This window comes from Zootoca vivipara, chromosome 12 (genome assembly GCF_965207765.1).
Source record: "Zootoca vivipara chromosome 12, rZooViv2.hap1.1, whole genome shotgun sequence".
NCBI classification, from domain to species: Eukaryota; Metazoa; Chordata; class Lepidosauria; order Squamata; family Lacertidae; genus Zootoca; species Zootoca vivipara.
Window position 1 is genome coordinate 3,856,421 of NC_142595.1, and position 143,533 is coordinate 3,999,953.

Genomic DNA, 143,533 nt, shown 5'->3' on the forward strand with positions numbered 1-143,533 from the left:
CAATAGGAGTAAGCGGGGAAGAATTGGATTGGCTCTTTCATATGCTGTGTTGCTCTCTTTGTCTGGGTTACAAATCCTTGTGCAGAGGCACACATACATCAATTTTAAAAGAACATATGCAAACAGCTGAATGTTAACATCAGCCCAAGAAGCCTCTGTAAGGAACACAGGACATGGCAGAGGCAGCAACAACCCAGTGATGAACTCTGTTGGCAGGAGGCAAACCATATTTATGCCCAAGCACCCAGGTTTTTCATTGTGAAGAAAGACCTTTTTGTTCCAGACGGCTTTTGGGAACGGACTGCTTTTAATGAGGAGCTGCTGTTTTGGTTGCCATTGTCAGCAAGCTTTTAATAGATCTATAGATAGATAGATAGATAGATAGATAGATAGATAGATAGATAGATAGAGTGGCGTCGCAACGGGGGGCGGTGCGCTCCTGGTGCCACGTCTCCGGGGGTGACAAGACGGCGCCCCACCGCGGCGGCGCGAGCAGCCATCACACCGCCGCAGCTGCATATAGAGCAGTGATGGGCAACCTTTTGAGCTTGGTGTGTCAAAATTCGCCAAAAAAACCGAGCATAACTCGGGTGTTGTGTCACTTTAAGAAAAAAACCCCATAATTTTGTGATATTTATAGTTTACATAACGAAAATGTATAATTGTAATATATAACTGTATTTAATAAACCAAAAACTAATTATTTAACCTAACCAAACCAAAAAACCCTTATTTATCACAAAGTGCCCAGAGTTGTTGAGCTTTTTTGGTGGAGCTGCTGACCAAAGTTTTGGAGGTTTTTTTTGGGTTGCTTTGCTTTTGGGGGGGATGCCCCAAAGCTGCTGCGCTTTTGGGGGGGAAGAGAACAGAAATAAATGACGAATAATACCTTCGCAGGAACTAAGACGCAGCACCGACATAGTCTGCCAAAGCGCCAAAAAAACCAGCACAGAACGGGTTAAAAAATGAACGCTGTTACACCCAATCATCGTCTGCCAAAGTGCCAGAAAAAAACAGTACAGAAAGGGTTAAAAAACCAATCTCTGGCTACCAGCAACAACAACAAAAATGGATCCGGGTTTTAACAGCGGAGACAAGCCGTAGCGTGAGGAGCAGGAGAACAAATGGGGGGGGGACAAAAACAACAGCGCAAATGGGCCGATGGGGCGCGTGCCAGCAGTGAGGGCTCTGCATGTCACGTCTGACACGCGTGTCATAGGTTCGCCATCACTGCTACAGAGAATCCTCCGTTCGAGGCTGCAGCCGCGAGCAAGGGATCCTGGCACCGTGCCGCCGGCACAAACCACTACAGAGCGCGCTTGTGCGGCGTCGCTACGTAAGGCACATGCATCGTACGTAGCGACACTGCACATGTGCGCTATGTAGCAATGCCCCGCCCCTGGGTGCATGTTTGCCGCTCCAGGTGCCCAAGCGGCTTCCTCCATCCACCACTGGATAGTTTGAATCCTATCAATGTTTAATTGCTTTTTAATGACAAACACACACACACCCGTTTTTTTTGTGTTCTTATTTTGTCTGTAATCTGTTTTGATTCCCTGTCAGAGATAAAGGCGGGTATAAATAAATAAATATATAACACTAATGAGTTAAAATGCCAGGATTACACGCGGTTTGACTTCTATCAAAGCATTCATTGTTTTTTTAGCGATTGTTTTATTTTCTATTTACAGGTAGGTAGCCGTGTTGGTCTGACGTACTCGAAACAAAACAAAAAAATTCCTTCCAGCAGCACCTTAAAGACCAACGAAGTTTTTTTATTTTGCTATGAGCTTTCGTGTGCATGCACACTTCTTCAGATACACTGAAATAGAAGTTTATTTTCTATGTTCCCAGCTGTTCTTATTTCTATATGTAACCCGCCTTGAGACCCTGTCAGCGAAAAAGGCGGCTTAGGAGGAATCCTCTCAGCCGCCCGCCCGACCTTCCTCCGAGGGAGTCCGTTCTGCCGCCTCACTCGGTCGGGGGGCTCCGTCTGGGGAGCGAAGAAGCGCAGCGCGGGGCAGAAGGGAAGCCGCGGGTCCTCGCGGAGGGAAGCGGCCGCCGCCGGCGGGGCTCCCTCGCCCGCCCCTCCCCCTCCCCCCCACCAGACGAGCGAGCGGGGCGAGGGCGGCGCCCACCAGCCAATGGGGAGCCGCGCTGGGCGGGCAGGCAGGCAGGAGGGCGGCGGCGGCGGGGACCGGGCGATGGCGGCGCTGACTGTCCCTGGGCAGCCGCGGCGGCAGGGCGATGGCGGGGCCCGCCGCGTGACCCTCGTCGCGGCCCTCGCGCTGCTGCTGTTGCTGCTGCCGCTGCCGCCGGGCGTGGCGGGTGAGTAACGGTCTTGCCGGGGCGGAGGGAGGGAGGGAGGGCGGCGGGCGGGTGAGGCGCCGCGGAGGCCGGTCCCGCTCGCGGCTTCCTTGGCCGCCCCACCCCCGCCGGGCAGCGGACGACGGAGCGCGGCGGGCGGGCGGGCGGGCAGGCGGGTGGGGTCCGGCCCTCGAGGGGGAGGCCCTCGCGCGGAGGGGGAGAAAGGGACCTAGCGGCCTCTGTCAGAAGGACCAAGCGGCCGACGTGTGTGTTATTTATTTAAAAATAAGAATTAGAAATCTCAGCGCTGCTGCATTATGGAGGGAAAGGAAGAGCAGGCAGATCTGCTCTTCACAGTCACGTAGGACACGTGTCAGAATAATGCGACGTGAGGAGAACATCTGCAGGGTCAGGCCACTGGCCCCTCTGCTCCAGCATCCTGTTCCCACAGTGGCCAGCTAGATGCCTCAAGAAAGCCTGCAAGCAGGACCTGAGCCATCGGGGCTAGCAGCCCCTGACAGCCTCCTCCTCCTCCAGGATTTTGTCTAATCTTACATGAGAAGCATCCATGCGGCTGGCCGTCCCTATCTCCTGTGGGAATGAGTTCCATAGTTTGATTGTGCCCTGCGTGATGAAGTAGAAGTTTCTTTTACTGTATCTGTTCTCCCAACATTCAGCTTCCTTGGATGCCTGTGAGTTCTCCTGTCGTGAGAGAGGAGAGAAAACTTTCCTCTGTCCACTTTCTCCGTGCCATGCATAATTTTATAAACTTCTGTCATGTCTCCTCTTGCTCGCCTTTTCTCTGAACATATGTGACCATTTAAGCAGGGCAGGGCACAGCTGAGCCTCGACTTTGAACAAAGGGTCTTTTTGTGCTCCTTAAGGGTGCAGTTAGGGAACAAATCCCCCATTGGGACATTGGCAGGAGAATGAAGAAAGGGTCGGGTGGGCTTCTCCCACTCTTGCGTTGATTGTGCGTACATCCTTTTGCATTTAACACATGTAGTGTGATGCAAAGCCATTGAACTTTCTGGTGTCTTGCAGTTCAGTTTTATATTGCAGCCTTCCTTTGAAGTTCCTTTGTTCCAGTTAGGGAACCTTAGAGTCAGATACAGAATGTTCTTGGAGGTTGGAATACTATCTTATGATGTAGCACACATATTCTCCTGGCTCATTTTGAATCAGTTTCCCTTTACTTCAGTGCCCTTAGAAAGCAGTTGAGAAATCCAGAATTTCAATGTACAGTCATACCTTGGTTCTTGAACATAATGCATTCTGGGAGTCTGTTCGACTCCCGAAACTGTTTGAAAACCAAGCACGGCTTCCGATTGGCTGCAGGAGCGTCCTGCAGCCAATTGGAAGCCGCAGAAGCCGTGCCGGATGTTCAGCTTCTGAAAATCGTTCGAAAACTGGAACACTTCCAGATTTTGATTGTTCGGGAGCCAAGGAGTTTGAGATCCAAGGTACGACTGTAGCTTATTGGGCAGTAGGTGTTCCACCCCAATGAAGAACTCAGATTTTATTTCATATTTGTGTTTGTGTGTTTGTAGATTTATTTTTTTCATGGGGGGGGGAGGGAATTACTCTACTAATGCAAATTAATTGCACCATTATGGTACCCATATTCCTGGGGGAGATGTTGTGCCTGTGATACAAGGCTTATGTAATCCCTCCCAAGTAACTCGAACTGAAAGAGACACTTGTGTGTCACAACCCTGCAGTGTAGTCCAGTGCTGAGCTCCTGGCATTTTGCTTTCCTCCCCAGGAAAATGCAGTTGAGAAGCATGCCTCTGAAATTGTAGCAGTCATGCTGGGGTGGGTGGTAAAACAGGTGATTAATTGCTTTTCCATCCATGGGGAAAATTAGGAAGACTGGCGGATCAATTGCTTAACTTCATTTCTCGTAATGGGAAGCTTTTTTTTTTTTGAAAGATTTTCAACAAACTTTATTATTTAAAAAAGTTACATATGCATAACAGAAGCAAAAATAGACATATATAATTTTCCAATTATATACAGATAATACACAAAGAAATATATAATCAAACTCAAATCTTCTTATTCGCAATGTGAATAGCATGTGATCCATATATTTCTTCCTATTTCATCTTAGATACTTCCCGTCCTTCTTATTATACAATATCAAATTCTTTCCATACCACAGGTTGATGTTATTAATTTTCTCCTTTCTTTTTCTAATTATTTTTCTGTTCTCCTCATCTTTATCATTTCTCAAACGTCATTCTATTTCTGCTAATAAAGAATTATTTGGGTAATACATTTTTAAATACTTTTTGTAATGGGAAGCTTTTCAAGAGAGTCATGAGGCTAATAAGAGGTATGGGTTGTAGGACGATTTTGAAAATAATTAAAAATTGACCCAAATGGCTCTCTGAAACCCAAAGCTCCCTGGCAATAGATGACAGGGTTCCAGGAGTGGGAGGCAGGTATTGGTTGCTGCCACAAATTCCTGGCAGCCTCAATGTTGTTGTTTTTTTATATCTTATACTTCTTTACAGCATATTCATACAATAATGGACATGTAGGCAGTGTAGTTTGCTCATATGGTTAGTTCACAGTCTGTCAAACCAGTCCATAGCAAGTCCCAGTAGCCAAATTTCAACATAAATTGGCTGCTCTCTGGTGAAGATCTGCTACTATTCTATACAATTCCATTGTTTGGGGAGAGTCAGTGATTCTGAGAAAAGTAGCCTCTGTTGCATTGGATCACCTAATGCAGGCGTCCCCAAACTGCGGCCCTCCAGATGTTTTGGCCTACAACTCCCATGATCCCTAGCTAACAGGACCAGTGATCAGGGATGATGGGAATTGTAGTCCAAAACATCTGGAGGGCCAAAGTTTGGGGATGCCTAACCTAATGATTTTATTAGCCTCTCTGACATTAAGCATTTTAGAGGGCAAATTCTGATGTGGATTTAAATTTGATTCCTTTGGCAAGACCATGGTCAACTTGAAGGACAAGTGGTTGCTGTAAGTTTGCTTTTCTATCTCAATTACCTTTGGATTATTGACAATACCCAGCTAGTTCTTCTTTACTGTTGACTTAGTGCAACATTCAGGACTTTTGTGGGGTCTTGATTGTCAGTCCAAACATTCAGGTGAATTGAAAATGCTGATGGTTAACTTGGCGGTTAGTTCCAGAAAGCAGCCCTCTGATTCAAATCAGATTATTTGAAGGTCCATAAGGATGACAGCAGGTGATAGATAATTTACCACTGGCAAATACACATTGTGCAAAATTTGGGACAGTTCTAAAGCTCCAAGTCTCAACACCAATGCAAACAATAGTGTCTCAGGCTGGAGGTTCTGTCTTTCATCTTGTACAGGACACCTGTACAGAGAATGCAGCATACCAATTCAAGAACATAGTATACCATGTTTGTTTGTTTGTTTGTTTGCTTGTTTGTTTGTGTGTGGGGGGCATAATCTATAAGCAACGTTCCAAGCTCACAGCCTTAAATGCACACAGCCTGCCACATAATTTAGTCTGTCTGTCCCAGAAATATTGTCATTTTCCTGTCTTCCTCTTCAAAGACACTGCCATTTGACATTTGTGGAGTTGGATTCACTACTGTATGGTTCAATGTTATATACTTTTAGGTGGGAGTTGAGAGATTCAAGTTCATACGGTTCCAAGTACTGATAGGCCCACCAGTTAAGTGTTTTTGAGTCCATAGCCTTGGAAGCTACTTCATTGCCTGATTGAGCTGAGCATTCCCTTGGTGTGTGATCTCCCACATTTGGTAATCATCCTGAATGATAACTTAATATAATACCAATAATAAATTGTTTTCAATTGTGCTATAAGATAAACAAAAAACATCAAATGCCTGCAGCAAATTAAATACCTGTTTTTAAAGGTTTAGAATTTTTACTTAATACTATTATTAAATTTATTGCCTGCTCTTCACTAGCAGGTCTTCAGTAATAAAAACAGTTCAAACAACAGACACAGGAATAGAGTGGGTCCTGAAAACACATGTATGGCAGGGTCTTCAACGTTCACAGCTATCTAGTAAAGATGCCAGACACACCTTTGTAGGGAGGGAATTCCACATATTTGGGACTGCCATGGAGAATGTTGGCTCCTTCTGCACTAATGTGGGCAGAGGAATCATCAAGAGTGCCCCCCCCGATTTGTAACACCTGAGAGGGTCTATAGGGAAGGAAGTTGTCTCAGATATCTGGTGCCTATGTCTTTTAGGAGTGTCAGTACTAGTGTGAGCACCTTGAATTGGACCTGGAAACTGGCAGCCAATGCAGCTGTTTTAGAATGAGTTATATGAGTTCTAAAGGGAACCCCAACTGGTACTCTGGCCACTGCATTTTGAACCAGTTGAAGTTGCTGAGTAGTTTACAAGGGCAGCCCCATGTTGCTGCTGATTGACACTAAAAAGTCTTTGCAGAAGCCATGCTGGTTCTTCAACAAACATGTTCTTCTGTATGCTTGGGAATTTTATCTTCAATAATGCTTTGCACCAGATTTCCCAGAACATATGTCAACCTAGCCAGATCTTTTTAAAAAATGAGGTTTAGCTCACTTGCCAATCATCAGGTACAGTAGGCAGTTTTAGGAGCAAACTACATATTTGAATGGCAAAAAATAGTTACACTTCATCAAAGTCCTTTGAGAGCACCAGTATTTTACTGATGTTGACAGATTTATTTTTCCTTATAGGTGCATCGTGTTGTTACCTTGCAAAGAGTAACTTAATGTGCCGCGATGTTTGTGAACAGGTATGTTGGTTCTGAACCTGTACCACATTTGACACTGCATATCCATGGGGGCTTTGTCAAGGGTAGGGAACCTTGGGCCCAGGGCAGAAAGCAGCTCTCTGAGCCTGTCTTTCTAGCCCAAAGTACACACTCCAGGCCACAAGCCTGCACCCCTCACCCTGAGTGCTGACTGGAACATGTCATTGAATTCTGACAATGCCCTTTTCTTGCCTGGGCAGAGAATAAAAGGGTGTATGAGTGTTTGCAGATAGTAGACTACCGTAGCAAGGTAAAATTTACATTAATTGCTCTGCCTGCATTTGCCTCTGGCCCTGCCCTCCTCTGACATGTGGCCCCCAGAAGGTTCCCAGAGGGAAACCTTGGGCTGAAAAGATTCCCCATCCCTGGTCTATAGCCATGTGAGAGAAGTATATTAAAATTATGTATGCCACTTTCATCCTGACCTTGAAGCAGTTCCTTTAGTGTTGTAAGAATGTGCTGTCGTGAATACATTTTTACTTGTAAGGTTGTTATAGGCTTCGTAACATATCAATATATATGGAGTCACATTTGTTGCCAGCTTACCTATGACTTCTGTCAAAGCATTCATTGTTATAGGGCCAAGTGGTTTATGATTGAGAACATTCTATTTTCAATTTAGATAATGCACACGCTGCCTGATCTTTGGAAGTCAGCCACATCTCATCGTAATATGTTTAGGTTTGATGAGCTGAAACTTGGAAGCCCTAAGGAGATAAATCTGTAAGGACAGTATTCAACTAAATAAATAGATCCACTACTGCAAGGATTTTTGACTGCACAAGGGAACTCCCTTTCCTCTCCCTGTGTGTCTGTTCTGGAGTTCCCCCAACCCACCAGAACAGATTTGGGGAAGGAGGGCTGGGAGAGGGGAACTGAAGTTGCAAAAGTAAAAATTCTTGTGATATTAGATCTGTTTAGTTGGATGCCACCCTAAGAGTGCTTTTATATACAAATCAATAATAAGTAGTGCAAATATCATAAGATAAACATTATTTTGGTGCTAGTTTAACTGCCACGCCTTTCTTGAAGAACCTTGGAAGTTGTAGTTTGACGATGGTGCTTAACTCTCCCATGTCCCAGAGCTTTGGTTTTGGTTTTTAATAAAAAACAGAGACTTAAAGTGGTTTAAGAAATAAAAAGAGGGTTGCAATCTGGTAGGTTCAGACATTGGATTCCCATAGTGCATGACTATTTCATCATAATAGAAACTAAGGACAACTCCAAAAAGGAGTATTCTGTTGCTCAAAATCAAATTCCACTTAGCTTCATGGGTTTCCTCAGTAAAGATAATTAAATTTTGTGGTACAAAAGTGATTTTTTCTAATTATGCTTTCTTTTAAAAATGCTTTTGACAGATTTTGACATCAAAGAGTGATTCTCATTTGAAACACCTATTGCAACGTGCACCTGAATATTGTCCAGAATCAATGGTTTGTATAATTGTGTTTGGTAAAACATAAGACCATTTTTGGCCTGAGGGTTCAATTTCCTCATGGGAAGCCTTATGGGAGTCACATGCCAGTAGGAAATGGGACTGGATCCAAAAGGTGGCAGACCAGTAGAAAAGCTGGATAGAGCCACGCCCCCCCCTTTCCTTTCTTTCCCCTTCCCCTTCCCCTTCTCTTTCTTTCTCCTCTCTTTTCTCCTCCCTGTCCCTCCACAGTTGTCTCCCCTCATAGCACTAAGGTTTTTAAAAAGCTCCCCTTGGCCTCAGTGGAAGCTTTCTAAAATGCTAATTGCTTGTTCCAGCTAAGAGAACAGTCTGGGGAGATGTATATAAGCAAACTTGTGCTTTCTACTTTCCCTTTGTGTTATAGCCTGCTGTGAGCTCTAATGACAGAATTGCCTTACCCTGAAAATGCTAAGCTGCTGGTTCTTCAGCTCTGCTTTCCCAGGAAGAGAGAAATCATATCACAATGCAGTCCAAAGCAGAATACGCAAGTCACTTGTGTTTCCACCCTCTGGTTTTAAGGGAGAATCAGAGGAAATTGTTACACCACTTCTTAAAAAGATGGCTGCTGATTTAACAAAGCATCCAGTGCTCTAGTTCAACATTTGAAACTTCAGTAAAGGGTAAAGGTAAAGGGACCCCTGACCATTAGGTCTAGTCGCGAACGACTCTTGGTTGCAGCGCTCATCTCGCTTTACTGGCCGAGGGAGCCAACATTTGTCCGCAGACAGGTTTTCCAGGTCATGTGGCCAGCATGACAAAGCCACTTCTGGCAAACCAGAGCAGCACACGGAAATGCTGTTTACCTTCCCGCTGTAGTGGTACATATTTATCTACTTGCACTTTTACGTGCTTTCGAACTGCTAGGTTGGCAGTAAATGGTGTTATCAGTAAATGGTATTATCTCCCAACTCATCAAATTTGAAAATGAATTTCAGAGGTTGAGGACAGAAACAATACTGGTGCAGGTATATCTGCCTTGCAGAGCACTAATAATGCCTTACAGGGGAAAGTGGCAAATTTGAATGTGAGCTTTCTCTGCTGTTACCTGAGGACTTTAGGGATGCCTTAGCAAGCATAACAAGGCCACCCAGGGCTTTTGCTCTCTAAGTCTGCCCTTTTACTCTGTGGCAGGAAACCTGTGCCACTTTAGCTCTGGTTGTTTAGCAGGCCCACCTTGACCTGGAATTCCTGGGCCCAAAATCTCAAAAAACACATGCCTCCAGGATGATACATTACACACATTAAAGTGCAATGTGTGATCAGGGGCATTAGTAGGCTTGGTAACAAAAAGTGTGGTTTGGTTCTGCTCTTCCCCATCTTGTACTTTAGACGGTTAAACCCCTCCACTTTCTATAGATGAAAGACAGAAACTAATTCTGTTGCACTGCTGCTGTGTCCCGCTGCCTCAGTCAGGCGCTCAGCCACTTGCCCTTTTGCAGGTGTACTGCTCAGGAAATAGTAACAAATGAAACAAGTCTGCCAAAGTCCTGGTCCCAAGCACTATGATATCCAAAACTGAATACTCTAAATGAGGTCACTCTAGATGATAATTGGTTATTTGTGCTAGATCATCTTGTTGCATTTAAAAGTGCTCATCTGCTACAGACAAATATTTATTTTGCTCTTATTTATTTATTAAATGCCTGCCACCCCACATGGTCAACTTATTAAGTATACTCATTTTTATAAAATACAATTATTCTTTTTCAGGGAGAAGTTTGGGACTGTATAAATTCCTCTTTGCCAGGTAAGAGACAATACTATATTTAGGCTGCAATCCTATACACACTTACCTGGGAGTAAATACCATTGAACTCATTCAGGGCTTACTTCTGGGTAGATATGCATAGATACTTGTGGGTAGATATGCTCTGTTAATTTATTATAATGTACTAAGAGTATATGATCCAGGCCCCAACCCAATAGGCATGAAATGCACATGCAGGGCGGGATCAGTATAGGACTCAGGAAAAAAATTGATCAAGTTGTATGATCCTAACTTATTTAGATGTAATTATGTTCTTGTAACTGTAAAATTATTTAAAATAGAATATGTTTTAAAAAAGATTTATCTGGACAGCCATGCATGAGTAAAACAATCTAACACACCCTCCAAGAAGTATTGGCATACATGGATTGTTGCAACAATAAATGAAGTCAGGTTTATGCTTTTTCAAATATATATGTTCTCACAAATACAGAGCTTCAGGTTGAATAAGATGTTTCTTAATTGATTATTCAACACCTTAGCACACAGCCCTCCTAGCAGGAAACGTGAACAAACTTCTGCAGTTGAGCAGCACTCCCTTCTGCGTTGTCTGCTAAGCATAGGATACAACACTCCAATACACCCTGCAGTGATACTGTAATGTGTTCAGTAATTTTATTTTTCTTTAAAGGTGTTTTGAAGAAATCTGATGGCTGGGTTGGCTTAGGTTGCTGCGAGTTAGCCATTGTTGTAGAATGTCGCCAAGCATGTAAACAGGTAAGAATTTATTTTTTGATGCAGCATGAGTAAAGTAAGACATATGTTTTTTGGGGTGAAAGTATGATTGGTTGTAAGAGAAAGGTCCTTCTCAGTGACCACACCCAGAATTTGCAATATATTTCTGCAGGATGTTGATTGCTGTCTTCTGAAGTCTTTGGCTTGCTGGGCAGATAATGTTTTCTGTGGCGAACTTTGTTTTTATTTGCTGAAGCTATCTCAATTTTAAATTATTATTTTATTAGGAGATTGTGTTATTTTAATTGCTGATGGAATATGAAGTCTCAGATAACTAAAATATATGTTCCCCCCTTTCTTTCTGCTATAATACTTGTATTATTCTCCTATGTTTGCTGTCTGCTAGGGAGCAGTGGAGTAGAGCTGCTTTTTATGTATCCCCCTCCCAATAAAATCCTGTGTGTATACCCCGCATAATTTTTTTAAAAAAACCCTCTATGAAGCACAGGTGGGGTCCTTTGGCCCCTGGGAATGAAAAGGCCTACAAGGCAAGGAGCAGGTCTTCCAGGTCTCACAGCCAACGGATTGAACGGATGGTCTTTCTTGACTCCTAAGTTAACACTCTGATAGTACGCCACATAAAAGCTAATAATTAGCAGCAAAATCAACAAGCAACTCAGACACAACTGCAGCTAATGCTTCCCAAATGCTTGAGTAAACATCTTTATATTAAGTGGGCCCCATGGCGAGACCGACCAATGAGAGTGCCAACTGAGACTCCAAGGGAAGGGGCTTCTATAGTTGAAATGCTATAGTGGAAGAGGCTTTCTCTTGCATCTCCATATAATATTCATTTCATGTGGGTGAGATACGGAGGAGAGTCTTCCTTCCACAAGATTTTTAATTCCAGGGGAGGTGCTCCCTCAGATATTGAGGTTCCAAGCCATGTATGGTTTTAAACATCCTCACCGACACACTGAATTGGGCTGGAAATGTATTGTTAGCCAATTCAGCTCCTTTACATGGTTCCTATACAACCAGGGCCAGCCCACCCATGAGCTAAGGCAGGCATCCCCAAACTGCGGCCCTCCAGATGTTTAGGCCTACAACTCCCATGATCCCTAGCTAACAGGACCAGTGGTCAGGGATGATGGGAATCGTAGTCCAAAAACATCTGGAGGGCCGAAGTTTCCGGATGCCTGAGCTAACTGCTGCATTTGCGCAAGCCCTGCACACAGGGAATTGAGGAAATCTCAGCAGGCATCAACAACTATGGCCAAGAATAGGCATAACTGGCAAACCAACTAAAGCTTGCAACAAACAGTCTGAGCCATGGAGGCTACTTGAATCTAGCTGTTCCCAGACAGCATACCTGCTCCTTCAGGGGGAGGGCAACCCTTCCCAACTAGAGCCAGTTGCTTACCTAGTTCCTGTACCTGGAAAGCATCAACCCACAGAGCCTCCCATCTTACCAGGATTCTGTTTCAATTTATTAGCCCGTATTACAGATTCTAGTCAGTGGTGCTGCGTCTACATAGCCTCACATGACCCAGATGACAGGAAGAAATCCTGAAATACTTTGTTTGTTGTTCTTTATGTTAAATTTCCCTGTCATTTAGACTTTAGAGGTCCATTTGACCCCAGTAGCAGATTGATACTTTAAAAAGGGCTGCTTTTGATTACAGTATGTTCACATGCCAGAATTGAGAACATCTAAGTGATTCAAAACCGCTTCTATAGAAGAAGTTAGATATATTGGTGTGGCATCTCAAAATTATCACAATATAAATAATTTTGCTCTTGAATAATATGAGCTATGTGCTAGTAATGAAACTAATGTCTTTCAGGCATCTTCAAAAAATGATATTACGAAAGTTTGCAGGAAAGAATATGAGGTAAGTGCATTACAGACAGTGGGTTACCCCTCCCTGTCAACATGCTTAAGCTTTCCTGATGTTGGCACACTTTGAAGGCTTATAACAGTTTTCAACTCGTAAACCTTTCTGGAGGTGAAACAGACCAAGCTAAACTCTTTCCTGCACTGCAGATAAGATACTGGTTCATGGCAAACTGGGCTTTGCAAACTGAAAGCCAGCAAAGTAAACATTCACTCCCTCCTGATCCTCCCTTCCCTGGAATTTCCCATTCCCAATTCAGGATGTGTTTTCAAAAGGTCATTAGTAACAATGAATAGATGTCAATTGCAAATACAAAATTGAACGGATGTCATTGAAAGGATGTCATATGGAGGAGGGAGAAAGATTGTTTTCTGCTGCTCCAGAGAAGCAGACACGGAGCAATGGATTCAAACTACAAGAAAGAAGATTCCACCTAAACATTAGGAAGAACTTCCTGACAGTAAGAGCTGTTCGGCAGTGGAATTTGCTACCAAGGAGTGTGGTGGAGTCTCCTTCTTTGGAGGTCTTTAAGCAGAGGCTTGACAGGCATATGTCAAGAATGCTTTGATGGTGTTTCCTGCTTGGCAGGGGGTTGGACTGGATGGCCCTTGTGGTCTCTTCCAACTCTATGATTCTATGATTCTATGAACAAGATTGGCAGTTTCAAAATGTTTAATTTGACATAGAGTTGGGAGGGACCCCGGGGGTCATCTAGTTCAACCCCCTGCCATGCAGAAATCTCAGATTAAAGGATCCATGAAAGATGGCCGTCCAGCCTCTGCTTAAAAGCCTCGAAGGAGGGAGAGTCCACAACCTCCTGAGGGAGATTGTTCCACTGTCAAACAACTCTTACTAAATTCAAGTGAAGTAAACATGCTAATATACAGCTCCCACAGACGGGATGCAAAAGAGAGATCACTTCCCCTGATATCAGAAAAATTCTGATGCAATTCAAATTATTCTAATTTTCCAATTTTTCTGGAAAATTGCGTGTAGACCCACAAACCATGGTTAAAGCAAACTGTTAACTTTGTAGATCAGAGTTTGTATTCACAAGTTTGGTACAGTCCATGATTAAAATGGGTCTTTTTGTGAAAACAATGGTTTCTGTTGGTGCACCCCCACAGAAATGAGGGCAAGAATTGCTCTGGAGAGAGAAGCTTATAACAAAAGTCCTGATAGACCACAGCAAAGGTCTGCCCAATCCAGTACTCTTCTTCGAAGAGTGTCTGGGGGATAGGGAGGGGGTACTGCATTTGGAGAGCTGGCTTCATGTCTGTAAATTATGGTTTGCTGGGATCCAGAATTACATCAGCTGTAGGCTAATTAGTCAAATGCTTGGGATGTGGTTAGTTCAAATCTTACACTATAAGCAATGCACAGAAAACATGTTTGTGAACTAGGGATCCTTTCTATGTCTGTGTTCTGAAATGTCCCATTTTCTATTTGAATACAGTACAAGCTAACTTAGCTGGAGTCATTGTATTCTCTTAAGTGCATAGCTGCCAAGTTATCCCTTTTTAAAAGGGATTTTCCCTTATGCTGAATAGGCTTCCTCGCGAGAAAAGGGAAAACTTGGCAGCTATGCTTAAGTGTGAACATGCTTAATTGGCAAAAGCAATCATTAAATGAAGAAGTTATATATTAAAAAATAGTAGCCTTCTTAGCAGACAATATTTATAGGTAATCAACCATAATTAATTTTCTGTTCATGTGCAACTGAAAATGTTTTGAATAATCTTTTAAATCAGTTATCTGCCAAATATGTGACTGCATTCAATAATGTATAAAAAGGAATGGTATTTTCAGGAAACTTTCTCCGGCACACCTTCTCTTCAGAATATAAATCTCTTCACATGCTGTTTTATCTTACCTCCTTCTACCTGAAAGAAGAGCATTCACTTCAGGACTGTGTTTTTAGATTCACTCAGATCAGAGTAGGCAATCAATAGGACATTGGGGAAAATAAGGGAAGACCTTGCAACTGAAAGTAGGTCTCTCCAACCCAAAGCCAGAGGGGCTGTTGTCCTTAGGTTCAAAAATAAAGGAGACTGAGTCCCATCATCAATTTGGTAAATTAAAAATATCCATATTGATTCTTCTTTATGTCTTTATTCTTTAGATTAAGAAATAAATACAGTGGCCTGCTCATTCCCCAGCAAGTGAATTAGATTAAATACTACAGTACTTTTTTTTTGTCTTACTGCAAATATGCCTTAGAAAGCTTTTTTTTCCTTTTCCTAATCTCTTTAGCTGCTGAGATTTTCATAGCTTGTGTTCTTCTAAACTGTTATCCCCCTTCTGTATTATACTTCACTGCCCGTATCTGTAACCTTTCCTCTGTTATGCTAGTTTCCTTCTCTTTTCTGGATTTCTGCATTGCTGTAGGAGGTTGACCAATGTTTGTTGGAGAACAGAAAGGACAGGTAAGAGAGTTTTTAAAAATGGGAATGAAAAAGTGATCACTGATCATGACAGAGTAGTTTCTCTTCCTAATTCTTCTTTTCTCTTTCTTGTTGGAATCATTTTGTAATATTTATTCTATATAAATAAGTGGAATTATTTCAAGAATGATTACAAGTGAATGCATTTTTCAAACAAGAGAAATATGTTCTTGTCCTTCCTCATATATGGGTGAACCATACTTCACTGGATGAGGTCATGAATCTCCCAGAAGATATTTTCAGCATCTCTCCAGATAGTAGGATTGGATCCAGACCATCTGTCCCCATGGAACACTCTGCTATTTCAGTTATTTCCCTTCCTCCTGCATCCCAAAAAACTGTCCCATGGGATTAGGAGAGATGGTGCTGTGGCTGAAAAGAGGATCAGTTTAAACTGTTCCCCCCTTTCTTCCAGCACAAGCCTCCTAAGGCTCTCGGTCCCTTCTGCTAACGAAAGGAGTGCTCCATTTTGTAGGAGGGCAAGGCTGGGTCCAACTCATTAGTTTTCAGGGGACAGGAGTGAAATATATCCTCTGGAGTCAGGTTACTAAAGTAGCCCACAATATTTTTTTTTGATCTGCATCAATGAATTAGTCACCAGATACTTGTAAGAGATAATACTTTTCTTAGAAGTTGTTTTGGAATGCATAAATTTCAGTTCTAAAAAATGTGTCAATAAAGATATTTACTGAACTTGGTTGAATAAAATAATAGGTGGTGATAGTATTTTTTTAATGTGGATTATATCCTTCCACACTTACAGATTCAGACATGTAATTACCATTTTTGCATGTGTGCTGATTATATGTCTTCCTGTCTCTTGACAGGTTTACTTCTGGTGATTTACACTAACAAGTGAATACTTAACATGCCATTTAGGGATCAGCCTGAAGGCTACTAATTTGGCAAGCACCTCCCCAAACTTACACGTGCATGTCCAAACACAGCCTTGGGCTGCAGTCCTAACCCTACTTATTGGAAATAAGCCTCTTTAAATTCGGTGAAGCTTACTTCTAAGTAGGCATGGTTGCGCTTATTTGTTTTGCTGTTATTTCATGTACCAGACACAGCTCTTGAGCCATGTCTCAGAGATATTTATTGGAAATAAATTCACAAAAGGAAACAAATTATATGAAGTTTAAATGGCTGACAAAGCTGGGTTTGCGGCGAGGCAGAACATTTGGTAGACAGGTTGAAGATTCTGATGTTTCAAGCTGGCCTCCCAGGCAATCTATCTCAGATCAGCTTGCAACAGGTTGTCCTGACTGAGGAACCAAGCCATTGATAGTACTTACGGAAGGCCTGTTGAGATCCTATACAGTCTTTAGATCAGAGGTCAGCAGCCTAAGACCCATGGGCTGGAAGCGCAGTAATATCTTGAGTGTTAAAAGATTCTGCATTCTAGAGTGATGAAATGTCGTATTGGACTAGGGCCTAGGAGAGCAGAGTTTGAATTCCCACTCAGGCATGAAGCTCATTGAGTGAGCTTGGGCAAGTCACCATCTCTTAGCCTAACCTTCCTCACAGGGTTGTTGTGAGGATTAAATGGGGCAGAGCAGAACCATGTACAGCCCTTGGAAGACAAAGGTGGTATATAAATGCTAATGCTAATAATAATAATAATAGAAGGGTGTATTTCAGATCATTGTATAACCATTAAAAAGAATACCGGTAATTGGTAAAACTAATGTGATGTTTTGGTGGTCAGTTGTCTCTTGGGGACAGTAGTTTGTCCTCAGCAAGACTATTCTGATGGCAGCTTCAGACCTTTACTATAGACACCCTAGGATTATTCTGCTCATATGCAAGAGGTTGTGGAGCTTTGTTTCACGGCAAAACCACTAAACTTCGCGATATGTGACAGATAAACTTTTTAAAAGAATGTTAAAAGATCTTCTTTTAAGATCTTTTTTCACTGACAAAAGGAAATTGTTTGAACAGAAAGGAAAATGAAATAAAACTGCTTAGAAAAACAGTATTGAAATTGAGACTATTTATTCATAACCTGCAGAATGCCAGGCTATAATTTTTATTTACATACTTATTCATGACATTTATGTCTCACTCTTTTAGTCTAAAAGGTTCCCAGAGCAACTTAGTGAAAACCAGCAGTAAGATGGTCACAGCTTTCCAGCTTACAGTTGAAAATACGTGGCACACCGGGAGGAAAAAGCAAGCTCAGATGCTAGTTCTTAAAAGTTATAGTTTTATATAATATATAATATTATATGCAAATTCTGTCTGTCTTAGACAGCAGCCCCTCCCCAGGGGAACAACCCTCACCGGTCACTTATGAGAGCAGAGTGGGTGCCAGTGTCTGGACCACGAGGGCAGGGCTGCACCTGCCACACAGTTCTTCCCTCTTGTCTCGATCGCATCTGGAACCATCAGAGGAGGATGTTGTGCAGGTGCCCCTTGGGGCTGGTAGGGTGGAGGCAAGGAGGCCAACAGTAGGGGGAGCCCAAGGCACCTGCTGACTGGTTGTAATTAAGAAAAGCAGATGGTGACTGACTGAGGGCAGATTGAGGTTGGTGAGGCAGGCATATTAGATGATGATGATGATGATGGTGTATACCGGGCCTTTTTACCTGACAGGGACTCAAGGTGGTTTACAGATAAAAATAACAGATGCCCTGGTCCTGTTCTGGTCTTAAAAGCTGCAAAAACATTATGGAAGTAGGAGACTGGGAGCCCTGTGCCACCAAACACCCCCCCCTATCAAGACCAGAAAACAAACAATTGCCCTCTACCACAGCTTGAAATGTAATATACTCTAATGGACCAGCCTCCACTGATATTGAGGAAATTTCAGTTTCCAAAGCTTGGTCATTGCAAAGCAATAGACCACAATGTTTTTGGCAACCTTTCTGGCTAGTATTCTGCACACTTAAGCCATATTTGCCTGGTGGAAGGGAACCCACTGCTGAATGGAGGCACCCAGAAGCTACCACCTGGTACGCAAAAACCACCAGCAGCAGTTTCTCTGTTACTTTTCCCCTTTTGGATTCATAAACCTGAACAGCGAAATGATGGGGAATTGCTGCAAATATGTCTTTGTAATCAACAGATTGTCAGATGCATGAATAAAACCCCTAAGTTTAGAGGATACCATTTTGAAATGCCGTCTGAGATGCAATCTGTGGGGTGCACTTCAAGGACCCTCTTCAAGCCACAGGTTATTGGTACAGATGATACAACAAATCACAAAAGCTTCTAATCCTCCCAGTTGCGCAGGCATAGGCAAACTTGGCCTTCCAAATGTTTTGGGACTACAACTCCCATCATCCCTAGCTAATCCAATCACTTTATTTCAGCTTTAAGCTCATAGACAGAACAAGAACAAGGGCATGCACAATTTAGTTTACAGTTTATAACAATAAATTAAGTTAAAAGATATACAGAATTAGATAACATTATAATAAAAGAATTTCAAATTAGATATAACAAACCATTACATCTCTTGTATGACAGCACAGAAGTTATAAATTTTGCTATTTGTAAAGTTACACCGGACTTGTGTCTTGCAATAAAAAAGCAAGATGCGAATCTGCCGGGTACCCAGGGAAATTTTTGAATTAATAGGAACAATAATTTCTTCCAGACAGCACAATATAAAGGACATGTAAACACTATGTGCTGTAGGGTTTCAATTGAACAATTATCGCAGGAACATAAAACAGAGATTTGGCCCTTAGAAAATCTATGAAAGAGGACGTTTGAGGGAAAGACATTAAAACGTGCTTTAATAAAAGCTAACAGGACCAGTGGTCAGGGATGATGGGAGTTGTAGTCCCAAAACATCTGGAGGGCTGAGTTTGCCTGCGCCTGCTCCTGAGGCTCCCTGCAGCTTCTTCCTACTTCTGCTTGGTGTACTATTCATCGTGGTGTATGAATGAAGCCTTTCTGACAGAATCTTTGTGACATTCTTCTAGAAAATGGTTTGCTCTTCCTTTGATCTGTCCCACTATAGATAGCTACTGTCATTCCTGGAAGTTCTCAAGGGTCTTCAATATTTAGTTAGCCATAGGATGTGCAAATTAAGGCAAATAGGAGATTTTCATGTATATTAATTGTACTGAACTTTTAACTCTTCATATAATTATATTCTTATAATTATATTCTTTATATTCTTTTGCTCATCAACAAAAGGTAGTGCATGTGCCATTTTTTTTTTACCAGTAGCTATTTGAAAGTGATAATTTTTGTTTTTGCTTTTAGAATGCACTTTTTAGCTGCATCAACAGAAATGAAAGTAAGTATACCTTTTAAAAAACAATCCTTCCTAAATATTAGTTTATCATTTTCTCCCCTGTTTCATTGCCTGCTTTTTGAGATGTATGTTCATTTTTAATATAAGGTGATAGCATAACATATGTTGCATTTCACAACTGTTTGAGCTGGTTGACAGTTTGCCAAGGGAAAATGTAGTGGGTTTCTTGTAAAGAAAATCTTAGCTTGGGGCTTGGAACTTTTCCCACCAACTGCACGTTTGCAGCCAGTTGTATTCATATTCTGTTAATTCAGGAATCCTGTCTGGATTAGTGCATATAACATACCAAGTCCTGACCAGTGCAACAATATTAACTGCATCCTCCTGTCAGGGTTTGGATCTTCTCAGCAGTGATTCAGTGGGATAGCAAGTATTGTCAGTCATACCTGCTGTCTCAGGATTGTGACTGAAACGAATCAGTTGGTTCACTGGTGTACAAAGCTTAATGGCATTTTAAAAAGTAAGGAAAATAAAGTGCTTATAGAGAATAAAGGAAATTGCATAATATGACATTTGTGGTGTGTGGTGGGGGTGTGAAAGGATTAAACAATTCTGGGATTTGGTATATAATGAATTAAAAAAAATCTTGAAATACACGTTCCCGAAAAGCCAGAGGCTTTTTTGTTGGGACTGGTGGACAAAGAAATTCCAAAAACTGATTTAAGATTTTTCCTGTACGCCACTGTGGCTGCCAGGATTCTTATCGCCCAGAAATGGAAAACAAATGAAATTCCATCTATTACTGAGTGGCAATCGAAGGTTTTTTAGAATTTATGGAATTAGCCAAATTAACACACAGAGTACGAGACTTGGATGATGTGAAGTTCCGATCTGAATGGAGTAAATTTATAGAATATGCTAAGGGTAATTACACGGGTATGAGAGCGTTAGGGGTAGTAGCATAACCTCTACAATGATACAAACTTGATGTAAATAGAAAATACAAAATAGGATTGACAGAATTTACCACTTGTTGGAAGGAAGGAAGTCAAATAGTTTGGAATATATGTAAAGTTGAATTAATGTCATTATGTTTAAGGAAAAGGAATAAAAAATTATTTTCAAAAATAAAATATGACATTTGTGAAAATAAAACAAGTTACATATGATTGTTCAAGCAACTTCAAGTAATATAATATAAATTGCATTTAAAGTAATGGTATGAACTAATTGCATGCACTAGTAATAGCCCTGACAAAGCAATCAGTCAGTCGTTACACAGTCTCCCCCTGACTTCCTCCAGCTCATCTAGTTGTAGAATCCATGGCATATTAGAGGTTGTTGTAAAATTCATAGTTACCAGTCCAAGACAGTAGACCAGGCCTTGTGGCTTTCATGTAGGTGAAAGTATGAGCAGAGTAAGTAGCAGGGAGTGGGAAAGAAGAACAAAAAACCCAGTGCCTGCCCCTGAACTAAAAGAAGTAACTAATCAAAAAAAGGGAAAATGAAAGAAAGGTTTGCTTTACACATTTTATAACAATTAGGAAGTGGACGAGGGGATGGAGTATTCCATCATTTGCATTAATATACTTCTATGGGTGGGCACACTAAAGCAGGCGTCCCCAAACTGCGGCCCTCCAGATGTTTTGGCCTACAACTCCCATGATCCCTAGCTAACAGGACCAGTGGTTGGGGAAGGTGGGAATTGTAGTCCAAAACATCTGGAGGGCCAAAGTCTGGGGATGCCTGCACTAAAGCATACATCGTAATCTATCTGGGTGGGAGCAGTTAGAGTAACCAGAGCCCTTGCTTTATTATTGGTTAACACACTGCAGCACTGGGCTGCCAAAACATTTAATAGTTTTGTTTTTGTTTTGGCTTCATGGCTGTTGTTCTCTACTTTCTAATTCTATCACCCTCCAGAATGTCAAGTTCTCACAGAGTTGCAAAAAAAAATCTAGCACAACACTGCAAGCAGCTTGCACGAAAATAACACTGCAAATTGCTCTGTACCTGGCTTCACAAGCCTTGGCAATCGGCTGCTTCCCCCATGTGCCAGGGTGTTGTGCATGTGTGTGTCTTTGTGACAATAGGTGATTGGCAGGTGGGTGGCCCCACTCACCTGTCAAATTTGGCCCATCCAGAACACTGACTGGATTCTGCCCCTTCGCCACTATAGAGCATAAACATATTTCTGTGTTTTCATCACTAATAATAAAGAGTTTTTTGTGATGCATTGTTTTGCTTATGTTTCCCTCTAGTGGGATCAGTTTGTTGCAGTTATGCTGGTCATCACACAAACTGCCGGGAATATTGCCAGGCAATCTTTCGAACAGACTCCTCTCCAGGTCCTTCTCAATTCAAAGCTGTTGAAAGTTACTGTGCCTCCGTTAGCCCACAATTAATTCATTGTGTGAACAACTACACACAGTCCTATCCAATGAGAAATTCAACAGATAGTAAGTACGGTAGGAGAAAAATACAAGTTTGGCATGCAAAATTTTAGCACCTTAATGTGTGGAAGTACGCAATGGTATCTATAGTGTAAGCATGGTTTTCTGTTCATGTTTGGGACTGCAGATTTCTTTCTCATCTATATATTTCTCTGTATTTGCTTTCAAAAGTAGAAGAATTGAAGACTTTCTCCTGTAGTAGAGGTGGTAACCCACAGGACCTGCCAAACTGAGGGAATTGTCTCAGGCTTCCACACCTTCATCTCCTGATCTGTGGTTGCTCTTTAGCATAGCTGCCAAGTTATCCCTTTTTTAAAGGGATTTTCCCTTGTGCTGAATAGGCTTCCCAGAAGTCCTTTACTAATGGGCACGTCCACCACATATGATAAAATGTTCCTATTGCCTCTTTACATTTCCAGCATTTATTATCCTGGTTATGGTACATCTTAGCAAGTTTTACTGGGGTCAAGTACCATCTATACATCATTTTCATCATATTTTCTCTTAAAACCGTGCATGCAGTGAATTTCATGTTCTTTTTCCATAACCTTTCCCAGTCTTCCATCATAATATTATGTCCCACATCTTTTGCCCAATCTATCATTACCTTTTTTGTCTGCTCATCTTTCGTGCTGCCACTGTCATTTCAACCTTCTGTGAGCAGAGCTGTTGCTGAGGAGATGCCCAAGCTCCTCACGGCTCCTCCTCTATGGGTTGCCTGAACTACTTGCCAAATCCCTTGCAGGAGAAAGTCTAAGGGGAGGGAGGCTTGGTGTGGTCTGAGTGGAGAGGGAGGCATCCGTCTCATGTCTTTCAAGCCTTTCCCCTCCCTCTATGTAAGAGCATTCTGCTCAAAGGCACCTGCTTTGGCGGCTCTCCCACTCTATGCAGCCTTCAGATCTGTACCAGCAGTAGTGGCATTAGATGGAACAGGGAAGCTCTAATGGGTTACTGTTGGGAGGGGGAGGCTGGTGGGAGGTTGGGGGAAGGGTTGGCAAGTGGAGCAAGCAGGGTGCAGTCACTAATCTGAAAAAAAACAATCTTTAAAGACTACATATAATGCAGCATTTTTATATATAAAGCAACTTTTAATTGCATTATATTAAATTCTATATTTCTATTAAAATGTGGCAATGTTTTGACACTGATGTAAACACAACTATGTGACAGGTAGCAGTATTTATTTCTTCTTTGCTATTTAGGTTTATACTGCTGTGATAGAGCAGAAGATTATGCCTGCCAAACAGCTTGTAAAAGGATCCTGATGTCAATGAAAACAGAGCTTGAAATTGTGGATGGACTTATTGAAAGCTGTAAAACAATGCCTCTACCACAGGATCCTCTCTGGCAATGTTTCCTTGAGAGCTCAAGATCTGTTCACCCTGGAGTCACTCTGCACCCTCCACTTTCAACAGGTCTGGATGGTGCTAAATTACACTGCTGTTCTAAAGCAAATACTTCCATATGTAGGTGAGTACATTTTGCATTTTCTTTCCAACTTTTATAGGCTCTCCTTTGAGTGCTTGATGTCTCAAAATGGGATCCAGCTCCTCCTATGGCTTGGGGAGGCTGGGAACCTTGTGATTTCAAAGGATGTTGTGAGCTCCTTGTGTTGGAGCCTAGAAAATGATCTGACCATTCTGTCTTGCAAAGCCCTGTGGATGGTTCCCCATAAGACCCAACAATCAGCTGATTGTCCATGCTTGCAGAGCGCTTATATGCAACAGGACTTACAAATTACCAGTGCTTGCAAAGCCCTATGTCAAACATTTTGCAGAACTCAGCAATCACCTGATTGGTGGCAGCAGAGCTGCAGGCTGTGCCTTTTGCCCACATGGTTTGATTTCAAACGCTGCAGGCAAACTGCGGCACACACATCCCGGCAGCGCCTCCAGCCAAACTTGGCCCTTAGGGAATGGAGGAAATAACGATCTGGCCCTCTGGCCAGACCCAATTTTTTACCCCTAATTACATAGCTGCCAAGTTCCCCATTGAAAAATAAGGGATCCCAGCGGCGCGGCACCAGAAGTCGTTTCTGCGCGTGTCTGAACATGCGCAGAAGCGACTTCCGGTGCCGGCTCTGCCCATGACTAGTCAACCACTCCGAAAGGGATTTAGGATGTGTGTGTGTCTATGTCTGTACACAAAAGCCTTCATAGAAAGTACACCCTCTTCTCATCAAGCCTAAGGTTGAACTGCTTAAGTGGAATTTGTCTGGCACTCAAGGTGCTGGCCTGTTATTAATTGTGCTATGCTATATTTGTTCATTTTGCTGGGCAACCAATGTGTAACTGATGCATATTATTTCTTGGTTTAATCAGGACCCTCAAATCTATTGATCACCCTGCAATCTGATCCTAACCATGTTTACTCAGAAGTAAATCCCACTGCATTTGCGTGGGCTTTCCCCCAAATAAATGTGTATCAGATGGCAGCTTTAATATTCCCTCCACACAACTTAATCTAGCATTGACTCCAAAGGTCTGGACCATTTCATCCCACCTGCATACAGTCTTTTTTCAGTGTCCCCACTTTTACATGAGTAGAATGTGTGCTTTTATTTAAAATGCATCTCTGGGTTATTTGTGGGGCATAGAAATTTGTTCATTCCCCCCCCCCCAAAAAAAAATATAGTCCGCCCCCCTGCTGAAAAAGGTTGCTGACCCCTCTCTCACCACAAGGAAAAGGAAGATTCTACTCTGCTTTTTCTCCCAAGGCCAAACTGAAACAGATTAAATTCTACCCCCCAAGGAGGTCAAATGGGAATTTTGCCACAGGTTTTAATAGAGCCAGGACTCCCCCCCACCAGCCAACAAAATAGCTCAAGACTTCAGGTTCCCAGTTTTCTATTTTAAAGTCTCTGGGCTGTACACAAAGTACGTTCCTAACAACGCTGCTTTTAGGGAAATAATCATGATTTAAATGCTTATTGATCTTTGGAAAGTAGCAGTTTATGCATATCAATAAGCTTATCACTCTTCCCTATAGCACCTGTAACCATGATTCCCCCCCATTAAAAAAATGCAATAAGACTTTGAGAGAGTTAAAACACCTGCTTAATTATTATTGCTATTATTCAGCAACAGAATTTTGCCAATGCAGAGGCTTAAAAGGGGCAGCTGTCTAAATGGCAGGCAAAAGCAACCACACATAACTCACCCTAAGAACATGATGGCACATACAAAAGGGTGGATGTGCAAATCACCCCAACACACACCCTCCAGATTCCTCCTTTTCTGCACACAATATACAGCACTGCACAGGGAGGAAAAAGAGATGCAAGATAAGCACTGCGATCTACTTTCAGAATTGAAATCTGGCAGTGATTTTAAAAATCTCCTCCCTGTTTTTGGGGGTTTGGGTCAAAGCTGTTTAGCTTTTTTAGAGAGAGGGAGTCCCCCATTTTAAGCCCTGTTTTATTGGGGTTCAGGGAGGAAAGTTTGTTCCGTTTTGTGGGTGTTCTGAGAAAATTTAAGGGGGAAGGGATTAGTCGCTCACCAAAAGATCGCTGTGAAAGCAACCTGCCTCACAGCAAAAACTCCGTCTTCCCGTCTTCCGTTCCAGAGATCAGGAGAAAATGCAGGGAGGGGAGAGGGGGCGGGGCCAGGTGCTCTTGCTTCTTAGGCAAAAGCAAAGGAAAAGGAGATCACGATCGACTGGAACGTCCTAGGCATCGAGTCGATCCTGATCGACCTGTCGATCAGAAACGCAGAATGTAGATGCAGAAACGCATGCGGAGGCAGGGCAAAGGAGGAGGCTGCTTTTTGGGGGTGAGGGGAGAGAGGGAGGTCATGGTTTGTTCGCTTGCTCGCTCGGCTGGGGAAGATGGTGCCTTTGCAAGCGGCTGCTTCTGGGGAAGAGGGAGGGGAGGGGAAGCTTCAGGGAGAGGAGCTGCTTCCTTTAAAATCCGGGAGATTTAAGGGATATTTTACGATCCAGGCTGCCAGCGGGAAATGGATTTAAATACGGGGGTTTCCCGCTAAAAACGGGAGACTTGGCAGCTATGTAATTACTGGATCAACTACATCCAGTAACCTTGAGAGAATTGCATATGTTTTCCATGATATAGGAACACCATATTTTGAGCAATACATCTTGTGAGTTGAATCATAAGCATTATTGTGAGGGGGAAAGAGTACAGAGAGCCCCCCCCCATCCTGAGGAGCAGTTCCTCCACCAGCAGCGGCGCCAGTGGGGAGGGGGAAGAGTCCAGTGAGGAAGGAGGAGAGAGGAGACGGGGCTCTGGCAGGATAGCAGAGCCTCTGCTGCATGAGGGAGAGGAAGAGAGGGGGGGGGGAAGAGGGGGAGAAGGAAAACATGGAAAGGAGACCCTTTTTCCCTCTGGTTCCGGAATTACGCAGGAGGAAGCGAGGGAGGAGATTTGGGGTGCCCAGACTCTTATGTTGGAAGAAGACGCGGAGCGCGCCATTCCAGGGTTCTGGGTCCGACTGAGAGCATGTGTCCTGTATAGCTCTAGCACTGTAAAAACCTGCACTTAATAAAAGCATGAAAAGGCAAAGGTCTGGAGAGTCGTTACTCTAGAGTAGTCTCAACGCATCCCCTGTGACAATTATAATCCAAGGTTTTGTTGTCATTTTATTCCCTTGTGTTTCTTTATCCACAGAGATTTATGCACTAAACTTTATAGCAGCAGCTGGGGCAATACACAGAGCTGGCAAGAATTTGATCGCTTTTGTGAGTATAACCCAGTCGAAGTTTCCATGTTGACCTGTTTAGCAGATGTACGTGAACCTTGTCAGCTGGGCTGTAGAAATCTATCTTACTGCACTAATTTTAATAACAGGTAGGAAAGGTACACTTGAGTATTTTCTTCAGAATATATTGTTTTTGGATGAAATGTATAATTAGGAAGAGCTGGTATAGTTTACTGGGTAATGTGGCATTTGGAGAACTCCCCCCCCCCTTTCATTTTGAACATGGTCGGTTTAAAAGGGATGTTGAAAGATGTTATTGGGTGCTGGAAGAAGAGAGCTGGACCTTCTTCCAACCACTGAGCCTGCTAACTCTCTGCTTTTACTGTGATTGAAAATTTAGATAACCATGATTATATATTATGCCAATAGATTACAAATGTATCATTTTTGATTATGCGTTTACTTTTAGATTTATAGGGGCTGGTTTACATGTACAGTTGTACTTCGGCTCCCAAACACCTTGGGAGTCAAACATTTTGGCTCCAGAGCGATCGAAAACCAGAAGTGAGTGTTCTGGTTTTCGAATGTTCTTTCAGAAGCCGAACGTCCAGCAGGGCTTCCGCAGCTTCTGATTGGCTGCAGGAGCTTCCTGCTGCCAATTGGAAGCCGCGCTTTGGAAGTTGGAATGTTTTGGAAGTCGAACGGGCTTCTGGAACAGATTCTGCTTGACTTCCAAGGTACGACTGTATTGGTTACTAGCCTAGGGTTTTTCCGTTTCATTTTGTCGAATGAAACAGTCTTTTAAAAAGGCTGATTCTGAGCATTTCTCTTTCTCATCACATGAAAATATTGCTTCTCAGGCATGTAAAGGAACATACTTTCAGGGAGATTTAGCAATGGTGAATAGGTCACCTACTGTTGCAAGGCAAGTAACAACAGCATTTTTGAACTCGAGAACTTCAGCATTGCCCTGGGATAAGTGAGTTTAAATTGTAGCATTTCTAGCAAAACATTCATATTATAAGGACTTTAAGGAAATGATGTTCTCCAGACAACTTTACTGAAAAGAGTTCACTCATAATGGAATATGAAATATCAATACTGTATACTATTCAACTGCTTATATTATTCTCATTGATATATGTCTCAGCTGTATCACTGTGGTTATAAGTTCTTGTTATAATACTATACAGTATTTTGATTTAAAGATAGAATGATTTCTGTGCCAAGGTGTGTTTTATTATGTGTATTTTAATAATAATACATATTATGGGTTTAACATGCTTAATAATGTATTGTGCCCCTTAATTTGACACATATTAAGAATTGATTCTTAACTTATTTGCCCTCAGAATGCTGGGCTTTGACTTCCATAATATTAATAATCTATTATTTATCACTTGTGTTTATGTACTGCACGTTCCTGGCAAGGCACCCAAGGTGGTTTTTCAATTTTGAAATACTAAAATAAATAAATGGCATAAACTATAGAGAAGTACAGAATCCTTTCAAGCTGACTGATGACCATTTCTTCAGGAGCTGATGTCACAAGCTTCCTGGCTTGGGCTTCCTCACTTTCACCTTCCCTCAGGGCACACAAGCAGAGGTGGCCCATCCTGTTTCACCACCCGAGCCAAAGTGGGAAGATCCTGCGTTGTGTGTGTACCATCTGACCCCCTTTGCCACCCCCCGCTGAAGCCTCATTTACCAGTGCTGTGTGGCTGCGGCTACTGGATCGCAGCAAGATCTCATGCAAGCCCTGTGAGATCTTGTGACAGCCCCAGCAGAAGCCTCCACACAATCTCACGGGGCTCTCACAAGATCTTGCCGGAATCTGGTGCAGCCGCTTTTCACTTCTCCAGTGGCGGTTGAGGGGGGCAGTTCCCTGCACACAAGTCTGATGTATCCTCCGGGAAGGGACTTAGCACCAACAACTCTCTGACCATTGATTTGTTAGGAGACGGTGGTATTCACTCCCTGGCCTGAATAAACGTTCATATTTAGTTCAAAAGCATTTTCTCTATGACTACATACTGTATCTTTCCTTAAAGGCCAACGGAACTCTTCAGGAGCTGCAATGCCCAATCAGACCAAGGAGCCATGAATGACATGAAACTTTGGGAGAAAGGAACAATTAAGATGCCATTTATCAATATCCCTGTTCTTGATATTAAGAAATGCCAGCCGGAAATGTGGAAGGCGATTGCTTGTTCACTGCAGATAAAGCCGTGTCATAGTAAATCTAGAGGGAGCATAATCTGCAAGTAAGTGGGTGGCAAGGTGCTTCTGAACACCAGTTGCTGGAAACTGCAGGAGAGGAGATTCCTGCATCCAGATGGCTGCAGTGAGAGCAGGATTAGATGGGCACTAGTTGATTGATTGATTGATTTTTAAGTATTCAGAATTTACAGTAGAGCAGCCGGGGCATAAATCTGTTTTAACAAGAATAAAAACTGAAGCAGAACAACCTAATTTTGAGACTATGGAAATATAATCTTAAACTAAGGCCAATATATTGGGGGTATTTAGAAGAACAGTTTAAAAGGGTTCTTAGAATTAGACCAGGATGTGTATTAGGGGTAGAGAGAATTTATTGGATTAACTTGGCTATGCAGTCTGAGCAGTGTACATGTGTGTAATGTGTAAATACTTTCTTGTTTCTGAAGGTCAGATTGCGTGGAAATTCTCAAGAAATGTGGAGATTTAAGCAAATTTCCTGAGGGACACATGGCCGAAAGCGTCTGTGAACTTCTGTCTCCAACCGATGACTTGGAGACTTGCATACCTTTAGATACATATGTTCGTAAGTACAGGCATCCCCTCACTTATCAACGCAGTGGTGGGAAGTTAGTAGATGAATAGATTCAAACCAGGAAATGGTAGGAGAGAGCCAGTGTGGTGTAGTGGTTAAGAGCGCTAGACTCGTAATCTGGGGAACCGGGTTCGCGTCTCCGCTCCTCCACATGCAGCTGCTGGGTGACCTTGGGCTAGTCATGCTTCTCTGAAGTCTCTCAGCCCCACTCACCTCAAAGGGTGTCTGTTGTGGGGGAGGAGGGGAAAGGAGATTGTTAGCTGCTTTGAGACTCCTTTGGGTAGTGATAAAGTGGGATATCAAATCCAAACTCTTCTTCTTCTTCTCTTCATGAAGATACCCTCCCTGGTGCCTGGAGCAGATTTCAGTGAGGGCAGACGAAGCCCTAAAGAGACCAGAGGCACAGCAGGGCTTTGTTTAGGCTGCTTGGCCTCCCCGCCTAGCAGCTGATTCACATGGTAGCAGAGCAGCAGCAGCAGCTGTGTTCCCAAGTGCTCCAGCCTCCCAGCAGCCCCAGGGCTTCAACTCTACTTGAAGAGACAGTTGTGTGGAGAGAGAGCGGGACGGAGAGCAGGAGAGCAGGAAAAAAACAGGCTTTTTAGAGGGTGCTCCCCACTTAATGCAATTTTCACTTATGTGCGCGGGGGCCCAGAACATAACCCCCAAGTGGAGGGACGCCTGTACTGAAGAACTAACATTCAGAAACGTGTCTACAGAATTATTAAAAAGCAGAATCATAGAACTAGAGTTAGAAGGGATTGTAAGGTTGGCAGTGTCTAGTCCAACCCCCTACATGTTTGCCCCCTCCTCCCGACAACACAGGAAGATGAGGGGGAGTACTTGAGCTTTTTTTTAAAAAAAAACACAAAACATTTTATTGATAAAGAAAAAGAAAATACTCTGAGCATGTGCAGCCTCACTTTTTGATCTCCCTTAACTGGCTTAACTCGTGAAGCACCGTGCAGCCTGATGCACAAAGAAGTCTAGGAAGGAGCTGTCAGGCACTTTACATGCCACTCAGCAATCTTTTCTTCTTCTTTATTGAAAGTTAGAAAAAGACATAATTATATGTGCACCCAGCGTGGTGAGACATAAATGAAAGGGCGACAGCACCCATGTAGAAGGCAAAGTAAAGAAGGAAAGGGAAGTAAACCAGAACTCTATACTTTACAAAGTCGTTACTGTAATTCACCAGATTTTAACCTATTACAGTGTTTGTAAGAAGGGATTCCAAATGTCATTGAATTTGTCCACGGCAAGTCTGCGTTTATATGCAAGTTGTTTGTATGTTGTGCGTTTGGATAGGTCTTCAATCCAATCATAGAAAGGAGCCACATTTTTATTTTTCCAATTCATCAGTATCAGTCTTTTTGCCCTGGTAAGGGAGCGGAGAGTCCACACATATTGTCCTTTTGAAGGCTCCATGTGCTGGTATATGTGCTGGAGTGGAGCCTTGAGGCTTTGCTCTGGTTTGCAGAAGCTTATATGCACACAGTGGTTTAGCATTACAGTGGTGCCTTGGTTTACGAACTTAATCCATTCCGGAAGCCTGTTCTTGAACCAAAGCGCTCTTAAACCAAGGCATGCTTTCCCATAGCAGCAGGGGACTCAATTTTCACTCAACAGGAAGCGGAACATTTTCTGCTTCCAAGGCAAAGTTCACAAACCAAAACACCTACTTCCAGGTTTGCAGCATTCTTAATGAAAGTTTTTCATAAACTGAGCGGTTCTTAAACCAAGGTACCACTGTATATGTGAACTAGGCTACCATGTCACCACTTTGTTTTCTGCTCTGTAGATGACCTCTATTTAACTCCCTTGTCTTTTCAGGCCCAAGCACTTTAGGGAACATTGTGGATGATGTCACACACCCCTGTAACCCAAACCCTTGTGCTGCCAATCAGTTATGTGAAGTAAATAGAAAAGGATGTCAGGCTGGGGAACCGTGTCTTCCTTATTTTTGTATACAGGGTAAGTAATACAATTGTTGCACTCCCAGCTATATTTGCAGGTTTGTTTTTAGAAAGAACTCTGTTAACTGTATGTAGGATTCTGATAATCCAAGAACAACATTAGAATTTTCAGAATTGATATTAAGGCTCTCCTGGTTTGCCCATTGCCTAGTTAACTGAGAATGGTGGGCACAAGAGAGGCCTTTTCCTATGTGTCCTTTGGCATCCGCCACCGATAGTTTCTTTTTCAGGTGGCTTTTAGATAGGCCAGCGTTTCTCAACCGCTGTTCCGCGGCACACTAGTGTGCCGCGAGACGCTGGCTGGTGTGCCGCGACGTGCGGCGACGAGAAGGGCGATTTGCATTGTCACGTGCCTGGCGGCCGCCAATAAACATCACTAACCCGCCAGAAAGCAATATTTCTCCTCCTCTTTCCCAAAGCTCAGTGCAAACGAGCCTGGCAGCCGCCAATACGCAACGCTAACCCGCCGGAAAGCAATATTTGGCAAGTGTTTCTTACAGTCATAATTATAATATAGGGCGGCACAGAGTTAAATTTTTTAACCTTTTTAATGGTGGTGTGCCTCGTGATTTTTTTCACGGAACAAGTGTGCCGTGGCCCAAAAAAGGTTGAGAAACACTGAGATAGGCAGTGTTATTCATGTGTGGAAATCTTTTATGGCTGTTTTTATTAATGAATATTTTATATAATTTGTTGTTTGAATTGTTCTTTGGGAGTTATGAGAGGGAGCTGTTTTATTTGATTACAGTTAACATACTCTTACTTTAATAAGTCAACTGCCTTGGATGATTTTGTCAGGTATTCTACTCAATATTGATACAGAGCAGAACTCCAGCGCATAGTTAGCAGAGTAAAAACTTAAATACGTTGCAGGATTCCAAAAAACAGACCAAAGGCAATTGTATTTCACCCAGCAGAGCTTTACTGCTACTGAAGGCAAATGAGCATAATGGTCACAAATCCAATACATTCACAATTGGCACTGTCCATAAGAAATGCCGTTGCAGCAGACCTAACTCTTCAGTTTAAGCAAATAACTTACAATAAGACACTTAACACTATATATAGAACAACACACGAGAAGGAAAGAGAGACAGAGAAGAGTGAAACCCAGGCTCCTTCTGGCCTTACTGTTATAATCAGCATGACCTTGACAGAAAAGATAACAGGACCAGTTCAAGCCAGCTGCACCCGGCTTCTCTGAAGAAATAACCCAAACATCATGAACCTGCTTCTTGTTTAAATTAAAAAATTGTCCAGTAGCACCATAGAGACCAACTAAGTTTGTTCTGGGTATAAGCTTTCGTTTGCATGCACAGTTTCTTTCACACAGAGAAGCTTCCAGAAAGAACCCTCTTGAATTAATTAGAATAGGAAAGATCTCTACACATCAGATCAATACTTGCTGTACTAAGAAATGCAAACTGACAGATTTTTTGTTTAGAAAGGTAACATATAAAAATAAAATAAAATAAACCTCCCGTGAGGCCTTTCCCAAGTAAATGTGTTTAAGACTGAGGTGTTAGACTGCAAGGCTAACCTTTTGAACTATAAAGTAAATCCCAATGAATTCAGAGAGATTTATTGTCTGCATAAACATGGTGGGCTTGAGGTGAGACATCTTTAATCTCTAATTAATTTCTAATACATTGTAAGAGCAGGATAGAATTTATTGAATTAATAAATAAATAAACATTGGTGGTTCTTGCTCTTGAAGACACATTTCTGCAAAAGAAACGATTCTGCCTTCCAATTTCTTATGTACCTTCAAATGTAAAGTAATATGCTATACCTTTTCCCAGAATAATTTTGTTCATGTGTAGTCTTTCTTGCTATGTAAAAGCCTTTAAATATTCCTGGAACATAATGGTCTGTTGTTCAGTAACACTTTGCCATCTTTGCACAGGCTGCAAGTTGGGCGAAGCTTCCGATTTCATTGTCCGCCAAGGTACCCTCATCCAGGTTCCGTCCTCGGCAGGAGATGTTGGTTGCTATAAGATCTGCACGTGTGGCCAGAGTGGGCTGCTGGAAAACTGTATGGAACTGCACTGTGTTGACCTCCAGAAATCATGCATTGTTGGAGGGGAAAGAAAAGGTATGTCCTGTTGAAGATTATTAAGCTCTGGAAATTTCCTGTTCTCAGGAAGCAAAGTTTATGTTGGGATCTTCAGTGTCTTAGACTTGGTGGTTGTTAAAAGTTTTGTTCCTAGCTAGCTTCCCTAGGTAGGTGAAGTTATATACGTGGGGGAGAGCAAGGGGGGTCCAGAGTAACTGGGGGCACCTTGGGGCCTTTTCCCCACCATGCTTTTTCTGAGGATGTGCAGGGTGACAGAGCAGGGGCAATAGTTCTCTTGCCTGCCACCTTTTGTCTTTGTCCGGCTATTCCTCTTTCCTCCCCACCCTCTTCCCCTGGGACCATCCAGGTGGAGAGTTTTGCTCCCAGTATGGGTGCAGACTGTTGTTTCTGCTTTTCCCTGAAGCGGCTCTTTATTAATGCATTTGTTTTATTTTAAGGCCACGGGAAATCTTTCAAAATAGATTGCAATGTCTGTTCTTGTTTTGCTGGGAATCTGATATGCTCCACTCGCCAGTGTTTAAATGAATACAACTCAGATGATGAGCATGACATTACAGGTAGGATTTGTGTGTGTGGTGTGTTTTATTTCCTGGCTGTACTTTGCCCAGATATTCCCTGTAGCAGCTCTTTGAGGCTGCTATTGAAGACAATTCAGTGGCTTGTCCAGTATTCAGAATCCAGCAGTTAAATGCAAAGCAAATCCCATAACTTTGATAATAAACAAATGTTCATGTCTTCCTTTAACAGATTTTAAAAAGAAGAGCCATGCCCCCCCCCCAGCTGTGCGATTAAATTCTTTTATTTCAGTGGGCTTAAGTGTGGTTAAACTCTGTGTTGGATCATGGCCGTTCAAATCAGACCTGCTATTCTGCACTTATGCTATAGATATTAGGAGCACAGACCTCAGAATTCCAGCCTCTTTGGGAATCTGCAAGTTCCTAACAAGAGCTTTAACTCTTTCAGGTCTGCCATGTAACTGTGCTGATCAGTTTGTCCCAGTGTGTGGACAGAACGGTCGTACCTATCCAAGCGTATGTATAGCACGTTGTGTTGGGCTTCAGGACAATCAGTTTGAATTTGGATCCTGCATCTCCAAGGATCCTTGCAACCCTAATCCCTGCCTTAAAAATCAGAGGTAAATATTTAAGAAAGTCTGTAGCACTCTAGGAGATTAGCTTGCTAATAAAAATTCAGTTGTGCCATAACATATTTTGTCTTACATACAGACAAGGATGAATTCGAACTAGTCTCTATATCAGTCAGTAGGTGTTCTGCTTAACTTGTACATGGATCATTTTCAAGAGGAGATTTCGATTTTTTCCACTTGTTTTTTCTTGCAGTTTCCTTCCTATTATGTTATTTTTTGTAAGTAGTTGGTTGCCATAGATTTGCTATTGGGAGAGTGGTGAGAGGTCCCACCTCAGAGGATGTGATCTTTCACCCTGCACCCTGGAAGTGAAGCATAAAACTACATATGCAGTGCCCTTCTGTCTGCAAGAACAGCATAAATTCTTAGGTTTATAGAAGGCTGGCATTCTTTTTGCGTTTGTAATGCAACTGGGTACTTAAATATTTCTGGCATATTACTTTTCTGACACTCTTTTGGAGCCAGCGTTAACCCCTGCTTTTTTCAAAATTATCTCAATCTGCTTTTTTATTTCTTGGAAAAATAACAAATAACATGAAATTATTATTTAATCCAGATGTATACCAAAGCCACAGGTTTGCTTAACGAGTTTTGAGAAGTTTGGATGTAACCAATATGAATGTGTGCCCAGACAATTCAGTTGTGGTGACCAATTGCGAGATCCTGTTTGTGATACAGACAATATAGAATATAGCAGTCCATGTGTTCTACACCAAAAAGGGAAAAGTGTATCATACAAAGGTCCATGTCAGGTATGGAATAGTCTTTCACATTACTTAAATATGGTTTTTATTGTCTGTACTGTTAAGGTGGGCCCAACCAAACATGTTCCTCTCTGGGTCAGTTTTCATGCTTTGTGCTTCCTCTGTGTATATTTAACCAGGTGAGAGAATTTGAATGCACGGTGTATTTTATTAAAAAGGCATTTATTTGCACTGTGCCACCTCAGCTGAAACTGCTAGTCACTGTGGATAATGGCACAGTCCTTCTGGGGCTTTAAGGTCAAATTACTGATTTGGAACTTCTGTTACTCCTCAAACTCCATCTTGATTTTTATAGTACTACTATAACTATAATAGTAGAAACCAAAGTATTGGGAGTATTAATACCACCTAATATATGTTAGTTGATTATACAATTTCAGACTGGGTCAGGTGTTTGAACCCACCTCCATAAAAATGCTTCTCAGATGTGCAGAAGTGCATGTCAAAGATAAAACTAACTTCCAGCCTTCTTGCAAGTTTTATACATGTAAGGAGTATTCTATTTAGGGGAGTGTTCATTCATTTGATTCTCCACCTGCACTCAAATAGTATAGCTGAGCATCATCTTAGGCATTTTGTCTGCTTTCTCTCTGTGGCTTTAAAAATTATTACTGTTGAGCCAATGTGTAGCCATGTCAAACAGCCCATTGGGGCTCCCTGTCAAAAACATAAGTAGGTATCCCTTTTGCATGGTATGGGATGCACCACATATATAGTATCTGCTATTTTTATGATGTCCTGGGGATTGTAAGAGATCATACTAGCTAGGAGGAAGATAGTTTGCAGTCTACAGTTGAAAGCAATTCAGCACAGTATTATAGGAAGGTTCTTCAGCTTTCCTTTGTTTCTGGCATCATTCAAGATGCTTTTTTCCACAATTCTTTTAAATTTGAACTACTGTGACCTGCAGGCATTCACAAAGCCCAAAGAAGGGTTAATGACAGCGTGAAACAATGATTTTACTACAGTGGTACCTCATGTTGCAAAGGGGATCCGTTCCAGTGGCCCGTTCACAACATGAAAAGGCTGCAACATAAAGCGCCGCATCTGTGCACGCGCATGACGCAATGCAGCGCTTCTGCGCATGCCCAAAGTGCGATTTAGCGCTTCTGCGCATGCACGCAGGTTACAGATGCGCCAAACCCGGAAGTAACCCGTTCCGGGACTTCCGGGTTTGGTGCGTCCATAACCTGAAAAGGCGCAACATGAAGCAGATGTATCATGAGGTATGACCTGAAGTCCATAGCTGTTCACTTTCCCAGTAGGCTTAGAGTTCTCACACAACTGCTTTTTTCCACCCTGAAGTGGCTTATTCAAGTCACTTCCCCCAGTATCAACAGTTTCAGGCCCCACAATTGGTAGGGAACCATGCGAAATGCCCAGCTGTTTCTCTAATTATTAACTTTTAGGAATAACTTTAAAACATTCCTGTTCCCCCAGGCATTTGCTGGCTGAAAGATACTGTTTCTGGCAACTTTGACACTGTTAACTGTGAGGGCATGTGTCTGTTTTAGGCATTATCAAATGTTCATGTTTTTAGAGGTTTCCAATACATGTTCATTTTATTTTTAATAGTATTTTTATTTATCATTTTGGTGTTTGCTAGCTTAGGTTATTTTGGGAGAAAGGTGGAACAGAACTTTAATTTATTTTTATCCAGTTTCCGAACAGACCTAAGTGTTGGAAGGTTATTGTATAGTTTGCTGAGTAGTTTCAGAGATGACATTATGCATTTAATTTGCTAAGAATTATAGATCTATACTGTTTCCATTTTCCACTTTGTTCCATTTCCCAGTCATTTTGCAAATCAGTTGATCTGGTGTGTGGCCATAATGGTGAAACCTACAACAGCGTGTGCGCTGCGTATTCTGATCGTGTGGCGATAGATTACAAGGGACCTTGTCAAGCTGTAGGAGTCCTTTCTGACTACAGTTATCAAGGAGAATGTGCGTCTGTTACTTGTCCTCGTCTTGCAGCAACTGGATACAAGTCAGTTACCCCACCAGGTCAGAAAACAGATATTGATATTCTGAAAGGCAGCCACAGAAAAGTAGTGAAGTGGGACCTATTAGAAGGAGCGTAGTTTTGGGTGCCTTGCTTACCTGTATTAGATTTCCTGATAGACAATCTAGTGGGAAGAGCTCTTGGGTGAACCCACAATCATACATTTTCTGTTTTCACCTTGGGGAGGTATGGCCCTCCAGTGCAGTCTTTCTCCCCTCTACTGTGGAAGAAAAGCAATCCGACAAATCCGGAGATAGTTCTCACACTGACTCCTACTGCTGTGTAAATTTGAGGATTCAAGTGCAGTTCAGCACAAGTCATGTACAGAAAGGTGCCCATCCTGCAAACCAACACCATACAAATTTGCCCTGTGTAAACCTGATGTGCACTCAAGCCCTGGCTTGTGCTTGAGTTACAAATGTTTAGAGCAGCAGTCGTCATAGAATCCGTGAACTGTTCATTTTCCTTCTTCTTTCAACATATTTCTAACTTAAAGAATCAGCTGCCATAAGACGGGTTTATGGGTATTATCTTATATGGTATAAGCTTAGAGAATTAGACCTGCTAAGGAACTATGAGAGCATCCCTGCCTCCAATTCTTTTATTAGCCATAAAATCAAAGAATTGTAGAGTTGGTTCCCCCATGGCCATCTAGTCCAACCCCCTGCAATGCAGGAATCACAGCTAAACAACCTGAGACAGATGGTCATCCAACATCTGTTTTAAAAACTCCAATGAAGGAGAGTCCATCACCTTCCGAGGGGGTCTATTCCACTATCAAACAGTGCTTACTGTTAGAATTGTCTTTCTTTTTCTTTTTGAAAAATGAATATTTTTACTTCTTCTTCTTCTTCTTCTTCTTCTTTTTCTTATTATTATTATTATGTTACTTTTTTAACAGTAACATCATAAATACAACTGAGAAAACAAAGCAAAACTTGGTCAGAATGTTCTTTCTCAGGTTTATTTGGCATCTCCTTTCTTGTAATTTGAATCCCTTAGCTTGTTCTTACCCTCTGGCTCTGTCTTCCATGTGACAGCCTTTCAGATATTTGAACACACTATCCTGCATTCTCTCAGTCTTCTCTCCTCCACCGTTCCCCATAAGGCTTGCTTTCCAGTCACTTTATCCCCCTGGTCACTCTCCTCTGCCTGCACACATTCCAGCTTGATGACATGTATGCAGCTATGTCCATGAAAGGACCGTTGCCTTCATGTTTTGCATCTGGCTGATCCCTGTGCGAAGCAGGATGTTGGATAGATGGGCCTTCAGTAACACCCAACAGGATCCTTACAGTCCTCTGGCATTTTTAGAGAACACAAGATGAACCCATAAGCTGTACATTCCTTTTACAAGTCACTCAACTCTGTCTCTCTCTCTGGGGGTCTGCTTGTTGTGCAGGAGCTTGCTGTTCTCTGTATGCTGCAATACTCAGGGTCTTGTATGATAAAGAAAAGCTGGATACCTTCGCCAGGGTAAGTGCTTCAAGTTTTCATATGACAATTTTATAGTATCATGTAGGGATTCTTTTCAGCCAGAAACTCTCAGGTGAGCGCCATTGCCATTCTAAGAGATTGAAGGAAACCTTCGTAGTGAGTTCTGGCACTCTTTTTCTAGAAAAATAGCACTGGCTGTAGTCCAGCACCCACTTCTGTCTGAAAAGGCATTCAGTGGAATTTACAGCCGCAATTAAAATGGGGTGAGTTCAAACAAGGCTTTACTAGTGGATGCTATGATCTTAAAGGTAAAGGGGCCCCTGACCATCAGGTCCAGTCGTGTCCGACTCTGGGGTTGCGGCGCTCATCTCGCTCTATAGGCCAAGGGAGCCGGCGTTTGTCTGCATGACAAAGCTGCTTCTGGCAAACCAGAGCAGCGCACAGAAACGCCGTTTTCCTTCCCGCTGGAGCGGTCCCTATTTATCTACTTGCACTTTGATGTGCTTTCGAACTGCTAGGTGGGCAGGAGCTGGGACCGAGCAACGGGAGCTCACCCCGTCACGGATTCGAACCGCCGACCTTCTAATCATCAAGCCCAAGACTCTGTGGTTTAACCCACAGCGCCACCTGGGTCCCTGCTATGATCTTAGTCATAAATAAATAAAGGAAAGCTCTTGCATGTGCACTGTGCAGCCTATATCTGCAATGGGCATGGATATTGAAGGCTACCTGCCAACTAATTGGCATAAACAAAACACCAGTTTTGTTTATATATTATTGAGTGTGGAGTTGTCAGAAAGGTGTACTTTCTGTAATGGATGAAAAGTTAATAGGGTTAAGAAAAATAAGATGCATTTCATTTCCATTCCATCCATAGAGATTTGCCAAGTACAAATGTCTTTTCAGATGGAAAAGGCATCTTATTTCCTAACGATACCAGCTTATGATCTCTCTAACAGATTAACACAATTTTGTAAAATGTCATAAATGGTTCAGAAACGTCATTCTTCTTCCAGATAACTAACAAAAGGCCAATCACTGTCCTTGAAATACTTCAAAAGATCCGCCTCCATGTGTCTGTGCCACAGTGTGATGTTTTTGGATACTTCAGCATAGAATCTGAAATCGTGATCCTCATCACACCTGTGGATCAAAACCCGAAGCCTCTTCAGGTATAATTCACCATGGGGGGGGCAGAGGGTTGCATGGGGCTTTATTTATCTTGTTAGGCATAAATGTTAATAATGAAACGCTACAAATAAATAAGAACAAAGCAGCTTAGAGTCTGTTCCTGGTGGCAATGCAGCTCCAACCCATTGCTCCAATGGGTTAATTAGACTCCTGTGGAGATCCTGCACAAGAGCAACTCGGTCTCACATGTGCTTCTTGAAGTTGAAACTTGGCAGATGACATGGAGCTAACTGCTAATCAAAAGACGGATGAAGTTCCTGGGAGACCACCACCAGGAAGTGATGCTGACTGCCCATCACTGACTGGAACAGAATCTGGGTCCTCGAGAGAGTTCTAGTATGAAGTGATATCCATTCCACCAGAATCTGGGCTAGGATCAAGAAATCCACTTTTTCCAATGTCTGTATTGAGGCAAACTAAGCCCCCGGGGCCAGATGCAGCCCAATCACCTTCTCAAACTGGCCCACAGTTGATCCGGGAATTAGCGTGTTTTTACATGAGTAGAATGTGTCCTTTTATTTAAAATGCATCTCTGGGTTATTTGTGGGGCAAAGAAATTCGTTCATTTTGTTTTTTCAAAATATAGTCTGGCCCCCCACAAGGTCTGAGGGACAGTAGACCGGCCCCCTGCTGAAAAAGTTTGCTGACCCCTGGTATTGAGGATCACAGAATCATAGGATTGTAAAGTTGGAAGGGACCCCAAGGGTCATCTAGTCCAACCCCATGAAATGCAGGAATCTCAACTAAAGCATCCATGACAGGTGGCAATCCAACCTCTGCTTAGAAACCTCCAAGGAAGGAGAGTCAACTACCTCCCAAGGGAGTCCATTCCACTGTCAAACAGCTCGTACTGTCAGAAGGAATCTTTTTTCTTGTAACTTGAAGCCACTGGCTTGAGTCCTCCTCTCCAAAGCAGGAGAAAGCAAGCCTGTTCCCTATTCCATGTCACAACCCTTGAGATACTTGAAGATCTTTGGAGATCATATCTCCCCTCAGTCTCCTCTTTTCAGGCTAAACATACCCAACTCCTTCAGCCGTTCCTCATAAGGCTTGGTGCGGGTACAGAATCCCAGTTCTTTTTAGGAAGTAAGAAATGAATAAAACTCAGAGTGCCTCTGGTCTAAGAAACAAACAAACTGGTTTTATGGTTTCTGTAGCTGGCAAATTGTGAACCACTAGCTGATGCTTATCAGGATTGCAGCAGGTGTGTTCTGAGGATGTCTTGCAAACTCCAAAGTATATACTCGAGAAACTGACTTCTACGTGATACTCTGCAGCCATTGTTGGACTCCGGCTCCCACCAGCCCCAGCCAGCATGACCACCGGTCAGAGATGATGGGAGTTGTAGCCCAACAACGCCTGGAGGGCACCATGTTCTCTACGCCTGGTCCAGAGCATTTAAGGATGCCATCTGAAATTGGGGGAGAGGGGATAGTGTAAGGGAAAAAAAGCTACTGTGTATTTTTCGTAGTAGAAAGATCCTTTGGAAGCTCACTCTTGTTTTTCCCTAGATTGAAGCCTGCAATAAAGAAGCGGAAAAGATAGAATCGCTGATCAACTCTGACAGTCCTGCTCTAGCATCCCATGTGCCACTTTCAGCACTTATCGCAGCCCAGGCGGAAGTCTCACGCAAGATGTCTTCTTCTTGTAGTCTGGTTATGCAAGCACAGTGTACTTTCTTCTGGAGCCTTGTGCTCACTTTCACAGCCACAATATGTAACACGTAGTGGCAAGTGAGGTTTGTAATTTGATTTGCGAAAGACATTCAGAACTTAACGGTGTATTGATAATGTAACATTAATAATGTTTCCGAGAGGAAACTATGTGACCAAAGTTATTAACTCCACACAGCACCAGCAATAATGTACAATTTACGTGGGAGACCGATCCCCCTGCCCTGAGTTGAAGGCTTTGCCTGTAATGTGAACATTCGTTTCTTTTGATCCTCTTGTCATTTTTGGGCAAACAGTTTTGGAGAATTTTGCAGTGCTTCAGAAATCAGGGAAATGTGTTGAGTGAACATGGTAGCAAGACAAAAGAAATGACTGTCTGGACAGTTAAAGTGCTAGCATACCGCTTTCAACTATATGGAGGAAAAAACTTCAACTGTCTCAAGCTTTAAGCTGTAATCCAGCACTCAAGCTAGTAGGGGTTGAAGAAGCTTAACTATGCATGGTTATTTGGAAGTAAGTCACACTAAGTTGCATGGTGCTTACAATGTGGTACATGTCGGGGTTTGTATTTAGGAGCCTTGCCTTACCCTTGCATTTTTTAAAACAGGGATAGGGATCCTATGACCCTCCAGAATTTGTTGAACTACATTTCCTGTCATCCCTGGCCATTGACCATGCTGGCTGGGGTTGATGGAAGTTGGAATCAACAACATGTATAAGAAGATGTTGAGCAGAGCTATCATTGCAGTGGAAACAGAAGTTTTTCACTTCCTGTGACTTCCTGTTCCTTTTCAGTGGAGGAGGCCAGCTAGTGACTGGGGAGGCTCGATCTTGGGGGATTGCAGCCTTCCTACGCTAGCTGGCCTCCTATCTTTGGAGGGGTGGGAAACAAGACAAAATAGGTCTCATCATGCAGCATATACAGGGCTATGCATTCCTCCCTATATCAAAAGTTGGGTGAAAGTGTGCACTTTTATCTATGCAGGGGTGGCTTGAAAGCACATGTCTCTGCCAATGTTCCTCCACAGCCACATAGATAAACTACACACAAAGCAGCATCCTAAGCTTTCTTATGGGCCTGCTAGATTGGTCTTTTGCTGTGTCCAGTCCTCAAGGACAGAACACCTGTTGTGAAGGCAAAATAACTGTTGGATCAAGGAAGCTATTTTGATTTCTATGTAAGAGGAAATCATTGTGCAAGTCCCCCCCCCCAAACCAAAACTTTGCAATAATTTTTTACAATATTTGTCTATTAATAAGAGGGGTGGCTAACGACCAGCCCTGGGGGGGACCGAGTACAGTCTCCAAGTAAATTTATCTGTGCTCCCCAACACCCTACCAATTATGCTGGCGGCAAAAACCAGGAAGCGGGGGGGGGGGGTTAGGGATAATGCAGACATGGAGCTGAGGTGGGCAGAGGTTTAAACTTCCCCACCTGGCCCTGATGTGGAAGGAGATCACCCCCTCCCCAGTCATCAGATCAATCAGTTGATGAGTGAGGAGCAGGGAATAGCCCCCCCCCCTCAGCTGGTCTACACAGATCAGCCAAGGAGAAGGGAGGCTCTCTGTGTATGCATGTTTGTGTGCACATGTGTGAGTGTCGAGTGGCCACGCCCACTATTGGCATGCAGCCCCAGGTGGGTTGGCCAGAAGTGAATGTGACCCTCAAGCCAAAAAAGATTAGCAACCCCTGACTTGGAGGTATATCATTCAGAATATTTTAAAACATAAATTTCTACGTGAAACAAATTGCTGCTACTTAACTTACCAAAAAATGAACCGAATGACTCAACTGTCTGTGTAAATACATTCTATATTTTATTATGAAGAATATAGCCATGAGCCTAATTCTGCAAAGAGTAGCATGTTTGTGTAAAATTCTACATGAAAAGAAGGATTTTGCAGAGTGCCCCTCCCGCAATGTCAATCATGTTTTAAGCTAGCATCTTTCTTACATAAAAAATGTATGCAATATACAGGTGCAAATGCAGTTTACTCTTGACCTTTTTTTATAGAAGCAAAGTTATGAAGAATTCAAGCTATTTATATGTCATTCTAAATATTACAGTATTTGCATACTATCTAAAATTACACTTTAGTGTGTTCATATTTTATACGAAGCGTATGTTTTAATTCTTGGGGCTCAATCCAGTGGGAAGATCTCCGGCAGAAGCCTATTTGAAGTAAATCTGAGCTCTTGCACAGCTCCTATTCACTACAGGAGGACATTCCCAGGAGACACTGCTGGGTTTAGCCCTATTCTTGTGCACCTGAACTTTATCTACATGAAGTATTTTGTATCAGTATTATGATAGCCAACTTTTGAAGTGTATACAGGTTGCATCGTCTTTGCCAAATTGTTGGAACTTTAAAAGGAGGAACTGAAAATTAATTTCAACGTTTCCGTGTTGTCAAATGTTGTGGCAAGTGTTTTGTATTCTTACAAAAAGGAAAAAAAGTCTTTGCAATGCAATATGAAAACCTTTATTTTAATAAAAATATTTTTATTTTCTGATGTGTCCTTTAAAAATATGGCAACTTCATAAAAAGGTATAAAATGGCATACTTGAATATTGGAGCTTTCATTTCTATACAACAATAGGTAGATGTTGGATAACCAGCATCTTCTCTTATGCTGCTGGAGGAGACCCAAAGGGGGGGAAAGGACCATCACGTATTATTCTGCATGAAAGCAACAGCACCCCAGTCCACTATGTGAGATTGGCTGTTTCACCGAATAGGGACTAGTGCTAAAGTGAGCATAGTACTAAAGAAAAAAATATCTATTATGCACATGCGCCCTTCAACGGTGTGCTCTGAACTGCATTCCTACTGCTATGGGTTGGCTGGCTTTACCTTTTACATGGAAGGGGGAAACAGTATTGTAGAAAATCTGGTAAGTAAAGGAGGTGTGGAATGGCAAGGCATCAGAAAAAGAGCTACTACCTTAGACATGCTGCGTAAGAGAAATTTCAGCAGATGCTGTTTCTCATGCTTACATGTTGCCCCTTCAAAATCCTTTTGCTTTCCCACAAAATCCCAGTTATTAACAGTTAAAGAGCCCTCTCCTTTCCTGCATTAACTCACACTGCCCAGTATGCAGAAAGCAAGTGGATATAATTAAGGAAGAAGAAGAAAAAATCACTTCATTCCACAGGCCAGGGTGGAACTGAAGGGAAAAGCTAAAAAACCTCTGTGTCAACTGATGCCCGAGAGCTCAAACATTCTCTGAAAGGATTTTAGGTGCTGTTCTGCTCCTTTAGCATCTTCCTATCACCCATAATACATAGCACTTCAACCCCCTTGCCCAAATGCTGATTCTGAAATTTGGCTCTCGGGAGCAGCCTCAGAGCATGAGCTGAAGTGAAAAGTGGGAATGTTTCCATGCATGAGTTTAAGGGCTTAGGGTGCATGTGTAAATGTGTTTGGAATTCAGTAAGTTACGAGATTTCAAGACAATTTATGGAATATTTTGACAAAATATTTAAAAACACCTGTTAACAGTAGCTCTCCCCCCCCCTTCCAGGACATTAAGGGATTGTGGGTTCCATTGTACATTTTGCCCTTCTTTTAGCAGAACAATGGGTCAAAGGCAAACAAGGTTTCAAGTTTGTATAGGGTGAAACAGGGGTTGCTCTGTTATTTGCCAAGCAAGTCAATGGTCCCACTATGCTAGTGGCTGCTAATACTGGTATTATTTGGTTTAGACTGTATGCATTACAAGCAGCAAAGTAGATAGCAATATTAGACAATTTATTCAAGGGGTTCTTTTCTCTAACAGGCTCTTAGACTTTTCAGTAATATGATATGTGCCCAAGTCACGTTGCTCCAGATCAACCATTTTGAACAGATTCTTCTAACTACTAACAATACAGAGTGCAAATCTCACATAGAATAAAGTAAAGTAAGCTTCTTCAACAATTTCCATTATCTGCTAAACTGGACAGTTTGCCAGTTTGAGGGGGAAAACAAGTGTACTTCAATGCACTGCCCTCTCGAAGCTACATTTTCCTGCTGAACCGCTCTCCAGAAATAGTGTTGTTAATGGTTCTGAGAGAGATTAAAAATTGCTTCCAATTTGCAAGCACTAAGTAAGCTCATTTTTCAGCTTTCTTGCGAACATTGTTTAGGAAGTTATTCCTCTGTTTCCTAATTGTAGGTTTGTGCAAAGCTGCGAAGAACCTTACAGCAGCTAGGGCAGATTTTGCTTCATTATGTCAATTAATCTCTGCTGATTGTGTGGCAGGCGCTTTGGAACAAAATTATTTTCATTGTCCAGCGTGGGTAGTGACTTGTCTTCAAAGCTACTTTCTAAATCGCTTAGTCCTGTTTGGGCAGGAGATGGACTTGTACCAGCAGGGGTGGGTGGTTCTGTCACTTCATCGTTGCTTAGCAATCCCACCGATTCATCTTCTAGAAAATCAACTTTGTTTCTGTGCGTTTTGATGGGGCTTAATTTGCTCCTTTGCTCTTGTACTTCCGCATCACTTGCAATATTCGCAAAGGCCTGCAGCCTCCTCTTAAGTCCAGATTCTGCTTCTCTGATGTATTGAGCAGCTATTGTTTTTTTGCAGCACTTAGTTATGATGCTGTGTGAGAGGTGTGGAAAAAATTAGTCAGGGCTGGTATTACAGGTGAACATACTTCCTATCCACTGCTAAGTAATTCATTTGGGGCTAGGCTGTACTGGAATAAAAGGGACTTAAGTATAAAGGGGTTTGGGGTCAAGCTGTATGATGGGGAGGGAGATTTGTGGCCTTCCAAATGTTACTGGACCACATCTACAAACACTGACCATTCTGGCTGGGGCTAATGGGAGTCCAGTAACATCCAGTAAGACCACAGATTTCCCACCTCTCCTGTAAGATACGAGGTTTAATGAATTGCATAAAGTGTAATAATGTAAAAACAAATAGACACATCAACAGCACAGAAAGTTAAGTGCAGCATCCAAATTCCACTCCTATAGCACAGCCTTTCCATGAATGATGATGAATTCTGAATCGGCATGATACTGACATTATTCCCCCTGAAACAGATGGGGGGTCATGCCAGACACCAGCACATACAACTCTACCAAGGAAAAGGAAATTCAGGGCAGCTGATTTTCTTCATTTACTTTTTGATACCTCATTGGCATAGTTCACCACCCTTTTTCAACGCCAGCCTTGGCCATCGTAGTGAACTAGGGTCGTATGCGCACCATACATTTCAGGCCCATGGCTTCTCCCCCAAAGAATTCTGGAAAGTAGTTTACTCCTCACAGAGCTATAACTCCCAGCTTTCTTCGGGGAGGCCATGTGCTTTAAATGTGACCCTGCACATCAGCTGAAAGTTCTACACAAAAGTGTAGGAAAAGCCCTATGGCTCATTTCCTTGTTACAAAGCAACACGGAGGTGGTGATTTGGAGGACAGAAACCGGAGTGGGGTTGCCTGACTGGAATATGGCAACCCTAGGCAAGGGTCACGGCTGGGGCTGACGGGAGTGGTAATTAAAAGCAGCAGGAGGGTACCAGCTTGGAGAGGTCTGCCCCATTCCATCTTCCCAATCCTCTTTGCTTAAACAGAATACGGCAGGGGAAGAACTAACGCCCATTATCAGTGCTGCTGTTCAGTTCAAGCTTTGGCTGCTACAAAGTTAAAATGTTGGGGAGAACTGATAACAGATCTCTTAAGCACAGGCAGGGGTCCTCAGACCCAGGGGCCAAATGTGGCCCTCCAGGTCTCTATCTAGCCCAGGCACCCCCAAACTTCGGCCCTCCGGATGTTTTGGACTACAATTCCCACCATCCCTGACCACTGGTCCTGTTAGCCAGGGATCATGGGAGTTGTAGGCCAAAACATCTGGAGGGCCGCAGTTTGGGGATGCCTGATCTAGCCTTTGCAACTCTCCCTAGGCCACACGACCATGCTTCACAATCTCCTCGAGTGCTTTTCCCTGGCTCAAATACATCCTTGAACTCTGGCCAGGCCTCCTGCTTGTTTGGACTGAGGGTGGGGAAGGCTGTGTGAGTATCTGCAGAAAGCAGCCTGCTGTGGCAAGGCAACGTTTCCATTCATTGGTCTGTTCCCTTTTGCCTCTGGTCCCGCCTGCTGCTGGCAGGCAACCTCCAGAAGACTGCTCAGAAGGGAATGTGGCCCCATGGCTGAAAAGGAACAACTAACCCAGAATGCGGCAGCTAGACTGGTGACTGGGAGCGGCCACCGAGACCACATAACACCAGTCCTGAAATACCTACATTGGCTCCCAGTACGTTTCCGAGCACAATTCAAAGTGTTGGTGTTGACCTTTAAAGCCCTAAACGGCCTCGGTCCAGTATACCTGAAGGAGCGTCTCCTCCCCCATCGTTCTGCCCGGACACTGAGGTCCAGCGCCGAGGGCCTTCTGGCGGTTCCCTCGCTACGAGAAGCCAAGTTACAGGGAACCAGGCAGAGGGCCTTCTCGGTAGTGGCACCCACCCTGTGGAATGCCCTCCCACCAGAGGTCAAAGAGAACAACAATTACCAGACCTTTAGAAGGCATCTCAAGGCAGCCCTGTTTAGGGAAGCTTTTAATGTTTGATGGATTTCTGTATTTTAGTGTTTTGTTGGAAGCCGCCCAGAGTGGCTGGGGGAACCCGGCCAGATGGGCGGGGTATAAATAATAAATTTATTATTATTATTTGTGAGGGACAAGGGATACAGGGAAGTCCCTCCCATCTTAAGTTCCAGCCCATCCCCAAGCGCTGGGGAGAGCAGGGAGAGCTCTGCCTCCAGCGGAGAGTCAGGAAGTGGTGTCCGAGGCTCAGGCAAGGTTGCGGAGCCCATGCCCCAGGTGGGACAGGAAGGTGTGAGCACGGGGGGGGGGAAGGCCAATTCCCCCAACTCCGGAATTGAGACGCAAACGTAGGGGGAAGAGGTTGGGTCTCCCAAAGCTTCTTTGCTGGAAGAAAACGCGCCAATCTCCATTCGGAGGTTCTGACACCTCACCGTAAGCATGTATATAGATAGTTCTGACCACTGTAAATAATCAGCACTCAATAAAAGTCTAAAAAGACTATGCTGCGAGGAGTCGTTACTCTAGAGTAGCCACATCAGCACCTCTGACATTATTATTATTATTATTATTATTATTATTATTATTATTATTATTATCCCCACTTCTAGCATAAGATGTCGTTTTGGCGCTAAGCAAGGATTCAAACTTGCACTTCTCACCTTCAAAGTCAATGCAGCAACTGCTTTGTGGCTTGTGCTGCAGTTTTGTACAACTGTGTGGAATGTAAGGGGCTTTTAAAGGGAAAGCAGAAGTTAATTCAAATCTTTTGTAAGAAATTCAAAGCATAACACTGCTAGCTGCCTTCATACACATGTGTAGCATCACATATATGACACCTATAGAACTTGCTGTGGAAGCCATATTTTCCTAAAGTGTCCAGCAGCAACAGGCTTCGGCTCCTGCAATGCAGGAGGGCACAGGGGTTAGAGCTGATAAACAGATGCAAAGTGCTATGTAAGTTCAATGTAAAAGGGTAGGGTCCTTACGCCCAAATTGTCACAAGAATAAGACTGGTTCCTGCAGAAGATATTAAAAGAAGCATCCACATTGGTAGAATTTCTGAAAAACATGAACAAGAACAGAGATCTATTTAGCATGGTGACTATATTTACACCAGGCATCCCCAAACTGCGGCCCTCCAGATGTTTTGGCCTACAACTCCCATGATCCTTCGCTAGCAGGACCAGTGGTCAGGGATGATGGGAATTGTAGTCCAAAACATCTGGAGGGCCCAAGTTTGGGGATGCCTGATTTACACAAACACCACACACTCAAGCGCTTGAAAAGGGCTTGCCAGCCCACCTCTGCCCCCTGCTAGTGGGCCTCAAAAAGGATGCTCTTCCAACCTTCATTCCAATCCTCAGAGCACGAGGATGGGCCAGGGAGGTAGCACCACACCCATTGTCCTCTTTCTTCATGCCTCTCTTTGGAATACAGCAGCAGGTCCCCCGGCAGCAGCATCACCCTTCCTCCTCCCTGTTGAGTTGTGCTGCTCTCTCTTACTATAGGGGACACTGGATGACCATCAGCCTTGGCAGGGCCTTGCCTCTGTACAATTGAAGTGGATTTGCATTGCAAATTCTCTCGGCGCATAATGCCACAGTTGGTAGCACTTCCAGCTGTGAAGGCAGGCGGGAAATTGTGTGTGGTGAGGAGCTAGAGCAGACTTCCCCATCCAGGTGTTAGGGACCACAACTCCCCATCATCTCCAGCAAGGTTCAGAGATGTTGGGAGCATCTGAAGAGCACCATGCTGGAACAGGCTAAGCTAGAGGGAGAGTTGAGCAGGGATTCCTGTCGTTCAGCGCCATCCAGCTAGCTCAGCGTTTCTCAACCACTGTTTCGCGGCACACTAGTGTGCCGCGAGACGCTGGCTGGTGTGCCGCGACGTGCGGTGGCGAGAAGGGCGATTTGCATTGTCACGTGCCTGGCGGCCGCCAATATTCGGCGCTGACCCGCCGGAAAGCAATATTTCTCCTCCTCTTTCCCAAAGCTCAGTGCAAACGAGCCTGACGGCCGCCAATACACAATGCTGACCCGCCGGAAAGCAATATTTGGCAAGTGTTTCTTACAGTCATAATTATAATATAGTGCGGCACAGAGTTAAATTTTTTAACTTTTTTAATGGTGGTGTGCCTCATGATTTTTTTCACGGAACAAGTGTGCCGTGGCCCAAAAAAGGTTGAGAAACACTGAGCTAGCTATCTACCCTGCTTTCCCCCCTGAATGGAATCTATAGTTCTTTCTTCCTCCATATGACTAGCAGAAGCATCGTGAATTCGGCAGCAGGTATGGAATTTTGCAAATCTGCTTAGTAATAACCAATACATATCCTGTAAATTCCTGCCAACCTAGCAATTCGAAAGCATGTCAAAGTGCAAGTAGATAAATAGGAACCGCTACAGCGGGAAGGTAAACGGCGTTTCCATGTGCTGCTCGGGTTTGCCAGAAGCGGCTTTGTCATGCTGGCCACATGACCTGGAAGCTATACGCCGGCTCCCTCGACCAATCATGCGAGATGAGCGCACAACCCCAGAGTCTGTCACAACTGGACCTAATGGTCAGGGGTCCCTTTACCTTTACCTTTATCCTGTAAATATGCTACAGCATGGTCAACAACCATTCTGAATGACTTAGAATTTCAAAAACAGGAAGCAAAATCACACAATAAAACCACTGAGCCAGCCACGTACAAGAACCTAACCCACCAATCCTCTAACCATGCTTCCCCCCCCCCAAAAAAAATTGAGAGTTTTGTGCTGCCCCCTAAAAACAAGAAGACTTGGACTTTTGCTAGATATGAACATTTCCCCCACACAGCCAGAAGCACAGTCACTGACGCCAAGGAAGAAAGCCTGCTTTGGTGACATCAATGATCGTGTGTTTGGCTGTTTCTAGACAGAAATCAGAAGAAACATCCAATGAAAATCAGTGAAGCATTCTTCTAGCAACTAGATGATGCCATAATGATTATGAAGACTCCAGAACTAGCCAGTGCACACCACTTTAAATTTCAGTATGTTTGATAAACTAGCAACCTATGCCAAGAGAAGTGCAAAGTCGAAGTCTGTGTATGTAGTTCAACATGCACATTATGACACAGATAAATGCTTTTTGGTCAATGTGACAACTAAAGTTAAATGAAGTCTTTGGGCAAGAAACTCTTCTTTCGTTTTTGCAATGGCCAATAGGGTTGATGAACACACTGTCATGAAAGCCTTTCAAAAAGTTTTCAGAAAAAGTTGGGAAAGGGTATTCATACCCTAGAAGAGGATGTCTGTCTCAAAACTTTTGACGTCAGATCAAGAGGAGCAGATGACTGCAAAGGTTGCAAGGTTTTTAGCTGGGGTAATCAGAATAAGATCCACTTTTTGACTGCTGATTCAGGACCCTAAACTGTGTTTTATATAATCGACTTTTTATTTTGTTCTGTGTATATTGCAATGTTCTTTTGTTGCTATTGGCCGATGGCTGACGCAAATAAAGTTTCATTCATTCATTCATTACATGAAAAATGTATTTCACACCTAGACAACAACTTGATTTCAACCTGGCAGAGTATACCCTGAGCCCAGTGAAAGTGGAGAACTAAAGTTAGCCAAAATCATAGAGTACTGCAGAACCGCCTTCTAAATATAGGTGGTGTATCAGCATTACAAGCTGACTGAAGCAAGAACTACTTTAGCCTCATGTGAAAACACCCCACCAGATACGGAAAACCAAAAGACCAATTCCTACAATGTCTGTGAAGATAAGCTACTTACTATGGCAACTTCTTCCTGTCTTTGCACCCTCTCCATCACTGCTTTGCGTTTTGGGACAATTTTCACATGCTGCTTGACCATACTTTTCATTGTAGGATCCAGCAGGACACAGAGTGCAGGTGGTAGCATATTCTGCACTGAATCTACCTGGCGGACAGGTGACTGTCCAAAAATAAAAGACACGGGGGCAACACACACAAAATGACTACAGCTCTCATTCGCTTAATTTTATGAGCAGTTATTAGCCTGCTTTTGACTTCCATTCATAGCAGGCTGAATGTCCAGCTTTGGACATTATGCTGATGTGACTAGACATGCTTCCTGGTGCTTCATGTCATAGTAATTTCATAAATGGGTCCTTTGCATCTCCCTCTACATAGGGAAATGTACAACCTCATTGGGGAATTTAGCTATGCTTATCTGCCCACAGAGAAAATCCTGCAAAGACTGAGTAGGTGAGTTACATAAACAAAAGCAGCACTCATTTGTTATAAGTAAGCATGGGTAGGCAAACTAAGGCCCAGGGACCGGATCCAGCCCAATCGCCTTCTAAATCTGGCCTGCAGACGGTCTGGGAATCAGGTCGTTTTTACATTAGTAGAATGTGTCCTTTTTATTTAAAATGCATCTCTGGCTTATTTGTGGGGCATAGGAATTTGTTCATTTTTTCTTCTTCAAAATATAGTCCAGCCCCCCACAAGGTCTAAAGGACAGTGGACCGGCCCCCTCCTGAAAAAGTTTGCTGACCCCTGATTTAGAGTATAGGTCCCAATTTTGCCCATGAAGCAGTTTTCCCCAAACCATGCCAGGTGTCAGGCAGGTAGAGCTATGGCTGGATCCGCTCTGAGACTGAGTTCCCCACAGGGAACTCGGTCACACAGCCAATCCCTGCAGAAAGCAGCCTTGAAGTCTCTGCCCATCAGCTCACAGGCAGTGACGGCCAGCCTGCTGCTCAGAGGCCCTGCATAATGCCTTGAAGTCCTGGTGGCCATATCCTGATGTCACTGTTAGGTTAGTGATTGACAGGCAGGCACTAATGTTCATTCTTTCCCCCTTATTGCAATAATGTGTTTTTGTCATAATGATTTCCGTACCATGATAAATTTGTTCCCAATTTTAAAAATTAAAAGAAGAAATATAGCTGAAGGAAAAAATCAGCAAGAAACTACATTTCATGTAGTTTACCATTGTTGGTGGCAATGTGAAAAAATTCAGGAATTTTGGAACGGTGTTTATGAAAAATTGAAAAAAATGTTGAATATGACATTTGGAAAAAAAACACCCTGAATTATTCTTATTGAGTATGGTCCCTGAAAGTATCCCTGAAGGAAAAAGAAATATATTATTGTATGCCAGTGCAGCAGCTAGATTACTTGTAGCTAAAAAAAGGGAGGGAGAAAAAATACCGACAATATATGAATGGCAGGAAAAATTGGTGGAGTTTATGAACCTGGCCAAAATGACCGCAGCAATTAGAAACATTCCCAAACATAAATATATAAACAAGTGGAAACAGGTAGAGGATTATTTAATAAGAGAAAATGTCAATATCGAATTGGTGATATGCTTACATTGAAAGATAAACAGGGAACAATAGTAGCTATAAAGAAATGAAACTAAGATAAGGATTGATAATCAAATTGAAGCAAGAATAGATGAGTTTAAATAAAAGGGAAGCGATGTATAAACAGTGAGGAGTCAGTTTTAATTTGTAATTTTTAATCTTTGATTTTCAAGTCTCAATCTTATATGATATCTCATTTGTTATTAATTAGTTTAATTACAGGATCAATATATTGTTTGTGATGATATAACAGAATGTTATTGTTTGTATTGGTTCATGTTGTATTATGTTGTATTATTTTGTTATATTAGGTATTAATTTGCTATATTATGTATTTTGGTTTGATTTTGTTGAATATCATTTCAAGTTTTTTCTTTCGTGTTTTTTGCTCTTAGTTCTTCTTTTCTGCTTTTGTCTCTATCTTTTTTTTTCTTTCTGTTTTCCTGTTAACTATTTTCGTTGGCTAATTTTTTGTATTTGTTTGTGAAATTGAAATAAATATATATATAAACAAACTACATTTCATGAAAATTAGTCCACAGTATTTTTTTTAACACAGAGACTCTTGAAACTCACCACAACACCCTGGGCATTCTGTATCATTGCTGAGGGCATTTATGATCTTCCCAAATCCTGGCTTGCAGTGGTCTACTTTAACTCCATTCAGTGTACCATGAAGGTAACTTGAATAATCACTGTGAGAGGAGTTCGCGTTTTCGGCTTCAAAGAACTCACTAATCTTGGTATATGCCTAGGAGTGTGACAGTTAAGAAGACCTGCACATTAACATAGACCAAACTGTGACCTAGCTAGAATCACGGTGGGTTGTGGATAAAACACAATGCAAGCCAGAAGTGCCATCTTGTGCCCAAGACTGAGGGGGCCCGGCGTGCGATGCCACACCCGTGCGCCATGAGCGTGACGACACATTGTCAGGCAGAGCGCACGTAAGCCTGTTCTGCCCTCCATTCCACCCTCTTCCGGGTCCAAAAGGACCTGCACATTGGCAGGCATGCGTCAATTGGATGTATGCAAAATGGTTGCCACCTGTACTGCCAGCCTATGATCAACAGATGAAAGACCCACAAAAACACAATTCATTTACATCTCACAAAACATGGTTTGGGGTTAGCACTGCAGGACTCTTGTGCCTTTAACAGCTATGTGGCAGACAGATACTGAACAGTATGGAACGACAGTTATGGGGAAAGCTTCACCTGTTGATAGTCTGTCTGTTGGACATCTTATTATTTGTATGTGACCCCTGATTTATTTTTGTATGCTCCACCACCACCTGCAAAAGAGGGTGCAAGTTTGCATGTGAGACAACATTATGCAAATATTATGCAAATTTGTGCCTTCTTTGGCGACTGCAGCAGAGCGCTCAATCTACATACAGCATACCAGGTCCCCAAAATATTGTTGGCACCCCTGATTTTGCACACTTATAAATTATTATTTTTTGCCACAAGTTCTCCAAAATATCACGGCCATTATTGCACTGTGAACCTTTGGTATAATTTTACTTCACCTCCTTCATGTTGCTGGTGGAATTTCCACATTGAGAACTTCTACAGAGGTCTGCTATGGTCAGTGCTAAAGGGAAAACTGCAAATTAAGAGAAAGTAAGCAGCAATTTTTCTACTTTAATAAAACTTTTGTGTGATGCAAGTGTTCTTCCAATAGTATCCCCATTTGATAAAGCCCATGTCTAACAACACGGTGACTTCACCACATGTAAGAATCTGTCTGCAATGCCAATATTTTATATAGTAGCAACCTTCTTGCACGCTAAAATGTTAAAACTTTCATCGCATAATATGACCCCAGTGCTTTAGGTTCATTGTATATAGATCTTGCACCTATCTATTCCAAAATTTTACAATTCATCCTATACCACTTTGTCTCAGGGCAGCATATAACTCATTTAAAACAATGCATGGCATAACATAATGCTCCTTAAACATAAACAACCAGCAGCAATCTTAAAACAACACAACAAGCAAATTGCAGCCCTGTATCAGACTGTATTCCCTCACACAAACCTGCTTGGATTTTGAGGTCTCTGAGGGAAGGCCCATCTCTTGGTCCCACCACCCTCACAGACACTTGGTGGGACGCAGGACAGGGCCTTTTTGGTGGTGGTTGCTCCTGACAACTCTGAAACCCCCTCCCTAGAGAAGCTAGACTGGCTCCCTCCTTGTTGCTATTCCAACAGGCTTTTGGGAGCTGGCTGCTTTTAACCAAAGGACTGGTGCTGTGCTGCTTTTAAAGTAATGATTTGTGTGGTTTCAATAGATTTCAATGTGTTATGTAATTTAATTGTTTTTAATGATTCCCACCACCACCACCGTTTTAGCTGTTCTTATATTTATCTGTAAGCTGCCCTGAGTCCTTATCAGGGGAAAAAGGAGGAGTGTATACTTTCATTTATATTCCACCTTTCCTCCAAGGAGCTCGTTGGCGCTTGAGGTCCTCATCATCCCCATTTTATCCTCACAACAAACCTTGTTAGGTAGGTTAGGCTGAGAGACTGTGACCCAAGGTCACCCATGTGATTTTTGTGGCTGAAGTGGGGATTTGAACCCCACCAAAGTCCTAGTCCAACACTCTAACCACAACACCATTTATAGAAGAGGAAGAGGAAGAGGAAGAGGAAGAGGAAGAGGAAGAGGAAGAGGAAGAGGAAGAGGAAGAAGAAGAAGAAGAAGAAGAAGAAGAAGAAGAAGAAGAAGAAGAAGAAGAAGAAGAGAGGAGGAGGAGGAGGAGGAGGAGGAGGAGGAGGAGGAGGAGGAGGAGGAGGAGGAGGAGGAGGAGGAGGAGGAGGAGGCAGCATACAGGTGGGCACCTGAATGGATGACCTCCTGGTGTCCAAACCAATTGGGTTGGTGGCCAGCTGTCTCACAAAGACAGAATGTTCCATAGCTGGCCCGGCCCTGCATTGTCACATAATGTATGGCTCTTAGGGCTTTCCTTTTATTCTAGTTCTATTATTTCTGTTTCTATTATCATTATTAAATACTGCATTTCATCTGAGGATCGCAGGGTAGTTTACCATATAAAAACACACAAAAAACAACAACACCTCCACTCCAGTTTAAAAGGCCATATATTGTTTAATCAGCCAAAGGCCTGTGAGAAGAGGAATATTTTCACCTGGCGGCTAAAGACACTGTATATAATAGTGGCGCCAAGCAAGCCTCCTTGGGTTGAGAATTCCACATGTGGGGAGCCACCACAGAAAAGGCCCGTTCTCAAGTTGCCACCCTCCAGGCCTCTTGCCTACAGTATTTTCTTGCATACAATGGCAAAAATAAAATAATGCAGAAGTAGTAAGATTTCACCTTACCTACAAACTGAAAAGTAAGCTTGTGTGTTATCTTCTCCAGTGTGTCTGTAGAAGCATGACACTGTGTACTCCACTGCTTGATCTCACACCCCAGGTTGTAGACTAAGCCCTCCAAGTTCTTTAAGAAATGCTTTTCAAAGGAAGCAACCGCATTGGTTTCACAGGTTTGAACTGTGAATTCAGAAGACAGACGGAGACTCTTCTCTGGCATATGATACACTAGGAAAAGGAAAATACTCTCTCTTAACATGGTACAGGAATTACCCAACACTAATACTAATGCATTCCTAAGCATAATATTTTATTTGTTTCTTTTTAGACATACCTACAGCCTGCCCTTACCAAATAGACACAAAATATTTCAATTAAAACAAGTGCATTGTACATAAAAATCATTAAAAAAACAAAAAACTAAGCAAAATGAAAACAATAGCACTGAACAGGAGAGAAGACAAAGATATAAAGAGGTTGTGTCCTGAAAAATCATTGCGAAGTATAGTATGACTGTGCAAGACTAATCCCAGACATGGGTGTACGGTATATGTTACCCATGTCTAGTTTCTGACAATTTGGTTGCAATATTTATTTTCTAGGATATGAATGACCCTCATGACCTAATGCCTATGGACATTTTTTTTTCTATAATGGCATGAAAAAGAGCCCTGTGCCCCTACCTCCATTCAGATCCAATCCTAGAAACCTCTGTCCAATCCAAAATGAACATCGGTTCCTTTCTGCAAACTTTGCCTAAAATTGCCATTGATTGCACGAGCAATTGGTTGGAGCACTTATGGGTAAAAGAAGCAAGTCATCTTCTGGCAATTGGAGACGCTTCATGCATCTGACAAAGTGTGACCTCGAGTCCACAAAAAACTTTAGCCATAAAACACAGCTATTAGTCCTTATGGTGCCACAAGGTTGCCCCAGACAGAAACATTGTGCTTATAGTGTAAATTCAGTTTCTTCCATAGATTCAGATTATCTCACAGGGGATTATGCCTTTCCATTGCTTTAGAGGCACAATTATGCAATAACTGTCATGTATTCTACTCATATTGATCCAGCGCAGAACTCCAGCACATAGTTAGCAGAGCAAAAACCCAAACACGTTGCAGGATTCCCCAAAAAATAAGACCAGCAGCAAAGCTTTCCTGCTTTCCTGATACTGAAGGCAAATGACCATAATGGTCACAAATCCAAAATATTCAGGATTGGCACTGTCCATAAGAAATCCAGCTGCAGCAGACTCAAATTTACAATAACTTATAGGGACCCAGGTGGTGCTGTGGGTTAAACCACTGAGCCTAGGGCTTGCTGATCAGAAGGTCGGCGGTTCGAATCCCTGTGACGGGGTGAGCTCCCGTTGCTTGGTCCCAGCTCCTGCCAACCTAGCAGTTATCTACTTGCAAAATGCAAGTAGATAAATAGGAACCGCTACAGCGGGAAGGTAAACGGCATTTCCATGTGCTGCTCTGGTTTGCCAGAAGCGGCTTTGTCATGCTGGCCACATGACCTGGAAGCTATACGCTGGCTCCCTCGGCCAATAATGCGAGATGAGCGCGCAACCCCAGAGTCGGTCACGACTGGACCTAATGGTCAGGGGTCCCTTTACCTTTATAAGAAGACTAAATTTTAACACTAAGCATACTTTGTACAAAACACCACACCAGAAGGAAAAGAGATAGAGAGAGTGAAATACTGGCTCCTTCTGGTCTTATGATTATAGTCAGCATGACCTCAACAGAAGAGATAACAGGACCAGTTTAAGTCAGCTGTACTCAGCTTCTCTGAAGGAATAACCCAAACATCAGGCCAATCAGGTTGCGGATTCACTTCCACCTGGAGTTGGATTGGGTGGCTCCTGCGGACCAATCAGACTGCTGATTCTGGATCCTATTGTTCTATGATTCAGCTCAGTACATAACAGTATTGGAGCCTCAGCTTCAGGATCTGTCCTTCCAGTGAGCACTCAGGGCTGATTTCCTTCAGAATGGATAGGTTTGATCTTCTTGCAGTCCATGGGACTATCAAGCACTGTTATCTGCTAGAAGAGGCATTAAAACTGTGGTTCTGCGTAGCGTGTAATATAGTACTTGTTGTTGTTGCTGTTTAATCATTTTAATTTTAGAGCTGATTTCCTTAAGAAATTTTTCTTAAGAAGTTACTAAATGTGAAGGCTGCTATGCTTTTCAGAACAGTTAGTACTGTATATTAAACAATTCTTCTCCCTCTACTCAGTTTCAATTTCAAACTTCTGTTCTACTCTTAGGAAATGACACCTCAGTATAAGTTTTCCCCCAACCTTACCAAACTCCCTACCCCTGCTATAGCATCCCTGATGGGTGACTGGTCACCATAGCTTTCTCTTTTCTCGCGAGGAAGCCTATTCAGCATAAGGGAATTTCCCTTAAAAAAAGGGAGAACTTGGCGGCTATGCTGGTCACCTGCAGCTTACAAACCTCTAACGAAGAAAAGTCCATTACTATTCAAGGAAGTCTGCTTGGCCACTGAACAGCCACAAATCCTGGGGCTTTAGGGTGAAGGACGGGTTATAAATTACATTATTTTGAAGAAGAAGAAGAAGAAGAAGAAGAAGAAGAAGAAGAAGAAGAAGAAGAAGAAGAAGAAGAAGAAGAAGAAGAAGAAGAAGAAGAAGTTGCCCATCTCCAGTTCCCAATATGTCACTAGTTCTCAATTATTTCTAAAACTATATGTAGATAGAGGCTCCAAGATGGAGCTCATCTGCCCTTGGAGATGTTGTATCTTGTTTTCTAAGCAAGGCAGTGCAAATGTACTACTCATTTGCAATTGTTTTGGTATGTGGTTTTCCACCATCACTGCACTCAACTAATACGACACAATGCAGTCAGAGTAAAACAATGCATTTCCACCAGGTGGCACCCTAGCTTAATTTTATTGTCCATCTTCATTGTTTGCCCACCGCTTGCCCTGCCCCAGGTACCAACCTGAATTGCAATTTGCATGTGCTTTCACCGAGGAAACTTCCAGAATGCCTGGGCAGAGTCCAAATATTTCCTGACTATTTCTCAATCTGATTGTGCTAGCTGACACTTAACAAAAAAATTAGTATAGCCCAATACATTTTTGTGGTTTTCAATATACTATTTTCAAATTTCAATAGTATTTAAGGGTTCTATCTTAATAATTTTTTATTTAAGATTTTTGTGACAGAAAGAGAAGTATAAACTGGGGGGGGGGTACTTACAACCACAATAATTCAAAATAATTAAAATTACAAACACAATCATTTTACTTTTATATCACATTCTCAATAATTTTCCAAATACCACCTTCTACTTCCCTCCCCCCCCGACTTCCCCCCACCCATGTGAGATCTTATTGGCATTTGTATTATTGTTTCTTGTTGTGTTAGCAGTTATTTATACTTAAGTCATATCCTTTCTAATATCATCTTATATCCTTGCGAGTCTTTCCTTTTACATTTATATTAAACTTAATTTCCATATCCATATTTTTTCATATATATCTCTACACACTCCCACTCTTTCTTAATTTTTTGCTTGGGGCAGCCCCTAATTGATGCCGTTAATTTTGCCATCTCCATAAATTCACAGATCTTAATTCTCCATTCTGATAATTCTGGTATTTTTCCTGTTTTCCCATTTTTTGCCACTAGTAGTCTAGCCACTGCTGTCACATAGGGGAATATATTCTTTTTATCTTTGCGGATACCGTTGGTTATTAAGCCTAACAGATATGCTTCTGGCTTTTTGAAAATTGTGCTCTTAGATATTCTTTTCAACTCTTCATGTATTTTGGTCCAAAATTGTTAATCACCTTACACCCCCCACCACATATGGTGCATTATTCCCACCTCTGCTTTACATCTCCAACAAAGGTTTAAATATTTTTTATAGATCTTTGCCAATTTTACTGGGGTGAGGTACCAACGATAACACATTTTCATTATACAGTATTTTTTCTTATCAAATAACAAGCTGTGAAATTTATGTTAACACTCCATAATTTTCCCCACCTATCTAAATGTATTGTCTTGCCCAGATCTTGTGACCAATTTAAGGGTTCTAGACTTCCATGCTCTCCTGAGTATTCTACAAATTAATACCATGGGATGCAAAACAACAAAATTAAAATTAAAATGACCAAAACTTTACTTACCATAAACCATGAAATGGATTTCGGCAGTCATTTGTTCAGCATTGTATATATAATTCACTTTGCAAGTGTAACCTCCAGAGTCACTGCCTTTAATATTATAAATCTCCAAGCTACCATCATCCGTTAAAAGAAACCTCTGAGATTCTACAAATAACAACACATCACCAAAAATATCAGCAATGGAGCTCCGGGATCTGAAGGCTTCTGGAGCCAGGCAGAAAACAAAACAAAGAGCAAAAAGAGACCCCCCCCCGGGGGTGGAGGGAGGAGGCTGCGGTGGGGGCGGGCCGCCCTGGGTATCATGGGCGTAGGCAGGGGGGCAGTTGCCCCTCCTAGAAGCAGGGGCGCTGGCCAGCCTGCCCCCCGCCGCGGCCCGGTGCCGCTCCTTTTTTTTTACGCGCCCCACAGCCAGCCGGGGAGAAGGGAGACGTTCCTTCTAGCAGGCTGGATGTAAGGCGGGCAGCGGGAAAGCCCCAGAGCGTTTGGCCAACTTTCCCTCTGCCCGCCCCACCACAGCCAGCCAGGGAGAAGGGAGACGTCCCCTCGCTCCTGCCCCCTCGCCCCTGCCGATCGCGGAGGGGGTTGGAGCAGCCCGATTTCAGGCTGATCCTGACGCCCCCTCCCTCTGCTTCATGGCCCCTCCCCTCCCATGCCTTGGCCTCGCCCCTGAAAGACCATGGCTTGCCTTGCCCCCCCCTAGTTTTGATCCTGGATACGCCCCTGCTGGGTGTCACCACTGAGGAGGGTGACAAAATGCTGGGGGGGGGCACTCACCGTGGGGCCTGCAACACACCCGAGCCACGCATCTCTCCTGGGAGTGATGCAGTGGCTTGGGCGCCCACAGGCTCCGTGCTGCTCCAAATGGTCTGCCTGCTGCCTCCCCCCCCCCCAGGTGTAGGGCGGCTGAGCAGGAGGAGGCAGGCAGACTCCTCAAAGGCCCCACGGAGCGTCCTGCCCCAGCTTGCCCCACCCCTGGGCTCAGGGCACGCACGCCACCCCAGGTGCCTAATCAGCTTGCTCTGCCACTGCTCCGGCCCCAACTGAGCACTAGCTAAGTGGACATGTAAATCAACAACAATCTTTTTTTTAGAATGTAGGCAGCCATCCTATAAACCGGGCATCCCCAAACTTCAGCCCTCCAGATGTTTTGGACTACAACTCCCATCTTCCCCGACCACTGGTCCTGTTAGTTAGGGATCATGGGAGTTGTAGGCCAAAACATCTGGAGGGCCGCAGTTTGGGGATGCCTGCTATAAACAATCCCATGAACAGACGCATGTCCTATTAAAACCAGCTAAGGCAGCAACGTTCTACCCACCTATCTGGGAGCAAGTCACATGACAAACACCTTCTCTTATATGGCAAGGCCATATAAAAATAAATGCAAGCTTCATCCTGCTACTACTCACTCTCATCATGGATGTTTTGCTCTTGGAAGAGACAAAAGACAAAGAATGGACAATGCCATAACTGTATTTCTTGGCGGAACTGATTGGGGCCTCCTGAACTCTACCCTCAACTGCTGTTTCTGGAAGGACTCCTGAATATTAACCGGGGGCGGACAGGGCCATGAGGCAAGCCGAGGCAGATGCCTGAGGTGGCGTAATCCAAGGGGGGGCGGCCCCTCCATGGGTGCACCCTCTGCCACCAGAGAAGTGAGGAGAAGCCACGCAACGCCACCCAATGAGGCTACGGCGGGGGTGGCAAGGGGCGGCATGTGCACAGGGTGGCGTCTCCTCTTTTGCCTCAGCTGGCGAAACAGGACAGGCTGCCCCAAGGTGAAACGGAAGAGCAACGGGTCCCAAAGGAAACCCCTCAAGGAACACGCAGTGGCTGCTCAAGGGATGCATGTCTGTGCACAGACTTTCAGCTGTGGTGCCAATCCAGGAACACAGCTCACCAACGGTTCCTCAGTGAAGTGCTTATCAGAGCGGCAGAGAAATACATATATCAGAGTTAAATATATATATTTTAAAAATATGCAGCATAATCTTAAGCACCTTTACTCAGAAATGAGCCTCAGAATTGATCTGGGCTTACTCTTTAGAAACTGTGCTAAGGACTGTTGTCTTTACATCTGTATAATTAAACTATACTGTAGTTACCTCTGGTAATTTGTCCTCGGGGACCAGACCATACGTATTTGGGATCAATGATTCCCTGCATTAACAGCTTTTCAGTCAAACAATTTAGAATTAAACTGTTTGAATAAATAAGAATGTACGCTAGAACTGAAGTAGAAAAATCCAGTCACAATGAGTTAAAGTAATGCACAAAACTTAATATTAAAAATACATTGTATTCCACACAGCCTTGATGAGTAATACCTACTTGGCCTACGTCAATAAAAGTGTTTGACTCTTCCCTAAGAAGTCAATGAGAACACTGAATTTAAAAAATATTGAAAGACTGGCGAACAGACACATTACATGTTACACGCAAATATATGTATGGCAGCAGCCCACTTTGGGAGAGGGCAGCTGTAAACAGAGAAACAGAAATAGGGGCACAACACTTTCCCTATCTTCCATTTTGCAATTGTGGATGCCCTCCACCAATTTTTCTGGCCATAAATTTATAGGCCTGAGTCTGAAGCGCAACTGAGGAAAATATTCTCAGAATGGAAAATATGTGGAGCAAGAAACAGGGAGTTGGGAAAGCGCTAAGCCCCCCTCTCCCACTTCTGCAATCTCAACCACCCCCTCCTGAATCATTTTCTAGGTTCTAAAAGGTCTGGTTTGCTACTTTTTTGCATCAATATGGTCTTTTTGCTGACCTTCTCAAGTTGTAGCCCTTGAGCCTTTCACAAATAGGCTTTTTAAACTGTTGTGTTAAAACCACAACAGTCATATGATGCGACAGCAACTGGGCCTGCAGTTTGAAAACCAGCAAGTAAAAGTCACAATTAGCATGGATACACCAGAGCCATCTAGATGACCTACTTATTCAGCATTCATCCTGCCTTGCTTACAAAGTGGCTGGGCTATGTCCAGTCTTCACTAAGCATTTGTTCCAATTTACTGCATTGGGTAGAACAAGCATTGGTCTTGCATTCATCCTGATTTGTTTGCGAGATGTTCACACTGTTAATCCCTCACCTTCCCATGCACTTCCCCCATCTCTTGCCAAATTTTTAGAAGTGGATTTGTTGTGCAGGTGCAACAGACGGATTTGGTGCACTTTAATTGTGCAAATCTGAAGTTCTACTATGTCATTGAATTCCTCCTGCAAAATGCTGGCAGTGCAGTCCTACGCAGAAATTAAGTGCAGCTAAAACCAGCCATTTCAGTTACCTTAGATCCTGATGTGCTTATTGTTAGACTGCAGATGATTTATTAAACCACTTAACATGTAAACCACTTAACATCCACACATCTAGAAGGAGTGAACTTTACTAAAACAAGCTTCTGCATGCAACTCCTAACTCTCTATCTCCTTCCTGCTCTATCTGTATACAGTCATACCTTGGTTTAGGTACGCCTCGGTTTGAGTACTTTCAGTTTAAGTACTCCGTGGACCGTCTGGAACGGATTAATCCACGTTCCATTACTTTCAATGGGAAAGTTCGCTTCAGGTTAAGTACGCTTTCGGTTAAGTACAGACTTCAGGAACAAATTGTGTACTTAAACCGAGTTACCACTGGACAGTACTGTTTGTACTGAGTCACTTCCTGGTAACTGTGTCACTCAATTTCACACCCTGACTGCTGTCCTAATCCCTTTACTTGGTTCCACATACATTGACACAAATGTATCACCCAAAAAGTTCCTAACTTGGGGTTTTTAAACAGTGATCTTTATAGTTGCAGCTCTTGGAGTTGGAAGTTAACTACAGTAGAGACATACAATAGAACAAAATTGCAGTACTGTAGAGACAAAGTGTTTTATCCACTGTCTGAAATCAACAGGTGTGAGAAGCGATTTCAGTTACCAGTTCTTCCTTCTTCTCCAGTTATCCGGTTATCTGAAGCTGGAAGGTCTTCTGGGATGGATGAAATGTTATCATACTCAGCCTCTGAATCTGCTGGTGTCTCTCTGGTCTCCCTCTTCAAGTGCATCATCCTTTTTCTTAACAGACACATTTTATTCACAAAACATGGATTTCCAGCTAGAGCAACATCAACAAAAAAATAATAATAATAAAGTTTGAAAAACAAAAACAAAAAACCCCATCAAAACAAAACCTAGAGAATATTCAACAATTTATATTAAATTAATTAGCGATTTGCATCTATTTAATTTTATGCTTATCTGGCTACATGGAGTTTTGCAAGTGTGCCGTTTGCAGCAACTATAAATGCCTTTTCCCCAATGGACCAGCATAAGTATAACATCATTGCCATTCTCTTGAAGGCTGTTGAATTACTTTTGCTCCCCAGCCAAGCGCTTCCTTATTTAATGCAGTTTTCACAATCCTTCCTGCACCAGCCATAACCATGGTTAGCTCTTAACCAGTATTTGGATCCAGATGCAAACCATGGTTTCAAATCCTAGTTACAGTGAGGCAGCCTGCTCAGGCAGCAGGATCTACAGGGGAAGCAGATCCTGATGTGGAACTTTATCCAGGGCTGGTCTACGCATGAAGTGAGGTGAGGCTCCCCAGTGGATGGCAAGAGGTTCTTCAACCCTCTCGCCCTTTCCCCGGTCTTCTGTTACTTACAGGCAGCCCCTGAGAAAAGGAGGGGGAGCAATAACAGCAGAAACATGAAAGCAAGCTTCAGCAGGTGAAGCCACCACGGCCTTCGTTCCCTCCTTTTCACACATGGGGGGCGACCCTCCACCCAAACAAGCAGCTCAGGCCAGGTGAAGCAAGCAAGGCACTGAGATGAGAGACTCCGGCATGCAGTATATGCTGTTCACAGTCCTCGGAGTCACCTGTGTGGGCCTGAACATTCCAGGCCGGGCACAGCGGCAGTTGGGAAATGGCAGTTGGACCGCTGTGGGAGCGAGACCCCCGTGGGCTTAAGGAGACCAGTTCATGCCCCCAAACTGCATTACAAACAGGGATTGGTTAGGGTAACAGGATGAAGCTTCCAAGGAACCTATCAGGTGCAAAGGATAGAAGACCCATGGAAGGGGCTTGTTTTCACCACGTCTACTGGTGTGGGTCTGCCTCGAGAGCAGGGATCTTGGGGAATCTCTCGCCCCCAGGCCTGACACAAGTTCCAATTTGACCCACAAGGCATGACTTAGTTGAGCCTTTTCTAGCAAATTCAACTCTATGGACTTAGCCCCTTCATTCATTAAGCTAGCATTAATATGCATTTTAATGAGGGTGAAAGAGGAGAGCGCAAAATATGGTCTGAAGCTCAACATCAGAAAAACCAAGATCATGGCCACTGGTCCCATCACCTCCTGGCAAATAGAAGGGGAAGAAATGGAGGCAGCGAGAGATTTTACTTTCTTGGGCTCCTTGATCACTGCAGATGGTGACAGCAGTCACGAAATTAAAAGACGCCTGCTTCTTGGGAGAAAAGCAATGACAAACCTAGACAGCATCTTAAAAAGCAGAGACATCACCTTGCCGACAAAGGTCCGTATAGTTAAAGCTATGGTTTTCCCAGTAGTGATGTATGGAAGTGAGAGCTGGACCGTAAAGAAGGCTGATCACCGAAGAATTGATGCTTTTGAATTATGGTGCTGGAGGAGACTCTTGAGAGTCCCATGGACTGCAAGAAGATCAAACCTATCCATTCTTAAGGAAATCAGCCCTGAGTGCTCACTGGAAGGACAGATCGTGAAGCTAAGGCTCCAATACTTTGGCCACCTCATGAGAAGAGAAGAATCCTTGGAAAAGACCCTGATGTTGGGAAAGATTGAGGGCACTAGGAGAAGGGGACGACAGAGGACAAGATGGTTGGACAGTGTTCTCGAAGCTACGAACATGAGTTTGACCAAATTGCGGGAGGCAGTGCAAGACAGGAGTGCCTGGCGTGCTATGGTCCATGGGGTCACGAAGAGTCGGACACGACTAAACAACAACAACAATATGCATTATTAAGTTTGTCTGCGAAAACTCTCAGAGTTTTGAGGTTGGTTTTTGGCATTTTCATTTCTTTCCTCTTCAGGTAATACTTCATCATGGGATTCAAGTTATGGCACTTCCTCACCTGAAAGTAAGGCTTAGGAGTGTGCTCCCAATTCTTTCCTTTGAAGTCGATTGACCAGATCTCATGTGATTGGTGCCAGCGGATTAAAGGTGGAGAGCCACCTCCACGTGTCAAAATGATTGGGGTAGCTCAGCCTCTGTCTTGGCAGTTGACATTTTTAAAGTATAGCCTAGCCTCCAAAACTAGGAAAAACATTTTATTTTAATAGTGGATTTCCCCCCCAGAAAAGTAAGGGGGCTGTGGGTGGGCAGGCATTTTTATGCCAGTCATGCCATTTGTCCACTGCAAAAACCGTGCATTCAGGAGGAGTGACTCTACAATTAATAACCACCTAGAAGCAAGTCCGCTCCATCTTCTGTACTTGAGGGCTGCTATCATGTCTTTCCTTCATCTTCTCCTGGTGGTACATGCCCAGTTCTTCTAGCTGTCCCTCACAACTTGTTTCCAGGCATACTCCAGGTACACCAGGTGTGTCAGAATCCAGGCTGGTACATGGGTATGCCAGGGTTAACCAAGACTGAATGTGGGTGGCTGGCTGCTTATTCTATTACTTTCACTTTTAAAATGTGTTGCCCTTTTCTACAATAAAACGATGCTTATTCCCAAGTAAATGCATTTAGCATCAGGGCAATGGTTTTATTTAGTGTCAGTTTCATTCCCGTAGTCACGATGCTTGTGTTATAAGCAAAAAATATGCCCTTATTCCCTTATGGGGTACACAAGGGCCCTTATTGGGTTCTCCATCGGTCGGAGAATATAACAGAGGCCAACCAGAGAATTTTGAGAAGCAAAGCCTTTATTTTGCTGTTGCAACAGGGTCCTTCCCCTCACACAGGAGAACAAGGAAGGAGCCAATTTAAGTGAATTTAAAATGCAAAACCGCACATGCTCAGAATATTTTCTTTAAATCTGCGTTGTCACACTGCCTTTTGTCTGCTTTTGCTCTAGCATATCAGGAATCTGGAAACTGCTGTAAAGCATGGATGGGGAGAAGATAAACAACTACGGTATTGTGTGCTTTGCAACTGAAGCACCACACACTTCTACCCAAAGTTGGGGTGGGGGGGCATAAAAGGATTAAGTATAAAGTTACATAGCTGCCCCACAACCTGTGCATCTTGCTACAATCTTCAACAGCTGCTTTTCAAAGTATGCAGCATGTTTTCAATTACTTTTCACACTCCCCGCCCACCCAAAATTAGTGTAGCCTAACTTTCCTGTTACTTGACAAAACTGGTATGCAAAATCATATACAGTAGTGTTTTCCTGCGTTGCTGAGTGTTCTAGAAGATAAATAATCCCTCCCTGACCACAAAGAAGCCTCTACTTGAGAAAGGAACAAATGGCCTTATTCCTTATAAGGCATCACCCGGCAGCTTCAGCCCTGTGAATGCGCAATTGCGCTCTGATTGTTCGCAGCCTCTTGCTTCATGCAGCAGCTCAGAGCAGCGTCAAGGAAGCTGCAGGCGGCTGGCAGAAAAAAACGAAAGCAGCCTGAGGCTTTGGAGAAGCAGATTCTGCAGCTAAGCATCCAGGACGGGACTATGGGCAAGTCAGGTGGGTGAACGAGTCCGGACGAAGCTCGTAGCTTTCCTTGCTTTTAAACGACCCCCTTCCTCCCCCCCCAAAAAAAAATTCCAAAACCTTACTCCATTGCTTCGATGTGCATAGATCTTAATGGCTTCATCCAGTAGCCCGGAAGGGTTTTCTTTGTACATACAGAAGAAACCCGGAACTCGCTGCATAGGATGCGCGGCTTTTATGCTTTGGATTTGCCGTTACATGAATGAACTTGGGTATAATATGCTAGACTAAACCGTTAGGCAGCTGTTGCTTGCAGCAATAGCCATGGGAGGAGAATCGTTAGCTTTCAAGCAGTGCTTTGCGTTTCCTCGGAGGATGTGATTAAGAGAAGGCAGGAAGTGAGCCCTGAGCAGCACAAACCTATTTGGCAAGAATTCAAAATAGCTCGCAACATATGTTGGACCTTAGCCTGCTGCACAGCTGTACCGCCTAAGGTGAGAGGGAGCAACTTTCCTTCCTCCCGTTGTTACGCTGCTTATGCAATAGGATTTTGGCATCCCAACAAGCTGTAGGCTTCTGTGTTATAGGGTTCACATTTGGAACTGATACAGTACACTCAAGTTTCCGCAAGCAAGGAGGCTCTGGAATTAGACTGCTGTTCTAGAAGCTTCTTTGGAGCAAGGAACAGCAGTCTAATTTCTGGAGCAGCATCATTTGGCATCCAGAAGCAAGGGTGTCTGTGCAAAGCGGAGGGAGGAGATTGTGAGGCAGGTCCCATGGGGGCTGCCCCTTCTCATTCCTGACAAAGTTTCTGTAGCATAAAAAAGCTGTAAAACAAGCAGGAATGTTAATGTAACAGCTGCCGCTTTTCTTTGGCTAACAGATGCTGTAATGGCAAAAGCTGTATCTTTTACATGTCTACTAGCCTTGCAGCTTTTAAAGGCAAAACTCTGCAACTGTTATGTCTGGCAGTACCAAAGAACTAGGCCCGTTTAGGAGGCAGCTGTGTTCACAACACAGCAGCCTTAGAGCTCTGCATGTGGTGGGAAAGTCCAGAATGGAGAAAGATGTACAGTGTGTGTCTCTCTCTGTGTGTGTGTGTACACCAGGAGTATGAAACCTGTGGCTCTCCAGATGTTGGACTGTGGCCCTCCAGATGTCAGTCCCAGCCAGCAAGGGCAAGTTGTTGTTGTTGTTTAGTCGTTTAGTCGTGTCCGACTCTTCGTGACCCCATGGACCATAGCACGCCAGGCACTCCTGTCTTCCACTGCCTCCCGCAATTTGGTCAGACTCATGTATCTAGCTAACTCATCTATCTAGCTATCTAGCAACATCTATCTATCTAGGACTGGAGCCTAGGACAGTGGCTGAAGGAACACAGCTTGACTTTCTCAGCCGGTGCAAGGAGGGGTCCTTAGCCGTTCTCCGCAAAGTTTGGGGTCAATCAGACTGAATCCCCAGTTACAGGTAGGTAGCCATGCTGGTCTGATGTAGTCTAAACAAAATAGAAAAATTCCTTCCAGTAGCACCTTAGAGACCAACTAAGTTTGTCATTGGTATGAGCTTTCGTGTGCATGCACACTTCTTCCGATACACAGTGTGCATGCACACGAAAGCTCATGCCAATGACAAACTTGGTTGGTCTATAGGTGCTACTGGAAGGAATTTTTTTATTTTGTTTAGCCGAATCCCTGAATGCCATCATTCAGGCGACCAAATCACCAAGCTCCTCTGAGTCCTCTTGACAATACCTCTTTCTCCCATTGTTTTTACTTGTAGGTGGAAGACATGGAGAAAGGGTGTGTGTGTTTTCATTCTCTCTTGGTCTGCCATAAACAGCAACAGGAGTGGTAATCATTAGCTGTATGTTGTAACTTCTGGTTGTGCACAAGGCCTGGGTGTGGGTGTATTTGAGGCTAGAAGTGTGTCTTAAGACTTCACGCAGCCTGCTTTTAACTGCAGCATCCAGCCAACAAATTTCTGTGTTGCTAATGCTATGAGTTTCTCCAAGCCTGATAATTTCAGGGTGCACACAATGTACCTAAAAATCAAGTGTCAATGTTCTTTGTGAAGTTGATGTGCAGAGTGTTGAATAAATGGGTGGCTTTGATGTCACAATCTTTTTGTCACTCTTCCATGGAACAGTTTTGCAATGAGAAAAAGCAGAAAAATGCATTTGTGGTTTTTTTAAGGTGCAATCAAAACATTTAATCAGGAAAGGGTACTCTCTGTTATAGAATGCTTTTCCCCTGGATGATGCTCATCAGGTGCACAGAGAGTTGTTTTTCTGAGCAAGGCACAAGCCCCTCAATAGTTTAAATTTGGAAATTATGGGTAGTATTTGAAACAAATGTTTGTTATGGACCTACATTAGGTCCATTAATTTCAATAGGTCTACTCTGAGTAAAACACAGCTGACTGACACCTCTAGTCTGTGTTATGGTGTGATGCTTCTGTTATAATTTTCTGTTATTTTTCTGTTGATTTAGAAGAGGTTTAATAAAACTTTCAGTATTTTGACAGTATTTTGAACTAAAAATTGATTTAAGTATTAAATATTTGAAATGGGCAAACATGAAATTGGTGCTTAAGCATTGGAGGGAAGGATCCAGAAGCCTGCCTGAAATATGATGTAGAAAACAAACCAAACCTCTGTGTTGCAAACACTGAAGTGAAAACCAAGAATAGAGCAACAGGTGGCCAATTACAAATGAACAAAAAATATATACAACGTAAAGGTAAAGGGCCCCTGACCATCAGGTCCAGTCGTGTCCGACTCTGAGGTTGTGGCGCTCATCTTGCTCTATAGGCCGAGGGAGCCGGTGTTTGTCCGCAGACAGCTTCCGGGTCATGTGGCCAGCATGACAAAGCTGCTTCTGGCGAACCAGAGCAGCGCACGGAAACGCTGTTTATCTTCCCACTGTAGCGGTCCCTATTTATCTACTTGCACTTTGATGTGCTTTCGAACTGCTAGGTGGGCAGGAGCTGGGACTGAGCAACGGGAGCTCACCCCATTGCAGGGATTCGAACCGCCGACCATCTGATCAGCAAGCCCTAGACTCTGTGGTTTAACCCAGTGGTCCTCAACCTTGGGCCTCCAGATGTTTTGAGACTACAATTCCCATCATCCCTGACCACTGGTCCTGCTAGCTAGGGATCATGGGAGTTGTAGGCCAAAAACATCTGGAGGCCCAAGGTTGAGGACCACTGGTTTAACCCACAGCGCCACCTGGGTCCCATATATACAACATATGCAATGTCAAACAAGACATTATAAAATATACAAGAAAATATAATACAGGGGTCCCCAAAGTTACCCGGCTTTGGGCCAGATGCCCGCCGCACCGATTGCGTGGTGGGCTGGAGGGTGGGGGAGCGCGCACGGCTGTGTGTGCCCATGCGCATGTGCAAACGCTATTTCTGGCACACTCCCGACCTGGAAAGCGCCGGAAATAGCTTGTGCACATGTGCAGAAGCCTCCTCCGACCCGGAAGTACACCGGAAATGACGCTTGCGTGTGCGCACAAGCTATTTCCGTCGCTTTTCCGGGTCGGAAGTCGGCAGCTGCGCCACACTGCGCCAGTAAGAGTGGGAGGTGGCGGCGGGTGTCCCCAGGGGGGCGCATAAAAGAGCATATAATATACACATGAAAACAATTCCAATAGGTCTCTGGAGGTCCCTGTTGATATGAATGGAACCAAATGGCAGAAAGTCATTCAGTAAGAAACAAGCTGCAAAGCTTTGTATAGCAAAGTTACAAAGTAGTCAGCAAACTTGTCATATTCCAAAGTAACTGAAGTATTCAGTGAACTAGTCGGACAGTGTTTCCGGAATGTTGCACTGTTTCGTGAGAACGTCTTCAGCGCAGAAACAAAAAATTGACGTATTTCATAAACGCATCCATCATAAGGGTAGATATATGCTTACAGAACAGTGTTCATAGACTCGTAATCATAGCAAGACACAGGATCAAATAGACCTTTGATGACTGAGGGTTACTTTGTTAGACAAACAGCACATTTCTCCACACAAGTAAGTCCTGTTTTGTTCAATAAAGTTTATTATCAGGAAGAGATTTTATTATTTATTGTCTTTAAAATTGAAATGACCTTTTTAAATACTATTTTATTGGATTTTATATAACTTTGGAAAGCTAAAAACAAAAAGGCATAACAACAGCAAAGGAACATCCCATCTCCCCCAGGAAAGAATTTTAGACTTCTTACAATATGTGAAATTGTCTTAGTTTCTGTTAAGTACCCTTTGAGGGTTCAGATAGTCATTACATGCAGAAATATCTAAGAAAACCCAAACATTTCTCTCATTCCTCTACAACAGAGCAGGAAACGTCTCTGGGAGCCAGATATTGCTGGACTCTCGTCAACTCCAGCTCCCTTTCTGTTGCCCACACTGGCTTGGCCTGATGGCTGGTGGAGTCCAAAACATCTGGAAAATCCATGTTGTTCTCCACTCCTACTACAAAAGCATCTTGGAAAGGGGTGGTTTGCAGTGGGAGGTCAGGAGGAGAGGGAGTTGCTTCTACCTTTCTTAACCCACCACTTGATTTGTATAATTAGAAAACAATCTGCATATGCAATTTAGGCCACCCAGATTTCAGGGACTAGAATGTAGAATATCTAAGTTTGCATCTGTCAGGTTAAAGGTAAAGGGACCCCTGACCATTAGCTCCAGTCGTGACCGACTCTGGGGTTGCGCGCTCATCTCGCATTATTGGCCGAGGGAGCCGGCGTATAGCTTCCAGGTCATGTGGCCAGCATGACAAAGCCGCTTCTGGCAAACCAGAGCAGCACACGGAAACGCCGTTTACCTTCCCGCTGTAGCGGTTCCTATTTATCTACTTGCATTTTGACGTGCTTTTGAACTGCTAGGTTGGCAGGAGCTGGGACCGAGCAACGGGAGCTCACCCCGTCACAGGGATTCGAACCGCCGACCTTCTGATCAGCAAGCCCTAGGCTCAGTGGTTTAACCACAGCGCCACCTGGGACAGTGGATAATCTGTCAGGTTATCATTTAGCAATAGACCGTGCATACAATAGAAGAAAACCATAAGAAACACAAGTATCAATGTCCTAAGACCACAGAGCTACAACAGCCCTTGAGCAACAAGAGTAAAACCTGAAAGATTTTCCCGTTTAGAATGGTAAACAGGCTGCTACAATATTGAAAACATGCTTATAAATATGCTGGCAAATTTAAAAAAATTCATTCCGCCGATAAGGAATGACTGTTTGCAAGGGGAACATTTAATAGCTTCTCAAAGTAGGATGTGGGGATTTCCCCCTGTATATGTGAATCTGTTCAACAGCAATGAAACTTAAATCCTCAGGTGTATTCTTACCTTCCAGGAAGTGAAATGTTAATGGAGCCACAAATGGTTTTGTTGCAATCTTTCTCCTGTGCTCACTAATCTGTAATCTCAGGACTCCACTCATTCGTGAACAAGGACACAATATTACTTTCGTATACAGCAGGCACGCCAAACAGGTAGATCGTGATCTACCGGTAGATCACGGGACGTCTGTGGTAGATTGCTGGTAGATCACTGGCTCTCCCCTAAAAAAGCTCAACATTTTCACCCTGCCCCCCCCAAATGTGGCTCTCCCCCCTAAAAAAAGCTCAACAGCAACCCAAAAGCGGGCCTCCCTCCTTCTTAAAAAAAAGCTTAACAACTCTGACCTGAACCCCTCTGTGAGTAGATCGCAGTCTCTTGGGAGTTGGCCACCCCTGGTATACTGTACAGTGGTCCCTCGGTTTATGAACACAATTGGTTCCGGAAGTCTGTTCATAAACTGAGGCGTTCATAAACTGAGGCGAACTTTCCCATTGAAAGTACCCGGTAGCAGTTCGAAAGCACATCAAAGTGCAAGTAGATAAATAGGTACCGCTCCCGTGGGAAGGTAAACGCCATTTCCGTGCGCTGCTCTGGTTTCGCCAGAAGCGGCTTAGTCATGCTGGCCACAAAAGCCGGCTCCCTCAGCCTATAAAGCGAGATGAGCGCTCAACCCCAGAGTCGTCCGGGACTGGACCTAACGGTCAGGGGTAAAGGTAAAGGGCCCCCTGACCGTTAGGTCCAGTTGCGGACGACTCTGGGGTTGCGACGCTCATCTCACTTTACTGGCCTTTAACTTTACCTATATGCAATATTAAGTCTGCTCTGGAGTAGTTCTAGTCCATGCTAGTGACTGAAGCAACATTTAGCTTCTAGTAAAATATTAGCTCGTGGAGCCCAACACCCTCCCGACTCTCAGGGTTGGGAGATCCCTATCTCCGTGACTTCTGAAGGTCTTCCCACCACTCTATAAATCCTTTTTACGGATTTGTTAGCTTTGCAGATATATAAACAAGTGGCTTTCAGGAACCTTGGTCATTAGCATTTTTTTGAAGACTTGAGTGGAAAAAACCCCAAGATAATGACTCATTGCAGGCTGTGTAATAGATTTCTGTATATATGAATCACAGTTAAAAGGAAGGGAAGCTGTACTGTTTTCCAGAAGTTGAAAGTTCTCCTGCCTGCTAAGATCCACTGAGTGGGCTTGAAAACGGATAGATTAAATTGCAACCAAACCAGGAGATGATATGAAACACAGAAGTTGGCGAACTAGGGCCACATTTATGAATTAACCAAACCCAGCTGTACCAGTGGTCTTCTAGCCACTGACCCGCAGTGCTATCTCATAACCATCAAACTAGCATTGCTAAAGTCCAGGGGCCCACCTGAAATATGCAGGATCTAAACCAAAGTAGGCAGTCAATGCAACTGCATGAAACAGGCAGATTTCAAAGCCTGAATCACACAACAAATGCCTTGGGCTTTTCAACCCCAGCATTTTATCAGCAGATAATGGATTTTAAGACTCAGGATGTGCCAGCCATTCTACCTGAAATCCCCAGTATTGCACACACAAGAAACCCACATTGGCTTCCAAATGTTTAGCGTGGAAAAGAGGAGACTGAGAGGAGATATGATAGCCATCTTCAAATATCTGAAGGTCTGTCACATGGAAGATGGAACAAACTTGTTTTCCCCTGCTCTGGAGGGTAGGACCCAAACCAATGTCTTCAAGTTACAAGAAAGGAGATTCTGACTAAACATCAGGAAGAACTTTCTGACAGTAAGAGCTGTTTGACAGTAGAATGGTCTCCCTTGGGTGGCTGTGGACTCTCGTTCCTTGGAGGTTTTTAAGCAGAGGTGGGAGGGACATCTGCCTTGGATTTTAGTTGAGATTCCTGCACTTCATGGGGTTGGACTTGGGTTGGGTCCCTTCCAACTATGATTCTATGATTCTAAATCCCAAACTCTCACCTAGAATAAACCTTCCTGATCAACCTCTGTGTCTAAGCAATATTTCAGAAGGTGATGCACTGGAACTGGGTATTCCTGTTAGTATCTCTTGCCTGTTCCATAATTTCTGGAACTCCCTCCCTTTTGTGAGAGAACTTGCCCAAGCAGTGCTAAAAGACACATAGTAAATAGAGTAGACTTCTTTCCAGAATTAATTGGGGTAAATGTGTGGGCATTTATGTATTAACTTTATATCTCTTCCTTCTTCCCAAAGGATTTCAAGACAGTATGCATCTTGTATTTATACAGCATTGCAAAGTGCTCAAAACACTTTATAAACATTAACGGGATACTTTGGGCTTGCAATTATTTGAAAGTTGTTCAGGAATATGTTATCTCCATTTAAATGTGTGTTAGGATCACATGCTTAGGAGTTATGTCTATACTGTACTGACAGATCTTGCATTAGATCAGGGAATATAACTCTAATTCACTTAATCGTTTTTCTAAAGCAGCTTCTGCTTCCAAGTTTCTTGGAAAGTCCAGCTGCTCCCTTCTTTTCCATGAGCCCATCGTGCTGAGATTACCAAACTGACAAAGCAGACTCTGTATCTGGATGCCTTTCAGACTCCAGGGGACAGAAACGGGAAGCGAATTAGTCATTTATTGTTCATGTTTCTCAGGGCTAGCACAGTTGCATCTTTAAGAAAGGATAACATTCCTTGACTGCTGACTGGATGATTTCGGCTTTATTTCAGTTGTTGTTACCGTATACTAGGAGGCTCCATGTCTTTGTGGGGGAAGGGGGGAGAGCAATATTAGAATTGCATATTTTTATAACTCTGTAAACGTAGAATTTTATGTTCCTGTACATCTTCATTGAGTTAATAAAATGTAGTTGTTTGGCAGATCTGCATATTAATTATCGGCTATGGAAAGTTTAATGTGAGGCACATAATGTAAATCACATTATGCAAAAAAATATGTCCTAAATCTTAATACTAAATGTGGTATCTAAATCTGGCATTCTATATTGCAGGGCATTTTAAGACTACCAAATTAATAGTTAGTTCAACAATGATTGGGAGAGTCATAGCTCACTAGTAATTTACATGGGGAAGGTCTCAGGTGTGGCTTTGGAGACCTTGGAGGACCTGCTCCGATTTGGATCTGACAATAATGGGACAAATGGCCTCATTTGCACCTTTGCATATTTGGTACTCGGAAGTGTAGGGTGTTGTACAGTGAACACATTGGTAATGGGATGGAAATTATGCTATCCGTCCTCTTCTGCTAAATATAGGGAGTGCCTGTGCTTATTTGACCCAAGCTTGTGTACTGTTCTTTCTTTTTAAACATAAATATGGGTCATTTCTACACAAGGATTCTTTAGCACTGTTATCTGCTAGAAGAGGCATTACAAGTGTGGTTCTGCGTAGCGTGTAATATAGTACTTGTTGTTGCTGTTTAATCGTTTAGTCGTGTCCGACTCTTCATGACCCCATGGACCAGAGCACGCCAGGCACTCCTGTCTTGCACTGCCTCCCGCAGTTTGGTCAAACTCATGTTCGTAGCTTCGAGAACACTGTCCAACCATCTCGTCTTCTGTCGTCCCCTTCTCCTAGTGCCCTCAATCTTTCCCAACATCAGGGTCTTTTCCAGGGAGTCTTCTCTTCTCGTGAGGTGGCCAAAGTATTGGAGCCTCAGCTTCACGATCTGTCCTTCCAGGGAGCACTCAGGGCTGATTTCCTTCAGAATGGATAGGTTTGATCTTCTTGCAGTCCACGGGACTCTCAAGAGTCTCCTCCAGCACCATAATTCAAAAGCATCCATTCTTCGGTGATCAGCCTTCTTTATGGTCCAGCTCTCACTTCCATACATCACTACTGGGAAAAACATAGCTTTAACTATACGGACCTTTGTTGGCAAGGTGATGTCTGTTTTTTAAGATGCTGTCTAGGTTTGTCATTGCTTTTCTCCCAGGAAGCAGACGTCTTTTAATTTTGTACTATATTCCCTATAATAACCCCTCAGTTCTTGTCCACACAGCAGAAACAAAAGTGTTTTGTGCATTACTGACCTAGGATCTTGCTCTAAGACTGCAATCCTGGGTATGTTTAAATCAGAATCAAGCTTCTGATTTACCCCCTAGAATGCACACTTAGGAATGCAGCCTCCACTCACATGGTGTGAAGTGATTCATGCTTCTTCTGGACACTGGCGTTATTTAAGTTGGTACTTCATTTACTGATTTGCTTTTTACAATCATAGCCAGGGGTGCCAACTTGAATAAAATATTGTGGGGGCCCAGGTAAGCCCCACCCTGCATAATCAATTACATAACACAGTGCACACACACTATTTGAATGGCAATGCCCATCAACTTTGTGGGGGCCCAGTCCCCTCAAGTATTTTATTGTGGGGGCCAAAGCCCCCATGGCCCCTAAGAGTTGGCTCCTGTGATCCTAGCAATTGCAACATTTGCTTCTACATTTTTAAAATGATAATTTTATTAGTACACATGCACTTTAGTACAAAACAAATTGAAAATTAAAAGGGGGGCAATGATTGCTGTGGAAACAAATGGGGGAAGGGGCCACATGCTGTAGGGACAGGCTGGCAGAGCACCGCAACTATCTTACTGAAGACTCCTATTACTAGGTGCATTAATAGTGCTTTGCAAGTTTACACCCACCAGGCTGGTGCTGCAGTTGCACTGAAAGTAGGAAAAATCATCACAAACTTTCTTGAAAAAGATGAGAGTACAAAGTGGAACAGATTGGAATACAAATAGTTTGGCGGAGACGTCACTTGGCATCTTCCCAACACGAATGAGTGATGCACATTCCAGAGAAAGTCATTGCACTACTAAATGGAATAGTTGCAAACTTCCCTGCTTCCTGGAGATTAAGCTGAGGTTTCATGCAAAACTATTCAGAAGATCCAATGCATCAACAAAGGAAGAAAAAGTGTCCAGCACTGAGGCAGGGAGGACTGGAAATGCTGTCTTTTACTCTGCACAGAAGGGTAAGGTGAAAAGCAATATTCCCACCCAGCCCCACTGCAGCCCTGGGACAAGGAGGTGATGCTTTTATGTATTAATTAGCTGGCCCTGCACGCGTTGCTGGGCGTTAGTCTGTCAAATGGAGGGTAATAGGCCCCCTTCAGATCCCCCTGAGCCGCAGAGTCCCCCTGTTTTACAGGTTCTTGTGGTGGAGGTGGGGTTTGTGGGTGTGGTGCGTTGTTGTGGCTAATCCCTGTGACTGCCCCCACGTGTCCCGATCCATGATCTATTCTGTTTGTCCTCCCCCCCCCCGTGACTGGTGTATCTCATGACGTTTTGAAGGATGGTATTTATTTTTGTCTTGTGGTTATTTGGGGGGGGGTTTGGGGGGTAGTGGTGCTAAATTTTAAAGTGAAAACCCCTTGCCGTGCCCCCAAGTGCGTTGCTGTGGGTTATCCTCCTCCCCCCGGGCCTAGTGGGGGCCTGGCAGGGGCCTACATAAAACAAAGGCCGTGCTGCGACCTGCGATCCGGGCACTTGCCCTCTCTCCCCCCCCCCGGGCCTAGTGGGGGCTTAGCAGCCTGGCAGGGCCTAGGGGTCTGATAATGGACGCCTTGGTGGTTTCAGTTGCTTGGTTGATGATGTCATTATTTGGTTTGTGGGTATGGCGTAGATTTCGCAGGAAGGGAGGGGGTGTAGGAGGAGGAGCTGAGGGAATAACGCCACTTGAGGGCGCTCTTTGACTTGGTGGAAAACCAGGTTTATACCTGCCCAGGTGTGAGATTTGAGGGATTTTCTTTCCCAACAACGCTCAGGGACTGGCCTGGATCATTGTGTCAAAATTTCAGGACAATTGGTCAAGCGGTTACGGAGAAAAGTGGAACACGCACTTTCACGATTTTTACATTTATATATATACCGTATAGATTATTTGCTATTGTGGGCTGTTTTGTGCTCAGCTTGCTTGCTGGAAATGTGGCATACAAAAGTAAAAGATGAGCATGAAAAAAGATAGATGTGCACCCTTAATTCTTACTGTATATTGTTAATTTTAGATATGAAAAAATTAAAATTTTATGCTTACAAATTGGCTTTTTTGCGTTGGTTGTTGAAGATGAGCTAAGGAGGTTATGGTTATAAGACAGAAACTCTGATAACAGGTCAAAAGCTTTGAATGCCACAGATTACATGTATATTATAGTTCCTTTCTTCTTGTCTTTCTCTGCAATGCCATATATCATAATGCCTCTCCTCTCGCCAGTGCTTGTGCAACTAAGTGATCTCAGGTGCAGCTGTTTTAAAACAAGCCATCTGATGAGTTGGTTAAACTCAATTTTTTTCTTATTTTGTAGACTTTCAAGTGTACGAGCAAGGTAATATTTTAGCCCTTGCTTTGGGCCTGAAGCAGAGACTGGAATTGTTTTGAATTTCTAATGCTTTATACCGTTTTAGCTTCCAAGCAATTTGCGGAAGAGGTCTTAAAAGCCCACAATGACTACAGGAAGAAGCATGGTGTTCCCTCACTAAAACTCTGCAAGAAGTTAAACAGGGAAGCACAGCAGTGAGTACAACTACTTCTTTGTTAATTGAAGAGTTTATCGGTACTTTTTATTTGATTCTTGGTTTGTTGATACTCAAATCCTCATGCATTTATTTCTCTGAACACAAAAAAGGACTTTTTTCCCCCACTGCCAGGATCAGCATAATTGTCTTCTCCAGTGGTGCCATATTTAGGAAGAAGAAGCCGGCACACCGCAAAATCTCTAGTCATTTCTATAAGCATTGGTTGAAAGGAAGAAAAAACCCTAAATGTTGTTAATGTCAATGGCTGGCACTACGAAAGAATACTAGAGCTAAGGAACATCAGCAGAATTACATGGTGCATGTAGTATAGCTCTAATGGTCTTAGGTATTGCCAGCGATGCATTTCCTCGACCACTTCACACAGTTGGTAGGGCTCATAGGACGAGATGCTTCTCTGTTCAAAAAGACCACCCAGAATAGACACAATAGCTCCTAGCATGTCTGAGAAAAGGGGCCTTGCCTCGCTTTATCCCCCATGTGCTAGTTTTCCGGGCTGTATTAAATTTATATAATCTCTCAAGCATTCTGATGCTCACCCTGTCTCTAAAAACTAAACAGTTGGTATCATGTTCCTGCTGAGGAAAAGATATTAACTGGCTGGTTTGAAGAGGATCACATAATGGTGCTGGCTTGGCTACTGCCAGAACTCCTTCATGGGGACCTGTGGGCACTTGGAGGCACACTATGAGGCAGGGAGCATTGCGTTCCATTGCGCTATCAACATTCCAAGCGTATTCTAGGGCTTGGTCATCCTTGGAAGCCTTTAGGTCTCACGGCAGGGCTGCCTCACACTCTCCTCCTTCTTGGGAGGAGAAGGTTCTGAAATACCTCATATCCCTTAAGGAACGGGGATTAGCTGCAAAAACCACAGCTTTGCATGTAGCTGTGCTCACATTCTTCAGCAAACTCCTGCAACTTCCAGACCTCTGTGACTACTTCCATGTATGGAAACTGCTGGAAGGCTGGTGCAGAAGTTCTTAATCCGAGGTACCACTGTAATCTTCATTTAGAACAGGGGTCACCAACCTATGGCCCGGGGGCCGGATAATGCCCGAAGGACTCGTTTATCCGGCCTGCGGCGACCGCTGCCCACTGCCCACTCTTACCGGTGCGGTGTGGCACGGGGACCCACTTCCGGGTCGGAGGAGCACTGGAAATAGCTTGTGTGCATGCTTATGGGTGTGTGCTCCCCTGCCCTCTGGTCTGCCGCACAGTTGTCGCTGGAGACACTGGCCTGAGGCAAGGAAAGCTTGGAGACCCCTGATTTAGAACAACCTTTGCCAGCCTGGCACCCATTTTGCTTCAGATCTTTCCTTTTTTATATCTAGGTATTCAGAAGCACTTGCTAGCACCAGAATCCTCAAACACAGTCCTGAATCCAGTAGCGGGAAGTGTGGGGAAAACCTCGCGTGGGCTTCGTATGATCAGTCAGGTAAGATAAGTACACAGGAAAGACTTGTTAACATTGCAGTGCTCAAACGTTTTCCTCCCAAAACTTGTAAGGACTGCAATCTAAGCAACGCATATGTGATAAAAGACCATTGAAAGCATTTTTATATTTGTCAGTCTAACAGTGCCATACTTATGCATGTTCAAGTGGGCAATGTCCCTCTTGATTCAGTGGGACTTGCTCCTAAATGAGCACAGGATTGCAGCAAGAAGTTTAAGAGAAACATTATTAATTTTCAATGGGTGGAATTGGTTGTAAGCTTTGACTAGGTATCCCAGTGCCACCTTTGGTACTCTTGTTCGTTCAAGGCTCATTGAACTTAGGCAGAGAGCTGGTGTGGTATTGTGTCGATAAAAGGCTTACACCTACAACAGAGAGCGAGCCAGGCTCAAACCCTCACTCACCCCTGAAACTTGCTAGTTGGATGTGAGCCAGCTACTATTTTTTCAGTTATTTATTACTTTTGTATCCCACCTTTCCTCTAAAAAGCTTGCGACTCCATATCCAGGGGACTCAGCTACGTTGGCAGAGAAAAGGTGTCTTATATGCATTGTATATGCATTATAACACACTGACACCAGGTGGGGCTGTAGAGTTCCCTTTTTGCCAACCTGATTTCTCATACAATGGTACCTGGGTTCTTAAACTTAATCGGTTCAGGAAGTCTGTTCCAAAACCAAAGCGCACTTTCCCATAGAAAGTAATGCAAAACGGATTAATCCATTCCAGACTTTTAAAAACAACCCCTAAAAAAGCAATTTAACATGAATTTGACTTTCTAAAAAGACCATTGATCCAAAAAATGAAAGCAATAATCAATGTTCTGTACTATAAAAAAGATAGTATTGTAGATCAGTGTTTCTCAACCAGTGTGCCTCCAGATGTTTTGGGACTACAACTCCCACCATTCCTGACCACTGGTCTTGCTAGCTAGGGATGATGGGAGTTGTAGTCCCAAAACATCTGGAGGCACACTGGTTGAGAAACACTGTTGTAAGATGGTATTTGACACCGGTTAAATTAGCTAAAATAATTGTGATAATAAGTGTTGGAGATGTAAAGAAGAGGTAGGATCCTTCTACCACATGTGGTGGACTTGCCCCAAGATAAAGGGCTTCTGGGAAATGATTTACAATGAGTTGAAGAAAGTATTGAAAAATACATTCTTGAAAAAACCAGAAGCCTTTTTACTTGGTATAGTCGGGGATGAAATCCCAAGAAAAGATGTAAATTTCTTTATGTATGCCACCACGGCAGCAAGGATTCTAATTGCAAAATACTGGAAGAGAAATGAATTGCCCACTGTAGAAGAATGGCAAATGAAGATGATGGACTTTATGGAACTTGCTGAACTGACAGGAAGACTCCGGGACCAAGCAGATGAGACGACGGAGGAAGAATGGAAGAAATTTAAATTATATCTAGGGAAAGATTTTAGAACATAAGAGACTGAGTACTTATGGGAATAATTCAGTGTTAAGGCATTAGGGAAAATCAAAAATAAACAAAATAAAAGGGCAATTGAGTAAAATTCTAATGGACTGAGGCAAAAAGAGAAGTAATAAATAATAGGATGATTAATATTTGCAATGGTTAAGAAACTGCTAAAGAAGATTTGATGAAGGAAATCAGTAAGAAGGGACTTGGGGAAGTACGAGAAACAATGGTTGTAAGAGTGGAATTAAGTTGATATTTGTTGAAATACTTTTTCCACCTTTTATTGTATTGTATAGTATGGTTGGTTTCTTTTTCCTGTTATTTGTGGTTTCTTTTTTCTTTTTTAATTTCTATTTTATGTGTGATGTTTGATGTGTATAAAAAATCAATAAAAATTAATGGAAAAAAAAGAGAAACACTGTTGTAGATGATAAAAATTAAAATTAATTTTTTTCTTACCTGCATTGATGATAGTCATTGTTTGGATGGGGGCTTTTATCCATTTCCGCAGGCACACAATCAATCAATCAATCAATCAATCATAAAACGAAAAACAAGCCACAGTCACAAAAACGAAAAGCCACACAAACAAACACAAAAATAGCAAAAAAGCACCAAATATCACCTCAGAACACTGCAATCAGAAATGGAAGGCTTTAATTACGATGGGGGGCGGGACTTAAATTTGCTGCTCAAGGGTAAAACGGGATGGGGAAAAAATCTTTATTACGATGGGGGGGGGAATTAAATTTTCTGCGCAAGTGTAAAAGGAGAGGGAAAAGCCTTGATTACCATGCGGGGGACTCAAATGAGCTGTGCAACAGTGAAAATGGAAGCTCAGGAGCACGTTCGGCTTCCAAGGCAAAGTTCAAAAACCGGAATACCTACTTCGGGGTTTGCAGCGTTCGGGTTCCGAGTTGTTCGGGAACTAAGCTGTTAGAAAACTGAGGTAGCACTGTACAAAGTTTACAACGCGTTTAACTGAAACACTTCTTCTTTCATGTGTCTAGAGCCAGCCCAGAAATGTTATGGCCCAAGGGTAAGGTAGGGTGTAAATCAATGGAAAAGAGGCAGAACCTAACTACCGGTACTGAATCCAGTATGTTTAAAGTTATTTAACTGCATTAAATATTAAAACATTTGAATTTTATAAAATTGAAAATGTGCTTAGTGCTTGATTTTACACTCATCAGCCAAAACATTTCTAAATTTATTTCTCTCAAAATACACATTTTACATATTTTGATACATTTTTTTGAGAAGAAAACTGCATCAGGACATTTGGTAACTGCAAAAGACATACTTATGTAGTCAAAAGTTTGCTTTCTCTTTACATTTTAAATTCAGCTACTTTTGCTGTTGGTCAGAATGGTGTAGGATACTCTTTTTTCCTAAAACTTTGGGTTTTTTACTAACTTGATTCCAGCTTGGTTAGAATGAATTTTGAGAGCCCAGAGCTGCTTTGTCTTGGAGAAAAAAAGAACAGAGTACCAGTATTTTCACAGAGTTCACCCCATCAATTGCAATTCAACAGCATCTTTTCATTTATTTTGCAGGTTGTGAAGTAGCTGACAGATGGTATAACGAAATAAAAAGTTATAACTTTCAGAGTCCGGGATTTTCCTCTGGGACAGGTGAGTATGGGCTTGCCATTGCTTATTTACAGTTAGCCAGGGCTGGCCCACCTTGGGCAGCAGGATCCACAGGAGCAGCAGTTGCAGACTCAAAGGAATGCATCGCCCACTGCTGTTGCTGCAGCGGCGGCAATGATTGCTGTAGGACACGCCTTGGAGGTCGCAGCTGCCCCCTCCTTAGCACCCCCCCCCATGGCATGGCATGGCCTCTCAGTGAATAGGAGGCAATGCTGGTCTCCTCCCACCCCTAGCAAGGAAATGGTGGGGGCTGCCCACCTGGGCTCCACACCCACCCAGTGTGATTCAGAGAGTATGGTTACCAGATTTTTTTTCAATGAATCTGGGGACACTTTTTATTTTTATTTCTTTGAAGCTGAGTAGCAACAGGGACTCAGTAGTGGGGATGGTGAGGCAAAAGATCCTGGGCCCCAGCACACATGCATATTGTATAAAGGTGCAAAGCCCTTCTTTCGCACCCTGTGAAACATAAATGCACAGTTTTTTTTTTAAAAAAACTAGGCAATGGCACGCTGCCCACCCGTGACTCCCAAGCCTTCCCCAATCTCTTGCCCCCTTCCTCCTTTGTTTTGACAGATCGGGGGAGGCTTGGGAGTCGTGGTCAGGCAGCCGTTGCCCAGGTTTTTTTTTAAAAAAACTCTGCGTATTTATGTTTCACAGGGTGCGAAAGAAGGGCTTAGCACCTTGCCCAGCAGAGAAACCACGCGCCTTGTGCCCCTCCTGGGCAACGGCTGCCTGCCCGCGACTCCCGAGCCTCCCCCGATCTGTCAAAACAAAGGCGGAAAGGGGCAGAAGATCTGTACCACCGGATGTCCCCGGTTCCCCTTCGGCAGTGGCTGGCTCCGGGCTGCTGAGGCTGCCTCTGCCAAGTTTCCTGGGGATAGATTTGCAAATCTGGGGACATTCCAGGGACGGAATTTGTCCGAGGACAGATTTGCAAATCCGGAGACTGTCCCTGTAAACCGGGGATGTCTGGTAACCCTATCATAGAGTGGACCTCTCTCGCCCCCACCTCAACTGCTGGGTGAGGTTGAATTGATTTCCCCCCTTCACTCGCCCATTTGTCCCTGGTGCAGGGGAGCCATTCTGTGGTTCGCCTCAGGTGTCAAAATGTTTTTGGCCGGCCCTGCAGATAACATAAAGGACACTTCTAGTTTCTCACAATATCTCAGAAATTAAGCTTTTATATAAACATATCCTTCCGACTGAATAGAGGGTGGGGAGGTGGAAGCATGCTGTTCAAAATTCAGCAAGAAACAGGCGCTGGGTAACCAAGTGTGTGGAAGCTCAGGCTTAGTAATTTCTAAATCTTCCTTTCTAACACCATAATTTGAAAAAGCATTGATTCCAAAGACACATGGTTTCATTTTTCAGGAAATGGCAGAGATACCAGTTAGACGTTTTACTAACTGCATTGTGTTAACCTGTTGAGTACGGATGTGTTGCCATAGAAACAAATAACTAGGGATGCCTCGAGAGCAATAGGCCAGCGACTAGTCTGGGTTAGTCTCATCTGGCACTGGTCACTGGGAATTCTCAAGAGGACTGATATGCTGTCTTTTCTGAAACCAAAGCTATGACTTTGGGGGTTCTCCATGAAGCCTAATGGGGAGCACGATTTGTCGGAGTGTTGATGCTCTTCCTTTTAATGCTCAGCCTGTGTATATTTATAAATAAAAGCGTATATCACAAGAACACCACAGCCTCCAGTGAGCTTCATACCAAGGAACCTGAAACTGAGGTCAAACAAACAAGTTAACTAATTGGAGCACTCCCTAAAACTTTCAAATGTATCCTCAAAACAATTGTTCTTTTAAAAAGTTATGAGCAAGTTATTGAGCACAAAGGTTAATGTCTTTGAGTTAGGATGCTTGAATTTCCTTGAGCAATTTTTCTGAAACTTGAGTACTGTTCTTGCTCAGTCTTGCATGAGACTCTTGCTCAGAGCCTAATAGATTCTGTGTGGGATTTTTCTTTAAGGACACTTTACAGCCATGGTTTGGAAGAGCACCAAAAAGATGGGAGTTGGAAAGGCGGCTGCCAGCGACGGCTCCACATTTGTGGTGGCCCGATACGAGCCTGCTGGCAATATTGTAAACCCTGGTCACTACGAACAAAATGTCCTCCCGCCAAGGAAATAACGTCGCCAGGAGTCTGAGGGAAAGGACTGTTCAAGCGGCTAATGAAAAGCAAAACAGAGGATCGGATTAGTTTGGATAAGCAGGTTTATATTTGAGAATGGTTTTCAAACTTGCTGTAAGGAGCGGGGCTTGAATCACGAGAATCAATCCTGCCTACCAAAATGGACTTTTGTATGGAACCGGTGCCTAAAGGGCTGAGGAACCTCAGCAAGCCCAAAACGTAGAATGTGCAAAAATAATGCTTCAAATTCAAATAATGTTCAAATAATGGTTTTATATAGCTTTATAGTTGTCTAGCGTTCCTTTTTAAAATTACATTTGTGTGGTTTAAGTAAAATTCAGTTGTGATAACTTTTAAATGTTTTTTTAAAAAACAAGTTCAGATTGCAAATTGCGAAGTAAACAGTCTGATTTTGGCTATTTTATCAAAACAGTTGAGTTCCTTATGAATCCCATTCACATCCATAGTCCTTGCTTTTCTGCAGTACTTTATAATATTTTTGTATGCTCTTTGTAGATGTATCAGTGTTCTCTCTGTAGCCTTGATACACTCTGTATATAACATTTGTGTTCTTTGGCCAAGTGCATGTGTCGAAATTACAATGGTCTGTCAGATGATGGTAGCATTTGGGAGCACAGAAGATGAAAACTGAGCTCTGCAATGTACTGTATATTGAGCAAGGTTTGCCGTTGGGATGAAAGGTTTTCCAGTTAGTTGAAATTTGAAGTTAGTCCTAGATGTGTAGCTACTATTTGGATGAGTACTATTTGTTCAGTGAAATCTGGGGTGCCACATAGCAGCCTAAATCCGGGGCTATATACATGTTGCAGTGGAAGTGCAGAATTCAGCTTCTTGAGACTCCCACCAGAAAATAAAACCAAGCAGCACAGCTGCAAAAAGATGCGTAAAAGTGCATGGTCAAATGCCCACCAATATGTCAGAAGCCTGGTAGGTGATGTCAGTTCTTCCGTGGCTTACATAGGTTCTTGACCTCATTAGTAGCAAAACCAGAATAAATTATGCAAGATACCAAAAATACAGGTAAATTATGCAGAAAAGCGAACTCGTGCAAATAGAGCAACACTGCATAATTTATACTGGTTAAAGGATTACTCTTTTCTTAGTGCATAATTTAGATGCCTGGTTGCAGTTTTTTTAAAAAATAAAAAAGTTGGCACAATGTGTGCCTGTTGTATGTACAAGTTGACAATTTACATGATATGGTGTTGCTCACAGTAGTTTACATTTAAAAATACATACCATACCAGTGACTAGGGGAAGGCAGGCACTTTGGGATTATTCTGACATCATTAGAAATCATAATCTTTCTTTAACACCATCTCTCCCCCCACTTTAAGAAATACTGTAAACCTTCTATTCATCTGGTCTTTTAGAACAACATTCCTATTAGATATGTAACTGGTAACACATGACTTTATGCTGCAGTTCCAAGTGAGTGTAGGAAAGTACACATAGCTAAGCTTCCTGAGAAATTCAGTTTTCATTTTGTAAAGCAAGCTGCAAAAATTTGCCAAAAGCTCAGAGATCTGAGCAGGGCCTGAATGAGATTTTCTGTAGTCGGGGATGTCAGGTTCCAGTGTCATTTCCTTTCCCATGATTAGCAAGGGCAGCATAAATTATGAAAGATGGCAAAACGTGTAGAGTAAATTATGCAAAATAAGATCAATCATAAAATTTGCTCAATTTTTATAATTTATCACATCTCACAGGATTTTGTTTTCTTAGTACAGAACATGGATTGCCTGAATAATTTTGTGTGTGTGTGTGTGCAGAGTACACATAGTTCTGCACAGAAGACTTTCCCTTATACGATATTTGAAACCTAGCTGCTTAATTTTTGGTACATCTATATATCTGAAATAATACTGCCCAGTGCCAGCCACTGGCCAGACTGTAGATCTCAGCCAGTGCCGGATTTACATATAAGCTAAACAAGATATAGCTTAGGGCTCCACTCTCTTGCCCCCCCCCCCAAACAAAAACCTGGATGTACATTTCCAAAATATAAGGTAAAAAATAAAACCTACATGCAGCAACAGTGTTGTGTTGTGTTGTGTAGGCTCCTATTTTGTTTTGTGCAAATGTCTTTAGATACCTACCGGTATTACAGTAGTTCCATAAATTACCATATAGCATATTTTCAACACAAAAAACAGCGACAATTTGTTGTTGACAAAGGACAGCTGGACATATAAAGGACCCCATTACCTTCAGCGGGGCAAGTCTCGAGATCGCTCCGGCGCCCCTGCCCTCGCAGGGCGCAGCATGGTTTCCGCGCGGCTTTGCCGGGAGTCTACCTAGAGCCGGCCCTGACCTTCAGTAGCTTAGGGCCTCATCAAACCTCAATCCAGCCCTAAGGGTGACCAAGAAAAAGAGAGGCAGTATCTCAGCTTCTCCCAGGGAAGCTGCCTGCCTCACCAACCAGCCCACAGCAGTTATAATTCGGCCGATGCCAGCATTCAGATGATGGTTCCCTGTTTGGAGTGGAGGAGAAGGGGTGAGACACCCTGGAAGAAGGGGACAGAGTGCAAGCCTCCACTGGGAGCTGCTGGATAAAGAACCGGGATGCACAGTGGGGAGAGAAGGGTTGGGTGAACCCAGAGGTTCCTGCCTAGGATTCTCATTTTGGCATGAGGCAGAGACCTGTGAGTTTAGACAAGTATTTTTTTGGGGGGGGGCGGTCCTGTGAACCCTGGGCAAAGAGCAAGTGGAAGGAGGAGAGAGCCAGGGATGCCTAGATGCTAAGCAACTGTCCCAATGGCAGTCTGCTCCTTACCTACCAGAAGAGGAGAGAAGAAAGATGAGCAGTGTGGCATCCGGAGGGGCAGGCAGAGGAGCCCATGTGGCCCCCCATCTCCCTTGAATACAAGCCCCAAATCACAAAGGCAGCTTGTAGGCCTCCTTGCTTTAGTTTCAGACTGTGGACACACTATACCTTAAAAGCAGATCCCCCCCCCCCAAGAATTCTGGGCACTGTATTTCTCAGTTACAATTCCTGTTGTTGTTTAGTCGTGTCCGACTCTTCATGACCCCATGGACCAGCGCATGCCAGGCACTCCTGTCTTCCACTGCCTCCCACAGTTTGGTCAGACCCTCCATCTTTCCCAACATCAGGGTCTTTTCCAGGGAGTCTTCTCTTCTCATGATGTGGCCAAAGTGTTGGAGCCTCAGCTTCAGGATCTGTACGATTCCTAGCGACCCTTAAACTACAGTGCCCGGGGCAGAGGGGAGTCAAGTCCAATAAAGTAAGGCACCAGGCACTGTAATTTAAGGGGGATGGAATGTGCTTCAAATGCCTTTTAAAGGCATAGTCCATAGCCCCACGTTAACCAGAACGCACACCGCACCTGAGGGAAGTCCGAGGCCCACCCATGAGGCAAGGTGAGGCAACTGCTTCAGGCAGCAGGATCCAGTGGAGCAGCAGGGCCTAATGTCAATCTTTCTACCACTGCCAACCTTATCTCTCTACTTCCATGATCATAGCCTTACTAAAATGGTGTATATTCATGAATATTCAGCTTCTGTTTAAAAGAAATGGAACATGAAATCAGAAAGGTCATTGCCTTACATGGTCGCCACATGATATTAAATTAAGTTAGTGGTCCTGCCGTTTGTATTCCAACTCCATTAAATGTAACCCAATAATTCAATACAGCATAATTATTAATATTTGAAAATAAAAGTATTTTTCATATGAAGAGTTTGTGGCTGTTTTAAAACTAATCACCATCACCAGAGCCATAATTCAGAAGAGTGGCCCAACACACACACTGGATAGAGAAGCAATAAACGTTGAGACACCATAAAGGAGGTGATAACACATCTGTAAATCCTTTGGTTCGTCAGCTTGTAATTTTGTATAACAACTGCGCTTATACAGAGATTATCTTACAGAAGAACGAAATACAAGAAGAGGAAACTGCCACATCACGAAAAAGGGGGTGGGAGTAATAAAGGGTGAGAAGAAGATGTCAGGATTCCCCACCCCCCACCCCCAATGGAAATTCCCCTAATTGTTTCAGTGGAAAAGATGTCACTCTCACTAAGAAACAGCTATTGTGGATATATTCCTCCACTGTCAGAGGTAAGATGGCTCAGACTACCAGTTCCTGGTAATCGCAAGCAGCTTTCTCTCCATCTTGTATGCCTACCTATCTGTGCATTGTCTTGCCAGAGCTGTACATGCTCTGGTTCTCTCCTGCTTGGACTACTGCAATGCGCTCTACGTGGGGCTACCTTTGACAGCGACTCAGAAATTATAACTAATTCAGAATGTGGCTTCCAGACTGGTGACTGGGAGTGGCTGCCAGGACCATATGACACCAGTCCTGAAAGACCTACATTGGCTCTCGTGGCTGCATCTAGATGCACCAAAGAAGCATTTCAGTTAAACATGTTGTAAACTCATACGGGGAAATCCGGTTGGGAAAGACGGGACTCCACAGTGCCATCCGGTGTCACAGTGTTATATCGCTTTAAAAATGCATATAAAACACCTTTTCTTTACCAATCTAGCTGAGTACCACGTTTCCGAGCACAATTCAAAGTGTTGGTGTTGACCTTTAAAGCCCTAAACGGCCTCAGCCCAGTATACCTGAAGGAGCATCTCCACCTCCATCGTTCTGCCCGGACACTGAGGTCCAGTGCCAAGGGCCTTCTGGCGGTTCCCTCGCTGTGAGAAGCCAAGTTACAGGGAACCAGGCAGAGGGCCTTCTCGGTAGTGGTACCCGCCCTGTGGAACGCCCTCCCAACAGATTTCAGAGAGAAAAACAACTATCAGAATTTTAGAGGACATCTGAAGGCAGTCCTGTTTAGGGAAGCTTTTAATGTTTAATAGATTATTGTATTATTGTACAGTAATACCTCGGGTTACGAACGCGATCCGTTCCGGATCGCAGTTCGTAACCCGAATAGTTCGCAAACCGAGCGCTATGGGCGCCGCCATTTTGCGCATGCGCAAAGCGCGCGATCGCGCGCGCGCATAAGCGAAAACACTTCCGGGTTTGCGCAGTTCGTAACCCGAACTGTTCGCAAACCGAGGTGGTCGTAACCCGAGGTACGACTGTATTTTAATACTTCTGTTGGAAGCCGCCCAGAGTGGGAAACCCAGTCAGATGGGCGTGGTATAAATAATAAATTATTATTACTGTATTATAGTATTATTCCTCCCTGAAAATAAGAAAGAATGCTATTCTCGACTAGAACTCTTCTTCCTGAGGTCAAGGTTTCTTGTTTTTCAAATGGGGGAGCACTCTGTCATGGGGGTCAGCCTGAAGCAATGCAATTCAGGACAAACTTTACCACATTCAGCCTCATAGATTTCTGCTGTCTCACCATGTGCCCAGATTCTAACTCAACTTGCTTTTGTGGTGTAGCACTCAATTCACTTTCAAGTGCTGCAGTGTCTGTAATCACACCCTGGAAACCCCCCATTAAGATACAACAAACTTGCACTATAGATACAGTACACAAAAATAGTAAATGTAGATGTGCCGCACTGAGACTGGTAAGAGGGAAAGCAGAGAATCCCAGGACAGCAGAGGCAGAGCCAATGACAGCTGGACCAACCAATTCTTGTTTTGACCCCATCCTTCTCCCAGCTACTTTCTACAATGTGAAACTGAGACAAAGGAGGAAGCTCATACCTGCCAAGTTCCTGTGGGAGAAATAAGGGACCGGACCGGAAGTAGCAGGCTGGAAGTAGCGCTGCCGCCATTTTGGAACTGGGCGGAGCATTCTCAGAAGCGACTTTTGATGCTGCTTTGCCCAGTTCCAACATGGCCGCCATGCCAGAAGTCGCACTGCAGCCATTTTGGAACTGGGCAGAGCTGCATCAAAAGTCGCTTCTGAGCATGCTCCGCCCAGTTCCAAAATGGCCGCCACGCCAAAATAAACCTGGGAAAAACAAAAAAAATCCGTTTTTTCAGCTGGGAACAGCTAGAAAAACAGGGGTTTCCCGGGGAATATGGGAGACTTGGCAGCTATGAGGAAGCTGTCAGGCTGTGCCATCTCCTGAAGGCTGGGTGGCAGCTGGGGTGGGGGGTGCCTGAGGCTGAGGTCGGTGTGGTTGGTCCAAAAGCCCTAATGGACCAGCCTCCACTGTGTGTGACTAGGGAAAAGTCTACCTCAATGTGCCATGAGATGTGTGGGCATGCCTCTTCCTCAGGCATCCCACTGCTGCACTCTCTCAGACACATACCAATTCCCCTGGCTCTCATATTCCCTTGCCTTGGCAATATGAACCACACAACCTCTAATAGCACCCGGTTTGTTGTTTCCGTTCACCACAAAATGATTCAAACCGATGCCCTTTTAAACCTGCCAACCTCACTTGCTGAAGCTATTTTATTGTTCTCCAGTAGATGACAGTGTTGCTCTTCAGCCAGAATGAGGACCGCAATATTGGAGGGGGAATTGGAAACAGATTTAATACATGGAGTTTGACAGTTCTGAGCTGATCAAGCTTTGCCCGTATCATGTTGTCTCTTACATCAAGAGCTCACTTAGGTGTTGTTTATAAGGTCCAAGTTATTATACATAAATTTATACAGCGATACCTTGTGCCTGCCTGGCGTGCTCTGGTCCATGGGGTCACGAAGAGTCGGACATGACTAAACAACTAAACAACAACAACCTCGTGTTACGGACAGGATCCATTCTGGAGGCCCGTACGTAACGTGAAATGCCCACAACTCGAAGCGCTGTGTCTGCGCATGCGCGTGGCACAATTTAGTGCTTCTGCGCATGCACGAGCGGCAAAACCCGGAAGTAACCCGTTCCGGTACTTCTGGGTTGCCACAGGACATAACGCGAAAAGATGCAACACGAAGTGAACGCAACACGAGGTATGACTGTATGCAAAATTATATGATGGATGCTATCACCATGCTGCTTAATGTGAAAGGATTTTGCAGGGGACTCAGGTAGATTGGGAGGGAGCCACGGCAGATTGTATCCTGCCTAGATGGGTCATCATTGTGTGAAAGAGCGAAAGCAGGGGTCAGCAAATGTTTTCAGCAGGGGGTCAGTCCACTGTCCCTCAGACCTTGTGGGGAGCCGGACTATATATATTTGGGGGGGGGGGGTTTGAACAAATTCCTATGCCCCACAAATAACCCAGAGATGCATCTATATATATAAAAATGTAAACTGGCCATGTCTGTTAGTATCCACGTTTCACCAAAACCGCTTGCCTGATTGAGTTCAAATTTTGACACAATGCCGCATGCGAATATGAGAGTGACCCCATACCATTTTCAAAGACAGATGTCACACCTGTGCCAGGTAAAAACCCCGTGTTTCAAAACACACCACTCAGACAAAAATGCATGCTGGGAAAAGAACCAGGTTGCAAACCAGCGCCCTCTAGTGGCGGCTGCACTGGTACTGCACCTATAAAACCTTCCCTCTCCACAGCATCTCGGCTCCCGTTCACATACTAGGCTGAAGCATTTACAAACTAGGCCGAATGGAGGTACTGACTCGCCTGGGTGGGGGTGGGGGGGGAGGGGAGGGGATAGGTCAGGACATGATGGGACCAGTCACAGAGATGAGCTGGGGGTGGGGGGAAGAGGGGACGTGAGACGTCATGGGTTGGGACAGGGTCATGGGTTGGGACAGGGTGGGGGGAATCACATGGATGAGCCACAGCAACGCATGGCCGGGCCAGCTAGTTTTAAATAAAAGGACACATTCTACTCATGTAAAAACACGCTGATTCCCGTACCGTCTGTGGGCTGGATTTAGAAGGTGATTGGGCCGGATCTGGGCCCTGGGACTCAGTTTGCCTACCCATGAATGAAAGGACTAAAGCATTTCTGGGCTTTATGAACTCCTACATAAAATAAAACATTAATAAAAGCCTGGGAATAGCCTTCTGTTGTAAAACCACCATATCTCATCTCTGTCAGAACCACTAACACAGCTTCTCTTGGCATGTGAAGTCTCTTAGACAGTTAATGTTCGGTGTGACCTTCCTGCATCCCACCTGAGTTCTTTCGTTACTTGTTACTGAATGGATTCTTTGCATTTCTGCCTTCAGAGTTTTCTGTTCAAACAACAGTAAACATAAATATTTATGATGATGGTGGTGCATTTTTTTTAAAAAAAAATGTGGTAATGATCAGAGCTCAGGGGAGAAAGCGATCAGCAGCAACTGCCTAGAGCAGGATTTGAAGCCATCTTTCATGGTCCTTGAAGATTATTGAACATCAGTGTACCCCATTCCCTGCAATGGTTCCTAAGGAAACTTGTAGCGAGAATATATCTGGGTAAGTGGTGGAGGAACTATGCAGATACTAAGGGTACTAAGTGCCACTGTTGCTTCAATTACTATTCTTTAAACACATTTCCTGCACTGACAAGTTGTTGATGAATAAGGATACCAGGCATGCCTGCAGTTCTGTTGTTGTTGTTGTTTAGTCGTGTCCGACTCTTCGTGACCCCATGGACCAGAGCACGCCAGGCACTCCTGTCTTGCACTACCTCCCGCAGTTTGGTCAAACTCATGTCCGTAGCTTCAAGAACACTGTCCAACCATCTCGTCCTCTATTGTCGTTGTTGTCCTTGTGCCCTCCATCTTTCCCAACATCAGGGTCTTTTCCAGGGAGTCTTCTCTTCTCATGAGGTGGCCAAAGTATTGGAGCCTCAGCTTCAGGATCTGTCCTTCCAGTGAGCACTCAGGGCTGATTTCCTTCAGAATGGATAGGTTTGATCTTCTTGCAGTCCATGGGACTCTCAAGAGTCTCCTCCAGCACCATAATTCAAAGGCATCAATTCTTCAGCGATCAGCCTTCTTGATGGTCCAGCTCTCACTTCCATACATCACTACTGGGAAAACCATAGCTTTAACTATACGTTGGAGCAGTTCTGTAGTGCCCTATGAATTTCTTAACTGAATTAGGAGCACCTTCACAAACCCACCAAATTCCTTGTTTTGGTGTTGTTATTGCGGCAGTGGAGCAGGGGGTGTCATTTAGAGTGGTACAACACCTATAGTATATGTGTTTGCATTATAATCACTAGATTGTGTTTTAACAGGCAGAACCACAGTGGCTACCTGTAACGGATTGTCACAGTTTTGAAATGTTTATTCCTACCTGGCTGGAAAAGAGTTAATCCACCTCCAGCCTGACTGACATAACATTCTGATGGGGGTGGGACTGTTCCCAGTTTAAAAAGGAGGGAGTGTCAGTTTGGTCAGTTAGGGAGAGGGGGAGGGAGTGGTGTGATGTGAAGAAAGTTGAGAGGTCAGGAAAGCTGCCTTGATGTTAAATGTTTGACAGAGTTATTGTACAAATGAAACAAAGCTGATAAACACATTAAACGTTAAAGACACTACTATGTTTTTAAGATAATAAAATTTCATTGAAGAATCATCTTTATTGTTCCAGCGGGGTATCAGAACTCACAGCAGTGGTGGCTCCATAGAGGACAAAACGTACCTCAGGAATAGAGGCGGCAGTTTGTGTCCTAGAGCTACACTGAGGAGGCTTAGGAAGATAACCTGGGTGCCACAAAGTTGCCAGAGTGGAAAGGGCAAACTTTTACAGTGGGGAATCAAACTGAGTGAGACCCTTTACTGTAGGCAAGAGGTTATTCCGTCAAACAGCCTAGAGTTTTCTAAGATACCAGGCCACGTAAGCTGGAAGACACTCTTTACTAAGAAACCCACAAGTAAAAAGGGGTTTATTTTAAGGCGGCAGGAGAAGAGGGTGGGTGGTTTCACCTCTGGTTTCCTGTGTCACACTACCATTTTAGCAGTGCCATGGACCAAATTCTCCACGCATAAATTAGTCTTGGCAGACAGCATTAGAAGTCTTGCTAATATTTTCTCTCCACCCATCAGAGTGACCCAAGCCTTAAAACTGTTAATGATCTTTTCCAGCAGATCTAGTGATTTTTCAGCTGTCCACTGAGGCCATTAATCAACGTAACCAAGGCTGTCCGTGCAACATGTACCAGCAATTTGCCTACAGAGAGAAATATTTTCCCCTCCTGACTCCAACCATGCTAACCTGCTTGCCCAATTAGTCCAATTAGATAAAACAACAAAAATAAAAGATTTAAAATGAAAGCTCTCAGTCCTGGATGGCTTGGCTTAATGACCTGCAAAGAGGCCACTAATTAAGGGGAAATTGTTTCATATTAAAGCCATCCCCGGACTTTTTACGTGATTACTCTTTCTAGGGCATTCAGAAGGAGGAATTCAGTAATCTACCTCCCATTTTTTGTTTGTTAGTTAAGACAGTGACATCTGTTATTCTCACAAAAATTGGGGGGAATCTGTTGAACTCTATGGGGGGGAAACCTGTATAAATCTAACTCTATGGAAAAACTTTAAAAACTCAGAAGGAAATATTCTTTTGAATTATATGCCTATCATATGGAAGGTGACAATTGGACAACAAAAATGGAGTCTTTGTGCCCTAATTATTGCCAAAGGACAGGCATTGCTGAACTGGTTGTCCTTCTTCCAGCAGGTGAAGATCTCTCTATTCCAGGCATCCCCAGACTTCGGCCCTCCAGATGTTTTGGACTACAATTCCCATCATCCCTGGCCACTGGTCCTGTTAGCTAGGGATCATGGGAGTTGTAGGCCAAAACATCTGGAGGGCCGCAGTTTGGGGATGCCTGCTCTATTCCAACAGGCCTTTGGGAACCGGTGGCTCTTAGTGAAAGGACTGGTGCCATGCTGGTTTTATAGTAAGTATCTGTATGGCTTTAATAGATCTCTCTCTCTCTCTCTCTCTCTCTCTCTCTCTCTCTCTCTCTCTCTCTCTCTCTCTCTCTCACACACACACACACACACACACACACACACACACACACACAGGTTTAATTGTTTTTATTATTGGTTTCCCCTCCTATGCTTTTGGCAAATTTTAATTTATCTTTAAGCCACCTTGAGTCCCTGTCAGGGGGTATAAATAAATCTGTAATATAATATAATATGATGATGATGATGATGATTGATAATGATAATAGTGCTTTTTGTCCACTTTACTAAACTATTTCTAACCAGCAGCTAGACAGTGAAATGTTTGGAAGCTGTAAGCAGAACAATGTGCTTAGGCGTTCTGGCCAAACAGCAAGGAGCGCAGATTACTCATTAGGGAAAGTGCATTGTTGTGATTGGTGTGGTCAGTACAGGATTGCAGAAGGGAAATGGTGCATGAACAAGCAAGTCCCCAGAGACTTCAGGCACTGAGCCATGTGCCAATGTGATAGCCATGAAAGTACCCCTAAACAGGAGTCACCATAAGGCCTTAAAAAAAATCCAAGCTGCAGTCATAACTCCACTCACCTAGGAGTAAGCCCCATTGATTTCAATTGGGCTTACTTCTAAACCGTTGTGGTTATGCTTGCCCTGAGGTTTCCAACAGTTCAGTGCAGGGAATGCCAAATGCAGCAAACATCCTGAACCTTTTGTACAGAAGCACCCTTGGGCTGATGGCATACATAGCAGCTAAGGGCCCATGCTGCTGAAACCTAAATAAAAACTTTAGACGGGGACTCACTTGTTGGCTTTATGCATGGTAACATGTAAGAGTAGAACCGTAGAATCATAGAGTTGGAAGAGACCACAAGGGCCATCCAGTCCAACCCCCTGCCAAGCAATAAACACCACCAAAGCATTCTTGACATATGCCTATCAAGCCTCTGCTTAAAGACCTCCAAAGAAGGAGACTCCACCACACTCCTTGGTAGCAAGTTCCACTGTCGAACAGCTCTTACTGTCAGGAAGTTCTTCCTAATGTTTAGGTGGAATCTTCTTTCTTGTAGCTTGAATCCATTGCTCCGTGTCCGCTTCTCTGGAGCAGCAGAAAACAACCTTTCTGTGGGAATGTTAGGGATGTGGATTAGGATATATTATTAGATAGATCCTATCCAAGCTTGTGTTAGCAAGCTTCCAATATCAGCAGAGTGACATTCCCCTTTTGTGTGCAGCAAAGCGTGAGCGTTACGTTTGCTAGAACCTCTACAACAATATTATACTTCAATATTATACTTCCTGGCAAATCCCCTTTGTCCCTCTTAAAAGAAATACACGACACAATAGTATTAAAATAAGATAGAGTTTACTCACATGACATCCTGAGTTAACAGCATAATCTCAGAAAGGCAGGCTTGCGTAGAAAAGTTACAAGTATATACACCTGGAGTCTACATAGTAAAGTGAGGCTCCATCTGGTCTCTCTCTTGGCAGCAGGCCAGGAGGGAGAACCATCCTAACTGGAGATTCTCTGGAGATGTGTTCCCATTGAAGGAGAAATGGCTAAGAGAGAGAATGGCTGCTGGCTAGGGGCTTTTGTCTGCCAGCTAATCCATCTCATCTGCATATCTGGAGGAACAGGAACTTAGTCAGGTGTTCCCCCAGGTGAGTCCCTCTTAGTGGACACTCTAGGAACTGTTGTGACTTGTCTGCCCCAGTGTTCCATCCCACACTTTCTCCCTCCTCTATATGACATCCTTTTATATATTTGAACATGGCTGTCATATCACCCCTTAACCTTCTCTTCTCCAGGCTAAACATACCCAGCTCCCTAAGCCGTTCCTCATAAGGCATCGTTTCCAGGCCTTTGACCATTTTGGTTGCCCTCTTCTGGACACGTTCCAGCTTATCAGTATCCTTCTTGAACTGTGGTGCCCAGAACTGGACACAGTACTCCAGGTGAGGTCTGACCAGAGCAGAATACAGTGGTACTATTACTTCCCTTGATCTAGACGCTGTACTCCTATTGATGCAGCTCAGGACAATGCTTACTGGAACCAACTGAAAGATCACACAGAAGTGAGAAGTCTCTTGCCCAAACTCCTGATCAGTCTGGATGATTCACAACAAGGCAAGAAGTTGGGAAGGGAAAAGGTGTGGGATATTTGGGGGCTGGTGAAAAAACTCAAAGTCTGTGGATTGTAACAAAATGGAATTGGAGAACTGTTATGCAACTGTAATCAGGTGAAGAAGGAACACGCAAAACTACCTTATACTGAGTCAGACTATTGCTGCCTCTAGCTCCGTGTTGTTGACAATGGTCAGATCTACACTCACAGTTTATAATGTTAAGGAAGGGTTAAGGAATGGTTTTCATAACTAAGATGGACACGCTACGTTCTGCTTTTAACGTTCGTAAAGGTAAAAGTAAAGGGACCCCTGACCATTAGGTCCAGTCGTGACCGACTCTGGGGTTGCGCGCTCATCTCGCATTATTGGCCGAGGGAGCCGGCGTATAGCTTCCAGGTCATGTGGCCAGCATGACAAAGCCGCTTCTGGCAAACCAGAGCAGCACATGGAAACGCCGTTTACCTTCCCGCTGTAGCGGTTCCTATTTATCTACTTGCATTTTGACGTGCTTTCGAACTGCTAGGTTGGCAGGAGCTGGGACCGAGCAACGGGAGCTCACCCCGTCACAGGGATTTGAACCGCCGACCTTCTGATCAGCAAGCCCTAGGCTCAGTGGTTTAACGACAGCACCACCTGGGTCCCTTTAACGTTCATAAGGCACTATTAAAATTTGACACCAGAGGGCTCTGCAGAGCAACCAGGAGCCAGCAGCAGGGAATCTACTCTGTTACAGACAAATGATGTTTTAAAATGATATCTCTAATGATGATGATGATTGATAATGATAATAGTGCTTTTTGTCCACTTTACTAAACTATTTCTAACCAGCAGCTAGACAGTGAAATGTTTGGAAGCTGTAAGCAGAACAATGTGCTTAGGCGTTCTGGCCAAACAGCAAGGAGCGCAGATTACTCATTAGGGAAAGTGCATTGTTGTGATTGGTGTGGTCAGTACAGGATTGCAGAAGGGAAATGGTGCATGAACAAGCAAGTCCCCAGAGACTTCAGGCACTGAGCCATGTGCCAATGTGATAGCCATGAAAGTACCCCTAAACAGGAGTCACCATAAGGCCTTAAAAAAAATCCAAGCTGCAGTCATAACTCCACTCACCTAGGAGTAAGCCCCATTGATTTCAATTGGGCTTACTTCTAAACCGTTGTGGTTATGCTTGCCCTGAGGTTTCCAACAGTTCAGTGCAGGGAATGCCAAATGCAGCAAACATCCTGAACCTTTTGTACAGAAGCACCCTTGGGCTGATGGCATACATAGCAGCTAAGGGCCCATGCTGCTGAAACCTAAATAAAAACTTTAGACGGGGACTCACTTGTTGGCTTTATGCATGGTAACATGTAAGAGTAGAACCGTAGAATCATAGAGTTGGAAGAGACCACAAGGGCCATCCAGTCCAACCCCCTGCCAAGCAATAAACACCACCAAAGCATTCTTGACATATGCCTATCAAGCCTCTGCTTAAAGACCTCCAAAGAAGGAGACTCCACCACACTCCTTGTTAGCAAGTTCCACTGTCGAACAGCTCTTACTGTCAGGAAGTTCTTCCTAATGTTTAGGTGGAATCTTCTTTCTTGTAGCTTGAATCCATTGCTCCGTGTCCGCTTCTCTGGAGCAGCAGAAAACAACCTTTCTGTGGGAATGTTAGGGATGTGGATTAGGATATATTATTAGATAGATCCTATCCAAGCTTGTGTTAGCAAGCTTCCAATATCAGCAGAGTGACATTCCCCTTTTGTGTGCAGCAAAGCGTGAGCGTTACGTTTGCTAGAACCTCTACAACAATATTATACTTCAATATTATACTTCCTGGCAAATCCCCTTTGTCCCTCTTAAAAGAAATACACGACACAATAGTATTAAAATAAGATAGAGTTTACTCACATGACATCCTGAGTTAACAGCATAATCTCAGAAAGGCAGGCTTGCGTAGAAAAGTTACAAGTATATACACCTGGAGTCTACATAGTAAAGTGAGGCTCCATCTGGTCTCTCTCTTGGCAGCAGGCCAGGAGGGAGAACCATCCTAACTGGAGATTCTCTGGAGATGTGTTCCCATTGAAGGAGAAATGGCTAAGAGAGAGAATGGCTGCTGGCTAGGGGCTTTTGTCTGCCAGCTAATCCATCTCATCTGCATATCTGGAGGAACAGGAACTTAGTCAGGTGTTCCCCCAGGTGAGTCCCTCTTAGTGGACACTCTAGGAACTGTTGTGACTTGTCTGCCCCAGTGTTCCATCCCACACTTTCTCCCTCCTCTATATGACATCCTTTTATATATTTGAACATGGCTGTCATATCACCCCTTAACCTTCTCTTCTCCAGGCTAAACATACCCAGCTCCCTAAGCCGTTCCTCATAAGGCATCGTTTCCAGGCCTTTGACCATTTTGGTTGCCCTCTTCTGGACACGTTCCAGCTTATCAGTATCCTTCTTGAACTGTGGTGCCCAGAACTGGACACAGTACTCCAGGTGAGGTCTGACCAGAGCAGAATACAGTGGTACTATTACTTCCCTTGATCTAGACGCTGTACTCCTATTGATGCAGCTCAGGACAATGCTTACTGGAACCAACTGAAAGATCACACAGAAGTGAGAAGTCTCTTGCCCAAACTCCTGATCAGTCTGGATGATTCACAACAAGGCAAGAAGTTGGGAAGGGAAAAGGTGTGGGATATTTGGGGGCTGGTGAAAAAACTCAAAGTCTGTGGATTGTAACAAAATGGAATTGGAGAACTGTTATGCAACTGTAATCAGGTGAAGAAGGAACACGCAAAACTACCTTATACTGAGTCAGACTATTGCTGCCTCTAGCTCCGTGTTGTTGACAATGGTCAGATCTACACTCACAGTTTATAATGTTAAGGAAGGGTTAAGGAATGGTTTTCATAACTAAGATGGACACGCTACGTTCTGCTTTTAACGTTCGTAAAGGTAAAAGTAAAGGGACCCCTGACCATTAGGTCCAGTCGTGACCGACTCTGGGGTTGCGCGCTCATCTCGCATTATTGGCCGAGGGAGCCGGCGTATAGCTTCCAGGTCATGTGGCCAGCATGACAAAGCCGCTTCTGGCAAACCAGAGCAGCACATGGAAACGCCGTTTACCTTCCCGCTGTAGCGGTTCCTATTTATCTACTTGCATTTTGACGTGCTTTCGAACTGCTAGGTTGGCAGGAGCTGGGACCGAGCAACGGGAGCTCACCCCGTCACAGGGATTTGAACCGCCGACCTTCTGATCAGCAAGCCCTAGGCTCAGTGGTTTAACGACAGCACCACCTGGGTCCCTTTAACGTTCATAAGGCACTATTAAAATTTGACACCAGAGGGCTCTGCAGAGCAACCAGGAGCCAGCAGCAGGGAATCTACTCTGTTACAGACAAATGATGTTTTAAAATGATATCTCTAATATTGTTCTAATAACATTAAACGGGTCAGTGTAGATCCAGCCGCTGTCTAGCAGCAGCTTTCTGGGGTTTGGGACGGGGATTTTCCCCACCTCCTTCCCTGCAGACCCTCCTGGATGGTAAGATTGGCAGAGAGGTCCAATGGGTGGAGCTCAGGGGTATGTGGCTTGGCAAGGGCATTCTCAGTGGCAGCCCCTCCCTGTGTGGTGGCACTCCCTGGTGGCAACCGATGGAGAAGGACGTCTTCCTTCTGTCCTTTGGGCACCTGAGGTGTACCTTTTCAGGACCCACCCTGTTCTTTATGACCGCCTCTTCATCGTCGTTATTAATCGTAAGCATTTAAACTGCTTTTAATGTTGTATTTTGAATTGCCGAGGCCTGCCCTAGGACCTAAGGATGAAGGGCGGGAAATAAATAATAAAGATGATGACTCCAAGCATTGTTTTAAAAACTGGCCGCATCTTTTCAGCAGAAGAACCAAACAACAAGCGATGATTAGGAAAATCTGTTGGAGATTTGTTCCACTTATATTGGCTTTACTTCATTTATCAGTTGCCTAAACCTATATAAAGCCAAGTTCCCCCCAGTCTCTCTGTGTGGCAGGTATGTATACAAAGGGCAGATACTGATGAAATGTTTACAGAAAAGATTGGCTTGTCCATAAGGCAGAGGAAGGATATCGACCCTTTTCTCCTGCGTTTGTCAGCTTGTAACCTGTTTAAGAAATGGCCCACAGCAATGAAATCCAATCAAACTCCCTCTGCAACTCCATCCCCCTCCCCACCTTTCCTGGAACGCTGGCAGAGGCTTCAATCACAATAAAAGAAAATTAACCACTTATCATATAAATGAGGAGAAGGTAGTTAATGGGTTACAAATTTCAACTGGAGAGGGTTCACATTAAGAAGCAGGATTAAAACAGGGAGCTGTTACACATCTGGACCTTTTGCGGTGGTTTTTCCACACAGCATATTCTCTGTAAAACAAAACAGGTTACGTGGCTTATTGCTCCCACAAGTCTAGGAAGTTCCCAGGGTCACCATTTATGGGTCAGTTTCCTTCTGAGGAGAGATAGTTGGAGAACTTGCGGAGGATTTGTTGTTGTTTAGTTGTTTAGTCGTGTCCGACTCTTTGTGACCCCATGGACCATAGCACGCCAGGCACTCCTGTCTTCCACTGTCTCCCGCAGTTTGGTCAAACTCATGTTCGTAGCTTCGAGAACACTGTCCAACCATCTTGTCCTCTGTCGTCCCCTTCTCCTAGTGCCCTCCATCTTTCCCAGCATCAGGGTGTTTTCCAAGGATTCTTCTCTTCTCATGAGGTGGCCAAAGTATTGGAGCCTCAGCTTCACGATCTGTCCTTCCAGGGAGCACTCAGGGCTGATTTCCTTAAGAATGGATAGGTTTGATTTTCTTGCAGTCCATGGGACCCTCAAGAGTCTCCTCCAGCACCATGATTCAAAAGCATCAATTCTTCGGCGATCAGCCTTCTTTAAGGTCCAGCTCTCACTTCCATACATCACTACTGGGAAAACCATAGCTTTAACTATACGGACCTTTGTCGGCAAGGTGATGTCTCTGCTTTTTAAGATGCTGTCTAGGTTTGTCATTGCTTTTCTCCCAAGAAGCAGGCGTCTTTTAATTTCGTGACTGCTGTCACCATCTGCAGTGATCAAGGAGCCCAAGAAAGTATAATAATAATAATAATAATAATAATAATAATAATAATAATAATAATAATAATTTATTATTTATACCCCGCCCATCTGGCTGCCTCCATTTCTTCCCCTTCTATTTGCCAGGAGGTGATGGGACCAGTGGCCATGATCTTGGCTTTTTTGATGTTGAGCTTCAGACCATATTTTGCGTTCTCCTCTTTCACCATCATTAAAAGGTTCTTTAATTCCTCCTCACTTTCTGCCATCAAGGTTGTGTCATCTGCATATCTGAGGTTGTTGATATTTCTTCCGGCAATCTTAATTCCGGCTTGAGATTCATCTAGTCCAGCCTTTCGCATGATGAATTCTGCATATAAGTTAAATAAGCAGGGAGACAATATACAACCTTGTCGTACTCTTTTCCCAATTTTGAACCAGTCAGTTGTTCCATATCCAGTTCTAACTGTAGCTTCTTGTCCCACATAGAGATTTCTCAGGAGACAGATGAGGAGGATTTAGTAACACCTTTCTATTTAAAGTTTACAACCTGTGTAGGGGTGGGGAGCATAGCTGCCAAGTTTTCCTTTTTCTCGCGAGGAAGCCTATTCAGCATAAGGGAAAATCCCTTTAAAAAAGGGATAACTTGGCAGCTATGGTGGGGAGTAACCAAGCAGACAATGCGAATCTTTAAAGCAGCATAATACCTCTGCCCTCAAAGCATGGAGTCTCACCAAAATGTCTTGGGCCAGCCAGCTGCATGAACGCAGACATCTATCTCATTTCCCTCCAGCCCCCAGCTAGTACCTAGTGCCTAGGAGCCACCATCAAAATTCATTAATGAAACCTCTTTATTATTAGCCTAAAGATGTTTACCTCTTCACTAGTTGGTGCCACAAAATAGAGTTTTCTTACGACACACTGAGCTCCTACAACTAATAATTCCATGAAATAAGCATTTGAGAGTTTGTTTGTCAAGATGCCATAGGAATTATTTCTTCTTTCAGATAGAGGGTTTCTGCACAATAACGACTTGTGCTGTGCAACCACTGGCAATCTCCAGCAAAAATCCCACCCTCCCCTTCTGCACATGGAGAAACATAACCATGTTGCTTGGGAGAGTCTTGCTATTGTAAATGGTGGAGGCATTCCCTACATTTTCTACGCACTTGGGCTCAAGTGTTGGGTTAGAGAAGGACACTGTGTTGAGAAATGAAAACCAGGGCAAGCTCTGCACCTCATCCCGTCACTCCCTTTAGCCATTCAAAATGGTGCAGCCGAGCGAGAGAAGGGCTGGTCAGCCTGGACTTTCTGTTAATCCTAAACTGTAACACGGAACTGATTGGCTTCTTTAAACAGCAGAACAAGGAAACAAGAGACAACTTACACAGAAAGAGGTAGTTCTGGTTGCCTGCAGCTGCTCTTGAATTTTTTTCTTGGCAATAAAATCACAAACTTGTTGAACTCATTGTAATTTCTCTCTCAGCTGGGCTGCAATTAAATGCTCTTTATGCTCATAAAGATAACTGTCAGTCTATAAAGTACGTTGGTTTCCAACCTCTTAAATTGTGCATACTGTATTTATTCTCACCTTGGAAGGATGGGTGGGCGGCTAATGAAGTTAGTGGTGAAATGCCTGGATATATTGATTGGTAATGCCCAGTGCTTTCTTTCTAGTGGTACTCCATGGTATGCAGTACCGCCCCCAATCTTGTGATGACCCTCATGGTCCCTTCCAATGCTACAATTCTACTATTCCCCCTCCCCCCCATCCCCTGCACCCAGTTCCTAAGGAAAGGCTGATTTATTAGGTGGAAAGGCAAACGCCAATGCTTTCATCCCTTTCCCCTTCCCAGCCCCGCCACAGGGCAAGGCTTGGGAGCTGCCCACAGCACAGGCCCCTGACTGTTGCGCATGCGCACTGCCTTCCCACCTGGAGCTTTTGGTGGGCATGGAAAGAGGGGGGAAAGGCGATGCCTGGTATTTCTGGCTCATCAAGCAGCAGACATTTTGGGGGGGCCCGTGATGTGGGAAAGGGGGGTGGCAGAAGGTGGATCACCATGAACCTGGTGAGTACCGGCACCGTTTTTATTTTAAAAGGGGCACTGGTGATGCCTGAAAAAAGGAACGTTCATTTAGGCAGGCTAGTAACTTTCATTGTTGCTATCTTACCTAGAGGGGAGGAGTTTAAATCGGTCCAGATTTTTATTTCACCTTTTAATTCATTTCGAATATAACCACTCTAAAATTACCTCAGTTTGCCCATCAGCATAGTTATATTTACCATGCTTAATTGTTCCTCATTCCAACAGTTTGTGCTTACGGTTGTTATGTCCATGCATGTCCAACAAGGTGGAATCTATTATTCACATTCTTCTATTCTGTGAATTCTGTAATGAAGAACGATTGCGACTCATTTTACCCCTATTATCAAAATTCACACCCTTGCAATATTATCTGGAATTTCCCCCCGAAACGTTACGCAAATTCCTTCTGGAAGACTCTTTGAGCTCAGTATCCTACGCTGTGGCCAAATTCTGCACCTTAGCTATTAAAAAACGTAAATCTCTTTTATTGGATAACTTATTATAACAATTTGTCCTGCCCTCCGATGATGATATTGCGGCTACAGTTCTTAGTTAAATTTCTAATTCTTTTATGGTGTTTTATTCCGCTGGACCTGTATTTTAAGTATTGTATTTTGACTGTTAAAACCCCATATCAGTTGCTTTTATTGTTCATGTAGAGAATTATGCAGAATTTCTGGTTTAATATGCTGGCTGTTTGCCGTAATAAACAATGACTTGACTAAAAAAAACTTGCTTACGGTTGTTATGTTATACAATGCTTAATTCTGATGAGTTGGTTCTTTTTGTTCTTTCACACACAAAAAAGAAAAGAATGCAATGGGATTTCATATGTAAAATTTTATTTCAGAATGTTGGCTACCATGGCTACCATGGACCAAAAAGTTACTGCTTTTTCACACGTCCACCACAGATGGATGAACTCTCTTTAATCCCTACCACAGTGCCAACATTTACTATCTCCCCCCCCCCATGGGGATTTTCAAGGTATCTATTGAAACCTTTGAATGGTTGTCTTAATAAATTCTGGTTTCAGCTTGTATCAAGTGAGAAAGTGGCTGCTTGGTTAAATATAACCTCTTCTGTATAATTTTGTTGTAAATCTTGGCTCTATTAAATTTTATAATGAACTAGCTGGCCCTGCACGCGTTGCTGTGCGTTAGTCTGTGAAATGGAGGGTTATAGCCCCCCTTCAGATCCCCCTGAGCCTCAGAGTCCCCCTGAGTCGAGGCGAGATACTGTGGAGAGGGCAGGTTTCATCCCTGTGTCTCTCCCCCCCCGTTCTGACCCATTACTTATCCCTGCCCTCTATTCACCCCCCCCCTTACCTCCACTTGGCCTAGTCTGGAAAGCGGCCTAGTCTGCAAAGCAGAGGTGAGATATTGTGGAGAGGGCAGGTTTCATTCCTGTGTCTCCCCCCACCCTGTTCTGACCCATTACGTATCCCTGCCCTCTATTGCCCCCCCTACCTCCACTTGGCCTAGTCTGGAAAGCGGCCTAGTCTGTCTTATAATGGCCGCCTGTGTGGTTTAAGTTGCTTGGTTGATGATGATGTCATTTGGTTTGTGGGTGTGGCTTAGATTTCTCAGGAAGGGAGGGGGTGTACTGTGGGAGGAATTCCACTTGAGGGCGCTGTTTGACTTTGTGGAAAAGCGGGTCAAAACCTGCGGAGGTTTTTCATGTCCCCTACAACCCTTGGGGGGTGGCCTGGATCGCTGTGTCAAAATTTCAAGCGGTTACGGAGAACATAGAGGCCGTCAATTTCAAGATTTTTACATTTTTATATATATAGATATTTCCTTTCCTTGGCAAAATCTGCAAACCAGATAGTTGCGTGTTAAGACCTTTAAACCTCCCCCTTAAATAGATTCAGATAAGACTAAAATTTTGGTTTGGTTTTTGGCAGAATTTAGACCACAACTTTAGTCATTACAGCAAGTGAGTGGTTGCATAGGCTCTGGTTCGATTAGCTCCCTGCACCCTTGCAGGTAGCGCTGACCCAGGGCACCAGCCAAGGGTGAACACCTGGATAGGCAGAAAGCTGGGAACAGGCTATGTCCGCCACCCAGATGTCCCCCTGGACTCAGGCACGGGCACAACCCCCTCACAGGGTTGACCAAACCATTGAGTCCCTGGATTCCTTTAACGGAATACCCTTCACACAGGGATGGCGAGAGCGTTCCCCCATCCCTATCACCTGAACCAGAGCCTATCCGCAACCTTACAAGTTGTGATGATTTGCTACGCGGCAGGCGAAACCCAAATGGCACCAGCCAATCAGCCAAGTGGGGAAAATTCCTGCCGTGCCCCTGTCCCAATGACAGGTGACACATGACAGCATAGCAAGGTCAAGCGCAAGCCCAAATATAGGGAGAGGTGGGTGGGTGTTCCGATATACACACTGAATACACACTGTATACCTGAAGGAGCGTCTCCTCCCCCATCGTTCTGCCCGGACACTGAGGTCCAGTGCCGAGGGCCTTCTGGTGGTTCCCTCACTACGAGAAGCCAAGTTACAGGGAACCAGGCAGAGGGCCTTCTCGGTAGTGGCACCCACCCTGTGGAATGCCCTCCCACCAGAGGTCAAAGAGAATAACAATTACCAGACCTTTAGAAGGCATCTCAAGGCAGCCCTGTTTAGGGAAGTTTTTAATGTTTGATGGATTTCTATATTTTAATATTTTGTTGGAAGCCGCCCAGAGTGGCTGGGGGAACCCGGCCAGATGGGCGGGGTATAAATAATATATTATTATTATTATTATTATTATTATTATTATTATTATGAAAGAGAAAGCTCTGGGTCACATGCATGGGTATATGTAGGTCCCTTGATCCGATTAGCCTGCGTCCCATTGGCCTGATTCATAGCTGCCAAGTCTCCCGTTTTCCCCGGGAAACCCCCGTTTTTCCGGCTGTCCCCAGCCGAAAAAACGGATTTTTTTTTGTTTTTCCCCGGTTTATTCTGGCACGGCGGCCATTTTGGAACTGGGCAGAGCATGCTCAGAAGCGACTTTTGATGCTGCTCTGCCCAGTTCCAAAATGGCTGCAGCGCGACTTCTGGTGCGGCGGCCATTTTGGAACTGGGCACAGCAGCATCAAAAGTCACTTCTGAGCATGCTCCGCCCAGTTCCAAAATGGCCGCCGCGCTACTTCCGGTATGCTACTTTCGGTCCGGTCCCTTATTTTTCAGTGAGGAACTTGGCAGGTATGCTGATTAAACCCTGGATCAAGGGACCTACCAATTGGGTGTTGTGGCTATCCAATCTTACCCACCCACAACACAGGGTTTGGTCGCCAGGTCTCACCGCAACACGCGCCCTCTTTAAGGGAGGACCCAATATAATATGCCGGCTTGCAGAGAAGAGCTTATAGCCAGTCTTTTTGCTTGTCGTCCCCAGTCTATTTTTTTTACTCCCACTATGTTGAGTTAAGCCAAGGCTTTGTCTAGGTGTGCTGTCCAAACCTGGGCTCACGGTTAACCTCTCTGCTTACTAACCATGAGCAAACTTAACTGTTTTTGGCTCGTTTTGTATTAACAATGTTGATTTTCAGCATACCAATTTAGTAGTTATATTGTTAGTTTTGATTGCTTCTACTTTTTTCACTTTTGTACTCATTCTTTGTAAATTCTTCTAGATTCCTATGTTGTTGTTTGTTGGTCCCTCTGCTGGCCATTTGAAGAACTTCCCTCCTGGCCTACCCAGGACAGGACGTGGGACGGATCTGGCCTCTGTGGTGGATGTTGTGGGCTGGGAAGACGAAGGCGAGACACAGAAGTCCTATGCAGGCATTTCATTTTAGGACAATGTAAACATGTGAGTGGGGACGAGCCTGTCTCCCTTTGCCTTTTCACCGACTTTTCAACGCATGGAATATGACTGTCTTAAGTGGGGAGCTTCTTGTATCCACAGTGGCTCCCTGAATGTTTTTAGACCCCTAATTTTCCGAAACAAGTGGAGATCCTTCACAGATACAAAAGGTTCTCCACTCCAGAGAGATGCCTTCCACAGGCTGTGACTGTAGGAGTAGAGGATATTGCACAAGTGTGCTCCTTCCCTGTTTTAGCCATTCTGCCAGTGTCTCTAGAGCAGGGGTCAGCAAACCTTTTTAGCGGGGGGCCGGTCCACTGTCCCTCAGACCTTGTGGGGGGGGCAGACTAAATTTTGAAGGGGAAAAAAGATGCAAGAGAACCACGAGCCCCGGTGGCTGCTTACCTGTGTCTTGCGAGCGGCAAAGGCTGGCTGCAGCGGGACGATGAGCGGCACACAAAAGGGATCTGGTGAGGTGCTGCTTAAAATGGCAGCCACTCAAGAGGGGCACTCAGTCAACCACGGCTCCTGTATCTTGTGAGCGGCAGGGGCTGCCGGCGACGGCGGTGGGATGATGAGCGGCGTGCGAAAGGGCTCCGGAGAGGGGCTGCTTAAAATGGCAGCCGCTCGAGCACTGCTGCTGCTGGCACCAACCAAGCCCAGCCCCCTTCCTCCTCTAGGCAGGGCAGAGAGAAGCCAGGAGGAGGGAGGGAGGGAGGCGGCGCCACCGGTGCCGTGTGAGGGAGAAGGGAAAGAACGCGTGTGCTGGTGATCAATGCAGTGATTCCTGGACGATCTGCGAGCCGGATCCAGAAGGCAATTGGGCCGCGGGCTTCTGCCAAACCCTGTAGGTCTTCAACCAACATAATTTGACTAAAATACTGTTATGTTAATCTCTCTGTACATGCACTATGGCTGACACAACATGTAACCATTCTTGTTTCATGGGCTACTTTGAAAAGCATGGCATGTTCAGGTTAATTTAATATTTTTATTTTATTTTATTTTATTTTATTGTGTCTTTGTTGTATATTTCTGCAGTGCAAAATCATCTTATTTGCAATAACAAAAAGATCCAAAGGAGAATGTTAAAAACCTGCAAAAGGAGAACGTTAAAAAACACCACTAATTTCCTGCATTTCCAGCAAAATAAGCCATCACTGTTAAATTGTATAATTGACACCATTGCTTAGGGAACAAACCTATGAATCTTATTAGAGACAAATTCATTACTTTAAATCCACCCTTAGGATGCAGAGCTCATCAAAGGAACCTCAGGAGGCTGCAGCTTAGAGAATGAGATGATTTGAGGCTACAAATCTACAGATTTGCTGTAATTAACCTGAACTAATTATTGTCAAGCATTGGGTCAGACATCGTGGAGAAAGGTCTTTCCGGCTAGTTTTTAGGTCTCTTCAGTTTACACTAAGTATGGTTTTCACCAAAGAAAGGAAGCACAACAGACCTGCAACTCTGTTGTTAGCCTTAAACCGGCCATCACACCAAGGCAAAGTGAGCTCAAACATCAATTTACATTTACTTAAGTTGTGTTCATATGCGCAACACTCATGAAGGCACGATGACCTCAGATGGAAATAAAAAAACGGGGTAGGCACCACAGAGTATACTCTGGGCCACCCAAAATCAAATATCCCCACCTCCAGAAGAAGAACCTTCACAAGTTGCCATTGAATTGCATCTGGCCCATGGCTTTCTGAAGGTGCAGGGCAATGCTGAATATGACACCTCCTTGCCAATAATAATGAAAATATGCACAAATGAACAAGGAGCTGGTGGTGTATATTCCACTACAAATTATATACCCGCACATCAAGGACAGTGTCCTCTATGAGATAGCTTTGAATCACATCCAACCAGGGGCTGCCCATCCCGTTTTGCAGCCTGAGGTAGCGGGCACTGGGGCATGCCTACATTGGTGCCCCTTGGATATCACTGTCTTGGGCAGCTGCCTCGGTCTGCCTCGTGCATAAAACTTTCAGGTAAGGGCTGCACCTATGCCAATAACAACCAAAGGATGAAGGACTGGGGGCTTGCACAACCCAAAATAAGTTTTGGGTGCCAGGTAGGTAGCCATGTTGGTCTGACGTAGTCGAAAAAAAATGAAAAAAAAATCCTTCCAGCAGCACCTTAGAGACCAACTAAGTTTGTCATTGGTATGAGCTTTTGTGTGCATGCACACTTCTTCAGATATGGGTGGTTCGCCACAAGCTTTACAGCCACACAACTAGGAGAGTGTTCTGCGCATAGCTGCCAAGTCTCCCGTTTGTAAAGCCGTTTCCTGCTGTCACCCCGAATGGCGAAATATCCTGTAATCCCCCGGATTTCTTCCGGTGCCGCTCTGCCCATGTCTGGGCACTGGAAATCGGGCAGCGCCGGCACCGGAAGTCCTGAAGCAACTTCCGGTTCCGGCGTTGCTGATCCCGTATTTTTCTAACCGGGTCTTGGCAGCTGTGGTTCTGTGCAAAATGGCATTGAATTCAATGCCATCCACATCGAGGACATTCTGTAAGAAGGGTGGATGTTTGATTTGTGGCAGCCCAAAGTTTATTGTGGGGTGCACACCCACCCACACCCTTTTCTATTTGTCATTGTCATTTGAGTTAATCACATATTCTGTGAGTATTGCACATATACAACAGTTCTGACAGGAGAAAATGATTGTACATCGAAGGGGAACATCCCCTTCTCATGGTAATATAAGTTACTGAGTAGGCTAAGTTTGCTTTGGTTTGGGGGGACATATACATTTTAATTCTTTTTAACTGGTTTCTGAAAGAGCTGTGTTTAGAATTGTCATTCATCTAAGGAACTGCTGTTCACCATCTTCAGCACTGTCACCCCAAACCACTCAATTCCACATTATACGCACACCACTTTGTAAGTACAGGAACCATAGCTGCCAAGTTTTCCCTTTTCTCGCGAGGAAGCCTATTCAGCATAAGGGAAAATCCCTTAAAAAAAGGGATAACTTGGCAGCTATGACAGGAACTGGCTTGACCCCACCATTTCTTCCACCTGACAGATAAAGCAACAGCCTTAGCAAACAATGGGATGAAAATTGTGTAATCTTTCCAAGGAACTTATTGTTTATCTGGTCGATTGCCCAAATGAAAAATTATTTATTACCCGGGACCTCCTTTCTTATTTCTTCTTATTTCTTATTTTGAGCACAGCTTAACCAAATAATATTGTCATAGCTGCCAAGTTTTCCCTTTTCTCGTGAGGAAGCCTATTCAGCATAAGGGAAAATCCATTTTAAAAAGGGATAACTTGGCAGCTATGAATATTGTACTTTATTTTAAAAAAAATTCCTTCAGTAGCACCTTAAAGACCAACTAAGTTTTTATTTTGGTATGAGCTTTCGTGTGCATGCACACTTCTTCAGATACAGTGAAATAGAAGTCCCCAGGCACTTATGTAGAGAAGGGGTGGGGAGGGGTGGGGATGGGGAGGGGAGATCACTCAGAAGGGTGGTGGAAGTGGGTGATTGACTGACTGATAGCTGTTGATGACCGAAAACGACTGCAAATGGTTTTGCATGAAAAAGCAAGGGTTGAGATGGCTGAAGATCGCTTATCATGTATAATGAGATAAGAATCCGATATCTCTGTTCAAACCAGGTCCCTCCATTGTTTTGAGCTTGGTAATGATTTCCAATTCAGCAACTTCCCTTTCCAGTCTGTTCCTGAAATTTCTCTGTAATAAAACAGCTGCTTTGAGATCTTGTATAGAATGTCCTGGGAGATTGAAGTGTTCTCCTACTGGTTTTTCAGTCTTATGGTTCCTGATGTCAGATTTATGTCCATTTATCCTTTGGCGTAGGGTTTGGCCTGTTTGTCCAATATAGAGAGCTGAAGGGCACTGTTGGCAGTTGATGGCATACACAATGTTAGAAGATGAGCAATTAAATAGTCCTGAGATGGTATGTTGGATGTTGTTGGGGCCAGTAATGATGTTGTCCGGGTGTATGTGGCAGCAAAGTTGGCATCTGGGTTTATTGCAGGCTCTGGTACCAGTGTCCATGTTAAGTCTGGTAATCTTAAACAACTCATTGCCTACAGACAGCCACCCAATCTTAAACAACTCCTCCCACAATAATACAACCACCAGACTTAACATGGACACTGGTACCAGAGCCCCGGTGTATTCTGTAGGACTTACTTCTGAGTAGACATGGTAAGTTGCAATGCTTGTTTGCCTGATTGTTAATTAACCAATAGCTCAGTTCAAGGCCAGGCTGACAGACTGCTCATGAAATGTTTTTGTCTGAAGGGGAACAGATCTATTTGGTTAATTCATCCAAGGTTACCTACAGTGGGCATTAAAAGCTATGGTAAAGGACGTAAACTGATAGCCAGGATCCCAACCCACATAAAAATGCATATAGCTCTACTGTATTGGCAGTGGACATCACTATTTACCTATACTAATATCTGAGAGATGAGACATCACTAACGCAAACCCCTTTGAAACACCACATGGAATGGTAATTCTATTCCCTTTAGATTCCGCACCCCCCCCTGCTATTAATCTCCCAACTTCTTTCCAAGTCAGTAAAACACATTATCTGAATAATCATAATGCTGTTAACGTCCTTGTGTATCTACTATTTATGCTCCTCTTTATGCAAAGTAGATGCTGTTTTCAATCTCAGCGCTTTAAGATGCTGTATATTAGAAATTTTGTCAGAAATATGCTAGCAGGTCAGCAGAATAGAATACTTGAGCAACGCGCATCATACTATCTCTCTGTGTGTGTATTTAAAATTTAGAAATCAGCTAACTATTGTTGAAGGATTCATTCTGAATTGTCTGCATCAACCTGACAGAATAGGAAAGCTTTCAGCAGGTGTTTGAAAGCTGAAACAGGAGGCACCTGCAAAATCGCCACAATATTCCAAAATATTATGCCAATGGCAGTCATAGAATCATAGAATTGTAGAGTTGGAAGGGACCACGAGGGTCATCTAGTCCAATCCCCTTCAATGCAGAAACCATTTGCCCAGTGAGGGGCTCAAACCCACAACCCTGAGGTAAAAGAGTCCCATGCTCTACCGCTTTTTCTTGTTGTAGTCAAATGAGCCTCATCAACTTGGGGAATGACCAGCGATGCTCCTGCAGATGGTGTCTGCAGAGGTCACTCCCCTGTTGAAACCTCACTTCCTGGGGTTGTGTGGCAGAAGCAGCAGTTGAACCACCTCTGGGGGTAGTGGCACATGGCATCCCACCACCTGAGGCAGCTGCTTCAGCACACCTCATGGGTGGGCCAACCCTGGACACCAGGGATATGAGTATATACTGTGCATTAAGTTTAGAGAGTCAAGACCAGGCATCCCCAAACTTCGGCCCTCCAGATGTTTTGGACTACAATTCCCATCTTCCCTGACCACTGGTCCTGTTAGCTAGGGATCATGGGAGTTGTAGGCCAAAACATCTGGAGGGCCGCAGTTTGGGGATGCCTGGTCAAGACAGAGGATATTGACAAATTGCAGATTTGATTATGAACTGCCTTACTTTTGACAAATGAATCAGCAGATTAAACTGAATAGTTCATTGTCTTTAAAATGGGTGCTAAATTACACTGCCAATTTAAAAAATTGGACAATTATCTAAAATAATTTCCCAAACAAATGTACATGTAGATCATTTTAAGCAGTACTGCCAGGGTCGAATGTTCTTGCCTAGAAGATAAGTTTTTAAACCATTTAAGCCACAGAGTTTATTGTTGTTGTTTAGTCATTTAGTCGTGTCCGACTCTTCGTGACCCCATGGACCATAGCACGCCAGGCTCTCCTGTCTTGCACTGCCTCCCGCAGTTTGGTCAAACTCATGTTCGTAGCTTCGAGAACATTGTCCAGCCATCTCGTCCTCTGTCGGCCCCTTCTCCTTGTGCCCTCAATCTTTCCCAACATCAGGGTCTTTTCTTTTCCAGGGAGTCTTCTCTTCTCATGAGGTATAAACTTCTCAGAGTTTATACTTACTTGTTGATTGAACAATGATGAGCCTCCTGCCCCACCCCACCCCCAGCATCCTCACATTACTTTGCCCACAGCTCAGTTGGCTAGTGCATGGTGCTGATAATCCCAAAGTTGCAGGTTCGATCCCTGTATGGGATTAGCTGCATATTCCTGCATTGCAGGGGGTTGGACTAGATGATCCTCGGGGTCCCTTCCAACACTACCATTCTATGAAACACCTCAGCCAAGCTCTTTGTTCCAAGCAGGTTACTTATGTTTGTGCTTCTAGCTTCTTCTCACAGTTTAATGACTGGCCCTAAGCCACAGTTTTCTCTTTCTGGCTGCAGAAGTCGATTTCACTGATGTTGTCCAAATTGTGGCTCCATCACTTTCTGGTATCCATTCCTTAAACCTGTTCTTATGGCCTACCCACTTCTAAGTCATGTGTGTATGAACATCCACAATGTATCATTTAAACATTTGCCAATTGCCATTTGCCAATTTTCACTCTGTGCCCATGAGTGAAAACCTGATTAGGCCAGCTTCACCTGAACCACGTTTTAACCCTTTTGGGACCAAGGGCGGATCTACACTCATGGTTTATATCAAGCATAGACAACCTTGGCTCTCCAGCTGTTTTGGAACTGCAACTCCCATGATCCCTGACCACTGGCCTGTTAGCTAGGGATCATGGGAGTTGTAGTTCCAAAACATCTGGAGAGCCACAGTTGCCTATGCCTGGTTTATATCATTAAGGAAGGGTTAAGGAATGATTTTCAACATTGTAAGGGACACATTACATTTTGCTTGAATGCTAATAAAGCGTTATAAAAAGGTGACACACATGTTATATGTATTGGGCAGGGACGCGGGTGGCGCTGTGGTCTAAAACAAAGAGTCTAGTCTAGGGCTTGCTGATCGGAAGGTCGGCGGTTCGAATCCCAGCAACAGGGTGAGCTCTTGTTGTTTGGTCCCTTCTCCTGCCCACCTACCATAGCAGTTTGAAAGCACATCCAAGTGGTACATGGTACGTGGTAAATAGATACCGCTCTGGCGGGAAGGTAAACAGCGTTTCCGTGCGCTGCTCTGGTTCGCCAGAAGCAGCTTTGTCATGCTGGCCACATGACCTGGAAGCTGTCTGCGGACAAACGGCGGCTCCCTCGGCCTATAGAGCGAGATGAGCGCGCAACCCCAGAGTCGTCCGTGACTCAACCCAACGGTCAGGGGTCCCTTTACCTTTATATGTGTTGGGCAGGGTATAAATAATAAAATCGTTGTTGCTGTTGTTGTTCCCAAATTAATCCATTTTTATTTGCAGTTTGACTAACACACACGTTTGCAAGTATTTTCCCCTGATATAATGCGGCTTGTATGTAATTTTCACTAACATAGTCATCTTATGCACACTTTCCCCTAAAATATGCATTTCTGGGGGGTTGGAGAACTGCATCGCAAAATTTGGATAAATGTTAATTTTGAAGGATGGCTATGTTTCAGTTTGCATATTGTTTTGGTCCCTCTTACATGTGAAGTGAATCAAATATATCCCCATCTCTAAGGCAAAGCTTTCTATGGCTGCAATACGAAGGAGTAAACCACTGAAAATAGGACTAAAATGAGAGTTGTACAACCTTCATGTCACCTTCTCCCTCACATGGTAGACCCACACTTTCAACATCTTATAAACACTCATTTAAAAACTTTTGTATACTTAATACTTTATACACTTTTTACCTATGTGCATATTGTGGGGAGAACGTCCTATTTTATACTACATTATTACACATTTTATTTTATTTATTTTTAAAAAAAACACATTTTGATTTTTTGTTGCATATTTCCTGCCACAAGATAGGCAAATAAATGCACCTGGAAAAAGAAGAATATTGATAGTAGTTGTGATAGAGACTAAGCATACACAAAAGCTTTGAGACATCTGGTAAGATTATATTTTCATTATAAGATTGAAACTGAAACAGACTTGGCTGAAATAGTGATCTGATGCACAACGTGTCTGTATTTTTTGTTGATGTTATCTTTCATGCCCATAGAATACATTATGTTTTATTATGCATTTCCTCTTTGGGAGAAATGTAAATCACAAGATATTTTCTGCACTTGCCAAATGAAATAGTCCCCTAGGACACAAAAATGTTTAAAACCTGCCTTGTATTGAAAGTTGCTAACAATTAAAATCAGAGACATGTTTATGGAGAACCATAAATCACAGGACTAGACTAAAATAGGCATGTGTAAACGTCTCCGTAGGATAAAAATCCTAGCAGTAAAATATAGGAAAACAAGAAAACATTATATATGGCTATAAGAACATTTTTTGTGACACGTGCTTTATCTTTCTTCCCACTGACGTAATGTTTTCTATGTAATTATGTGTACATAGACAAAAAAATCAAACAAATATTAACAAGAATGACTTCTTCCCCAACATAAAGGGGAGGCGCACTTTGCGCAGTCGCGTGCAGCCCCCCCCCTGGGATCCCTAGGGTAGACTGGAAGTTTGGAGGCTGGCACTGCCTACCTGAGGCTGGAGGCTGGAGTCGCCGCCCACTCAGTCAGCCGACCAATCCGGCCGAAGGGGGATTGGCCAGGTAGGATCAGGTAGGCTTACCACACAAAGAAGAGGAGCCATTCTTGGGAAGCAGCCGACGGATTCAGAGCTTTCCCATCCTCCACTCCCTAACTTTATGCTTGCTTTACAGGTTATTTACTTCCACAGGCTTCTTGCTTTTCAGGTTTTTCTTCCACAGGCACACACGCACGCAGGCGCTGCTACGACTGGTCGCTGTGCTGGAAAGGACTTTCCCTGCATTGGCAGGTTTCGCCTTTCCCGTAGCAATTCATCACAACTTTGGCGGATGCAGGCCTTGGGCGGAATCCTTTAGTCATTTACATAAAAGGGAGGGGCGTGGGGGCGGTGACCCCCCGCCCTACTGCGACGGCGATAACAGGATTCCCGTAATCGGGCCTCAAGGGGGGGGGCATTTGCCGATGCCACTTGGCTGGTTATTGCCCTCCCCTTCCAGCGGCGGTGATCGGGGGGGGGGCGGGCTATCTGCTTGAACATATGTTCTCCAGAGTTAGCCCAACCCTCACTCATGCTGGACAACCCTGAAGATCACCCCACCCCCGGCTGGGGGCTGGGAGGGATATATGCCCAATGCCTGCGCCAAGGTCTTCCTACATCTGAATTTTAATAAAGTTGTGGCCAATTTTAATCCCATAAATATGTGGTCCTGTGTCATTATTCCACTCGGGGCTGCCCTGGGAGCTGGGGGGGGGGGGACTCCGCCTGACTGTGCAAATAAGCATTGAGTACATATAGCATTGATCATTTATTGAAATAACTGCATAAAATATCATTAAATGACCTGCTTATGTGGATTTGAATGGGGTACGCAAGCAATATATTGTCATAGATTAGGGTAAAAGTAAAGGTAAAGGTACCCCTGACCGTTAGGTCCAGTCGCGGACGACTCAATAAATTATGAGGAACGGCTTAGGGAGCTGGGTATGTTTAGCCTGGAGAAGAGAAGGTTAAGGGGTGATATGATAGCCATGTTCAAATATATAAAAGGATGTCATATAGAGGAGGGAGAAAGATTGTTTTCTGCTGCAGAGAAGCGGACACGGAGCAATGGATTCAAACTACAAGAAAGAAGATTCCACCTAAACATTAGGAAGAACTTCCTGACAGTAAGAGCTGTTTGACAGTGGAATTTGCTACCAAGGAGTGTGGTAGAGTCAGGGCCGGCTCTAGGTAGAGTCCCGGTGGCGCGGGGCCATACTGCGCCCTGCGAGGGCGGGGGCGCCGGAGCGATCTCCGCCCCTCAGCGCCAGGGCGCGCGACTTGCTCGAGACTGCCCTGGGTGGAGTCTCCTTCTTTGGAGGTCTTTAAGCAGAGGCTTAAAGCAGAGGCTTGACAGGCATATATCAAGAATGCTTTGATGGTGTTTCCTTCTTTTATACTATGTAGCCACCAACTGAAGAAGCCCATCTTGGGCGAAACAGGGAATATACCCGGGAACCTTGTTTTTCCTAAGGACAGTGCTTTTTTGCTGAGCCTGGCACCATTGAATACATCTGCTGCCACCTCATGGACCTGGGCTCACCACGCCCTTTTCCCAACTGGATCTACGAGTACCTGGTCTATACCTGCTGCACCTCTTCTCTTGGGGTACTCCTTGATTATCTTATTCATTTGGACTGTGACCCTTATTAACACTTTAAGTTTGGGGTTGTGCCCTCGCCTTCGACAGAGGTTGTTCCTACGTACATTATAACAAAAATTTCTTTATTCATTCTGTATCAGTTCATGCATTTTATTATAGCCAGTTACGGTTGTGTATAACCTTTAGGTGTTTCCTGCTTGGCAGGGAGTTGGACTGGATGGCCCTTGTGGTCTCTTCCAACTCTATGATTCTATGATTCTAAATGTGTGCAATGCTAGAGCCCTGGCTGGAAAGCTTAAAGCCATGGGAGACAGAATGAAGAAAAGGAAATACGAATTGGCCTGCCCCATAGCTTGACCAACTGCGGCTAGGAGTGGCTAAGAGCTAGGTGGAATCATAGACCTTAAAAAAGAAAAGAAAAAGTAGACTCACACACACTGGCCACCTTCTGTTTTGTTTTAAATCTTCATTTGGGGCTTCTCAGAAACAGGTAAATACAAGAAGCAGGTGGTGGGGGGAGAGCACTGGCCCGCAGCCCGCAATGGTGCCCACCTGAGCAGTGTTGCAACTGTGCACTGGCGCACTCTGGCTGAAAAAAAAGCACTGCATTTACCTAAAAATACGTACTGTACTCATAAAGGCGTTTACTTAAAAGTAAGCACCCATTCTCCTGATCTTTCTGAGTGTGATGCTCCCAAATGTGACTTTCTCCTACTGTGCGATTTTCTCTGCCAGGTGCTGAACTGAGACTTTTGGCCCCAAGTGGCTAAGAGCCAGGATGTTCTGGGTTCAAATCTCCCTTCACCCTTGAACTTGCTTCTTGGTTTGAGACCAATCCCATCTAGTGTCTCAGCCCTTCCCTCCGCTAGAAAACGAGGGCAACAGTTCTGGTTAATGAGTTCCCATTGATGGGGCTTCCATATCAGGAGTTGCCCTAGAACAATGCTAAGCTTCAGACTCTAATATATTTCCCAAGGGGTTGAAACACCTGCAGGAGTGTATTTATTTCCACCTTTTTAGTTTTTCTAGGAGTTCTGATTGATGCACCATTCAACAAATTCTGACCCTTTAATGAAATTTGGCAGCTGATCACAAATATTAATCTTTTTATGTCCTGCTTTTGATAGTTAACATTTAAAAAAATTCTAATAACACTTTCATTGAAGACACTTTTTAATAAACACTTTCCACCATAAAGCCCTGCTTAAAAAAAGATTATTCAAGCAGCTTTTAAACAATTAGTCCTTTGAAATATTTAATTGGGGAAGATAAACCTGTAGAGAATCTAATGGAGGCAAAGCTCTTCTGCACTCAAGATTGTCTATCTGTCACCCAGTGACCCAGCTTCTCCACACTACGTTTTAATTTTTGTACCAATTATACTGTATATGGATAATTCCTATTAGCATATTTATGGTCATTGCTTCATATTTATTGTCTGCACAACTCATTAATCTTCATCTTGTGTGTGGGGCTGACAGCTCAATCTATTTTGTAATCTTTGGGTGGCAGCCATATCCAAAAGGGGCTTTGTTTCCCTGTAAATAAACTGTGTTGGGACCAGAGGGACAATGGTGGCCCATATAGTGATTGACACAAGCCAGGGCTGCTAATCAAAAGTAGATTTTATTACCAGATGAGTCAAGTGCATTATGGGGCCATTGTTCTAGCACTGTCAGGGCAGGAGCGGATGTGGTCAGTCACCTCCTCAAGATGGGCTGATTGTTCTCCAAGATTACACAGAGTCGCCTTATTATCCAGCCCAGACAACAAGGCAACTCCCCCCCCCAAACAGACACCTTTTGCAGAAACTGCCAGTGCATTAGGTTGATTTGAATTGCTAATATGTAATCTGTCTAGCACAGATGTGCAATGAATATTGGGATGTTTTGCATGTCAGTTGAGGAGGCTGAATGATGAAGTGGTGATTATTCAATGAGGGCTACTGGACATTCGCCAGCGGTTGAGTTCTAGCACTTTCCTCTGACACTAATCAGATCATCTTCCAAAGACTCATTCCTTTTGTCGATTCAATGGCAATTTATGTAAGAAATTAATATACCCCTCTCCTCCTCTTCTAGTTATCACGGTTGGCAAAATTTTTGGTATTATGGTTTTCCCCCCAAACACGTCCCACCCCAAATAGAATAAAAACTTCACACACAGTCATGTTAGTTACTCTTATTTATTTGAAAACTTCGATTTCCATTGGAAAAAAAACTACAAACATATTCTAAGAGACTTGCCAAAGGCACCTCATATTTAATGAAATGAAAATATATATAAATATTATTAAGAGTTGCCAGGAACATTGTTATCAAGGCATTCTATGAATGTGAGTCTAAAGACAAAATGATAACAGGTGCTACGGTACACACCAAATGTATACGGTATAGTTTCAAAGCTGATTAAAAAATATTTAATTGATCAATTACTTGTCTTTTAACTGAGCAGTATTATATGTACTTGAAATAAACACAAGTCCTACCAAAATTCTCCAATGCTTTCTCATAGAAATGCAAGATACATAATAATAAACCCATTATTAGAAAAACATTTTTATTCCATAACAGTAACACAGGGGAAAAAATAGCTTCCAAAAATAAACAAGATTCCCTTAAACTTTCAGCCCACATCAATTTGAAAATTATTCTGTTATTAAAATAAACCCCAACCAAGAAACTAATACTTACATTGGTTATTTTCATGCTTAAAACCTGCAAATGATTTACATGGGGCATTTCAGGTTGAGATGAAGAAGTAGTGGTGTCCTAACTAGTGGGACTACAACAAAATGTTGCAGCGCAGGGAGTGTTTCTTGTTCAAGATTTCAGCCACTCTATCCTCCAACCACCTTTCCCTTTTTTCTTTTTCTTTTTTAAAAAAATCATTTTCACATTTTACAAATATTTTAAACAAAAGCAAAAGCTTTGCCAATCAAATTTTCTTTCCCTTCAACTTCCCTCTCCATTTACTCATTTTCCCTTGGGTTCTCCCTAGTTATCTCTTACTGCATGTATTCATATCAGCCCTGCTAACGTTTAGATTTGTTTACAATGTATCTTCAGATAATGAAAATCCCCCCCCACTCTATTTTTAAGTCTTAGAATCATAGAATCATAGAGCTGGAAGAGACCACAAGGGCCATCCAGTCCAACCCCCTATCAAGCCTCTGCTTAAAGACCTCCAAAGAAGGAGACTCCACCACACTTCTTGGCAGCAAATTCCACTGTCGAGCAGCTCTTACTGTCAGGAAGTTCTTCCTAATGTTTAGGTGGGATCTTCTTTCTTGTAGTTTGAATCCATTGCTCCGTGTCCGCTTCTCTGGAGCAGCAGAAAACAACCTTTCACCCTCCTCTATATGACATCCTTTTATATATTTGAACATGGCTATCATATCACCCCTTAACCTTCTCTTCTCCAGGCTAAACATACCCAGCTCCCTAAGCCGTTCCTCATAAGGCATTGTTTCAAATCCTGGATCTCTTCACAGGTATACACATCCCTAACATATAACGCTACTCCTCCTCCTTTCCTGTTTGGTCTATTTCTCTGAAATCCCTTTATTACTACATTCCAATCATGAGACTCATCCCACCAGGTTTCAGTGATGCCTATTATGCCCTATTTAGTTTGCTGTACCAAGAGCTCAAGTTCATCTTGTTTATTTCCCATGCTCTGTGCATTAGTATACAGACATTGAAGACCATTGATCATTCCCCCATGTCTCTTATTTAAGGATATTTTCCTCCCACCACTAAGTCTGCATGCTGCTTGCTCCATTTGGTCCTTGACATTTGGATGATCATCTTCAGCATTTGATAGACTCCTACCTTCAGGACCACTGTCTCCCTCCCCCACATAAGTCAGTTTAAAGCCCTTCTGATGAGGTTTTTGAGTTTGATGGCAAAACTCAAACTGTCATGCTGGCCACATGACTGTACGCCGGCTCCCTCGGTCAGTAAAGTGAGATGAGCGCCGCAACCCCAGAGTCGTCCATGACTGGACCTAATGGTTAAAGGTAAAGGGACCCCTGACCATTAGGTCCAGTCGAGACCGACTCTGGGGTTGCGGCGCTCATCTCGGGTTATTCACGGGGTTCAAGCCAGGCGCTGTGCTACTAGATATATGTCTAACATAGGATCTTTTAATATACATTCCAGCTGATGAAGAATAAACGAAACAGGGCCTTGTCCTGGATTTGAAAATCATTTCAACTGGAATTTGTCTCATTACCTTAAGCAAAAAACAGTTTGAAGAATTCATAATTAATTTCCTTCCTGGCCCGAGTTCTTGGAACCTTTTCATTTGATTTCCTGAACTCAAATTTCTACAGCACTTACTAGGCCTAGCACATATCCAATTATTTTCCCACAATGCATGTTCCAGTAGATCAGTAATGGCAGACAAGCTACATCATGCATTCTCACATTGGGGAAAACCTCAGGTATTTTCTGGGAAGCTTTGTATTTTTTAGGAACAGAATGAAACCCACTGATCTGGGGTATCTGGAACTTCCATGATTGTGGAGGTAAACTGATTGGGGGTAATCTATAGAGCTTTGAGGCAACACAACAGATAAAGCAATATTTCATGATTAAGCTCCAATTGTTGGAATAGGGGCCACAAAATGAACTCTCTCCCTTATCAGATAGCCTATTGCTTTTAAAGGTTTTTTTATGTTGTTTTGTGAGGAAATTGTATATACTGTAAATATATATAGTATGGCGTGCTCTGGTCCACGGGGGTCACAAAGAGTCGGACACGACTAAACGACAACAAAGTTTTACAAATAAATGAAATGGAATGAGCCTCGGTTTGCTTATCTAAAACACTTGGAACTACTTCAGTAATCATAAGTGTCATGGGCACCTATTGATTCTTCCATGTAACCAACCATGTTACTTTCAAGACTGGCCTCTTGAAAAAATAATAGCATACACAAGACTGATTTTTAAATCATCATTTTATTATTTTGCAGCACATAGTGCAAGACAATGTATAAAAAATATCATGAGACAAGTTCACTATCAAAGTAGTTTGTTATATGCCAGATTCAATCTTAAGTGGGGGTCCAACACAGTCAGAAGAATCACATATAATAATCTTTTGCGATGTTAAGTCCATTGGTGTAGTAGAAAACCCAGCATTAAAGAAACAAATGTCACATAATGGAGCTTGATTTTATTTTGCTAAGCTATGAACATATTGATACAGCTTTTCAGTGAATGCTTCCAGTGAAAACTTTTCTAGAACTCTAGTTCTCCCAGCAGCTCCCATTGTCTTCTTTAAAGCAGGGTCTTTCATGAATTTCTCCATGGATTCTGAAAACTGGGTTGGAAGAGGATCACACAAGAAACCTGTCTCATTGTTTACAACTGACTCCAAAGGTCCCCCTGAATTTACTGCGATGACTGGGCATCTCATGTACATAGCTTCTAAAGGAACTATGCCAAAGTGTTCGTTACTTGGTGTATACAGCACACACGTGCAGTTACTAAGAAGAGCTACCTTCTGTGCATCAGAGAAAGATCTTAAGAATGTGATCTGCTCATCAATGCGAAGCTTGGTAGCAATTGCTTTCAGTTCTTCATAATAGTCCACGTTTTCTTGAACTGCTTCATCATAACCACCAGCCAAAACCAAGTGAACATCCCTCCAATCCTGAGCATCAAGTTTACCCCGAAGGTCGTGCAAAGCTTCTAATGCCAATACTAGATTTTTCTTCCTTTCATACCTATTGATGGAAAGAAACAAGAATCTCTTCCTGTTGGGAACTATGTGAGCTACATCTTCAGGAATAACAGTATCAAACACGTTGACATTCAAAGAAGGGTACAAGACATCTGGATTTATGTGAGATAAGGATTTGAAGGTTTCTTTGAAAACACTGGCTGTGAAAAAGCTGTTGACGAGAATACAGTCTGCCATGCCAGTAGTATACTCTTCCAACCAGTCCAGTGGAGCTCTGTAGATCCGTTTAAGAAATGATTCCCTCTTGGTCAGAAGCTGATCAGGGAAGTGACAGTAAAACAAAATCTTCTTACGGGTGCGGGCAAGGCGGAGAAATGGAATGCATGCAGATACCTAGAAAAACAAAGAAATACGCCTAAGAAAGAAAACTGCTACCGGTATACTGAATAACAATACCGCTTATGCTTGCCCAATTGTTACGTTTAGCTGTGTTTTTTATCTTGAACCCAAAGGAATGCTCTCTACATTGGATGTTTAATCTGCATTAGCTGCATAATCCAGAATGTCTATCATTCAGTGTCAAATGGTGTTACCAACTTGTGGCATAATGCATTTGCCCCTAGTATTCCTTTTCATCTCTTCTCAGAGGTCAGAAAATGTGTGTTTGCTGCAAGAAGCCAGCAACCCTGGCTTAGTGTGTGTGCAATGTTTTAGGTCAGGCACCCCCAAAGTGCGGCCCTCCAGATGTTTTGGCCTACAACTCCCATGATCCCTAGCTAACAGGACCAGTGGTTGGGGAAGATGGGAATTGTAGTCCAAAACATCTGGAGGGCCAAAGTTTGGGGATGCCTGTTTTAAGTGCTTTCCTTCCCCTGTTTAGAAAAGGAGTGGATGAGATGGTAGCGGCTAGGGACCCTTCAGGGTGTACTTTCGGTCTGGCTGGTGGGACAGCAAGATGCCCCATCTTTCTAGAACTTTTGTCTCTGGCTCCTTGACAGCCATTTGCATGGTAGCAACCACAGAAAGAGTAACACTTACCACCCCTGATAATAAGCAGTTTTCTCCCTCTTCTCTTTCTTTGCTGCAAGCAGCATGTATGTGTTTTTTAAGCACTTTCCTGTGAGAAGGTCCCATTACCATCAATGGGCACTTATTATTTATTGAATTTGTATTTGTGTACCACCCTTCATCCGAAGATCCCAGGCCGGTTCACGACAGAAAGGACAAAATGAGAATGCAGAATACATAATTAAACAAAAACCAAGGCCCACTCATGAGGCAGGGTCCATGGGGGCAGCAGGTGTCCCCTTCCCTCTCATTCCTGGTGCAGATCTTTCCTCACCCCTCCTTCCCTGGCCTGGGGGGGGGCAGAGATTTTCTGATTCGCCTCAGAAAAATGATAGCTTATTTGGTAGACCACGAGACTCTCAATCTCGAGGTTGTGGGTTCGAGCCCCAAGTTGGGCAAAATATTCCTACATTGCAGGGGGTTGTACTAGGAATCTTGTGGTCCCTTCCAAATCTACCATCAGGGCCAGATTTATGTTTGATGTGGCCCTAAGCTACTGAAGGTAATGGGGCCCTTTATATGTGATACTTTAGGGAGTAGGCTAGCAGGCAGGGCCCATTACTTACATCATAGGAGCCTGCACAACACAAAACACTGTTGCTGTATGTAGGTTTTATTTTATTTGTTTTTATCTTATATTTTGGAAATGTACATCCAGTTTCCCCTTTAAATATTTTGGGGGGCTCCCAAGAAAGTGGGGCCCTAAACTATAGCTTGTTTAGCTTATGCGTAAATCCGGCACTGTGTACAATCCTGAATTCAGGTAGGTAGCCGTGTTGGTCTGGCTCAGTAGAAATATATAAAAATAAAATAAAAAATTGTCCAGTTGCATCTTAGAGACCAACTAAGTTTGTTTTTGGAATGAGGCTCATACCAAGAACAAACTTAGTCTGTCTACAATCCTGTGATTCTATGAAATGTCTTGGGCCAACCCTGTGCAGTGGCCTTTGCTGTAAGAAACGGGTTCGGCTCTTCTGCGTGCACATCTATATCGGATCAAGGCATGGTGCGGTCGGGTCCCCCAAGGGGCATCTAGTCTGACCCCCTGCGACCCTCACCTGGTCGCAGACGAAGACGTCGACCTCCTCCCCGCTGAGCAGCAGGATGCTGAGCGCCAGGCAGGCCATGCGGAGGGCAGCGCAGAGCGCGTGGCCCCTTCCCAGGACGCTCCTGGGCAGCCACCCGCCCGCCGTGCGCACGTCCAGCCCGCGCGTCTCCGAGAAGCACCGCGCCGGGTCGTAGCGGGGCGTCCACACCTGCACGCGGCAGCCGCGCGACCGCAGCGCCACGGCCGCGTCCACCACCAGCCTCTCCGCGCCGCCGAGGCCCAGGTCCGGGTGGAGGAAGACCACCGACGGGCCCCGCGGAGCCTCAGCGCCCTCGCCTCCCGCCATGGCCGCGCCGCCGGTGCCGGCCCCTCTGCGCACGCGCGGGTCGCGCGAGAAGGGCCACGTCGGCCTCCGGCGGAGGGGTGGCCAGAGCGGCGCCTGTCCCGCGGGGGGCCGGGGGTGACCCTCGACCGTCATCGCAGAGCTGGAGAAGAGACGGCGACGCGGTGCAGGAAGGCGGGGAAGCCCGAGCCTGCTCGGCGGGGAGGTAGCGCTGTCCCCGCTCGTGGGGAAAAGGAAGGGGTTCGAGCCAGGCGCTGTGCAGGGCAGCCGCATACTAGGGGTCCTTCTTCCTCAGGCTCTGGCAGCGAGGACCCCTCTCTCGTCGCCTGAGGAGGAAGAGGAGGGGGAAGCCGCCACGACGACGAAGGCGACACTTGCCGGCTGAGGGAGTTTGTGAGAAGCCGACGGAGCCGCCCTTCGCCATGGTGAGAGCGGCGGAGAAGCGAAGGGAGGAATACGCGGCGGGGCGGGGGGTTGGGGGGTTCCGCTGCCTCCGGGGCTCCTGACCGTGTCCGTCTCTTCTCTCTCCCTGCAGCCTGGCCCCAATCCCAGCGCCACCAACGTGGGCGCCTCCGGCCGCTCGCCCAGCAAAGCCGTCGCCTCGCGGGCCCCAGGATCCACCGTCAGGCAGAGGTAGGCCGAGAGGGTCGGCCGGAGTAGGAACGATGATGTGTCATTATTATTATACTTGTTGTTGCTATTAAGGTTATTGTAGGACTAATAACGGTGTTGTTTACTGAATTTGTTTGCCGCTTTCCCTTTGCCCGGGGGGACGGCAGCCAAACCCCCCAAAATCCGCCTGTTATTATTGTCATTATGTATTATTATTAAATGTATTGGTCGCTTTTCCCTTCAGCCTCACAAAAGCCCTCCTTCCTGTCCGGAGTTAGTTGAATTCCTTCACTGGGGGTGGGGTGGAGTGGGGTGGGTTTGGATCTTGGGGGCTCTCTGCCATTGAACTCTTTCCCCATGCACCCACAACCCTACTTGCGGGATTAACACAGAGCAGAGACTTAGAAACAGTTCCCGTTTCTATCAAGTTTTTTTAAAAGAAACTTCTAAACTTTTTAAACATGCATATATACAGCTGAAAGGATGGTTGTGGTTATCAAGCAAATATAAGACATTGTGTTTAGCCAGTTAGAGTGACACGAAAGTCTCTTGTAGGGAGAACCTTTCATATCTGGTTACTTTTGCTGCATTTCAGTTATTGGTTTTCTTTTTTAGGAAAAGTGCTAGCTGTGGAACAAGGAGTGCAGGCCGTACAACTTCTGCAGGCACTGGAGGGATGTGGAGGTTTTATACAGAGGATTCCCCTGGCCTCAAAGTGTAAGTGAAAATATTAAAATATAGCAGTTTTTTTTAGAAAATCATTCTCGTGTTCTCCAAAATCTATAGCTTATTGTAAAGCAGTTGGATGCATACTATCATTCTGTCTAGTTACATGGAGGAAGAACAATTTTTCTAGTTGACAAAATGTTGGTTTTGAATTTTTTAAATCAAACTATCTTCTGTGGTGTGCATGCATATAAACATGTGTGCACACCTTAATTTACTAAGTCAAATAACACTATGCTCTTGTGGGTTAAACCACAGAGCCTAGGGCTTGCCGATCAGAAGGTCGACGGTTCGAATCCCCGCGACGGAGTGAGCTCACGTTGTTCGGTCCCTGGTCCTGCCAACCTAGCAGTTCAAAAGCACGTCAAAGTGCAAGTAGATAAATAGGTGCCGCTACAGCGGGAAGGTAAACGGCGTTTCCATGTGCTGCTCTGGTTCGCCAGAAGCGGTTTAGTCATGCTGGCCACATGACCTGGATGGAACCTGCACGCTGGCTCCCTCGGCCAATAACGTGAGATGAGCGCCGCAACCCCAGATTCGGTCACAACTGGACCTAATGGTCAGGGGTCCCTTTACCTTTTATACTTAGCAGGCCTGATTAGATATTATGCTGGTTAACTACCCATTGGAGTAACATGAAGCTTTTATGGTTCCCAAACCTTGTAGGTGACATAATTACTTGAGGGTCAAGAATTCTCTTCCATTTGTAAATTTGCACTTGCTTTTGGGCATGGCAATGGATAATTAAGACTTAAAAGCCATTTTTCTTCTTCTGTTAGTTACTTGATCTACTTCCGTTAACGCAAATCTTTTAGTCAATAAATGTTACTTTTTAAACCCTTTATTAAAATTCCATTTGATAACTTTTTAATTGCGTTGGATATGGGTATCTCACAGTATCTTTAAATACTGTTTATGGTCCACTAATGGTGTTAAGATGCACATGAAATAGCACCAGTGTTTTCCTTGATTTCTGCTCCTCCAGAAGCTAAGTTGGATAGGGCCAAAATACTGCACTTTAGACTATTACCTGCATGTTTCTTTTGGCACATGTATCCTTGTGGAAATTGCAAATCACTTTTGAGCCACTCACATTCATGCAGCCCAAATGAAACAGATAAGAGACACTGGAGCTGGTGTGACTACTTAAGAATGTATTTATTGCATGCAAAGACCAATCAAAATTGAGATATTAATCAAACAAACTTTCCCCAAATCCATTCTGCGCTAGTTAGATGAAAGCCAACATGACATTTTTGTAACAGGTATTGCTAGTAATAGTAATAGTAATAATAATAATAATAATAATAATAATAATAATAGGTTTCCATAGCCACTTTGGGTGGCTTCCAGCAAAATATTAAAATACAATAATTCATCAAATATTAAAAACAGGGCTGCCTTCAGATATCTTCTAAAAGTCAGATAGTTGTTTATTTCTTTGACATCTGGTGGGAGGGCATTCCACAGGGCGGGTGGAAATATGTGGCTAAATGTGAGGGGTTTTTTTGGTTTTTTTTAAAGAAGGCTGCTGTTCCTGTTAGTGTTTCCAGCAGATGTGAGAATGGGAAACAGATAAAATAAATATGGAAAACTTTGTGTGGGTCAGTTTTCAGTGAGCAAGTTCATCTACATGTAGGACATGCACAATTCCACATCTCCTAGGAAGTGATATTTGGAGGCATTTTGCTTCAGACAGTAGAGGTAGAACATACCCATTGTGGCTAGGTAAAGCTAAAGGGACCCCTGACCATTAGGTCCAGTCGTGACCGACTCTGGGGTTGCGCGCTCATCTCGCATTATTGGCCAAGGGAGCCGGCGTATAGCTTCCAGGTCATGTGGCCAGCATGACAAAGCCGCTTCTGGCAAACCAGAGCAGCACATGGAAACGCCATTTACCTTCCCGCTGTAGCGGTTCCTATTTATCTACTTGCATTTTGACGTGCTTTCGAACTGCTAGGTTGGCAGGAGCTGGGACCAAGCAACGGGAGCTCACCCCGTCACAGGGATTCGAACCGCCGACCTTCTGATTGGCAAGCCCTAGGCTCAGTGGTTTAACCACAGCGCCACCTGGGTCCCAGCCATTGTGGCTAGTGGCCATTAATAACCTTATTCTCCACAAAGTTCTTTTTAATACTTAAGGTGTCCAAGGTTAACTCTGCACTGTGTGAAGAAGTACTTTATGTTGTCTCTCCTGAATTCTCCAACATTTAGCTTCATTGGATTGCCCCAAGTTCTAGCATTATATATGAGAGAGAAAGATGCCTGTCCACTTTCTCCACATCTACATATATATATAAATATACAAAGGTAAAATATAAATATATAAATGTAAAAGGTCCGTGTTGGTTAGCGATCACTTTTCTCCAAAACCACTTGCCCAATTGCCTTGAAATTTTGACACAACGTTCCATTCCAATACGTGAGCGTTGTTAGAAACTTACATTATTTAGATGACACACCTGACACAGGTAAAAACATTTTTTGGGGGGAAAAACCAATCATAATGCCCTCCAGTGGCTGTCAAAGGTACATACGCAATATCATTTGGTGCAGCAATACCGCCATCTGCTGGATGTCAATGTGGCCTCACCTGCTGCCATTGGCTGCATACTATTAGTGACATCACAAAAGAACATGCCAACCAACTGAATATGGGCCTTTAACAGAAGACAACACCAACGTGGGGAAAACCGGCCAGGCTGCAGGGGTTTGTGAGGGGGAGAGATAGAGCCGTTGGGGTGAAGGGTACTGCCACGTGGAAGGAAGATGATGTCACACACGGGGACTCTTAAGGTGAGGGGACTCTGAAGGGGGACTCTGAAGGTCCATTTAACACACTGAGCCACAGCAACGTGTGACCAGGAACAGCTAGTCACATATAATTTTATACCCATCGAGCATGTCTTTTTCTCTAAACTAAAAAGCCTCAAATGGTGTAACCCAGATTCCTCAAAGGGGAGTTGCTCTAATTGCTTCATCATTTTGCTTGCCCATTTCTGAACCTTTTCCTCCTCTAAAATACCCTTTTTGAATTGAGGTGACCAGATCAGTACACGGTATCCCAAGTGCAGCATTCTAAACTAACCAGCATTTGTTATAAACAGTGAACCTGGTCCAGGTTCATGAACAACAGAAGAAGCAGAAATTGAAGGAAAGGAAACAAAATGGGGCCAAACCTCCAGGCTATAGGTGAGAGGAGGAGAAGGAGCCGGTGAATCCAAGACTTAAGACTGCTACTGCTTGTTCATGCATGTTTTACTAACCCACAGTGTAGCATGAGATGCAAACATAGCGAGGATAACTTCTTTCCTCCTTCTTTAATTTTACAGTGGTACCTAGCAAGACGAATGCCCTGCAAGATGCATTTTTCGCAAGACAAATGCGTTTTGCGATCTGATGATCTGATGGTGACTCGCAAGACAAATTCGTTTTGCGAAAAATTCATCTTGTGAATCGCGGTTTCCCATAGGAATGCATTGAAATTTAATTAATGCGTTCCTATGGGCGAAAAAAGAAATTTCAATGCATTCCTATGGGAAACCGCGATTCGCAAGATGAATTTTTCGCAAAACGAATGACTCGTGGAACGAATTAAATTCGTCTTGCAAGGCACCACTGTATTTCTTAGTTGCCCTTCACCACAAGGTCACAGAGCAATGAAATACACAATAATAAACCAATGTAAAAACAGTGTACAAACAATTCTGTATATTAAAACATTTAAAAACAATTCTATGTATAAAAAGTCTTCTGTCCTTCCCTTTTGTAACGCACCAGTCTCCTCCGATTTGAATGGATCTTGAGACTTGATATGGTATTTTTCTGCACAAGTTTTATTTAGTTGTTCTTCAACTAAGCTGGGATTTTACCGTACTTTGTGGAATTTGCAAACAAAGACCAAAGAAAGGTGATACAAATGCTACTGTGTTCATCATAGGGAACCTCTATTTAGTTAATCTTGTGTTGATAGATATATCCTTCATGACTTGGTCTAATCTTTTCTTGAAGTAATCTAAGCACAGCCACTACTGCATTTTGTGGTATTGAACTCTAAAAACATTATGATTTTTAAAAACATTATTTGCTTGTTTAAAACTGCTTTTGTTAGTTTCCTTTGTATTGGATAGAAAGGTAGGGTAACCATTTTGTTAAATAGCATGTGATTATATAGTTTTAGCTGAAAGCTGATCTTTACCTATTGCTGTGGATAATAAATACACCCCCCCTTTATTTTCAGTGGTCCTGTTCCAGTTCTCGTTATGAGTCTCCTCTTTATTGCATCTGTATTCATGTTGCACATCTGGGGCAAATACACTCGGTCATAGACTTCACTATATCCCACCTGCCAACTTGAAAACTACGATTTGGACCAAAAGTATGGTAGCTTTCAGAGTTTACTTGGAGTAAAGTCATTTGAGCTGTTTCTCTATATAAAACTATTGATTTTTCCCTTAATTGGTTTTGCTGTTGAATGGACTCTTAAACTTTCTCTAAGAAGGGTTTTTGATTCCTTTCTGTCAAATTTTATTGCTATTTCCTATGTATTATTCCTAAGTGCAAATTATTTCATTAAAATTTGTCTACATAAATTAACTGCTTTTTTGGTCTTTCCTTCTAAATGTCCCATTTGGTGGCAATTAAAACACACACAAAAAGCCAGAAACATGTTTTCAAAGTTTCATATAAATATATACATTTGAATGAATAAAGAAAAAAAGTGTGCTACAAAAAACTGCATTGCAGCAGAAGACTTGGCAAAGGCCATCAAGAAAGATAAACTCATGAAACACCCGGGATGGCCTTATAGGCACATTTTACAAGAAATTGGTTGATGTACTGTTCTCACATCTGCTATGTCTTTTTAATCATCTTAAACTGTGGTCCATTTCACCAGACTTGGAAATAGTACAGTGTTACAGTTCTTTTAAAGCCTGGAAAGAATCCTGGATCCCTGGATTCCTTATAGACTGCTCTTGCTCATTGGCCAGGATGCCAAAATATTCTCTAGCATCCTGGCTTAGAGGTTAGCTCCTGTATGAGGAGTGCTGCTGAATTAAGACCAGACATGATTTGTGCAGAATCACCATATAACAGATCTCATAAAGTACCTCTTTAGTAATTTACTATGTTAAACAATCACATCAAACACCTTTAGAAGAATATCATAACACTTAAAATAAAGTTACAAGGAAGGAGATTCCGACTAAACAGCAGGAAGAACTTTATGACAGAAACTAAGAGCTGTTCAGCAGTGGGATGGTCTCCCTTGGAAGATGGTTTTTAAACCATTGGATAGCTGTCTGCCAGGGATTCTTTAACTCTGATTCCTGCATTGCAAGGAGTTGAAGTAGAAGACCCTTTTAATGGACTGAAAATTCTGCACATGCATCTTGAACCTGTGCATCTTAACATGGAGAAATGCACTATATCCTTGTATGTAGAAAGCATGAAACAAGGGAGTGCGAGTCACATCTGCATCTCCTGTCAGCACTTGTTTGTAACTTCCAAAGCCGACCCAAGTAACACAGAGATGTAGCCAAATTGTAGTGTGAGCTGCCAATATTCAGAAAACTGAGCTGGGTAAATGACTGATCCAATAGCATTTAAAAATATGCTTTGGCTGTAATCTCAGTAATACTGACTTGTAAGGCCAGTCAGTGTTTATATAGTTATTTAAAATATACCACCCTTCATAACAGATTTCAGGGCTGTGTACAGCTAAAGAGGTACAAACACACCACAAATTATCCTCATATTGGAGATGAGGAGAAGAGGGTTGAGGAGGCTGAGATGAAGGGAGTTCTCACTAGAAGTTCACCTACGGTGCTTAACACCACGTGATAATCCTAAAATGTTTGGTATGCCAAGGCTGGGGAATAATAATAATAATAATTTATACCCCACCCATCTGGCCGGGTCTCCCCCCCCCCCTGCCACTCTGGGCGGCTTCCAACACACAAGAAGCTATGAAGTGCTTCTGAATGGCTTGTGGATTGGTAGACATTTGATGCTCTTGGCTGGGGTGGGGGGGAACTGAAAGTTGTTATTTATTTCAATCGAGTCGTGATTGTAAGGGGAAATGTCAAAATAAGATGGTGTGTCCTAAAAGTCAGAAATGGTAAAACGCTTGAAATCTCAGATTTATTATTTTAAATATGTGATTTGTACACAATTGAGTGCAGTTTCTTAATGTTTTGGCTTGGCAGTAGTTTGTGATCAGCCCAGTTGGCTGGAAGACAGCTGGGGAGAAGAGATTTGTCACAATTCCCAACATGTTAATTGCTGTACTTTCCAATTACCTGAAAAAATATATGCAAATTTGGAGTGGCACATCAGTTAATAATAAGCTTCCAAAGTGCCCTTTTGTGCTATACCAAGTTCTCGCCTTCTGATCTTGGAAGCAGAAATTATATCAACTAGAAAAAGAGATTTCCTCACAGGTGGTTTAAAAAAATCATCAAATAACCCAACATGTTTCATGGGGAATTCCATGGGTTTTTTGTTATTTTAAAAAACGCAAAATTAGCCTGAATTGGTTGAGAGTGTTTTTTCACTAACAGCAAGTTGTTTATTTACCTGTGGAAACAGGGTTGGGGGAAAGTGAAAAAGGGTTGGAACTACCCTTCCTCTGCTCAGAATTACAGCTCAGTTCAGGTCAAGCCCTGGCTCTTTTGCTAAGAGCAGGAAATAAAAGCAGAACTTGCTGAACTCACCAGGATCCTCAGACTCCAGCTCCTTGAGTTCCTCCCACTTCTGACCTGGCCATCGATTCCAGGACACCTCCACAGGACTCCGGAAAACAGCCTGAATTGCTTACATTTCATATAATGCCTGCTAAAATAAAAATTAGGAGCAAGTCTCTAGCACTTTTAGTTTATGTCATTTTCAATATTCTAAATTCACGTTTGGAATTCCATGTTCAAAATTGAAATGGTAGATCTTGTTTTCTTGTTCTTTGTGAATATTCTTAAATATAATTGCAACTCTCAGTGAGGCGCCTCCATCAACTGTTTGGTGTGAGCTTGGGCCTGACTTCCATTTTGCATACTAATTAGTGGTACTAATTGCCAACAATCCCTCTTGCCAACTGAGCCCTCATAGCTGTTCCCTAGATTTCTGGAGTTGGGAGCTGAGGGGTCAGGGCTGGGCATGCCCATGCATTGGAGTCATTCCTGTCTTCCTTCGCTTTCCAAATCAAACACTGACCTTGCCATGCTGCGGAGAGTTGGACGGAGTGACTTTCAGGTCCAACTTCTGACACCTCTGGGATTCCGCCTAAGAGGCATCTCTTCACCAGCTGGCTGTGTCTTAGGGGGCCAATCTGTTGTTCATGTGATTTCCAATTGTTTTCCCTTATGCAAAAGACAGATGTAGATTCACAGAGAGGAGAGGGGGGGCGGGGATATGGAAGAAAGATAGCCCTTTTTTGGCTGCTTAGACTGCATGATTTAAATGCTAGCAGCCAAGCAAAGCTGTTATTTTTCTAGTCCAAGCACAAAGCCAGGAATAAAACAGCACCCCCAATTCCTTTCGGGGATTCCTCCTCTCCCTCCGTCGTGTAAGTCAGCAAGCTAAATAATTAGAATTAGAGCAACAAGGGTTACCCCAAATCCCCTCAATGGGATTGCCCCCTGTCTTGTGTATGGTATGCTTAAAAGAGTTCCAGTTCTGTCTTTGCCACTTGCATCCATTGCCCTCTGCAGTCATAAAGCCGTTTCTACAAATCTGAGGGTCTTCTCACACATTGTCTTGAGGTAGTCACCTAATAAAGGTAAAGGGGTCCCTGACCATCAGGTCCAGTCGTGTCGCTCCCCTCCCAGGGTCCCCTGGCAGGTGGGCAGGAGCTGGGACCGAACAATGGGAGCTCATACCATTGCGGGGATTTGAATTGCCAATCTTTTGATCAGCAAGCCCAAATCTCAGTGATTTAGACCACAGCGCCCCCCGCGTCCCTTAGCTCCACACAGATCTCACGGCGACATTCCTGCTGATACCACTGATGCTTGAAAGGAAAACTGGAAGGTACAGACAGGGTAGTCTCGAGCAGGTCGGGCGCCCTGGCGCTGAGGGGCACAGATCGCTCCGGTGCCCCTGCCCTCGCAGGGCGCAGCATGGTTGCGGCACGGCGCCCTAACACACCACGCCACCGGGGCTCTACCTAGAGCTGGCCCTGGGCACAGAACCAGTCTGATTTGATGAAGAGTTTTTCTAAAATATTGGTATTTCACTGGTAGGTCAAGATCTGTAACCAGATCATCATAATGTGACCGAAAATATTCATACGGCCAGTGAGCACCATACTTTGACAGCAAGTGTAGCGAGTAGGAAGAATGAATTCACTGAAAAGGGGCCGGGGAAGGGAGTCTGAGGGCAGGTTTATATCAGATAGATAGTTACTACATCTAAGAGGAAATGTGGGTCCCTTTTGCAGGTTGGGCTTGAAGGTGTTGCTGAGTCTGGAATAAGTAGGTGGCCTGAAAGCTTCTGTAAGTCAGTGTAAATGAAGGAATGGAAAGCTGGTTTCGTATGGCCCTGAGTATGCTCTGGAAGCATTTCACAAGCAGAAGCCCCACGGCTAATTTGCATGCTTTAGTTACATACGTAATTAAGAAGTACAGCAATTAGCGTGATGGGAAGTCTGACAAGTCCCTTTCACCAGCTGAGGCTTCTAGGTGGCTAGGATAGCCGAGAACCTCAGCGTCTGCCAGTTAAAGTTTTCTCCTAAAGCACGCTGAACCATGACGCTGAAGGACTTGAGCCGCTCTCCCCTTTTAAGCCCATTCTTGTGATGAAGGCTGATCCCCAAAATCCCAGTAGAAGAGGATTCCTGCAATGGAACATACTTAAAAGCTGTAACTGGTTCCATGAGTACCAGATCTTCTTATACGGCTGAAATGCTTTCAGCGCTGCCTGTTGTTGTTTAGTCGTTTAGTCGTGTCCGACTCTTCGTGACCCCATGGACCAGAGCACGCCAGGCACTCCTGTCTTGCACTGCCTCCCGCAGTTTGGTCAAACTCATGTTCGTAGCTTCGAGAACACTGTCCAACCTAGCACTAAGTAATTGGCACATTAGCCACTCCCAAACAGATTGCAGGTAACAATGAGATTCAGTCCAGCTTCTATTACCGTTTGAAGGCATAAATGTGTGCTTGAAAGTCATATGCAATCACAGAGTGATTATATACTTACTATTCCCTAAACTACTTCAATTTATTGTTTGCGTATGGTTCCAGATGAAAGCATGATTTGTGCTTTACAATTAAATTAAAAAACAATTAGCCTGGCTCTGCTGAGGTGCTGTTATGCTTTTGTGCACAAAATCTCCTTCTGAGCAGAAACCCTAAGAGCAGGCAATGGAAAGGGATGGGGGCTGCTTTGAGGAGGAAAATGGTGGAGCCCTGAGGTGAGATTCTGGTTGCTTTTTTGCTCTTCTGCCCTGGGTGTAGTAACTAAATCTCTTTCTTCTCTTTCCCCTGCCATTGTTTCCAATGGGAGGGGAAATCAATCAATCAATCAATCAATCAATCAATCAATCTGTATACCACCCTTCATCCGAAGATCTCAGGGCAGTTCACCATTTTGTGGCACTTAAGCTAATGAGATGGGACGCGGGTGACGAGACGAGCGCTGCAACCCCAGAGTCATTCACAACTGGACTTAACTGTCAAGGGTCCTTTACCTTTTTTAAAAAGCTAATGAGACATGCATGATGCATTATTAGCAGTCAATTACAATTTTAACAAATACTTTTTATATCTTACATGATCATCTGTACCCTATGATATGTTTGGCTTATGTGGATTCCCAGCGTTTCTCCAGTTGACAGGTTGTGCTGCAGAATTGCAACCGAAGGGATTCAAAACAGAATTGGAAACAAATGCTGCCTCTCATCCTGGAGCAGCTTAAAGCCGCGAAGCAGCTGAGCCAAAATGTATGGATCCAAGAGGCACTCCCGTTTAAATGGCTTGTCAGATACAGATGAAATCTGTATTTATTTCTCTTTCGCGCGCACACACCTTCCAACCTCTTTGTTAAGTGGGTGCCCTCCAAATTCAGCTGAAGTCTAGCATCTGTCATTTGATGTCACCTGCAGATGGAGCAACAGTGTCCTGCACAGAGTACAGCTGTCCATCTCTGGCACTCAGGTGATGAATTGTTCACTGCCAGCCAAGCAATTTGGTGCTGCAGGTGGCCCCTGTGTGCGTAAATGGGAATGATGTACCATAGCTATGCATATAGATACTGAAATCATTCTAACAGTGAGTTTATATAAATTAAATAATCTTCACATTCAATGAGCCTGTTTCTTGAGGTGTCTATACCAGGGGTCAACAACCTTTTTCAGCTAGGGGCCAGTCCACCATCCCTCAGACCATGTGGTAGGCCAGACTATATTTTTTTTTGGGGGGGGGAATGAACGAATTCCTATGCCCCACAAATAACCCAGAGATGCATTTTAAATAAAAGGCCACATTCTACTTATGTAAAAACATGCTGATTCCCAGACCATCCATGGGCCAGATTAAGAAGGCGATTGGGCCGCATCCGGTCCACGGGCCTTAGGTTGCCTACCCCTGGTCTATACTGAAGCACTGCCTTTTGATAATGAGAGGCTTGCCAGGAGTCGCAGGACCCAATGCAGAGTTAAGCATTTTTAAGCCCTCTAATATCAGGTCTCTGGTTTACATTACACCTCAGTCTTGAGCTCCCTAGGCAGCCCTCAGCAAAACACAATTGTTCAGCCTCAAATCTGTAGTATGGCATCATAATACTAACCTCCTTTGCAGGGACGTTGTAAGGATTATTGACATATGGGATGCGTGGTCAACGTTCCAGGGCCTTTTGTTCATTTTGTTCAATTTAGTTTGGTGGAAGCGAGAAGTGGCTACTTTATGACCCCATTTAAGCGTACAGTATTAGTGGGATTCTAAGCTCTCATTCCTTGCTCTATACCTGATGGCCACTATAGGGTCCACCCGTAACGATAGTGGCAGCAGTGGCTTTAAGTTGTAAATAACAGGAAATAATAAAGCTAAGAATATTCCACGTGTTGGAAGCAAATGAGGGTTGCTGGCCTTATTTTTAAAGGTTGTAAATTCAATTCCTTCTGACCTTTTTGTTAAACAAGTTAAATAGTTTGCTGCTTCTTTCTTCTGGGCACTAATTAATTCTTGTGTTAATTTTCAATTGGAGCAAGCAAGTGACAGTGTACTTTATTAACCTTTGCAGGTTAAAGGTGTATTTAATAGGAGTGTGCGGCAAGCACCAGATTCGCCTTGTTTCTGCAGCATTTGGAAACAGCCCCATCTGTTTCAGCTCTGCTCTGTCACTCAGATTCATTTTTTTTATTCAGGTTCAAATCTGATATGTTAAATCTGAAGCTTCCCCCTCCTTTTTCACATAGATGGATGGATTAAATTTGCAGGCAAAGGGCACCCTCTTCACCCCAAAAGGGGGATTAAAGCTGTCAAATTTCAGGTGCATAAACCCCAGGGGGAGTCGTGCACAGAATCTTCAAACTTTCTTTTTAAAAAAGAAGAATTATATTATTATTAAAATAAAAAAAATCCTTTAGTAGCACCTTAAAGACCAACTAAGTTTTTATTTTGGTATGAGCTTTCGTGTGCATGCACACTTCGTCAGATACACTGAAACAGAATCAACCAGACCCTTATTTATATTCAGAGGGTGGGTGGTGGGTGGGAATGGGTGATGGGCTGATTGGAGTGGTGAACCTGTTGATGGCTGTTAACGACTGCTGATGACTGCAATTGGTCCGGGGGGGGAGGACAAGGCACAAAAGAAAGCTAGATCATGCCTAATGAGGCACAAAAGAAAGCTAGATCATGCATAATGAGATAAGAATCCGATATCCGCTACCTACCTGTAACTATATTATTATTATTTGCCATGTTTCCCCCATATGAAATTCAAGAACGGAGGGGGGGGAAGGTCGCCTAGATTTTTCTAGGAAAGTATATTTGGAATACAACACGCATACCGGGCAATGTGTGTTATCCCGTCTGATAAACAAAGGAGAGAGAGAGGTGCTGAGTAAATGGGCATGCTTGAAGAATGTGCCCTCGCAGCCCTGAAGCCAGTCATCTGAGGAGATCACTTGCTACGAAGCTTCTAGCCCAACCTGTATTACATTTGTGCTGCGGAAGGGATTTCTTTTTCCATCGACCTCCTGATTGTACGAGGGGACTCCAAAACTCGCATGTGAGCAGCAACTGTTTGTCCTCCTCCAAGTACATTGTGGAGCGGAGCCAGCGGAGAGTCTCTTACTGTCCATGCCTGCTGTTCTGTACTGATTAGGAATCGGATAGCGGCTCTATGAATGTGATGCTGCCCAGCTTCCAGAAGTCATGTGAGATGGGGCATCAGGAAACGGGAGCTGACGGTCACATCACAGCCACTCTGAGAAGAAATAGCCGTCTAAAAAAAGAAAGGTATCATGCAGCATGACCGGGGCCCTGGCTCTGCACCCTGGCCCTGGCCTGCTCATGCTGGGATTACGGTAGAAGTCACACAGCCATAAAGAGGCCACTTGGGCAGGCAATGCCCATACGTTATGTGTGTAGTGACAGGTCCTACATTCTCTACCACTTACAGCTTAGCCCATACAACAGCAACCTCTGCTCCCCCACCCCCCCAAAAAAGCGCCCATAAAGGATGTCGCAACAAGCACAAACAGTGCCCAGGATCTGAACTGGAACAGAACGGAACTGGAACTGGAGCAGAAA

At 43.8% G+C, this 143,533-nt stretch overlaps 5 protein-coding genes across 14 annotated transcripts; 3 read left to right on the plus strand and 2 right to left on the minus strand.

Annotated features, from left to right (window-relative positions):
- Positions 1-2,159: 2,159 nt before the first annotated feature.
- On the plus strand, positions 2,160-44,232 carry RECK (reversion inducing cysteine rich protein with kazal motifs). Its single transcript, XM_035134735.3, has 21 exons — positions 2,160-2,328; positions 7,007-7,065; positions 8,442-8,516; positions 10,250-10,286; positions 10,939-11,024; positions 12,830-12,877; positions 19,543-19,576; positions 21,796-21,993; positions 23,190-23,457; positions 26,612-26,791; positions 28,694-28,906; positions 29,309-29,445; positions 31,285-31,425; positions 33,334-33,522; positions 33,942-34,061; positions 34,468-34,639; positions 35,208-35,403; positions 37,211-37,421; positions 38,822-38,895; positions 39,873-40,028; positions 41,559-44,232. Exons 1-21 carry the CDS (start codon positions 2,205-2,207, stop codon positions 41,772-41,774), a joined length of 2,934 nt encoding a protein of 977 aa, XP_034990626.3. The 5' UTR covers positions 2,160-2,204; the 3' UTR covers positions 41,775-44,232.
- LOC118094392 (zona pellucida-binding protein 2) lies at positions 43,516-69,084 on the minus strand. 9 transcript variants are annotated; one of them, XM_060282152.2, is made up of 10 exons: positions 68,855-69,084; positions 65,027-65,203; positions 63,202-63,327; positions 61,097-61,240; positions 56,936-57,154; positions 55,118-55,194; positions 54,163-54,337; positions 52,023-52,184; positions 49,246-49,318; positions 43,516-46,309 (listed from the first exon to the last, which is right to left on the minus strand). In XM_060282152.2, exons 2-10 carry the CDS (start codon positions 65,175-65,177, stop codon positions 45,913-45,915), a joined length of 1,524 nt encoding a protein of 507 aa, XP_060138135.2. In that variant the 5' UTR covers positions 65,178-65,203; positions 68,855-69,084; the 3' UTR covers positions 43,516-45,912. The 9 variants fall into 9 exon arrangements, with proteins under 9 accessions (XP_060138135.2, XP_088511676.1, XP_088511679.1 ...); XM_088655550.1 differs by having other exon boundaries at positions 65,027-65,163; positions 68,855-69,033; XM_088655553.1 differs by lacking the exon at positions 63,202-63,327 and having other exon boundaries at positions 68,855-69,045.
- On the plus strand, positions 68,629-89,360 carry GLIPR2 (GLI pathogenesis related 2). 2 transcript variants are annotated; one of them, XM_060282151.2, is made up of 5 exons: positions 68,629-68,762; positions 80,489-80,597; positions 81,949-82,052; positions 85,064-85,141; positions 87,140-89,360. In XM_060282151.2, the coding sequence occupies exons 1-5, from the start codon at positions 68,636-68,638 to the stop codon at positions 87,298-87,300; spliced, it is 579 nt and encodes a 192-aa protein (XP_060138134.1). In that variant the 5' UTR covers positions 68,629-68,635; the 3' UTR covers positions 87,301-89,360. The 2 variants fall into 2 exon arrangements, with proteins under 2 accessions (XP_060138134.1, XP_060138133.2); XM_060282150.2 differs by lacking the exon at positions 68,629-68,762 and adding an exon at positions 78,849-79,059.
- Positions 89,361-126,241: 36,881 nt separating this feature from the next.
- On the minus strand, positions 126,242-129,476 carry ALG2 (ALG2 alpha-1,3/1,6-mannosyltransferase). Its single transcript, XM_035135060.3, has 2 exons — positions 129,114-129,476; positions 126,242-127,380 (listed from the first exon to the last, which is right to left on the minus strand). Exons 1-2 carry the CDS (start codon positions 129,447-129,449, stop codon positions 126,478-126,480), a joined length of 1,239 nt encoding a protein of 412 aa, XP_034990951.2. The 5' UTR covers positions 129,450-129,476; the 3' UTR covers positions 126,242-126,477.
- SEC61B (SEC61 translocon subunit beta) lies at positions 129,448-135,376 on the plus strand. Its single transcript, XM_035136307.3, has 5 exons — positions 129,448-129,563; positions 129,742-129,871; positions 129,982-130,079; positions 130,674-130,775; positions 135,025-135,376. Exons 1-5 carry the CDS (start codon positions 129,448-129,450, stop codon positions 135,110-135,112), a joined length of 534 nt encoding a protein of 177 aa, XP_034992198.2. The 3' UTR covers positions 135,113-135,376.
- The last annotated feature ends 8,157 nt before the right edge of the window (positions 135,377-143,533 follow it).

Bases quoted from the DNA above. Each gene is read 5' to 3' on its own strand.
- RECK (XM_035134735.3), top strand. From the start codon at position 2,205: ATGGCGGCGCTGACTGTCCCTGGGCAGCCGCGGCGGCAGGGCGATGGC. The intron at 19,577-21,795 runs GTAAGTATACCT...GTTTCCCTCTAG, and splicing joins CTGCATCAACAGAAATGAAA to TGGGATCAGTTTGTTGCAGT. The intron at 34,062-34,467 runs GTAGGATTTGTG...TAACTCTTTCAG, and splicing joins TGATGAGCATGACATTACAG to GTCTGCCATGTAACTGTGCT.
- LOC118094392 (XM_088655550.1), bottom strand. From the start codon at position 68,892: ATGAAGCCATTAAGATCTATGCACATCGAAGCAATGGA. The intron at 63,328-65,026 runs GTAACTGAAATC...TTTCTACTTCAG, and splicing joins TGGAGAAGAAGGAAGAACTG to TTCTAGCGTACATTCTTATT. The intron at 55,195-56,935 runs GTAAGGTGAAAT...CTTAATTTGCAG, and splicing joins GCTTACTTTTCAGTTTGTAG to TTTTCCCTTTAGCACTGACC.
- GLIPR2 (XM_060282150.2), top strand. From the start codon at position 78,864: ATGAGTGATGCACATTCCAGAGAAAGTCATTGCACTACTAAATGGAAT. The intron at 80,598-81,948 runs GTGAGTACAACT...TTTTATATCTAG, and splicing joins TTAAACAGGGAAGCACAGCA to GTATTCAGAAGCACTTGCTA. The intron at 82,053-85,063 runs GTAAGATAAGTA...TTTATTTTGCAG, and splicing joins GGCTTCGTATGATCAGTCAG to GTTGTGAAGTAGCTGACAGA.
- SEC61B (XM_035136307.3), top strand. From the start codon at position 129,448: ATGGCCGCGCCGCCGGTGCCGGCCCCTCTGCGCACGCGCGGGTCGCGC. The intron at 129,564-129,741 runs GTGACCCTCGAC...CTTCTTCCTCAG, and splicing joins TGTCCCGCGGGGGGCCGGGG to GCTCTGGCAGCGAGGACCCC. The intron at 130,776-135,024 runs GTAAGTGAAAAT...CTTTATTTTCAG, and splicing joins GATTCCCCTGGCCTCAAAGT to TGGTCCTGTTCCAGTTCTCG.
- ALG2 (XM_035135060.3), bottom strand. From the start codon at position 129,449: ATGGCGGGAGGCGAGGGCGCTGAGGCTCCGCGGGGCCCGTCGGTGGTC. The intron at 127,381-129,113 runs GTGAGGGTCGCA...TTGTTTTTCTAG, and splicing joins ACGTCTTCGTCTGCGACCAG to GTATCTGCATGCATTCCATT.